This window comes from Lithobates pipiens, unplaced genomic scaffold, assembly GCF_037356315.1.
Source record: "Lithobates pipiens isolate NorthernLeopardFrog02 unplaced genomic scaffold, aLitPip1_a1.2 Scaffold_28, whole genome shotgun sequence".
Taxonomy (NCBI): Eukaryota; Metazoa; Chordata; class Amphibia; order Anura; family Ranidae; genus Lithobates; species Lithobates pipiens.
The window spans coordinates 49,984,139-50,088,406 of record NW_027507789.1 but is presented as its reverse complement, the minus strand read 5'-3'; the positions used below and the strand labels follow the sequence as shown (position 1 = coordinate 50,088,406).

At 42.6% G+C, this 104,268-nt stretch overlaps 1 protein-coding gene across 1 annotated transcript; it reads right to left on the bottom strand.

The window, feature by feature from the left end:
* Positions 1–23,947: 23,947 nt before the first annotated feature.
* On the bottom strand, positions 23,948–84,282 carry LOC143935372 (protein-glutamine gamma-glutamyltransferase E-like). The gene is made up of 13 exons (XM_077459193.1): positions 84,146–84,282; positions 81,316–81,489; positions 65,585–65,827; positions 61,589–61,707; positions 57,381–57,509; positions 57,122–57,293; positions 55,782–55,920; positions 48,285–48,388; positions 46,386–46,628; positions 42,601–42,930; positions 35,925–36,082; positions 34,136–34,269; positions 23,948–25,426 (listed from the first exon to the last, which is right to left on the bottom strand). Exons 1-13 carry the CDS (start codon positions 84,150–84,152, stop codon positions 25,276–25,278), a joined length of 2,103 nt encoding a protein of 700 aa, XP_077315319.1. The 5' UTR covers positions 84,153–84,282; the 3' UTR covers positions 23,948–25,275.
* Positions 84,283–104,268: the final 19,986 nt, after the last annotated feature.

Sequence of the window (104,268 nt, the reverse complement as noted above, 5' to 3'; positions counted from 1 at the left end):
GACTACTATGCATCGCATAGTAGTCCATTGTGTGTCACTTACCTGACACAGGAGCAAGCGAAGTCACCGACTGGTCCCCTGTAGTCCGGCGCATCCATCTTCTCGGTGGGGTCTCACAGCTCCGCCGCTGTCATTCGGCGAAGCCGCGATGTCTCCCGCGCATGCGAGCCGACACGCACGGCATCTGTCATTGAAGATGCCGCGCTCAGTGCGCCACTGTCTACGGCGCATGCGCCGTAGACAGTGGTGCCCGTCTTCGGGCAAATATCTCCTAAACCGTATAGGTTTAGGAGATATTTCTTGGACCTACAGGTAAGCCTTAATATAGGCTTACCTGTAGGTCAAAGTGTGTTGTAAGGGTTTACAACCACTTTAATGACAAAAGGTCAGGGTGCACACCCCACTTAAGCTGGCCATACACCATACAAATTTTCTTATTAAATTTCCTTTAGATTTACCTTCAACTGTGTGGTACAAGGGCCTGTCTGATTGCACACACACATTGAAAGCGTTTAGATTTGACCTCATATTATATGGTTTGTTAAATCTATAGAAGAAAATGTTATAATGTATGGCCAGCATAAGATTATGCATGAAATTCTTGTTTTTCTGAATACTATTAAGAAGTCTCTTCCCCACCCACATTCTGGCTAGAGTAAGGAAGGGTTATAGTCCCGTCTTTTCACCAACTGTCCCTTATTGCAGAAATTTCCCTTTTATTCCTCTCCTACAACCAAACAGGAAGTGAGGGGGGAACTCCTGCAAATTAAGGGGGATCCCTAGAAATAGTGTCCCCATTGGAATTTTGACTTAATTATAACGGTCAGAGGACAAAGTAGGTGCAGCTCCATAATGAAGGCACAGACAGGAAGGAGGGAAAAAAAAAAAAAAAAAAAAAAAAAAAAAAGGAGGGGGTTCAATTTACACACAAGGGGAGGTTTCCAGTTCGATACTTTGAGGTTGTACAATGCTCAGAAACAGCTTTTGCAATTTGTCTTGATTAGGGATTACAGTGGATAACCAAGACTTGGTAAAGTAGGGAAAAGTAAAAAAAGCCATCTGGTTCTTTTTGCTGTATGGATCTAGCTGGGGAGAGTTCCCTTTCTAGTCTTGAAGATACAGGATGCAAGAATCTCCACAAAAATTAGATTAAATTCCCCATCGAAGGCACTTGTAACCAGAACATTTGTCCCAATTAAAAAGATTTGCTTTTATCTCTGACAGCTCCAAAATGTAGAATTACCCCACAATTTACAGTCTAAGCAGGCAAGCCTACTGTACCTCCCTGCCCTCCTGACATGATTTTAATCTTCTTGCATAGTGTTTTATAATGTGGACTACCACCAAATGTATTACCTGTCTGAGTCCACCATTTCAGGTTGTCTTCCGGTTGCACGGCCCTGTTGAACATGACTTTCATGCTGAATGGCTCACCTCTTCTTACAACAAGCTTTTCAGTCATGAACTCATTTGTCCTATGTGCAATAGTATTTGATTGCTGCTGAAGGTCCAGATGTATAACCTGTAAGGCTAAAAAGCAAGACATCTAGATGCGCTTTAGAATGTTAAATGATTCTCACTGCACTCGGATAGAGATATATAAATAATCTATCTCCACCCCCCACATTTCTGTTGGCTTCCATATACTATGTAAGGGGAAGCCTCACTGGGCAACAGGAAGGAGGCAGGCCAGAAGAGCAACCAGAGAGCTGTAAAAGTTGGATTCTGGATGAGCTTCGAAGAAACATACCTCAAAGAATGTACTTCTTAGCCTCCGTTGGATAATTGAAAAACGAAATATGAGCCACACGCCAAAATGTCATGACGCTATTAACCAGGTGGTATCTAAAAGTTTAGAACAAGTCTACACTTTAAGATTTAGCCCTCAAGAACTTCACCCTTTGAAGGAAGGAGTGAGTGTAGAAAGTGACACAGGAAACATTTCACAGCATGCGCTGCTCAATACAGAGTAACATAATTACAAGCTGAAATCATTTCCAATAGGCCCAGCTGACAGCAGTGTACTACATTGGGTAAAAAAAAAAAAAAACCACACAAACCCCACACCAAACACAATGGCACCTTAATGGGGTGTGATAAACGCAGTTTTTTTAATCCAGCATTTTTACACAAGACCCTGCAGAATTGTATTATTGCACACCAAATTTGGTCTGCCACATCAGACTCAGCCACTGTACATCAATCCATTCTGATTTGGGAGTATAATGCTTTTTAGGTACAGGTACCAGCTAATAGTGTCTTGGCAAATAGTGGCAAGTTTACTTGTGCAATTTACAGGCACACATCCATGTCAGACCTCATCCAGCCTCACTAACGCCAACTACCCAACCAAATAGCTGGACAAACGCACACCGCACTATCACTCAGCGCTTCAGAGGAAAATATATTTTCAGCAAAACTTAGCAATGTCTAAGCTCTTTCCTACACCTTGGCAATCCCAGCTAACCTACTGCTTGTCAACCTCCCCACAGTGTTATCCTTTTTACTAACCTTTCGCTGCACCAGCCATGATTGCTTCACTCCCCAGGTTGCAGAGCACTGATCATGGGTGTTCCAGCTGAGCTTAAATTGCCTAAAACGGAGAGGTGCAAAACCTGAAGTGGAGCGTTCTAATCTTGAGCAGGAGACCAGGCTAACACATTTGACTATTTTTTCACAGAGTCCATTTAGTTTGATAAGAGTTTTACTGTACCACATGTGGCGGAGCACATGAGGCGGCGGTGCTCTTAACTATTATCAGCATTACGACATCCATCATTCTGACCCAGTGATATTTGCACCATTTGGGACTGTTTGTGTCACTTGAACATGTATTTGTGCTTTCCTTTTTTCACTTCATTTATTTATATGACTTATTTATTTATTTATTTATTTATTGTTCATTATATACATCTTCATTTTTAGCGCAGCACTTTTTAACAATTTTATTGTTGTGTGACTGGCTGCTCAGGTGGTGAGAAACTGAATATTTGAAGAAAGTTGAGAAGACCACAGGATTCCCCTACCTGGAAATACTGGGTATTTTTCAGGACTCTGGCTCATGAACATGGTGCCAGGGTAGGGTTGCCACCTCATCCCTGTAAACCCCAACATATATTAACCACTTAAGGACCGCCGTATTGCCATTGTACGTCATCACAATGGCACAGGCAGGCACAATCACGTAGATGTACGTGCCTGCCTTCCAGCGGGTGGGGGGGACCGATCGGACCCCCTCCCGCTGGATACAACGGTCCGGTTCGCTCCAGAAGCGTTCCGTGATGAGGGGATGGCCGTTGGTTTTTCGGCCACCCCCTCTGGATCGCTCCTGGCTAATGAGAAGCTTCCTCCCACTGTGTATTGTTTACACAGGAAGGAGGAAGTGATGTCATTCTCCTCGGGGCGGTCTTTTTGACCGGAATACGAGGAGAAGACACAAAGTAAGTGTGCACCAACACTACACTGACATGTAGGTACACACAGGCACACAACCCCCCCCCGATCCCCCCCGATCGCCCCCCGATCCCCCCCCAGTCACAGTGTCACTGATTGCATTGATCATTTCTTTACTGATCAATGCATTCAGTGTCAGTTGTGACAGTAAAAACTGTCAGGACAGTTAGTGTTAGGTCCAGGGTAGCCCCCTATCACCCCCCAATAAAGAGATTTAACCCCCTGATTGCCCCTAGAGTTAACCCTTTTCACCCCCTTTTGCGAGTGTCACTAAGCGATCATTTTTCTGATCGCTGCATGTGTCGCTAGTGTCGCTAGGTAGCTAGTTATTTTTTTAGGTTCACCGCCAGGTTTTTATATCGCTAGGTACCCCAATATACTACCCAATAATGGTTTTAACCCCCTGATTGCCGCTAGTTAATCCTTTCACCCCTTTTGCCAGTGTCACTAAGTGATAGTTTTTCTGATCGCTGCATTAGTGTCGCTACAGTCGCTAGGTAGCTAGTTATTTTTTTAGGTTCACCGCCAGGTTTTTATAGCGCTAGGTACCCCGATATACTACCCAATAATGGTTTTAACCCCCTGATTGCCGCTAGTTAACCCTTTCACCCCCCTTTTGCCAGTGTCACTAAGCGATCATTTTTCTGATCGCTGCATCAGTGTCGCTAGTGTCGCTAGGTAGCTAGTTATTTTTTTTAGGTTCACCGCCAGGTTTTTATATCGCTAGGTACCCCGATATACTACCCAATAATGGTTTTAACCCCCTGATTGCCGCTAGTTAACCCTTTAACCCCCTTTTGCCAGTGTCACTAAGCAACAATCGTTTTTCTGATCGCTGCATTAGTGTCGCTACAGTCGCTAGGTAGCTAGTTATTTTTTTAGGTTCACCGCCAGGTTTTTATAGCGCTAGGTACCCGGATATACTACCCAATAATGGTTTTAACCCCCTGATTGCCGCTAGTTAACCCTTTCACCCCCTTTTGCCAGTGTCACTAAGCGATCATTTTTCTGATCGCTGCATCAGTGTCGCTAGTGTCGCTAGGTAGCTAGTTATTTTTTTAGGTTCACCGCCAGGTTTTTATAGCGCTAGGTACCCCGATATACTACCCAATAATGGTTTTAACCCCCTGATTGCTGCTAGTTAACCCTTTCACCCCCTTTTGCCAGTGTCACTAAGCGATCATTTTTCTGATCGCTGCATTAGTGTCGCTAGTGTCGCTAGGTAGCTAGTTATTTTTTTAGGTTCACCGCCAGGTTTTTATAGCGCTAGGTACCCCGATATACTACCCAATTATGGTTTTAACCCCCTGATTGCCACTAGTTAACCCTTTCACCCCTTTTTGCCAGTGTCACTAAGCGATCATTTTTCTGATCGCTGCATTAGTGTCGCTACAGTCGCTAGGTAGCTAGTTATTTTTTTAGGTTCACCGCCAGGTTTTTATAGCGCTAGGTACCCCCATATACTACCCAATTGCCCCTAGTTAACCCTTTCACCAGCGATCACAGTATAAGTGTCACTGGTGACGCTGGTTAGCCAGTTAGTTATTTAGGTTCCCTGTCAGGTTTTTATATAGCGCCAGGGACCCCCATATACTACCTAATAAAAATGTGAACCCCCTGATTGCCCCTAGTTAACCCTTTCACCACTGATCACCGTATAAGTGTTACGGGTGACTCTGGTAAGTTTGTTTTTTATAGCATCAGGGCACCCACCATTTATTACCCAATAAAGGTTTAACCCCCTGATCACCCGGCGGGTGATATCAATTAGGTTTTAGGGTCAGGGTCTGCGTCGCCCCAGGCAGCGCTAGGTTAGTGCCAGTACCGCTAACACCCACACGCAAAGCATAAACCTCCCGTAGTGGTATAGAATCTGAACAGATCAATATCTGATCTGATCAGATCTATACTAGCGTCCCCAGCAGTTTAGGGTTCCAAAAAAACGCATTGTTAGCGGGATCAGCCCAGATACCTGCTAGCACCTGCGTTTTGCCTCTCTGCCCAGCCCACCCAAGTGCAGTATCGATCGATCACTGTCACTTACAAAACACTAAACACATAACTGCAGCGATCGCAGAGTCAGGCCTGATCCCTGCCATCGCTAACAGGTTTTTTGGTAGCATTTTATATTTAAATCTGGAAGGCAGTGCTTGGTTTTCGGGGGCCCGTACGTGGCTAGGCTCCCAAAAAGTCCCCCACATGTGGTATCCCCATACTCGGGAGAAGCAGCAGAATTTATTTTGGGGTGTAATTTGACTTATGCCCATAGCATGTGTGAGCAATATATCATTTAGTGGCAACTTTGTGCAAAAAAAAAAAAGTTTGTAATATTCCCGCAACTTGTGGCAAAATATAAAATATTCCATGGACTCAACATGCCTCTCAGTAAATAGCTTGGGGTGTCTACTTTCCAAAATGGGGTCATTTTGGGGGTTTTGTGCTATTTTGCCATTTTATGGCCTTCGAAACTGTGATAGGTAGTGAGGAGTAAAATCAAAAATGTACACCCTTAGAAATCCTGAAGGTGGTGATTGGTTTTCGGGGTGCCGTGCGCGACTAGACTCCCAAAAAGTCCCACACATGTGGTATCCCCATACTCAGGAGAAGTAGCGGAATATATTTTGGGGTGCAATTCCACATATAACCATGGCATGTGTGAGCAATATATCATTTAGTGACAACTTTTTGTAAAAATTTTTATTTTTTTTTTGTCATTATTCAATCCCTTGGGACAAAAAAAAAAATATTCAATGGTCTCAACATGGCCCTCAGCAAATAGGTTGGGGTGTCTACTTTCCAAAATGGGGTCATTTGGGGGGGTTTTGTGCTATCTTGGCATTTTATGGCCTTCAAAACTGTGATAGGTAGTGAGGAGTAAAATAAAAAAATGTATGCCCTTAGAAATCCTGAAGGCGGTGCTTGGATTTCGGGGTCCCGTACGCGGCTAGGCTCCCAAAAAGTCCCACACATGTGGTATCCCTGTACTCAGGAGAAGCAGCAGAATGTATTTTGGGGTGTCATTTCACATATGCCCATGGCATGTGTGAGCAATATATCATTTAGTGACAACTTTTTGTAAAATTTTTATTTATTTTTTGTCATTATTCAATCCCTTAGGACAAAAAAAATAAATATTCAATGGGCTCAACATACCCATCAGCAATTTCCTTGGGGTGTCTACTTTCCAAAATGGAGTCATTTGGGGGGGGGGGGGTTGTACTGCCCTGCCATTTTAGCACCTCAAGAAATTAGATCATAAAGTCATAAATTAAAAGCTGTGTAAATTCCAGAAAATGTACTCTAGTTTGTAGACGCTATAACTTTTGCGCAAACCAAAAAATATACGCTTATTGACATTTTTTTTACTAAAGACATGTGGCTGAATAAATTTTGCCCTCAATGTATGACTAAAATTTAGTTTATTCGATTTTTCTTATAACAAAAAGAAGAAAATATCTTTTTTTTCAAAATTTTCGCTCTTTTTCCATTTATATCGCAAAAAATAAAAATCGCAGAGGCAATCAAATACCATCAAAAGAAAGCTCTATTTGTGGGAAGAAAAGGACGCAAATTTCGTTTGGGTGCAATATTGCATGACCGCGCAATTACCAGTTAAAGCAGCGCAGTGCGAAATTGGAAAAAGACCTCTGGTCCTTAAGGTGTTTATTGGTCCGAGGCTGAAGTGGTTAATTACACAGATTCTGTAGCTGATTAAGGTGTTAATTAAAGCAGAGTTCCACCCAAAAATGGAACTTCCGCTTTAAGACCCCTTTCACACTGGGGCGTTTTTCAGGCATTTTTAGGCGTTTTAGCGTTAAAAAAAGCGCCTGTAAAGCGCTTGAAAGAAGCCTCATCTGCAGTCCCAATGTGAAAGCCCAAGTGCTTTAAGAGACCTTTCCCAATGTCAGCGCCCGAAAAACGCTCGTAAAGCGCCGCTTAAACTAGCAGCGCTTTACCAGCGTTTTTCAAGCGTGATTGGGGTGCTTTTAACCCCTGCTAGTTGCCAAATAAAGGGTTAAAAGCGCCCACAAAACGCTGCTGCCAATAGCGCTTTTCAGGCGTTTTACAGGCACTTCCCATTGATTTCAATGGGAAGGGGCGCTTTAGGAGCGTTGTATTCACCGCTCCAAAAGCGCTGCAAAGAAGCTGCTTGCAGGACTTTTTTTGACACCCTGCCAGCGCACCGCCTCAGTGTGAAAGCACTCAGGCTTTTACATTGGGATTGCAGTTGCGGCTTCTTTCAGGCGCTTTACAGGCGCTTTTTTTTAAGGCTAAAGCGCCTGAAAAACGCTCCAGTGTGAAAGGGATCTCAGTGTGAAAGCATTTGGGCTTTTACATTGGGATTGCAGTTGTAGCTTCTTTCAAGTGCTTTACAGACGCGTTTTTAACGCTAAAGCGCCTGAAAAACGCCCGAAAAATGCACCAGTGTGAAAGGGGTTTTAGAGAGGTGACCCCCCTAACATGCCACATGGCTGTAATTTTTTTTGGGAGGAGCGGATACCCTCTTTTTAGAAGGTCTCAGCTCCCACTTCCTCCCGTCACTGGAAGAGAGATCACCTCTCCCCCCTCCCTCTCGGCAATCATCTGGGACATGTCACAGGTCCCAGATGATTGCCCGGCCAGTCACGGTGCGGAGGGGGGACAAGCAGGCCTTCATCCCCCCGCATCGCTGGACCCTGGGACAGGTGAGTGTCTGATTATTAAAAGCCAGCAGCTTCAGTATTTGTAACTGCTGACTTTTAATTGTTTCTTTTATTTTAAGCAGAACTCTGCTTTAAACTCACTTAATGTCTTATCTGCAATAAATCAGCCCCAGAACCTGTGTAATGAATATATGTTTAGGTTTAAAGGGATGAGGTGGCAACCCTATTCCAGGGTGAAGTCAGAAGGAGCTATCTACAGTGCATCTGGAAAGTATTCACAGCGCTTCACTTTTTCCACATTTTGTTATGTTGCAGCCTTATTCCAAAATTGAGTAAATTCGTTATTTTCCTCAAAGTTCTACAAACAATATCCCATAATGACAACGGGAAAGACGTTTGTTTGAATTCTTTGAAAATGTATTAAAAATTAGACATGTGCATTTGTTTTCGTCCAAATGCATTTTTCGTCCAAATTTCAGGTATTTTCGTTATCGTTTTGACCAACGATAACGAAAGCACATAATCCGAAAAACAAAAGATCCAACATAAATGCTTTATTTTCGTTTTCGTTTTGACACAGTTCGATACATGTATAGGAGATTCAACGTGACTCTGACAATAGCAATCTGTGTCTATTGAACTTGTATCATAACAGTCCATTCATTCACACAGGGCAACACGACTTCCAGCACGACTTTGGGAGGCAACTTGGACACGACTTGAGTGTGAATCACAGCGCGACTTACAACATGACTTTAATGTAAAAAAAAAAACGCCATGGGTTCCCCTTCGTGAGCATACCAGGTCCTTCAGGTCTGGTATGGATATTAATCGGAACCCAGCGGCAGGAAAAAAAATGGCGTGGGGGTCCCCCTGAAAATCCATACCAGGCCCTTCAGGTTTGGCATGGATATTAAGGGGAACCCCACGCCCCCAAAAAATGGTGTGGGGGTCTCCCTCAAAACCCATACCAGGCCCTTCAGGTCTGGCATGGATTTTAAGGGGAACCCCGCGCCAAAAAAATGGCGTTGGGGTCCCCCTCAAAATCCATATCAGACCCTCATCCGAGCAGGCAACCTGGCAGGCCGCATGAAAAGGGGGGGGATGAGAGAGCGCCCCCCCCTCCTGAACCGTTCCAGGCCACATGCCCTCAACATTGGGAGGATGCTTTGGGGGTAGCCCCTCAAAGCACCTTGTCCCCATGTTGATGAGGACAAGGGCCTCATCCCCACAACCCTGGCCGGTGGTTGTGGGGGTCTGCGGGTGGGGGGGCTTATCGCAATCTGGAAGCCCCCTTTAACAAGGGGACCCCCAGATTCCGGCCTCCCTCCTGTGTGAAATGGTAAGGGGGTACAAAAGTACCCCTACCATTTCACCAAAAAAGTGACAAAAGTGTTAAAAATGACAGGAGACGGTATTTGACAATTCCTTTATTAAAGTCTTCTTGTTTCATCTTCTTTCTTCTGGTCTTCTTCCTTCTTCCTTCTTCCTTTCTTCATCCTTCGGTTTCTTCATCTTCTTCCTCCATCTTCTTCTTCCTCCGATCCGCTTCTTCTTGCTCCAGTGTTCTCGTCCGGCATCTTCCTCCACAGCGTCTCTTCTTCTTTCTTGGGCCGCTCCGCGCAATGGGAGGCTCCCGCTGTGTGACGCTTCTCTTCTTCTGACAGTTCTTATATAACGGAGGGCGGGGTCACCCGGTGACTCCGCCCCTCTGACGCACGGTTCCATGCATCAGAGGGGGTGCAGTCACCAGGTGTTTGGGGGCCGGGGGCCTGGGTCCTGCCCCAGGGGACATGTATCAATGCAAAAAAAAGTTTTAAAAACTGAAGTTTTTCCAGGAGCAGTAATTTTAATAATGCTGATTAAATAAGTGAAACAATAAAAGTGTAATATTCCTTTAAATTTCGTACCTGGGGGGTGTCTGTAGTATGCCTGTAAAGTGGCGCATGTTTCCCGTGTTTACAACAGTCCGAGAGCAAAATTACATTTCTAAAGTAAAAAAATCATTTAAAATTACTTGAGGCTATAATGAATTGTTGAAAACTAGGATAGTGAGTAAAGCCTTTGCGCTACTAATTCAAGGTAAAAAAAGTATATGAAAAAAAGGGGGATAATATTCCTCTTATAAACCAGTGCATAAATACCTATATATAAAATATATATATATATATATAAAAAAAGAGAAAAGGGTAATAATCCTCTTATAACATGGTGCATAAATATGTGAATAAGCAAAAATTGCACTTGACTAATAATTCCAAACAAACGTAAAACGTGTAAATTTACAATAAAGTGCTAGTGCGTTACAACTGGACCTAAAATAAGTGAATGAGCAAAAATTGCACTAAACTAACAAAAGTTATACGTGTAAATATGCAATAAAGTGCTAGTGCATTGCAGCTGGACCTAAATGATATTACACATAATACCACAATAGCAATTACAAATATAGAATGGTCCTGCGCAACCCAAAAAGTGCTACGTGCTTCAAATCTAAATTAATATAAGTGCATAAAAAATGTAAATACATAAAAAAGGCACAAAGAACAGTCCCAAAAAACAGTCCCAAAATCTTGGTTCAATAGCATCAAATGCGTTCAAGGAATGTGCAAAGAAGGTGTTCATATAAACATGGGAAACTCTATGCTCCCAGAACTCTCACCTCAGAACCTTTAAAAACAGGCACATCAAATATATCAGACAGCTTCCGTTCCGTTCTTAGCCACCAGAGGATCTTCAATAATAAATGATTGAAATGCCATGTATATCCATGCTAGGCCACCAGAGGGCCAAACATCACTGTATTATTAGATGGTGTCTGCGATGGCGATCTCGGCTGATATGTGCAGCTCAAAGAGGAAACATAGGGAGAGAAGAGGGGCTTTAATAGTGTAGCAGTTTATTAAAAATAGGGTACAATCAATTAAAAATAATATCAGACTCTCACATTTAAAAATATAAGACAGGGTGTCATGGTCGTCTCCGGAATCCAGTGACTCATGGAAGACCTACCCACGGAATCCCCTCGTTGAGTGTTAACAGGTATCCATGGGCGCGCGTTGGCGGGAACGGACGCACGGGGTGCGAGTAGGTACGAACGGGCGCACGCGGGTGCGCAGTGTTGCGAACGAGCGCACGCGGGTGCGCGATGATACGAACGGGCGCACGCGGGTGTGCAGGGTCACGAACTGCTGCACGGTTTCACGCGGGCGCGCGCAGGCACGCCGTGCGACCGTTCTTGGCGCCCAAAGGGCTTCTTAAGGAATCCGTTTCAGTGCCTCGGTGCTGTCCAGTCTACAGCGTTCCAGTTACTCTGCCTCCTGCTTACCTGATTGTTCCTGTTCCTTGTTACCCGGCCTGTTCCCGACGACGCCTGTTTGCTGCCAGCCTTTGACCCTCGGACCGTTTGACCTCGCTTCTGCCTTCTCCTGTGTACCGTTGCTGCCCGCCTGTTACCGACCCGGCTTGTACCTTGACCTCGCTTCTTCTGCCAGCTGTTCCAGTCTGACCACCTGTGCCTGCTGTTGTCTGCTGCTTGCCTGCCAGCTGTTCCAGTCCGACCACCTGTGCCCGCTGTTGTCTGTTGCCTGCCTGCCAGCTGTTCCAGTCCGACCACCTGTGCCTGCTGTTGTCTGCTGCCTTCTGCCAGCTGTTCCGGTCTGACCACCTGTGCCTGCCGTTGTCTGCTGTCTGCTCCAGGGCTGGTTCTACTCTTCACCAGCTCGGCACTTGTGCCCTCTGAACTCTAGAATTCCTGTCCCCACTTCCAGGGATTCTCGAGCCAGAGGCTTACGAGAGGCCGCTCCCTGCATTCCGGGCTCCCCCCACCAGGTACGTGACACAGGGCATAAAGAAAGATGGTGTACTGGCGTCTTCCGCCAGTCTTACTTCACTTCCGGTATCGCGTCACGGCCACTCCCTACGTGTTGCGTCAATCACGTGACTTCTTCAGCCCCTAAAAAAAACAAAAACAAAAAAAAAACACCACTCCCACCTTTTTCTCCCACTTCCCCCTGCCGCTATGCTCCATTATTATCACCGCTTTCTTTTTAAGTTACCAACAACAATGCTGATTTATTTTTATATTCTTCCCACTTTTGCCATCTTATCTTAATTCGTTCTCCCGTTCCTTTTTCGTTTCAGTATTCCTTCCTCCAGGAAACACATCTCGTTCATCTCTACTATCCAGTCATCTATCAAAGGCTCTTTTTTCCACTTTCTTGCTATAACCGTTCTTGCTGCTGTTAGGAAGTATTTTTAGTATTCCTTTCTTTATTTTTTTCACCGATCCCGGGATCATTGATAATATAGCGAGTAGCGACTAATATACAGTGGTGTGAAAAAGTGTTTGCCCCCTTCCTCATTTCCTGTTCCTTTGCATGTTTGTCACACTTAAGTGTTTCGGAACATCAAACCAATTTAAACAATAGTCAAGGACAACACAAGTAAACACAAAATGCAATTTGTAAATGAAGGTGTTTATTATTAAAGGTGAAAAAAAATCCAAACCATCATGGCCCTGTGTGAAAAAGTGATTGCCCCCCTTGTTAAAACATACTATAACTGTGGTTGTCCACACCTGAGTTCAATTTCTCTAGTCACACCCAGGCCTGATTATTGCCACACCTGTTCACAATCAAGGCATCACTTAAATAGGAGCTGCTTGACACAGTAAGGTCCACCAGAAGATCCTTAAAAGCTACACATCATGCCGAGACCCAAAGAAATTCAGGAACAATTGAGAAAGAAAGTAATTGAGATCTATCAGTCTGGAAAGGGTTATAAAGCCATTTCCAAAGCTTTGGGAATCCAGCGAACCACAGTGAGAGCCATTATCCACAAATGGCGAAGACATGGAACAGTGGTGAACCTTCCCAGGAGTGGCCGGCCGCCCAAAATTACCCCAAGAGCGAAGCGACGACTCATCCAAGAGGTCACAAAAGACCCCACAACAACGTCCAAGGAACTGCAGGCCTCACTTGCCTCAGTTAAGGTCAGCGTTCATGCCTCCACCATCAGGAAAAGACTGGGCAAAAATGGCCTGCATGGCAGAGTTCCAAGGAGAAAACCACTGCTGAGCAAAAAGAACATCAAAGCTCGTCTCAATTTCTCCACAACACATCTTGATGATCCCCAAGACTTTTGGGACAACATTCTGTGGACCGATGAGACAAAAGTGGAACTCTTTGTGTGTCCAAGTATATCTGGCGTAGAAGGAACACTGCATTTCATAAAAAGAACATTATACCAACAGTAAAATATGGTGGTGGTAGTGTGATGGTCTGGGGCTGTTTTGCTGCTTCAGGACCTGGAAGACTTGCCGTGATAAAAGGAACTATGAATTCTGCTGTCTACCAAGAGATCCTGAAGGAGAATGTCCGACCATCTGTTCGTGTACTCAAGCTGAAATGAACTTGGGTTCTGCAGCAGGACAATGATCCTAAACACACCAGCAAGTGCACCACCGAATGGCTGAAGAAAAACAAAATGAAGACTTTGGAGTGGCCTAGCCAAAGTCCTGACCTGAATCCTATTGAGATGTTGTGGTATGACCTTAAAAAGGCCGTTCATGCTCGAAAACCCTCTAATGTAACTGAATTAGGACCATTCTGCAAAGATGAGTGGGCCAAAATTCCTCCAGGACGCTGTAAAAGCCGCATTGCACGTTATCGCAAACGCTTGGTTGCAGTTGTTGCTGCTAAGGGTGGCCCAACCAGTTATTAGGTTTAGGGGGCAATCACTTTTTCACACAGGGCCATGATGGTTTGGATTTTTTTTCACCTTTAATAATAAACACCTTCATTTACAAATTGCATTTTGTATTTACTTGTGTTGTCCTTGACTATTGTTTAAATTGGTTTGATGTTCCGAAACACTTAAGTGTGACAAACATGCAAAGGAACAGGAAATGAGGAAGGGGGCAAACACTTTTTCACACCACTGTATCTGGCTGTATTTTGATTCCAGTCACATCGCTATAGAATTTATAAATTTTTTCAGAGAATTTCTCGATCTCCGGACAGAAGTACCAAATATGTGACATTGTGCCTACCTCTCTATGACCCCTCCAACGGGTATCATCATTCACTGGATTCATTTTATGCATATCTATTGGACATCTATACCACCTCATTAAAAGTTTATAGTTTCTCTCCTGATGTCTGCCGGAAACTGACATCCTATGTGTTAGTATAAATGCCTTTTCCCATTTTTCTTTAGTAATTTCTTTCCCTAATTCTCTTTCCCATTTTTTTTACAAAACTTGGTACTAGCTCCCTATTATGTGATATTAACCACTTAATAACCGCCTTATAGCCGAATGACGGCTACAGGGCGGTTTCTTAACTTTGGGATGCCGTCATATGACGTCCTCCCAGAATTCCGCTCTCGCACGCCCCCTGGGGCGTGCACTCGAGAGCATCCGTGACGGATCACGGTAAACGGCCGCTCATAGCGGCCGTTTACCACGTGATCGCTCCATCAAATGACGGAGTGATCACTTGTAAACAAACCGGTGTCATGTTATGACGCAGGTTCCTCCCTCCCCCTCTCTGTACCGATCGGAACAGCGGAGGGGGAAGAGATCGGTGTCAGCAGTGATGTGGGCTGCATCTGCAGTGCCCACATCGCTGCTCACCGAAAATTAACCCCTCAATTCCCTGCAAATACTCTGCAATACCCTGCCATTACTCTGCATTACTCTGCAATACCCTGCCATTACTCTGCATTACTCTGCAATACCCTGCAATACTCTGCAATACCCTGCAATACCCTGCAATACTCTGCAATACTCTGCAATACCCTGCAATACTCTTCAATACCCTGCAATACTCTGCATTACTCTGCATTACTCTGCAATACTCTGCAATACTCTGCATTACACTGCATTACTCTGCAATACTCTGCATTACTCTGCAATACTCTGCAATACCCTGCAATACCCTGCATTACTCTGCATTACTCTGCATTACTCTGCAACACTCTGCAATACTCTGCAACGCTCTGCAACACCCGCCAATACCCTGCAACACTCTGCAATGCTCTGCAACACTCTGCAATGCTCTGCAACACCCACCAATACCCTGCAACACTCTGCAACACCCGCCAATACCGTGCAGCACTCTGCAATGCTCTGCAACACCCTCCAATATCCTGCAATGCTCTGCAACGCCATACTCTGAGATACCCAGCCATACTCTGATATACCCAGCCATACCCAGCCATAGTCGGTGATACCCTGCAATACCCAGCCATAGACGCCCCCCCCTCCCGCCGCCCTCCGGTGCTACTACCGACACGCCAATACGATCGAATCCTGAATCTTTTTATTTTTTTCAGGCTTCCCAGCTTAGAGATGAGATGCGGGGTCTTATTGACCCCATATCTCACTGTAAAGAGGACCTGTCATGCCATATTCCTATTACAAGGGATGTTTACATTCCTTGTAATAGGAATAAAAGTGATCAAAAAATGTATTTTTGGGGAAAAAAATGTCAAACTAAAATAAATAAAGTAAAATGAACAATACATTTTTTTTTTTTTTTTTTTTAAAGCGCCCCTGTCCCCATGTGCTTGCATGCAGAAGCGAACGCATACGTAAGTCCCGCCCACATATGAAAACGGTGTTCAAACCACACATGTGAGGTATCACTGCGAACGTTAGAGCGAGAGCAATAATTCTAGCCCTAGCCCTCCTCTGTAACTCAAAACATATAACCAGTAAAAAAAAAATGAAAGCGTCGCCTATGGGGATTTTTAAGTAGCGACGTTTGGCGCCATTCCACGAGCCTGTGCAATTTTGAAGAGTGACATGTTAGGTATCGATTTACTCGGTGTAACTTCATCTGTCACATTATGCAAAAATTGGGCTAACTTTACTGTGTTTTTTTTTTTTAAGCACAAAACAGTTTTTTTTTTTTTAAAAAGCATTCGAAAATTTGCTGCGCAAATACCGTGCGAGATAAAAAGTTGCAACGACCACCATTGTATTCTCCAGGGTGTTTGCTAAAAAAACATATATAATGTTTTGGGATTCGATGTAATTTTCTAGCAAATAAATGATGATTTTTACATGTAGGAGAGAAATGTCAGAATTGTCCTGGGTGCTCCAGAACGCCTGATGGCGCTCCCTGCATGTTGGGCCTCTGTATGTGGCCACACTGTGTAAAAGTCTCACACATGTGGTATCACCGTACTCGGGAGTAATAGCAGAATGTGTTTTGGGGTGTAATTTGTGGTATGCATATGCTGTGTGAGAAATAAACTGATAATATAAAAATTTTGTGAAAAAAAAAAAAAGTAAAAGAAATCTTGATTTTGCAAAGAATTGTGGGAAAAAATGACAACTTCAAAAAACTCATCATGCCTCTTACTAAATACCTTGGAATGTCTTCTTTCCAAAAAGGGGTCATTTGGGGGGTATTTGTACTTTTCTGGCATGTTAGGGTCTCAAGAATTGAAATAGGCCGTCAGTACTTCAGGTGTGATCAATTTTCAGATATTGGCACCATAGCTTGTGGACTCTATAACTTTCACAAAGACCAAATAATATCCACCAATTTGTAATTATTTTTACCAAAGATATGTAGTGGTATAAATTTTGGCCAAAATTTATGAAGAAAAAATTACTTATCTGCTAAATTTTATAACAGAAATGAAGAAAAATTAATTTTTTTACAGAATTTTCTGTATTTTTTCTTTTATAGCACAAAAAATAAAAAACCCAGCGGTGATTAAATACCACCAAAAGAAAGCTCCATTTGTGTGAAAAAAAGGACAAAAATTTCATATAGGTCCAGTGTTGCATGACTGAGTAATTGTCATTCAAAATGTGAGAGCACCGAAAGCTGAAAATTGGTCTGGTTATTAAGGGTGTTTAAGTGCCCAGTGGTCAAGTGGTTAAATATTTATATACATTAGATAAATTATGTATTGGCTTTTGTTCTTGGAGAAATAGACTTTCCACTATGGTTGGTACTCTATCTAATGTCCCCCTTTCTTAAGGGCAATAATATATTCTTGAAGTTGCCTATACTGCATCCATTTCTTTTTATATTCACTTCCCATGGCTTTCATCTGGGGGAGTATCTCCCCCCTCCATTGTGTCTTTCCCTCTTTGCCACTTCAAAAAATTCATAGCTTCTCTGGCTGGTGGAAATTCAGGATTACTAAACAGGGGTGTCATGGGGCCCACATAAGTGGATCCCACTCCGCCTCTCATCAAACCATCCCATACCTGTAATGTTGACCAGACCAATGATGGCATTGCTTCTTTTGGGGGTCTGTTTTCTTTCTTTATCCATGGCAATGCTTTCAATTTAAAACCCACTATTTCCTCCTCCAGCTTTACCCATTGTTTACCTTCCATATTGTGAAACCAGTCCATGATCCTAGCTACCAATACTGCTTTTAAATATATTGACAAATCTGGGAGGGCCATGCCCCCAACCCCTTTTGGCCTATTTAAAGTCTCCTTACTTATCCTAGCTGGCTTAGCTGCCCATATAAAGCTTCCGATTGCTTTCCTTAGGGAGTTCAAAACATTTTTTAGAGGGAAAACTGGAATTGTCTGAAAAATATATTATATTTTCGGAAGTATATCAATTTTTATAATATTTATACGTCCTGTCCATGAAAAACACCCCCTATCATACTGTCGTAGCATCTTAGTGATTTTATGCATAATTGTAAAATAATTGTATTCCTGGAGTTTCTCCGGTTCTCTAGATATATATACCCCCATATACTTAATTACATCCTGTTGCCATTTAAAGAAAAAAATCTTCTTCAGGTTCTCCACAGTATTGACAGGAAGCGTTATATTCAGGGCTTCAGTTTTATTATAATTAACCTTAAAATTACTTAGTTCCCGCAAAACATTTAAACTACCTAATTAAGTTTGGTATTGTCATTATTGGGTTTGTAATAAATCATCTGCGTATGCTGATATTTTATATTCTTTGGTTTTTATCCTTATTCCCTGTATATTTTTATTATTTCTAATTGCTATCATCAAATGCTCCATTGCCAAAACATATAACAATGGGGACATGGGGCATCCCTGCCGCGTACCATTTGTTATAGTAACTGTTTCCGATACTTCCCCGTTAGCTCTTATCTTAGCGGTGGGATTCTGATATAAGACCATTATTTTTTCCAAAAGTAGTGGTCCCACTCCCCATTGTCTCAGTGCTTCCTCAAAGAATCGCCATCCCACCCTGTCAAACGCCTTCTCGGCATCGATTGCCAAGAGACAGGATAGGATGGCTTGTCTCTGGGCATACTCAATCAGGGTCAGGGTCTTCAAGGTGTTATCTCACGCTTCTCGACCCTCTATAAAGCCCACTTGATCTAGGTGAATGGCTTTCGGTAGTTTTGGTGAAAGTCTATTAGCCATCATTTTTGAGTATATTCTGAGATCAACATTTGTTAATGAGATTGGTCGATAATTTACACAGAGTGTATGGTCTTTCTCTGCCTTAGGAATGAGTGATATATATGCCTGCATACTTTGCAGGACGAATGGTTGAGTAAGAGATACCGAGTTAAAAGTCCGTTTCATAATTGGAACAAATTGATCTTTGAATATTTTATAGAAATGTGGGGTAAAACCGTCTGGGCCTGGACTTTTACCTATTTTAGTTGTATCAATTACTTTCAAAATCTCGGAAAACTCGTTTTCTAATTGTTCTATTTTTGTTAAAGTCAAAGATGGTATAGCAGTATCGCTTATATATTTCTTAATTCTCTGTCGATATGCTTCAGAATCCTGTTCTGCTATTTGATTTGGAATATTATATAGTTCTGAGTAGAACCCATGAAATTCCTTCAAAATATCTTTTGGGTCATATGTCATCTCCCCTGTTGCTGTTTTAACCTTAACTATAGCTGTAGTATTTATTTGTTGGCATAGAGCACTATCTAATAGTTTACCAGGTTTATTTCCTTGCTGATGATATAATATACGGTTTCTATCCCTTATCTTTAATGTTTGCTCATTCAATAATGTACCTAATTCTAGACGTCTCTCCATTAGTGTGATTAATACCTCGTGTTCTGTCTTTTGTTTATGTTGCTATTCTTATTGTGTAATTTCTTGTTGAAGTAATTTTATTTCCCTTCGCTTTTTTTAACCTGGCTCCGTGTTTTATAAGTAGGCCCCTCACTATACATTTTATGGTTTCCCATTGATTGGGAAGTGACGTATTATCATTTAAATGATCCTGTGTAAAATTCAATATAGCCGACCGTATCTCCGCTACACATAACTCATCCTGTAACAAATTATTGTTTATTTTCCAAACACCTCTAGGTGCGTTATATATTTCAGTGTATCGATCTCCAAAAAAATGGGGGCATGATCTGACCAGAGAAAACTACCTATCTTTGAGGAGGAAATTGTAGCTATTCTCCCTAAGTTTATCAAAAAATAATCTAATCTATGATATGTGCCATGGACTTTTGAGTGAAATGTATAATCTTTCTCTCCCGGGTGCAATATTCTCCATATATGCACTAGTCGGTGTTTGTCTAGTACTTCCTTAAATCTTTTTTTTTCAGTATTCCTCTGGGTTCCTGATAGTGCTGTAGTATCCATTTCTCTATTGAAAACAAAATTTAAGTCATCCCTGATTACTGTCATGCCCTCTGCTTTCTCCATTAATTCCTTCACCAGCTGGGTACCCACCTTAATCTGATCTATATTAGGCAAATATATATTAATAAACGTATATTTCTTACCATATATTATTACCTTCAATAATATTGCCCTACCATCCTGATTTGTCCATCTTTCTATTACCTGAAGAGGTATCGATTTATAAATGACTATAGAGACCCCTCTAGATTTTGAATAGGAGTAAGTATCATGAAACCATATTGGGTGGCTCCTGTTTTGAATTCTTGGTATATGATCAGATCGAAAATGCGTCTCCTGGAGAAAGATTATTCCCACCCCCTGTCTATGAAGTGAATATAAAATGTGTAATCTTTTTGCAGCATTGTTTAAGCCTCTAACATTGAAGAGCATATCTTAATACTACCCATATTCAAGGAGCAAGGGAGAGAAAAAGAAAAAAACTAAATTATTGTTATCCTTGTCATGGCTGGCTTAGCCCTTCCTCCTCTGAGCTAGCCGCTCAGCTGACGGCTAATTGCCAGCTCTCTTCTCTTTCCACAGTTACCAGCTGTTCCCGATGATGCTCGTCTGACCTGCCTATTTGGGTACCGCGCTATTGCCGAATGACGGCATTAGCGCGGACCTAGATTTCCGGGACTACGTCTATTGGCGCGGCGCGCTCTGTGATCGGCGAGTCTATGAGACTCGCCTGATCACCGATCCGTGCAAGGGGTCGATCCCGACCCCTTATCACGTGATCAGCTGTCAGCCAATGACAGCTGATCATGTGATAGAACGGAGCCGGTAATCGGCTATTATTCCTCCTCGCGCTGACAGCGCGAGGAGAAAAAAAAAAAGCCGATCACCGGCGGCCGTGATCGGGACATCAGTCCCGATCACGGCCAGCAATGCAAGGCACCACATGCCACCTGCCAGTGCCCACCTGCCTCCCGCAGTGCCATCCTGAAGGATAAATAAAAGTAAAAGTAAGTGCCCCCCGTCTGTGCCCATAGTGCCCACAGTGCCACCCACAGTGCCACCCACAGTGCCACCCCACAGTGCCACCCACAGTGCCACCCAATCTGCCTCAAAGGTGCTGCACCCCAGTGCCGCCCATCAGTGCCCAGCAGTGCCGCCCATCAGTGCCCAGCAGTGCTGCCCATCAGTGCCCAGCAGTGCCACCTATCAGAGCCACCTATCAGTGCCACCTATCAGTGCCCATCAGTCCCATCTATCTGTGGTACCTATCAGTGCCCATCCGTGCCACCCATCCGTGCCACTTATCCGTGCCACCCATCCGTGCCATCTTATCTGTGCCCATCTTTGCCCATCAGTGCCGCCTTATCTGTGCCCATCGGTGCCGCCTTATCTGTGCCTATTAGTGCCGCCTTAACTATGCCTATCAGTGCCCACCAGTGCAGCCTATCAGTGCCCACCAATGCAGCCTATCAGTGCCCACCAATGCAGCCCATCAGTGCCCACCAATGCAGCCTATCAGTGCCGCCTTATCAGCGCACTTCAATGAAGGAGAAAAATGACCCGTTTGCAAAATTTTATAACAAACTATTAAAACATGATTTTTTTTTTTTTTTTTTTGCATCTTTTTTTGTTTGTTTAGCAAAAAATAAAACTCCGAGCTGTAACTAAATACCACCAAAAGAAAGCTCTATTTGTGGGAAAAAAATGATAAAAATTTCATTTGGGTACAGTGTTGTATGCCCGCGCAATTGTCATTCAAAGTGCATCAGCGCTGAAAGCTGAAAATTGGTCTGGGACTGAGGGGGGTTTAAGTGCCCAGTAAGCAAGTGGTTAAAGCCTTCCTGCTCACTTTTTAATTTGCCTTCGCGTTGGTCACATCACAGGGAACCATCTCCTGCTGTTTGTTTCAAGACGGGCTTGCTGACATCCCACCTGGCTTCTTATCCTGCTTGCGGTTGATCTCTTTGGATCCCTGACTTCTGGCCTGGTTGATTACCCAATCTGATTAATGAACTTTGGACTGGCTGACTACCTGATCTGGCTACAGGACTCTGGCTATGCTTGACTACGTTTTTTTCTATTTACCTTTTTATTTTTATTAATAAACAGGTGTGATTTGATTGTACTTCTGTCTCAGTCTGTTTCATGGTTTCTGACAGGCATAAAGAATCTGTATTGAGATTCAACCTGCTGTTTCAGAGAGTTCTCAGGGAATTGTAGCTCTGTGAGCTTATCAAAAACAAATCCCTGAAGTGGGGAAAGAGGTGAAAAGTAGTCCTGTATTACTGTGTGTGGCAGTCCGGTTGATTTTCAGATAATAATTGCATGCAAGGAATTTTTTGAATGGCAAAGCAGATCCTTGATGCTAAGTCTGACAGAAACTGCAGGATGCAATGGTGTCTACATACAGTGTCTATAAGGTTGGGCTATTGCCCGCTCACCACACTGGAACAAAGGATGACTATTATGATGGTGATGATAATGGTGGCTATCTCTTGAGAATGTGGCTCAGGGGATGATTTCTGGCTTCCGCCATACCACGTCACGACTCACCCGAATCTCATATCACCGTTGGATAGATGGAATAGGAGCGGCCTCCAGGCTGCCGCCAAACAGCTAAGGGATGCTGCCCGCAGGTGTCCCCCCGAGTATTCGCTGGATGGTTCCGCTGGTGCAGGCTGCGACTCAGCTGCAGCTGACACCATCACAGAATCCCTGCACTCAGATCCAGGCTGTGTCCCAAGAGAATGCACCAGACCTCAATCCTTTCCTCTTATAGTCCCTCCCAGTGGTCTGTTCTTCCCCATCAGTCATCTGGTAGTTGTAGTTCCTGATGATTCAGCAAGAGGGCAAATCTCATCCTTTTGGACTACATGTTTCAAGATAATTTGCTCTGCCTTGTCTCTATATCAATGAGACAGGTCAGCGTCAACTCAGCACTAGAGGGAAATGGCTCCCCCCCTGCAACAAAACAACACAGTGCCTCCTTGCATGAGAATATATATATATATATATATAGCTCCTGGCTACACTTAAAAATCTCCATAGCGAAGCTTTAAAAATGTCTACAGGTTACCAGTTTAGAGTTACAGAGAATGAGAGGACAGCAAATTTACACTGTTATACAAGCTGTACACTCACTACTTGAAATTGTAGCAAAGTGTAATTTCTTCAGTGTTGTCACATGAAAAGATATAATAAAAAATTTACAAAAATTTGAGGGGTGTACTCACTTTTGTGAGATACTGTATATTTAAACCAGACTTCAGACATTGGCAGATTTGGCTCTGATGAAGAGGGGCTGCCTCTCGAAAAGCACACGTAATACTGGACGCATAAGACGTCTTCCTGCCCTATAGGATATGCATTGCTGATCTGGAGATAGTTGGCTCTTGGTCCTTCGATGTTCTTGTTTTTATTTAGCAATAAATGGTTTATTATGGTAATGCACTAGACTGGTGCACCCTCTTTTTGTTTTGTAGTGCTGAATATGAAGGAATACAATTAGTCCCAAGAGGGAATACCCTTAGTCCCAAAAGCTTGTGAGTGCTGCAACTAAAATTTCAGCACAGAAGATAGAGTGTACAAATTATTTGTTGTTTAGTGGTTGTGCTAATTCCAGAGGAGTTACATGGTACTGGGGGAAGGACCTAGGCATTAGCTGTTCTATCATTTATTAATATCTCTCTGACAAATATACAACATGATTTGTACATTACAGTAGGCATGTAGTAGCCAAGTAGAGTGTCAGGGCTGGTTTAGCCCTTCCTCCTCTGGGCTGGCCACTCAGCTGTCGGTTAATTGCCAGCTCTCTTCTCTCTCCGCAGTGATGCTCGTCTGACCTGCCTATTTAAAGCCTTCCAGCTCACTTCTTCTCTGCCTTCACGTTGGTCACATCACAAGGAACCATCTCCTGCAGTTTGTTTCAAGACTGACTTGCTGACATCCCTCCTGGCTCCTTATCCTGCTTGCAGTTGCTCTCCTTGGATCCCTGACTTCAGGCCTGGCTGATTACCCAATCTGGTTAATGGAGTTTGGACTGGCTGACTACCCGATTTGGTTAATGAACTTTGGACTGGCTGACTACCCGATCTGATTACTGGACTCTGGCTCTTTACCTTTTTATTTTTATTAATAAACAAGTGTGATTTGATTGTACTTCTGTCAGGGTGATTCATGGTTTCTGACATAGAGTAGCTCTTAAGCTATGTACTGTATATATCGTATTTTATGTAATTTATGTAATGTACAGCCATTTTTTTTTATTTTAATAAATGTATTTTTATTACATTTTACAAAATTTAACAAAGGAACAGGTTTACAATGTCATTTCAGCCTAGACAATAATGGTCATAATAAATCAAGATAAAGGTACAATAATGGTCCAAATGTCAGCTGCAGGATCTTCCCACTATGGTTTCTTCTTTGAGCTGAGATAACAACATGTAACCAGGGTAAGAAGGTATTGAAAGGAGGAGCAAGGAGAAGGGAAGGGTATAAGGAAAAAAAACTAGGGACAGAACATAGCAAGCCCAGAAAATAATACAAAGTATGTCAACCTGTAAGTCATCAGACAATATAACAAATCAAGTTCTACCTTTAGTTAATTTTTCACATTTTGGATGGAGCGGGAAAAGATTAGAACCCTATCAATATTTCTGCCTGTGTCCCCCCTGGGAAGATTCACCCTCTTTATTTGTGATCATTGGCACTGGCATAGAATGCAATAGGAAATCCAAAATTTTACAGTAGATGACTAGAAATTTTTCAGGGATAGCTCTTCTGGTAACAATTGTCTAAACAGGAATTTCCTTCACTTTGTAGAGTTTTTATCTTACTTCGCATACATGAAACGAAACACAGACAGTAAGAAATAAACTGAAAAAAAGATTTGCTTTACATACGCTAAATACCTTTTTGATGTCTTACTCATACTTTGTGACATTCCTTTAAAGCAGAGCTTCACCCAAAAGGGGAAACTCTGCTTTTCGGCCCCTCCACCCTCCTCCGCTGCCACATTTGGCACCTTTTGGGGAGGGGGGTAGGGGGGAACGGGTACCTGGGGCAAACTCAGCTGAATGTTCGGTACCCCTCCTCCTTCTCCCGCAGCTGTCTCATTCACGAAGCGCACTGCTGGTTTCACTTAGCGGAGATGGCGGCGGCAGTCCCCGATAGCCAACTGAAAAATTGGCTAGGGTGAAGACACCACTGGATTCCTGGACAGGTAAGTGTCCTAATATTAAAAGTCAGCAGCTACAGTATTTGTAGCTGCTGACTTTCAATTTTTTTTCTGCAGGAGCCTGGAGTTCCTTTTTAAGAATATCTATGTGTTCTATTCTTGGGACATTCCAATAGTTCCCTGTTATCATTCACTTTTTAACTTGTAGAGTCAACATAGCTTACTTTTAAATGAAAGATACCACTTTTTCTTAATGAATTAAATAGGCTTTAATTTATTTGGAAATAAATGCAAATGACAAAATGCCTAAAAATCTTTTTGTATGGTGATGTTTCCATGCACCAACAACAAATGAGGCTTCTAAATTAGGTTTATTTTCTCTTCCGTCTGGCAGGTATGGCTTTTTATGATGAAGCCACTGGAACAGTTTGAAAGCCCTTCACATTTGGAAACTTCTTAGAGGAGAAATCCGCTAGGATACATCTGTCACCTTTTCTGTGTGGGGTCACCTCAAACTGAATTGTAACCCTTTGATTTGGTTTCAGACATGGTACACTAGAAGAAAAAAAGAAGTTTATTAGTAAGTTGTGGGAAGTATGTAATGTAACTGTTTATGTAGATATACAGAAAATCAGGCAGATATATGGAAATATTGTATTGCAGTCATTTTTTAGCATACATGTTTCTCTATTCCTATTAACTTCCATACATGGAATGAAGCCTATGTTGTTAGAAGGGATCTTGGATCCTTTTATAATGGATGTCAGATACAACTTTTCATTAAATATGCTGGATAGATAGATAGATAGATAGATAGATAGATAGATAGATAGATAGACAGACACTGCATCGCGTTTCTGAGATGTGTTTCCCGATTGCCGAAAGGAGAAGTGTTCTGATTGGCTGCCGAGGAGAGGGAGGAGATGGAAGCCGCCAAGCAGGGAAAGGAGATGCCCACTCGTGATGCCCGTGGAGGTGAGCCGGGGAAGCTACCCAATGTTGAGGCAAGTGCACCTACCGACCGACTCGGGAGGGGGGTGTTTGATGCACTGTTTGCTGCCCCCCTCCCCCCAAAAAATTACCACCATCCGCCACTGGTCCAAAGTACATTGAAGCCTAGATACCCTGGGTAAATTCAGTTCGGTTTCTATTTGCTGATTAACTTTAAAGGATGGGTTCACCTTTAGGAATAGCTTACCTGTTACACCCATATTTGGAGTGTAACATGTAACTAAATTACCTCCCCTATTGTGAAAGCAGGTGGGGATCCTCTTTGCCCACCCGCTGTCACAGTTCAAAAATAGCATGGCTGTGTTCTGCCAATACAGCTGCGCCATCCATTCACAGAGTTCTGAGTGAACTACAACTATCATTGCGGCTGACAGTTGTAGCTCTCAATAAACTATGAGGGTGCTGCTAAGTTCCAGTAGCGGCTGGTGCTCAATAATTTTTTTGGGGGTGGGCGTCAAGCCGCCGCCAACCCCCCCCCCCCTCGGGAGATGGATGGGAATGTGGAAGTCCCCCCCCTGCGAGGGAGACAGACGGGAATGTGGCGATCAGAGGCCTCCTTACCTTGGAAGGAGGCAGATCAGGCAGTGATGGATCTCTTTGGTCTGGTACCATTGGTTCTCCTCCAGGCCGAACAGGAAGTGGGTCCTGACTGAGACCCGATTGGCTGGGAGTCCTAAGACTCCCTGGCTAATTGGGTCCCAGGAACTGCATCCTGATTGGCTGGGAGAAGAATCAGAAAGACAATAGCACATATTATCACACAAGTGGGTGGGCTCACCCTTTTTTGAAGTCAAATTAGAGCCTCAGGCTCTAATCATATGCTTAAAAATAAAAGGCCATTCAATTCATGCATCTGGCGTCCCACATGTAGATTAGGGGGCCAAATGCATGGATGGGGGGGGGCGCCTGTGTGGTCCTTATGGACGGGCCGCCATTGATGAGTACTCTAGTAGTTCATTGATCTTCCTGCAATTCAGTAACTGACTGCTTCAAATCTGCTGGAGCCTGGCATGGCTTTATATGGCACCTAAGAAAAAAACTAATAAATGCACATTTTTTTACCTGTTTTTAAGATAAGCTCATCCTTTAATTACTATAATTCTGGCTTATCTGCCTACCTAGCAATTATTTTAAGGACATATAGAGATCTAATTTGGTACACTGTTCTGATAAAAACATGGTATAAGTCTGCCCACAACACTGAAGAAATAAAACTTTGCTACAATGGAAAGTAGTGTCACAAGGTCTCAAGTTTGGTGTTATCGCTTTCACTCTCTAAGGCCGCGTACACACGCGCGGACTGTTCGCCCAACTTTGTCCGCTGAACAGTGTTTGGGCGGACAGTCCGCTCGTGTGTGGGCTTTCAGCGGACAGTTTCAGCGGACAGTTTGACGGACAAGGTTTTTCGGAAATTCCGTAAAACTGTCCGCTGAAACCTTGTTTCAGCGAACAGTCCGCTCGTGTGTAGGCTTGTTCGTCAAACAAAGTTGCGCGCATGCTCAGAAAGGATTTTCACGCCGAAAGCTATAATGCAGTGTATAGGACGTCGTATTTTTCGTCCCGTCGTACGTGCCGTTCACGTCATTGCGCACGGTTTCAGCAAACTGTTCGTTCGTCGTGTGTGGCCATGTCCGTCCATGCTAAGTTTGAGCGGACTGTTTGCCGAAACTGTTGGACGGACAAAGTTGGGCGAACAGTCCGCGCGTGTGTACGCGGCCTAATACTGGTCACTGGAAGTTCAACATGGCACCTCATGGCAAAGAACTCTCTATGGATTCGAAAAAAAGAATTATTGCTCTACATAAAGATGGCTTAGGCTATAAGAAGATTGCCAAGACCCTGAAACTGAGCTGCAGAATGGTGGCCAAGATCATACAGGACAGGTTCCACTCAGAACAGGCGTCGCCATGGTGAACCAAAGAAGTTCAGTGCACATGCTCAGCATCATATCCAGAGTTTGTCACTGGGAATTAGACATATGTGTGCTGCCAGCATTGCTGCAGAGGTTTAAGGGGTGGGGGATCAGCCTGTCAGTGCTCAGACCAAACGCTGCACTCTGCATCAGTTTGGTCTGCATGGCTGTCGTCCCAGAAGGAAGACTCTTCTAAAGATGATGCACAAGAAAGCCCGCAAACAGTTTGCTGAAGACAAGCAGACTAAAGACATGGATTACTGGAACTGATGAGACCAAGATAAACTTATTTAGTTCAGATGGTGTCAAGTGTGTGTGGCGGCAACCAGGTGAGGAGTACAAAGACAAGTGTGTCTTGCCTACAGTCAAGCATGGTGGTGGGAGTGTCATAGTCTGGGCCTGCATGAGTGCTTCCGACACTGGATAGCTAAAGTTAATTGAGGGAACCATGAATGCCAACATGTACTGTGATATACTGAAGCAGAGAATGATCCCCTCCCTTTCGGAGACTGGGCTGCAGGGCAGTATTCCAATATGATAACGACCCCAAACACACCTCCAAGATGACCACTGCCTTGCTACAGAAGCTGAGGGTAAAGGTGATGAACTGGCCAAGGTGGAGGAGCTCAAGGTCTCTAACATCCACCAGCTTTGTGATGTCGTCATGGAGGGGTGGAACTCCATGCACAAGAGGGTTAAGGCAGTGCTGGAAAATAATGGTGATCACACAAAATATTGACACTTTGGGTTCAATTTGGACATTTTCACTTAGGTGTGTACTCACGTTTGTTGCCAACTGTTTAGACATGAATGACATTAATGACACACACAAAACATTTTTTCAGTCTATTTTTTTTTGGCTGCCATGGCCAATATAAATGTTTGTAGCTGACATAATAATCCTGTTATGGAGATCCATTTTCAGCTAGGTATTGAGGACCAGTGCTATTAATGACAGATGATTCTGAAAGCTAGAAGCTGTGCAAAGTGTCAGCTGCTAGCTGTCAATGGGATATGGTAAATTAGAATACCCTCAGCAGGGTTATCATGAATTGGAATGTTGATCTACAGATTGTGGGCAGAAAGTGGTTCAGGTACCCAGGTTTTGGATATGCAGAGAACAAGCAAATCTTCTCTATGCCACAATGTACCTGTGCTGCAGCAACCTATCACCTTATTTGCAAAAACAGTACACCTCGTCAAGACAGCCAAAGACTGACAACCAGAAGAAGCCGGGAAGAAGATGCTTGTGTTGACAAGGGAGGACAGAAGGCTGTACCTTTGAAAAACAGGTTAGCGTTGCTACTTTAACGCTAACTTTTCTGCTGCTTTATTTACTTTTATAACCTTTTCTTTCTTTCTATTTACAGGTTTACTTTGTAGCTTAGAAGTAGGATCAGAATTATACATTCACAAAATACATTTTCATTTTACTGTATAGTCCTTTCAATATATAATATTTTCTTATGTAGTTAGACACTTTTTCATCATTAAACTAAAATCGAGTGATTTCCTTCTAGAACATTATCTATTATTTAGAACTTTCAAAGGAAATTTTTTCTTTATTTGTCACAATTAGTTTGCTAGTTCCCTAATAGAGAGAAGGTCAAGTATTATGAGCAGATATCCCGTGGGAAAGCCAGCATATTCTTCTTAATATGCTTATGAAATCTACTCCTCCTGGGTATGACAATATATCATTTTGCCATTTAGAACTTGTTTGTTCTTGTTGGTTAAATTTTTCTTTTTTATTAGTCAACTCTCACAGCAAACATTTATACTATATTATCTTGGCATGGATATCTCTGTAGCTCAGGTGTATCATTTAGTTTATTGAACTGGTTATTTTCTCATCATTGTGAAAGATTTACTTTAACCACTTGCCGACTGTTCACGGCGACATAAACGACAAAGTGGCATGTGTGCGCAAAACCACGTGCCCTCCCTCAGTATAGATCCCTATTCCTTAGTACAAACCCCCCCAATATGTATAGACCCCCCCCCCCAGTACAGATCCTCCCCTCAGTATAGATCCCCCTCAATCAGTACAGACTCCCCCCAATATGTATAGACCCCGCCCAATATGTATAGAACCCCCCAATAAGTACAGACCCCCCTCGGTATGGATCTCCCTCAGTACAGACCCCCTCGTTAAGTACAGGCCCCCCTTACTTTCAGTATAGATCCCCCTCTCTCAGTACGAACCCACCTCTCCACTTGTGCTAGACAGAGCTAACAGATTGAGAAGTAGCACAGATGGTAATTGTCAGCAGTAAAAATAGTCTTGGCTCGGCTGGGGGAGATCTCAGCTCCCCTTTGCTCGGGCGGGGGGTAGTCTCAGCTCCCCTCAGCTCGGGCGGGCTTGGCTGTGCTCAGGCGGGGGCTGGAAGGGTGGTCCCAGCTACCCTCGGCTCAGGCGAGTTTGGCTGTGCTGGGGGGGTGCGGTCTCAGCTCCCCTCGGCTTGGGCGTGCTCGGCTGTGCTTGGGTGGGGGCCCGGGGGGGGCATTCTCAGCTCCCCTCGGCTTGGGCAGGCTCTGTTGTGCTTAGGTGGGGGGGTGGTTGCAGCTCCCCTTGGCTTGGGCGGGTTCAGCTGTGCGCAGGCGGGGGCGGTCTCAGCTCCCCTCGTTTCGGGCAGGCAGGAATGGCTGTGCTTGGGCGGAGGGGCGATCTCAGCTCCTCTCAGCTGGAGGCAGATGGAGCTGGAGGCAGAGCGAGTGCCAGCGCTATAGCAGGGTTTGCTACTCTGTCAATTTCATTCCGAGACAGTGTCCCGGGCAATCCAGGACACGTGGGCACCCTACGCGCTGCGGGAGCGTGCCAGAGGGTCCCGTGATCTCGATGTCTGCCGGTGGCCCGCGATCGTGTCACCGAAAGGCAGAGTGGGGAGATGAAAACAAGGCATTTCCCTGTTCTGCCTAGCAACATGACAGGGATCTACTGCTCCCAGTGATTGAGAGCAGCGATGCCTGTCATGTTCTAGTCATGGTCTATGTTCACAAACAGGAGAGTAGAGAGGGCTTGATCTGCTCCTCTTCCTCCTGCCACCACCCCTCTGTATCTGTCCACACTTCAATCCTCAGCGCTGTGCCTCAGAAAAGGAAAGTGGGGGGTGTAAATTAAAATTCCAGCAGCCTTTAGATACATCTGAATGAGAGGTGCTGACTGCCAAGGGGTGAGTGAGCTCACCATCCATCCCCCAATGCTTCCCTGTCTGTGAGCTTACTCACTCAGAGGCAGGAGAGAGACAAGGGGGGGGGGCTTTCTCTCTCTCCTGCCTCTGAGTGAGTAAGCTAAGGTAAATCAGGGTTTCTCAGAGCACCCCTTACATCAGAGCTCCCCTTTACACCAGAGGCCACAGGGTTCCCCCTTACATCAGAGTTCTCTCCGTTCATCAGAGTTCTCCGTGTTTTCCCTTAGTCAGGGTTCCCAGAGCATCCCTCTTGTCAAGGTCCCCGGAGTTCTCCCCTACATCAGAGTCTGCAGAGTCCCCCCTTACAGTGTAAGGGAACTCTGTGAGTTCAGATGTAAAAGGGGAACTCTGTCGACTCTAATGTAAAGGGGACTCTTGTTATTAACTTCATATGATTAGAAATGTTATTTAATAGCAATATATGTACAGTTTATACTATAAAAAAATATGGCTGTGCAGAGCTAAAGTGTTTGCGTTTGGCTTGAAGAAAAGGCAACCCTACCCTGTGTCCTCCCTGGCTCTCTGTGTCCTCCTCAGGGTCTCAATCTGTTTTATCCTCAGGGTCCATCGCTTTGTCCCCCTGTGTCCTTCCCGGCTCCCTGGTTCCTCCACCAGTCCCCCATGTCCTTCTCTGGGTCCCCTTTGTCCTCCTCTGGGTCCCCCTGCATCCTTCCCGGCTCTCTTGCTCCTCCTCCAGCCCCCCATGTCCTCCTTTAGTCCTCCCCTGGGTCCCCCTGAGTCCTTCCCAGTTTTTCTCCGGTCCCTACATGTCCTCCTTCCAGGTCCCCCTGTGTCCTCCCCGACTCCTCCCTGTGTCCTCCCCGGCTCCTCCCTGTCCTGGATCTGTCATGATGGAGAGCAGGATAAGGAGCCGGTAAATCTGTAATTTTCTGACTCCTTCCTTTTCTGAATGCACAGAATCAGTAATCACTGACTCTGTTCATTCATAACTGTCACTGAGCATCGTAAACTGTTTACGATGCTTCAATTTATGAATGGAAAGGAGCCTCTGTCTTCTGTTCAATCAATTTCAATGCAGCTGCAGAGAAAGGAACTGGGGAATCTCTGTCCTCAGTCCCTTTCCCTGCCTCAAAGGGGAGATATCAGGGGTCTGTTTAGAATAATAAAAAAAAATATTGTAATAAATATTTCAAAGTGAAATTATTAAAAAAACAAAACACTGAAACCGTCCACTCCCCCCCCCAAAAAAAGAAAGCATTGTAAAAAAATAACAAAAAAATATATAAAATTGTACAAAATAATAAAAAATTGAATTGAATTGTTAAAAATAAAATTGTGAAAAAAAAAAAACTACTGACACATGTGCCACTGTCACATGATATAAAAAAAAAGTATCGGTATCGGCGAGTACTTGAAAAAAGTATCGGTACTTGGTCTTACAAAAGTGGTATCAGTGCAACCCTACTGAAAATAATATCAGGATTGGCCCAGATTCCTGACCGGCAGCTGGTTCAGACTCTCAGCGCACCACCATAAACCTGAGCCGGAGGGTTCTGCCCCTTCCACAGCCAGACAGTGTAGAGCTTGCAGGGGACAGTATGTTTGGATTTTGGTTTCCCACATTTCTCTTTTGAAGTTAAACTCCTGAATCAATCAGCTGATATTCTTAATTTGGAATTCTATCTACTGTGGAGTAATTGTATTCTATGATTAATCTATAGAAGGGAGCAAAATATATCATATGAAAGAATGGATGCAGTATCCCTGCTGCTGGTATTGCATGTGGAATTAATAGAAATGTGACAAGACCTAGAATTTTGCCTGCACCCTCGACTTAAAAGATAAGTTAACCTTTGGGAACATGTTACATGTTCCACACGTTTTTAGGGTGGAACATGTAACATGTTCCTGATCCTGAAGCTGCTCCCCAATCCCTGTACTCCCTGTGACAGTAGTTCGGGGATCTTCTCCCCATACTTGCTGTCTCTATATGAAAGGAGCTCACCCGTGCGGGGCTCTGCCCATAACAGCCACGTCATTGATTCACAGATTCCTGTGAAGCAATGAACTACAAGTACAGACATCCTTTGCAGCTGTCAGCTTGTAGTTCTCAATGAACTACCAGGGAGCTGTTGAGCGCTGTGGTAGTTCATTGAATCTTCCTATCTTTGTGAACCTGCCTGCCTGTACCATGAGTCCTGCATTGCTTCTGCTATCTACTGATCGCAGGTGCAATGGTTTCCTAGCTCCTTCGAGAAAAAAAATTGTAAATGCATTTTTTTTACCTGCAAAAAAAAAATGTGCATTGGTTATTCTTTTTAAAAAAGTGAACTTATCCTTTAAATGTGTATGGGGTCCTTTCAGCAATGAATTTGGCTCAGTAAAGTGGCACTACGGCTATTTGTTTTTGGTGTAAGTAGAGAAAGGTAAGAAGCAAGCAATGTCAGGTTTGTATTCCTTTATCTCAGAGTACTTCATACTTGTCCTGATGATCACTGTCACCGGGACAAAACATGAGGAGAAACCCAAAATGTTGGAATTGACAAAGAGGAAAACGTCCAAGAAAATATCTGTTCTGCTGAAAACGTTTACTTTTGGCAACTCTTCCTGTTTTGGGGGAGATTTCCTCTTACTTCCTGGGAGAAGTCCTCTGGGACAAGAATTGATAAGCAATCTCACTAGTTAGGATGCAGAGAGCTTCTTTACTCTGTCTAAATCTTAGGTTTAGCCACTTATATTTGAACCAGTTTTCCAGTGAAAGGATTTGCAATTCTGCTCAACCAGTCTTGTGACATCCGCTGCGCATCCAATAGGTGACAATTTAATTTTATGGACTGCTTTTATAGCTTGCGGAGTCACCAGCACCACCTAATGCTAATTCATTTGTCCAGTCAGCGGAAGCGCTGAACCAAAAGATGGATCCCATCTTATGTATAGCAAAGGCGTTTTAAGCACAAAAGTAGCTGAACAAAATTTAAACTTCTTTAAACTGAAAAAACTATTCGGCATATGGTAGACCACTTTTATAATAGGCCATGTCTGAAAACTGTCCTGTCCATTCAGTACTGGCTAAACAGCCTGCCATGCCTGGCATTGGTCAAGATAGTAAAAAAAAAAAAACTGCTTTAAGCTATGATAGTTCATATTACTTACATTTTATATAATTTTTCAAATAATATTTATACTCACTTGACAAATATTTGGTCACGCAAAAGGCCACTCCCCTCTACAATCAAAATACTGTCCGGGACATCCTCTTTGATTGGGTTAGTAAATATGCAATCCACACGTGCAGTTTTGTCAAATTTGACCTCTTCGATAGGCTATAAATAAAATCCAAATACAATCTGTATTATTATTAGTATTATTATTAGTAGTAGTAATAATAGTGGTGATGGTAGTTTTAAGATGTAAAATAGTATGTATACATTAAAGTGTTTGTCAACCCTAATAATGAACTTTTCTTTGCTTTCTTTCAGTCTAAGATTATTATTCAGAGCTTTTTGTTATATCTGTGGCAGGTGATCCTGCCAGAATCTTGTGAAATGGTAACTTCCTGTGCTGCACGCTTACATTAAGTTTACACTATCGTCAAAAGCCGACATTTCATCTGTGTTTTTGAAGTCTATCAAACGCCTATCAATGCAAACAGTGTTGTTCACATGGTTCCATTTGCTTCACTTTGTGGTGTGTTGCACCAAAATTTATCTCACAAGAAGCATGGCCTGGCTTTACTGCTCTCCAAATGCCTCCATTAATGTCAATGTAAATGCTCTGCAACTCACCACAAATTACCCTATGGTGCTTACAGTGCATTTGAGATGCTATTAGAAAGCTTTACTAGTAAAGATGATTGTAAAATAATTAATACAAAAGAAAACCAACACAAAAGAAGAACCTGGAACGTGTATAAAATGCATGCAGAATGCATCACTAATGAATAGTAACATGATAGACTCATTAATGGGCATCCATGGTATGTAAAATGTTAAAGAATGTCTGAATTACAAGCATGTTTCCGGAAAGAATGCCCCCCTTAACCATTTAAGGACTGCCCACTGCATATATACCACGGCAGAGCGGCCCTATTGCACGAAATGACATACCCATGCATTGTTTCATGCAGGAGTCACTGTGGGTACAACGTTGCATGGCCGTGCAATTGTCAGTTAAAGCAACGCAGTGCTGTATTGCAAAAAATGGCCTGGCCATTAATGGGGTAAATCCTTCTGTGCCATTATTACAGATGGTCAAAATTCTACCTGTACAAGTACCTAAAAAGGTAAATGGTGTTGCACAGAGGGGTTGGCCTTAGAACTATGCAGGTAGCATGAAATAGGAGGTCTACTGCTGCAGCTTGAGGGACCCCTAGCAACCTCTGGAGGAACCCTAGTTGAGAATGGATGCTCTATATGATCCATTCCCACGCTTGCCACTATGTGAGTCTGTATGGGAGGTTGCACAGACTTAATGACTTCATCCCTTAACAGAGATTGGTTTCACCATTTGGGAAAATACAGTATGTGGGTATAGTGCCTCTTTTCCTTCCTCTTCCGCTTTTTCTCTCTCTTCCTTCATTCCTCTCAATATATAAAACTAAGAGGCTCCTTTATAGGAGTGAACTGATATGGCTATGTGCTCTTCGTTATACTTCGTAGACTGCGTACTATGGTGTCCTATTCATAAAATGTGGGTCACGGTATGGATCCTATGGAATCCTATGCAGCAGAAAGAACCCTGTAATTAGAGAAGAGCTGACCAGATGAGTAAGAGGTCATGTGACTGCAGAATTCAGGAGCCACAGGAGCGCAATGCAATGTTGTATTGCACAGCAATGTTTTATAAATGAGCAAATGTTTTTATATTTTTTTGTTAAATCAGTGTTATGACAATGGTATGGCCATACTTCTGTTTTGTAACTAGAACCCTTATTGTACCTCTGGACATTGGAGTGCAGTAAGAAGATTGTGAGTCCTACCCTTATTAGCAGTGCTGGATTCTTCAGCGTAGTCACTGTTTGTACTAAGAAGTTGCCTCCCCTTTCATCGGTACACACAGCTACAACTTGAATCATGTTGTCTGCGGTTATGGCATCTCTATAAACAACATATGGTAATTTCATCTCAATAGGTTTCTCTGGAAAACAAGTACAGAAAGAAAGGTTATGAAAAGGCATCAAAGCACAACAAAATATGGTTTCACATTTAGGCTGAAAAAGTACAGGTTCATCAAGTTCAACAAATAGAAGAAACCCACAGTTCATCCACAGTAAGGCTAAAGACCCATATAAAGCATGCTCTAGTTTGCTTCAACAAGGGAAAAACTTAAAGCAGTAGTAAACCCGCTAATTTTTTTTTTTTTTTTTCACCACCTGCAAAGCAAAAGGCATAATGAGCTAGTATGCACCGCATACTAGCTCATTATGAAATACTTACCTTAGAACGAGGCCCCGACATCTGGCCCGATCCATGCCGAGAGAGCTGACATGCTCCCTCTGCGTTTCTTCCGGGTATCACGGCTCTGGCGCTGTGAGTGGCCTGAGCCACGATATCATCACTCCCGTGCCTGCGCGTGGGAGATTTCCCTCCCGGCCGGGTCCGGCCACTGCCGGACTTTCAGCCGAGAATCCCCTTGTGCGCATGCGCCGCTGCAGTCAGTCATACCGAGGTGAATATCTCCTAAACCGTACAGGTTTAGGAGATATTTTTTTGTACCTACAGGTAAGCCTTACTACAGGCTTTCCTGTAGGTAAAAGTAAAAAAAATTAGTATACAACCGCTTTAATTCATGTTCCCCTAGTAAACGTGCTCAACCTGTGGCTGCAGGGATGATCACTAAATCGACATACTACAGCACATGTATCAAACACAAGGCCCATAGGCTGAATCCAGCCCGCCAGACCATTTCATGTGGCCCTCACACTCAGGGCTTTCTTTAGAGTGGAACAGCATTCCATCACTTCCGCTCTCGCCCTCCGCTCCCCAATCACCACTGTCACTGTAAATATGGAAGCCTTCTATGTTTTCAAGGACAGCTTTCCTTTTGGCAGCTCTCACAGATCCCTGCCTGCCCTGCACTCACAGTGGGAACAAGGGAGATGCAGATGCAGGTGGAACGTGGGATGGGGTATCACGTGGTAAGCTGCACTGTGATCCTCATTTGTGCTGACCAATGATCTCACTGCAACTGAGAGAGAGGGAGAGGTGGAGCCACCTATACTGCCAGGAGGTGCTGCAGCAGTGGTTATGCGTCCATAGAGGGTGCAGGAACGCCACCTTCTCTGTCCTGCACCGCTTTATCACCAATAGATAGATGCATTGCATAAATCTGTCTATTGTTGCCATTGGCGCCCCCTATTCACGTGTCCCACCCCTTGTCGGGTGGCAGGCATCTGAATTACAGTGGCAGGGGTGTTTTTAGAAGAGCCTGATTAAAGCTGTCAGCTCTAATAGGTGTCCTGATTAGAGCCGTGGGTTCTAATAGGCTTCTAAATTGGTAAACAGCAGAAGCAATGTTGTTCGCTCGCTGTTTACACAGTGTTGTGTTAGAGAAGCGAATACATATTGCTTCCCTAACACTAACCTGCCTCTCAGCCAATCAGCATGCCGGGTCTGTGTTACCTGTCACCTGATTGGCTGAAATCACAGGCGCTGTAAATGGACGCCTATCAGTCATCCAATCATTTCAGAAGACAAGAGGAGGAGCAGGCAGATCAGTGTCGGGGTGAAATGGAGGACACTGGACACCGCTCGCTGCCTGCCGCCGTCACCCGCTGCCCACCCGAGACAAGGTAAGTGCCGGGCAGGGGGCACAGTGGCAGCACTTGGGGAACAGTGGCAACATTTGAGGCACAGTGGCAGCACTTGGGGCACAGTGGCAAAATTCGGGGCACAGTGGCAGCACTTGGGGCACAGTGACAACATTTGGGTACTCAGTGACAGCATTTAATGGGAACAGTGGCAGCATTTGGGGCACAATGGGAGCATTTGATTGGCAAAGTGGCTACGTTTTATGGGCAAAGTGGCTGCATTTGATAGGACACAGTGGCTGCGTTTGATGGGCAAAGTGGCAGCGTTTGATGGGCACAGTGGCAGCCTTTGATGGCACAGTGGCTGCATTTGATGGCACAGTGGCAGCATTTGATGGCACAGTGGCAGCGTTTGATGGCACAGTGAGGCTGCAATTGATGTTTTTTTTTTCCTGAAATTCTCTGTTTGTTTGCGCCCCCCAAAATATGTTGAGCACCAGCTGCCACTGTGCTGCAGCCAGGCCGGATAGGTGAGATGCACTCTGTACATAGCACACCTCTGAATTCTGCACTCTTGAACTCCGCACATAATGGACTCCTGGTATTTAGTGCCCCTTTAAGATCCTCCCACTATTAGTGCATGTTGGTCACACCCACCGTTCAATGCAGTTCGGTGGGGGGGGGGGGGGGGGGGGCGTTGTTGAATTCCTGCACCTATTCTCTGTGGAAAAAAAGCCCTGTAGACATTTAAATATAGTGTTACAGATACAACCAACCCTTTGAGGGCAATCATAATTCTGATGAGGTCAGCAATTTAATTGAGTTTGATACCCCTGTCCTTATTACTTATAAACATTAATAATGAGTTACAGTCTATGCATTTAAAAGCACATCCTGCTTTTTTTTCTTTTTAAAAACACACTCCAAAATGCTGGTGAACAACAAGTCCCAGAAAGATAAAAAGATTACTCCACCGGTGAAAATCAGTAATTTCAATAATGGCGACAGACCCTCCATCTTCGATATAAGCTCTACGCTCACCTCCAAGCATGGACTCCTGAGCTAACAGGTAGTCACACAAGCAGGTCCCACACAAAAGGTAGGTAGCAAAACATATCAAGTAGAACTTCTCATTTAGAACACACCTAGGGAACACAGTTAAACCCTTGATCGTCCCCTAGTGTTAACCCCTTCCCTGCCAGTGACATTTATTCAGTAATCACGGCAATTGTATAGCACTGATCGCTGTTTAATTGTCAATGGTCCCAAAAATGTGTCAAAAGTGTCCAATTTGTCCATCGCAATATCGCAGTCCTGATAAAAATCACAGATCACCGCCATTACTAGTAAAAAAAATAAAAAATAAAATAAAAATGCCATAAATCTATCTACCTATATAGTAGACGCTATAACTTTTGCGCAAACCAATCAATATACGCTTATTGTGATTTTTTTTACTAAAAATATGTAGAAGAATACATATCAGCCTAAACTGAGGAAAAATTCTGTTTTAAAAAAAAAAAAAAGTGGGATATTTATTATAGTAAAAAGTAAAAGATATTGGGGGTTATTTATGAAAGGCAAATCCACTTTGCACTGCAAGTGCGTTTGGAAGTAAAGTCTCTGTAGATCCGAGGGGGACATGCAAGGAAAATAAAAACCAGCATTTTAGCTTGAACATGATTGGATGATAAAATCAGCAGAGCTTCCACTCATTTCAGCTCTACCCCTTAGATTTAGAGCGACTGCACTTTCAAGTGCACTTGCAGTGCAAAGTGGATTTGCCTTTCGTAAATAACACCCATTGTGTTTTTTCCAAATTTGTCACTCTTCTTTTGTTTATAGCACAAAATATAAAAACCGCCGAGGTGATCAAATACCACCAAAAGAAAGCTCTATTGGTGGGAAAAAAGGACGTCAATTTTGTTTGGGTACAGCGTCGCACGAGCGCGCAATTGTCAGTTAAAGCGACGCAGTGTCATATCCCAAAAAATGGCCTGGTCATGGAGTAGCCAAATCTTCCGGGGCTGAAGTGGTTAAATACATGCACGTGTTCTGGTTAGATATGCTGTTCATCCCCTAGGGGGCAGTGGACTGACTGGGAACACATTTTTTAATACTTTATTCCTTTATAGGTCTATTTTTGAACTAATTGCAATTTTAGTAATATATTTGCACATATGACAGTATTAGGGCCTGTCCTGATGCCTGGAGCACAGACCAGGTGCTATTTTATATTTTATGTCTATTTATGAGCCTCGCATATCGCCGCTCATTTGTGTACTCCATTGGTATGACAATGGAACACTATAAGTAAGCTGCTGGGTGACACCGTGGCCCTGCCCTGCTGAGGAAGTTCTGACGAACGTAGCGCGTACGGGGAGGAGTCACGCACAGATGGCGTCACCCGCTGCCATCCTTTGAAACAAACACCACGCGGTTGTGCTATATGCCTGTATTGTTTTCAACTCATGTGAGTAGTCCATATTTGGACTGAAATACATTTGAAATGTTTGCACAGTGAGCACTTAGATCTCTCTTTTCTTTATATACATAGGGTTTGATGCCCCTAATGAGAGTATTGATCTGGAGGAGAAGTTCTACTTGATCTGTTTTGCTACCTACCTTTTGTGTGTGACCTGCTTGCATGACTACCTGTTAGCTCAGGAGTCCATGCTTGGAGGTGAGCGTAGAACTTATATCGAAGGTGGAGGGTCTGTCATCATTACTGAAATTGCTGATCTTCACCGGTGGCGTCATCTTTTTATCTTTCTGGGACTTGTTGTTTACCAACATTTTGGACTGTGCTTTATTGTTTGATTGTGCTGCACTTCTTATATTTTCATTATTTGTTATTGATTTTTGTGAAAATCTTTTAGTGTCCAGCTTGCATTTTGGGGGGGTTTTAGTATTTTTCTGCGCTGATTGCACCTTCTATTTACATATATTGTATATAGAATATCTTATTCTATTCTTCATTCCCCCAGCATCCATTTCTCTCTAAAAGGTGAGAGGGGAGGGAGCTCCAGCACACAGCCTGCGATTGACAGCCCCATCTCCCTTCCTGTGTGCTGCGTGAAGAGGGATGTGTCTCTTCCCTCCAATTAGCTCAGAGCTCTCCTCAATGTAATTTCAGCCCTCCGGCTTCTGGGGTACCGTCGATTACCTGCAAGTGCAGTCTGCATCCAAAGCCAATCACTCACAGGTAACTGCTGCATGGTGATTACATGCAAGAGGCACCTACCGGGCGTAGGGTCAGCGACAAAAAGGAGAAAACTGGGCATAAGGTCAGCGACAAAACACGGAATAAGCAACATTGGTGTCAGCCAATCACAGTGGTCACATAATCAGTCCGGTCTTTCTGCCCCCAGGCATTAAAGGGATGCCATATTTGTAACATGCTAACCAAGCATGTAAGTAAAACCTTGGACAGAGGGGCGGCGGTGGACGTGGTATACTTGGATTTTGCAAAAGCGTTCGATACAGTTCTGCACACACGGCTCCTGTGTAAGGTAAAGTCTACAGGTTTGGAAATATCAGTATGTAAATGGAGGAAACTGGCTAAAAGACAGAATTCAGAGAGTAGTGGTTAATGGCTCTTACTCTGAATGGTCTAAGGTTATCAGTGGTGTACCCCAAGGTTCAGTGCTGGGACCCTTACTTTTTAATATCTTTATAAATGATATTGTGTCTGGTATCAAAGGTAACACCAAACTATGCAATGGAATAACGTCCTTACAGGATGTTTCCAATTTACAAGCCGACCTCAATGCACTGTCCAATTGGGCGACTATATGGCAGATGAGGTTTAATGTTGAGAAATGTAAAGTTATGCACTTGGGGGCTAAGAATATGCATGCATCATACATACTAGGGGGGGGTACAACTGGAGGAATCAGTAGTGGAGAAGGATCTGGGGGTTTTGATAGATCATAAGCTCAATAATAGCATGCAATGCCAAGCTGCGGTTTCCAAAGCGAGCAAAATCCTTTCTTGTATTAAGAGAGGTATGGACTCCAGAGAGGGAGATATCATTTTGTCCCATACAAATCATTAGTAAGACCTCATCTGGAATATGCAGTTCAGTTTTGGGCACCAGTTCTCAAAAAGGATATCGGGGAACTGGAGAAAGTGCAGAGAAGGGCAACCAAACTGATAAGAGGCATGAAGGGGCTCAGCTATGAGGAAAGATTAGAGGAACTGAATTTATTTACTCTTGAGAAGAGGAGAATAGGGGGGATATGATCAACATGTTGAAATATATAAGGGGTCCATATAGTGAACTTGGTGTTGAGTTATTCTCTTTACAGTCAACACAGAGGACACGGGGGCACTCTTTACGTCTAGAGGAAAAGAGATTTCATCTCCAAATACGGAAAGGTTTCTTCACAGTAAGAGCTGTGAAAATGTGGAATAGACTCCCTGCAGAGGTGGTTCTGGCCAGCTCAGTAGATTGAATTAAGAAAGGCCTGGATACTTTCCTAAATGTACATAATATAACTGGGTACTAACATTTATAGGTAAAGTTGATCCAGAGAAAATCCGATTGCCTCTTGGGGGATCCGGAAGGAATTTTTTCCCCTGCTGTAGCAAATTGGAGAATGCTCGGCTGGGGTTTTTTGCCTTCCTCTGGATCAACTGTGGGTATAGAATTGGGTATATTGGATTGTACGATATTTTTTATTTTATTTATTTATTATGGTTGAACTTGTGTCTGGACTTGTTGGACTTGTGTCTTTTTTCAACCTGACTAACTATGTAACCAATGTTCACCTTCAATGGGAAGCTTGTTTTTTTTTTTTTATTTACCATTTGTAGAACAGTGGCTTTATATATTCCCTGTGTGCAATATTTATGGTTTATGCATTTATATATACATACAGTGGCATACATACATTGTACCTACCTTCATTAGGTCCTAGTGAAACAGAGTGGGATTCAGTAAGAAAATCTTTAACTGGTTTACTGTTGTATATTATGGCGGTGGCTGTCATTTTGATCTTTATCTTCTGGGGATCAGTTACAGTGTTTTTGAGTATCAAGGTGAGTTTCAAGTCTTCACCAACTTGTGTTTCAGCGGCCTTTTTAAAACTGCCAGAAAATAAAGGTTTTGCTGGAGCAGAGTCATCAGCGGCAGTAGAAGCGAAAGCAGATCTGCGTGAAGACATTGCAGATAATCTGGGTGGCTCTACTATATTTCTTGCTTTTTCAAACACCTCTCTTTCCTTATCAGAACCTGCAAACAAATTTGATATAATAGTGAGTAAATGTGGACCTTAACATTTTTTTAACCTTTTTTTGAGCTGAACATCAGAAAAACCTGGAATGTGCCCGAACGCATCTAAACACACATAAACATTAGACATGTCTAGCATTTGAGTTTGAATGCATTACAATGGTTAGAAAAAATAATATTCTGGACAACAGAATGCAATAATGCTCAAAGGCTAGATGTGCCGAAACACGTGTATTTTGCGGCTTTTAGCTAGTTTTGTAAACCTCTTGCCTACTGGCTTATACCCCCTTCCTAACCAGATCAATTATCAGCTTTTAGCGCTTTCTCACTTTGAATGACAATTACTCAGTCATGCAACACTGTACCCATATGACATTTTTGTGCCTTTTTCACAAAAATAGAGCTTTATTTTGGTGGTATTTAATCACAACTTGTTTTTTTTTTTTTTTTTTTTGCACTATAGAAAAAGACCAAAAATGTTGTTTGTTATAAAATTTTGTAAATTTGTAATTTTTCTTCATAAAATTTTACCAACATTTATAATGCTACATTTCTTTGGTAAAAATAACCAAAATAATTGTATGTTAGTTGGTCTTTGTGAAGGTTATAGAGTCTACAAGCTATGGTGCCGATCATTGAAAATCGGTCACACGTAATCACAACTAAGTTTTTTGAAGTTGTCATTTTTTCCCACAATTTTTAGCAAAAAAATATATTTTTTTCACAAAATTATCATATTAACAGGTTATTTCTCTCACATGACATATGCCTACTTGCAATAAAATTACACCCCAAAACACATTCTGCTCCTGAGTATGGCAATACCACAGTGTAAGACTTTTTCACAGCCTAGCCACATAGAGAGGCCCAACATACAGGGAGCACCATCAGGTGTTCTAGGGACATAAATTACACATCTAATTTCTTGACTACCTATTACAATTTTGAAGTCCCTGGAGCACCAGGTCAATGGAAACACCCACAAAATTATCCCATTTTGGAAACACTCCAACATGCATTCTATGAGGCATAAGCCATTTTTTTACACATTTTTAGGGCACTGGTGGGCATAATGTGCACTACTGGGCACTGATGAGCACTAATAGGGCACTGTATTGGCACTTTTGAGCACTGTAGTGGCACAGATGATTACTTTAGTGGCCCTGATTAGCAGTCACTAATGTGCACTTTAGGGCACTGATGGGCACTGTAGGTCACTGATAAGCACTGATAAGCATTCACTGATAGGCGCTGTAGGGCACTGATGGCACTGATGGCACTGATGGGCACTGTAGGGAAGTAATGAGCACTGCAGTGGCACTGATGTGCACTGTAGTTGCACAGTAGGGCACTAATGAGCACTGTAGTCTCACTGATGAGCAGTGTAGTGGCACCGTAATGCACTGATGAGCACTGTAGTGGCACCATAGGGCACTGATGAGCACTGTAGTGGCACTAATGGCACTGTAGTGGCACTGATGAGCACTGTAGTGGCACTGTAGGGCACTAATGAGCACTGTAGTCTCACTGATAAGCAGTCTAGTGGCACCGTAGTGCACTGATGAGCACTGTAATGGCACCGTAGGGCACTGATGAGCACTGTAGTGGCACTAATGGCACTAATGGCACTGTAGTGGCACTGATGGCACCGTATGGGCACTAATGGTATCATAGTGGCACTGAAGTGGCACAGGGGGTACTGTAGGGGGCACGGATAGTCAATAGATGCCCTCCCAGAACTAGCCGGCCATGCTGTAGCCGCCATACAGCTATAGCACGGTTAGCAAGTGGTTAAAGTGGAGGTCTGCCCATCGCTGCAAAGATTAAAAGCCAGCAGCTGCACATACTGCACATATAAAAAAAAAAAACCTTAAAGCGGTGTCCCGGCAAAAAAAGAAAAGCCAGCAGCTACACATACTGCAGCTGCTAGCTTTTAACAATAGGACACTTACCTGTCCTGGAGTCTCGTGATGGCACCGCAGCTGATGTTTCCATCAGCTGTCGGGTGCTGCCGCCACCATTGCAGGTAAGGGAGCTCGGCAGTGTAGACTTACAGCTTCACGCCAGGAACCCTACTGCACATGTGCGAGGCCCTGCTCCTCTCTCCTACTGGCCCGGCCACAGGGAGAGGAGGAGGGAGGAGGAGGGAGCCTCGTGGTGATGTCCCGGGCTTTGGTAAGTATTGGGGGAGAATGGGGGGTGCTGCTGCACACAGAAGCTTTTTTTTTACCTTCATGGATAAAAAACCTTGAGCCTTTAGAATCACTTTAAACAAAGGCTACAGAGGACTATGACACATGAGAAGCTCACTTCCAAACCTAATGACACATTACATTTCTCAAGGTTTGGGATATGAGGATGACATATAATGATCACTTGAGCATGGACCGCTCCTTACTTTCAGTGTGATTGAACACATCAATTATGGTGGATGCTGCCACCTAGTTGGGCCTCAAGAGAAAATCTCTGTGCCTTTGTCTCCCCTTTCTCTCTTCTTTCTTTCCCATGTCCAATTTTATCTTCTGTGCGTGTTCTTTTCCTTTTCCTTTCTCATTTTCTACCTCACTGTTTCTATTTTGTCTTCCTCTTTTCTAGTTTTAGTGTCTGACCCAGTGAATTCATTCGCTCCTTCCACTCTCTAGAGGGGCACATTACAAGTGGAATAAAAAATGTAAAAAATCAAATTTCTTCATACATTTAAACCAAAATGTATGCTACTACATGTCTTCACTAGAAAAATCCCTATAAGTGTAAATTGATTGATTTGCGTGAAAGGGGCTGTGGAAGTGTGGCGGACAATCCAACGCTAACTACCACTGAGTGTGAGCTGACTAACTGCCACTAACATAACCAGTCACACGGATACAGTGATCAGTGCTAATACTATACACTGTAAATAATCCAATGACATCTTTTGTGATGATCCTTGCACCACTAACACATACTTGCAAGTGCTAAAATAAACCTATTAAGACAGAAATGCAAGGGAAACTTTTGCTTACTATTGAAAATGCTATTTGCTGGACTGTCAGGCCTACCTAGGGACTCACTATTTGCTGTGTCTCTGATCTGTAACAAGAGTACAGGTCAGCTATATCAGAAAAAAATGAGAATTCCTGATTTTCACACTTGTTCTGAGTCAGTGCTTTCAAAAAGAACTGAAGTCAGAGGGTCACCATGAGAGCCAGATAGCTAGCACTTTGAGAAGTGGATCCAAGGCAGCCTCTACATCTCTATCAGTTCTTTCTTACCTCTTTACATGCATATATACAGTATAAATAACAGTCAGCTCAAAGCTTGGCTTGTTATTGGAGTTTTATCCCCCCGACCCATCATATTCATCCCTTGAGCTGCTTATTTCTTCATCATATAACAAGTATATAACTCATAAGCTTCAAGCAAGATTTGAACACATTATGCTGTCATTAAATGAGGCATATCAACTTAAAAGATACCTTCAGGGTATTTGTAGTCATAGGTTACATCCCTGCGTTCAAAGATACCAACGGCTTTGGTGCTGGTGAGCTTCCCCACGGATACAGTATCAGTGTAAACCTTTCTCCTGGATCCATCTCTACTTTTTACCCAGGTTACTGTGTCTGCATTCACTTCAGCAAACACAAATCGTCCATCGTAAGGTTTGTCTACCTCTCCGTTCTTCACAGCATACAATGAGGTTGGTCCTAATCGGTATATACCTGTATGAAAACACAGTCATGTATTGTTTGTTAGTATAACATGATTAGATCTGTGATTAGATACATGTTAAAAATTATGGAATGCGATACTTCATAAGAAAGTTATTCTCCTTAATCTTACAGTACATACACAGGACACAGAATTAAGGTAAAATAGCTTCAGGAGATCAGACAAAACAAAGTTGTAAGGACAGTCCAAGATAAAGTTTCCCAGTCCTAGCATTGGTTTTATGCTATTCTCCTAGGAGAGTGGACATCTCTCCTCTGCTAAAAGGAAAATCTTTACTTTACTCAAGATTTATTTTTTTCCACCAGTAAGTTTCTAAAGTTGCTGTAGAATCAGAAGGGGTTTATTTTGCAGCTTTCCAGATCAGCTGATTCTTGGCATTGCCATGCTGGCACCACCCCCTCAGTAGACTTGGACCTCTGATGGGGTATATGGGCTAAACGACTACCTCTAGTGATGAATCACAGATGGTAGTAGGCCTTTCTTGCTTCTGCAGTTTTGCTGTGAGTACCCCTCCTGGCAATACCTAGGGCATGACTGTTCACAAGCAAAATGGCAGCAGTCCCGAAGCCTTGCCAGTATGTAATCCTCTAACCATTTAGTTGGGGAGGAGGGGGGGGGGGGGGAGTGGGGCTTGCCCTGTAACTTTTAAAGGACCTGAAGCTGATAGCCCAGATCATTGTCTTCTGCCTGAGTTTCAGTATCCCCCTGAATCTTCCTTCTCTTAAAAGAGCACACAACTTATTAAAAATCAGTGCCATCAGGAAGTGCCACATAGGCAGTACTGATCAGTGTATTCTGATGGCGGGGAAGGTTCCCTGCTATCAGAATACAATAGTTCAGCAGGAAGGATTCCCTCATCCACATGGAATGTGTGAATGGGGGAAATGGGTCATTTTTCTTTTTGTTAAACCCTCTGGTTGAACGAAAAAATAATAGTAATGTATGGACTGCTTTACTTTTGGCTTCTGTATGATATAACATTAATTCAAGTGAGTTCCTGGGACAGATGAGGTTCCCAAATCTCCAACACAGCATAGCAGTATATTTTCGAAAGATTTTGGATAATCCATTTTCCCAGATCTCGCTCGAAGGGCTATGACATCACTTTGTTCAGTTTGGAATTTAGGATGTAAGATAAGTATATTTTCTAACTTTTTTATGCAGGGTTTTTGGCAATACAACTAGAGTGATAAATAGACAAGGTAGCCCTGATGTAATAAGGGGGTTTTGCAAAACAATACAAAGTATTCTTTAGGCTTTGAAGTTGTAAATCTAACATGCCAGGATTCAGATCTGCTAATCTGTTGTTGCCTAGTTCCAAAAGGATCAAATGAATACATAAGTAGAGGCTATTGTCTACCAAATGTATCTACAGCAGTGATTCTCAGCCAGGGTTCCTTTTAGACCAAAATGACAAAAATTGCACCCCCGGACCTTTATATAGCGCCAACAGTTTACGCATCGCTTTACAATATAAAAGGGAGATAATACAGTTATAATACAATAAAATACAAGAAGATTAAGAGGGACCTGCTCACAAGAGCTTACAATCTATCTCTATCTGTCCATCCAGTATATGTAATTAATAGAAATATACTTTATGTGTATTTATGCAGAGCACATATTTTTTAATCTCAGTCACACACCCTGGCTGGGTTCCTGTGGAGTTGCATCAAATATTTGCCATCCACCATAATTGGGTCCAAGATCCTTTCTTGCTAAATAGGCTTCATTCCATGCATGGAAGTTCCTAGAAATAGAAAAACATATACATCATAACTAAAAGAAAGATGAACACTTCTGACTTAATGCAACACAATATTTTGTATGGGCCCTCAAATAATCAACTTATTAAAGGGTTAGTCTATCCAAAAAATGTATATTACAATTTTGGTGCATGCTGGAGAGTAAAACTAATTGACAATTTCTCATTTCTCTTATATATATATTTTTTGGGGACTCTATTGGTGTTACATCTGCAACCGAGTTCCTGAACACCTACTGTAATAATTAGGAGTGGGTCACATTCTCCTTGTTGACATAATAGAAAAAGATTTCCATACCAGGATGGGACTATTATGGTACCAAGAATAAAAACAAGGATTTAGCTAAAAAACAAAAAAAAAACAAAAAAAAAAACATAGAGAGAGTAAATAATGATCATCTTGGATCTAATTTAAGGGATGCCATACCACAACGTACAACTATTGTATAGACACATCATTCTAATTCATCCCAAAGGTTTTCTATAGGGTTGAGGTCAGTCAAGTTCCGCTACCCCTAACACCATCCTCCATGTCTTTATGGACCTTGCTTTGTGCACTGGTGCGCAGTCATCTTGGAACAGGAAGGGGCCATCCCCAAACTGTTCCCACAAAGTTGGGAGAATGATATTGTCAAAAATGTCTTGGTATGCTGATGCCTTAAGAGTTCCCTTCACTGGAACTAAGGGGCTAAGCCCAACACCTGAAAAACAACCCCACACCATAATCCTTGCTCTACCAAATGATTTGGACCAGTGAATAAAGCAAGGTCCATAAAGACATGGAAGAGCGAGTTTGGGGTGAAGGAACTTGACTGGCCTGCACAGAGTCCTTACCTCAACCCAACAGAACACCTTTGGGATGAATTAGAGTGGAGACTGCAAGCCAGGCCTTCTCATCCACATCAGTGCCTGAAATCACAAATGCACTTCTGGAAGAATGGTCAAACATTCCCATAGACACACTCCTAAACCTTGTGAACAGTCTTCCCAGAAGAGTTGAAGCTGTTATAGCTGCAAAGGGTAGGCTTATTTCTCCTCAAAAGTATTTATGTTGAGCTCTTGTGTTCCACCCACTTAAAGGGTCATATGAAGTGTCAATCGCAATCTAAAGACAACCTCCACTAGAACAGGGGGTCTTTGGTGGACTGTAGGGGTAGAAGGAAAAGGGAAATATACCAGCTCAACAATTATGAAAAATTTATATATGTGAATATATTCAAACATAACCATCTTTTTTAATGTGTTGTGTCTATACAAGAGTTGTACGTTGCAGTATGGCTTTCCATACCTTAATTAAGATGTGTTGGTGATCAGGGCCATCTTTAATATTGGTTGGACCCTGAGCAAACATTTTCTTGGGGCCCCCCTCCATGCAAATTTTCTCTCGACCGCAACATTCCAAAAAACAAAAACACACGCCTCATGTTGTAAAGCATGTGTGCATAAACTGTCCGCGCTATATAGATCCTGTATAATAATAATGATGATGAGGGGGGAGATAGAGGAGTCCGGGGTGATGGGTAGGGGGGTAATAGCGGAGTGCAGGATGATGCGGGGGGAGATAGGGAAGTCCAGGATGATGGGGGATAGGGGAGTCCAGGATAATTGGGGGGGGGGGGAAGATAGGGAAGTCCAGGATGATGGGGGGATAGGGGAGTCCAGGATGATTGGGGGGGGATGGGGCAATTGAAGATGATGCGGGGGGAATAGTGGAGTCCAGGATGATGGGGGTAGGGGGAGATAGAGGAGTCTAAGATGACACACAGGGATTGGGAGTGTGTACTGTGAGGTGTTTGTATCATACAAGGCACAGAAAAAAATCAGCACAAGGGGCAGTACTTACATATTCTCCCCCAAAGTTACCATCTATTGGTTCCATCCACAGCTCACCTCTGTACCCCCCTCCATCCACAGCTCACCTCTGTACCCCCTCCATCCACAGTTCACCTTTGTACCCCCCTCCATTTACAGCTCACCTCTGTACCCCCCTCCATTCACAGCTCACCTCTGTACCCCCCTCCATCCACAGCTCACCTCTGTACCCCCTCCATCCACAGTTCACCTTTGTACCCCCCTCCATTTACAGCTCACCTCTGTACCCCCCTCCATTCACAGCTCACCTCTGTACCCCCCCCCCCCCCCCATTCACAGCTCACCAATAAAAATGACAAAAAGTACAACTTCAAAAAACTTGCCATGCTTGTTACTAAATACCTTGGACTGCCTACTTTCCAAAAAGGGGTCATTTGGGGCATATTTGTACTGTATTGGCATTTTCGGGTCTCAAGAAATTAGATAGGCCGTCAGTACATCAGGATTGATCAATTTTCAGGTATTTGTATCATAGTTTTGGACTCTATAACTTTCTTACAGACTAAATAATGTACACTGATTTGGGATAATTTCACCAGAGAAATGTAGCAGAATACATTTTGGCCTACATTTATGAAGAAAGCTTATTTATTTTTAAAATGGCATAACAGAAATGAAGAAAAATATTATTTTTTTTCAAAATGTTCTGCCTTTTTTTTCATTTGTTTTGCAAAATAAAAGAAAAAAAGTAAACAGCTACAAATACTGTAGCTGATGACTTTTAATATTAGGACACTTACCTGTCCAGGGATCCCACGATGTTGGCACCCCAGACGATTTTTCTATCGGCTCTTGGGTGCTGCTGCCATTCCTTGTAAGAGGAAGCGGCAGTGAAGCCTTGCATTTGCGGCTTCACAGCTGGTTTTCTACTGCACATGCACAAAGCGTGCTGCACTTTCTGAATGGCCTGGCGGCGGTGGAAGGAGGAGGGGGAGGGTGCAAACTTCTGGCGATGTTTCCTGGAAGTGGGGACGGGTATCTGTCAAAAACAGGTACCCCCCTCCCCCCGAAAGGTGCCAAATATGGCAGCGGAGGGGGGGGGGGGAGTAAACAAGCGGAGCTTCCCCTTTGGGTGTAGCTCTGCTTTAAATACCACTCTAAGAAAGCTCTATTTTAGCAAAACTTTTCATATGGGTACAGTGTTGCATGATCATGCAATAGTCATTCAAAGTGTGACAGCGCTAAAAGCTGAAAACTGGCCTGGGCAGGAAGGGGGTAAAAGTGTCCGGTATTGAAGTGGTTAATGCCCGTGACAGGCCGCTATATTTATATATCATTTTTTGTTTAGGCCAGGACTTGTCAAATCTTCTATACAAAGGATCAGTTTATTGTCCTTCAGACTTCAGAGGGGCCGGACTGTGGCCAGTGGGAGAGGACATTTTCCTGGCATCAGTGGGAGTAAACATTACCACATTTGGTATTGGGGGGGAGCAATTGTACCCCATCGCTGGCATCATTGGGAGGAATAGTGACTCAATATTGGTGATAGTGGCAGAAATGGGGCCCCATTGTTTGTGTCAGTTGGCATAATAGTGTTTTGTATCAGTTGGAGTAATAATGCCCAAGGGCTGGATAAAGGCAAGCAACAGGCCACATCTGGCCGTAAGGCTGCAGTTTGGAGACCACTGGTTTAGACCATAGTTACATTTAAAGGAAGCTTGTGCTGAAAGAAGTACAGTATGGTTGCTGTCATTGCTAATCTCTTCTTCAGAAATCTCTAGCTACCCAGCTCATGCTTATCCAAGGGCTTCAATATTTGTTGCTAACCAGAACCCGTTATGCATAATAAATGCTCTGACTGCATACTTGTTTAGGTTTAGCGGCCGTAAATGTTTTGAACCCGAGACAGTCAGGCGACTATCAGACGACTAGCATTTTTCAGAAGGTTAGCACTGGCAGACTACATACAATATTTATTTTAAACTAAAATTGCCTTGGATCTCAACAGCTTACATTTTAAAGATCAGAAATGTAAACGATCAGCCATGCTCGTCTCTATTTTCTATTTTTAAATATATTAGCATCCAACAAACAATCTGTATATATGATATTTGCCAGTTAGCAATATCAGTCATTCTAAAATTATTCTGCAAGAGGATTTAATTTTAGGTGTGTCCTTCTTGGAAACAGAGATGTTGTGATAAGCATTTTATGGTAAATAGCTCTGTTAAAAATGCATAGTATTTATGATAATTATCCATGCCAACAAAGACATCCCGAAAAATGAAAGCCCAAGCCCAGCAAAAAAAAAATAAAATAGAATGGGGAAAGGTTGTAACCTCTGTCAACCAACTAATAAGATCTGTGTCCTTGTTTGTAAGATTTTCCCTTCTTATCTGGTATCACAAAAAGGAAAAATCTTTCAATAAATATAATCAGCAGCAATACATTTTTTAGCAGAGTGGAGAACGGTTAAAATCTTTGGTCAGTTTTATTGCTGTTTGTGTCCCCACTGGGGAGATTTTCTGTGAAGCCAATGAGTGTCAGACTAAACAGGAAGTGAGGGGAAATCTCTTTAACAAGGACATACGCACCGTAGAAAGTTTGTAATGCTTTCTGGCATTATTAATTAGGTTCACCTTTCTTCACCTTTTTTTTTCTAAATTCCAAGTCCCTTATGTACCAATTTAGCATTAATACAATTATTTTGCAAAAATAAAACAGCTTTCAATTTATTCTACACAGGCTTAGCTCTCAGATCAGTTTGAAAACACTGCTCAATTACTTATGCCTTACTTCCTGAACAGACTTTAGAGAAGTGATGCTCAACTAGGGTTTCTTTAAAGGTTGCTAGGGGTTCCTTCAGAATTGGGCAATTTCTGCCTCTTAGATAAGTTCCCACCGACACCATTGATCTTTTTAGCTATCTGTAAGGAGGTAATTCTTCCCAATGACCACAAGTGTAAGGACCATTCTTCCCACTGACCAAGACACTATTGTATCATGAGTTGTAGATTTCTAATTTTTAGCAGGGGTTCCCCCGAGATTGGAGAACTTTTTCAAGGGTTCCTCTGTGTTGAAAAGGTTGAAAAAGGCTGCTTTAGAGCATGAAACAGGAAGGAGTAGACCAGCTGAGGGCAGATGATGCGTAGTGTGTGCTAATGAGGTCAGCTGGTCAATTCTTTCCTGTGTCATAACCTAAAGTCTGACCAGGAAGTAAGGCAGAAGTAATGGAGAAGTGTTTTTAAACAGTCATATTCAAACAGTGAGGTAAGCGCATGTAGAATAAATGGAAAGCTGTTTTATGTTCGCAAAAGAGGTACATTAATGCTATATTGGTACATAGGGGAGGTGGAATTTAGAAAAAAAAGGTGAACTTTAAACTCTGAAAATAAAAGTTTTCGATTAGAGTTGACCATTAAAGGTGAACTCCCGGAGAGTGGCTAAATAGATAAAGGTTATTGCTAACCTTTTTTACAAAAATTTAAAAGGTGAACTTACCCCAAATATCTTGGCTACCCCTCCAGATCCAACTACATATAGCTGCCATGATACCCCATGCCATATAGTGAGTATCCATCATAATGCTTGCAATGGTATATGATGCTAGCTCTTCAAGTAAGGTGTCCCAGAAGAAAGAAGCACTTTACTTATTTAATGAAAAGGTGAACTGAAAGTGATTCTAAAAGTAGAAATGAAAAACAAAACAAAAACACAAACATGCTATACTTACCTGTTCTGTGCAGTGGCTTTGCATAGAACAGCCCCGTTCCTCCACTTCTCTGCTTCCCTGCTGGTGCTTCTGGCTTCTCCACCCTCCCGAGTGCTCCCATAGTGAACGGCTTGCTATGGGGCACTCGTGTGTGCTTGCTCCCAAGCTGGCTCTGTGTTTCCATTGACACACAGTGCTGGATCGACCCCCCCCCCCCCGCTCCCTACTTACTAGTTGTAATTGACTGTAGCAGGAGACACTGAGCAGAGAGACAGCCTGGAGAGCCACTGCTCTCATGAACATCACTGGATCAAGATTGGGCTCAGGCAAGTATAAGGGTCCTCTACCATATTGCATAGAATGACGGAAGGATTGCATCAACATAATTTCTGCAGTTTTATCAACTGCACATTCATGCTGCAACTTTCCCCATTTTACCACACCATAAAGGCGTTCTGTTGGATTCAGATTCAGCGACTGGCCTACCATTAGTGTGCTTCAGTGAAAATCAAGATTCATGAATCCAGGCTACGATTTACCAGACTTCAACTGTCCAGTTTTAGTGACCCTATACTTTCTGTTGTTGTCTGAAAGGAGTGGAACTCAATGTGGTCTTCTGCTGTGGAGGCCCATCTGCCTCAGGGTTTAATGTGCTTTGAATTCTGAGATGCTTTTCTGCTCACCGTGGTTGTAAAGAGTCATTTTTATCAAGGTTTAAGAGTGTGTCTATTGGAATGTTTGATCATTCTTCCAGAATTTGTGAGGTCAGGCACTGATGTTGGACAAGAAGATCTGGCTCTCAGTCCTTACTCTATAATTTATCCCAAAGGAATTCTATCAGGTTGAGGTCAAGTTTCTGTGCAAGCTGGTCAAGTTCCTCCACCCCAAACTCACTCATCCATTTCTTTATCGACCTTGCTTTGTGCACTGGTCCAAATCCATTTGGTAGAGGGGGGATTCTGGTGTGGGGTTGTTTTTTTTTATTAGGGGTTGGGCTTGGCCCCTTGGTTCCAGTGGACAAAACATGATAGGAAATTATAATTTTTGTAGCAGTCACTGGATGAGCAAAGGGAGATCTTCCAATGGTGACAGCTGTTAAGGATGAAATTCCCCTCATCTGAGTAAATTTTTACTTACCCTCTCTTCTTGTCCCAGAAATATAATAGAAAGTAAGGCTGGCCATACATTATACAATTTTCTTGTAAACTGTTCTTTAAGATTTACCAAAACCATAAAATTTGAGGTCAGAGCTAAACAGTTTCAATTTGTATGCAATCGGACAGGCTCTTGTACTAGATAGTTGAAGGTCAATCTAAAAGAAATTGAATTAGAAAATTGTATATTGTATGGCCAGCCTAAATATCCCTCATGAGATTGCAGACAGCGATAAAAATCTGACATAGGATATGAAGTTTTATTTTAAGTGTAATGCCCCATACACACGGTCGGAAATTCAGACGGAAAAAGTCTGATCGGATTATGTTTGTCAGAAAATACGATCGTGTGATTTTCCGATGCACAAAGTTTGAGAGCAGGATCTAAAATTTTCCGACAAACAAAATCCAATCGTTTAAATTCCGTTCGTGTGTAGACAATTCCGACGGACAAAGTGCCATGCATGCTCAGAATAAACTAAGAGACGAAAGCTATTGGCTACTGGTCCTTTTAGACTCCCGACGTAGGTATTTGACGTCACCTCGTTCCGAACGATCTGACTTTCCGACAACTTTGTGCGACTGCGTGTATGCAAGACAAGTCCAACTGACTTTGTGGTCGGAATGTCCGACCGTGTCTATGGGGCATAATAGTCCAACAACATTTTTTTTTTGCATTAGGTGCACCCGACACACTTACCAAACGCTGTCCTGACTCTCATATTCATCCCTTACACCATTTTCATCATAGACCTCATCAACAAGGAGATTTTCATCAGTGTCATGAGCAGACTGGAAATTTATGATTACACGAGCTGGTATTCCCAAACATCTAAGCACTGGGCAACAAAAGAAAAAAAAATATTATTGTAAAACTATTTTCCCTATATTCATGTCATGAAGTTGTCCATTATAGAACTTCTTTTCATAGATTGAAAACTTTCTGTATGGAAGTATATTTATACAATATTCATCATATGTGTTATAAATATATTTTTTATGCTTATGTTGATTATGGCTGTTTAACCAAAATAATTGTATTTTAAACTTATTTTTGGCAGTTTGGGGTTGGGGCCACCCTGTCATGTCTTTTTATACCCTTTCCTCTTGTCTTTGGAAAGTGCTCACAGCCAGGACAAGCTGCAGCTATGAATCAGCCCTCTCCTTCAAAGCTGTTGTCAGACCATCCATAGCAGGAGAGGGGCAGGTTGGAAATTGGAATATGTAAGTACTTTGCAAAACAAAAAATTATAATGACAGATCGTTTTCATGTGTATTTGATGGGTTTGATAAAGAAGAGCAAACCAGGGTTGCCAACCTCCAGTAAGATTACTGACAGTTTATAAAAATCGATGATTTTTTTTTACCACTGCCAGTAAATACCAGGAGCTGATAATTTCATGCTGTGTTGACTTTTTAAATGCAATTCTTGCAAATGACTTTGTTTTAGGTATTGTCAGTGTTTTCATATCATGTTATACTGTTAAAATATTCACTGTGTAAGTTTTCTATAGGAGTTCTGTAATTTTCCAAGTTGCCAGTAAAAAAGGTGCTCTGCCAGTAAAATTTCCATGTTTTGTTAGTAAAAAATGCAGCAGCAGGTTGGCAATCCTGGAGAAAACACATATTTTAGAAGTCTGAGACAGGTTTTGAAATGTTGTCAGTGCTTTATTGCTTTCCATGTCTCATAGTTGGTGAGGGAGATTTCCACTTTTAGTCTGATTTAGACTTCTATAAAATTTTGATTTAACTATCAAAATTGTTACTGTATGCTGTACTAAACTTCTTATCTGACCTTCAAATAATTGCATTTGTTATTTTGAAAAGCCACTATAGAAAAAAGTGGTTATTAAAGCACTGGTGGGTTTTACTAATCAATTGCACATTAAATTTATGTACAAAGGGGCATGGCGGAGTGTGCCCTTGGTGCTAAATACTTTCTCATCTCAGAAATTTGGTACCTCATATCTCAACCTTCCCCACCAAAGTTCTACTGAAAATTATTATAATGTTAGTCTAAATCATTTTGAAAAGCTGCACCTGTACAAAGTACTCCTGCGTACACCCAGCACTGCCCAAATCTGACCGGTCCACTCTGCATCCATTGGCGGAGAATGGCAGCACTTCCATTCCATGTTGTTGGGCTCACTCCACCACTATAGTTTCCGCTCCAGTTCCCAAGAACGATTCCATTGTCATTATTGCTGTTCACCTATAGAATATATTCAGATTACTTTGTCTAGTTTATTTAGAGTTAAATTCTTTTCTAATTATGACAATTTAAATTTATTTCACCCACCATAGCACTTAGTACTCTTCCCACGTAAATGGGATCATTTCTGCGAGACACATCTGTAGCTGGGTTCCTCTTGTAGTCTAGACTCTTGTCAAGTATGGTGAGGGTGATGTTCAGTATGTCTCTTTCAAACTGTGTGATGGTGATTAAAACAAAATAATATATATCTCAACCAAAGTCACAAATCAAACAGTGATGTCATAAATAAATAAAGGCATATAGTCTATACTCACAAATATGGTATATCTAGGCAAGAAAGCTATTTGGGACAACATTTAGTGAGAAGGAGGACTCCACCATGTCTCACTACATTTTTAATATGTACATTTTAAATTAGATCTCAACTATTAACTGGACAGAAATTTGTTTTCTAGATTATGTGTATCATAAAAAATTTCCATTTTTTATTTTACAAAATATTGTCTTTACATTTTTTAAATCCTCTTTTGCATCACTTTCAGCCTCTTCTTGCCTATATACTATACACTGTTTTCCTTTACTTGCTCCAGCATTGGCTGCACATCATTGCTCGGAAGCAGCTTCCTGACAGTGGCAACGATGGATCAGGCCTGCACTACGTGTGTCAGCACAGCTGCTTGTAGTCACCACCAGGGAAGCATGGCAGGATCACCAGGTAATACTTACATAGTTACATAGTAGGTGAAGTTGAAAAAAGACACAAGTCCACCAAGTCCAACCTATGTGTGTGATTATATGTCAGTATTGCATTGTATATCCATGTATGTTGTAGTCGTTCAGGTGCTTATCTAATAGTTTATTGAAACAATCGATGCCCCCTGCTGATATCACGGCCTACAGAAGAGAATTCCGCATCCTTGCTGCTCTTACAGTAAAGAACCCTCTACGTAGTTTAAGGTTAAACCTCCTTTCTTCTCATTTTAATGAGTTGCCACGTGTCTTGTTAAACTCCCTTAAACTTAAACTAACATCCTCCAGACACTTTATTAGCTTTGTTGTCCTTCTTTGTACTCACTCCATTTCCAGTACATCCTTCCTAAGGACTGGTGCCCAGAACTGGACAGCATACTGTAGGTGTGGCCGGACCAGAGTCTTATAGAGCGGGAGAATTATCGTTTTATCTCTGTAGTTGATCCCATTTTAATGCATGCCAATATTCTGTTTGCTTTGTTAGCAGCAGCTTGGTATTGCATGCCATTGCTGAGCCTATCATCTACTCGGACCCCCAGGTCCTTTTTCATCCTTGATTCCCCCAGAGGTTCTCCCCCCCAGTGTATAGATTGCATTCATATTTTTGCCACAGAAATGTATTATTTTACATTTTTCTACATTAAACCTCATTTGCCATGTAGCTGCCCACCCCATAAATTTGCTCAGATCTTTTTTGCAAGGTTTCCGCATCCTGTGGAGAAGTTAGCTTAGTATCGTCAATACAGAAATTGAACGGTTTACTCCATCCTCCAGGTCATTTATGAACAAATTAAATAGGATTGGTCCCAGAACAGAACCCTGGAGGACCTCACTACCCACCCCTGACCATTCCGAGTACTCCCTATATATCATCACCCTCTGAACTCGCCCTTGTAGCCAGTTTTCAATCCATGTATTCACCCTATAGTCCATGCCAACGGACCTTATTTTGTACAGTAAACATTTATGGGGAACTGTGTCAAATGCTTTTGCAAAATCCAGATACACCACGTCTACAAGCCTTCCTTTATCTAGATGGCAAATCTCCTCATAGAAGGTTAAAAGATTGGTATGGCAAGAATGATTCTGATTACTGCTAATGATACCATTCCCATTACTAAAATCATATATATAGTCCCTTATCATTCCCTCCAAGAGCTTGCATACTATTGATCTTAGGCTAACTAGTCTGTAATTCCCAGGGATGTATTTTGGGCCCTTTTTAAATATTGGTGCTACTTTGGCTTTTCTCCAATCAGCTAGTACCATTCCAGTCAGTAGACTGTCAGTAAAAATTAGGAACAATGGTCTGGCAATTACTTGACTGAGTTCACTAAGTACCCTCAGGTGGAAGCCATCTGGTCTCAGTGATTTATTAATGTTAAGTTTCCCAAGTTTAATTTTAATTCTGTCCTCTGTTAACCATGCAGGTGCTTCCTGTGATTTGTCATGAGGATAAGCACTGCAGTTTTGGTTACTGAAGACCCCTGATTCCCTCGTGAAGACCGAGGAGAAGAATAAATTCAATACCTTCGCCATCTACCCATGCTTTGTAACCAGATGACCTTCCTCATTCTTTATGGGGCAAATATGGCCTGTCCTCCCTTTTTCACTGTTTACATACTTAAAGAATTTCTTGGGATTTTTTATGCTTTCCTCCGCTATGTGTCTTACGTGTTCTATTTTAGCCGCCCTAATTGCACCCTTACATTACTTGTTGCATTCCTTATAAAGTCTGAATGCTGATATTGATCCCTCAACCTTGTATTTTTTGAAGGCCTTCTCCATTGCTTTTATATGCATTTTTACATTGGAGTTAATCCATCCAGGACTTTTGTTCACTCGTTTAAATGTATTACTCAATGGGATGCATTGGCTAGATCCCTTATTTAATATGCTCTTAAAGTAAACCCAGCTCTCCTCCGTGTTCTTTGTTCCTAAGATTTTAGCCCAATGTATGCCTTCTAGAAAGGTTCATAGCTTAGGGAAGTTGTCTCTTTTGAAATTCAGTGTCTTTGTATTCCCCTTATGTTTCCTATTTTTGTGATTTATAATTGACCTGTGATCGCTGTTTCCTAAATTGCCCTGCATTTCCAAATCCGTGATCAGGTCTGGAGTGTTGGTAATCAGTAGATCCAGTAACACTTTATTTCTAGTTGGTGCATCTACCATGTGAACCATGAAATTGTCCTGCAAGACATTTAGGAACTGGAGAGCCTTAGATGAATGCATGGTTCCCTCCGCACACTCTATGTGTGGATAATTAAAATCCCCCATTATGATAACACTTCCCATCCTTGCTGCTAATCCCTGCGATATAGGATATACCCTTGAATGGTTGCCAGCCAATCATGAGAGCTGTTGAACCAGGTCTCTGAACCTTCCTCATACAACAGTATCTCTAGTTCACCCATCTTTTCCACCAGGCTCCTGACATTGGCGAGTATGCCACGCAGATTAGACCGGTTGCATACTATCCTCCTATTGAGTGTTCCAAGATTGCATCTAGGACTTTATAGTTACCTTGCGTTTATGTGCTTTAGTCAACATACCACTAATGTCCCCAATACTACCCTCTGGAATATGTTTCATGCTGACTATCTCTACCTCTGAGCACAACCCCCCATCGCCTAGTTTGAAAACCCTTCTAACTTTTTGGCCATCTTTACTCCCAGCTGATCTTTAATGAAAGCTTTAGATTTAAGGGGGTTGTAAAGGCTCATGTTTTTTACCTTAGTGCATCCTATGCATTAAGGTGAAAAAACACCTTGCAGTCACCGGCCCCCTAGCCCCCGTTTTACTTACCTGAGCCTTGAATTTCTGTCGGTGCATCCCCACCATCCCTCTCTCTGTGGGTTCCTGGCTCTTGATTGGATAGATTGATAGCAGCGCTGCCATTGGCATCCCACTGCTGTCAAACAAATCCAATGATGTGGGCGCTGGGGGACGGGGCAGAGTCCTCATTTAGCCTCTATGGATGGGGGAGCATGCACAAAGCACCACATTGCTACTCTCCACCATGGGATGGGGGAGGGGGGCATCCTTGCACCTAATCTCTGAGAAAAAAAAGCCCTGGGAAAAGCAAATATACAATGGTCACCCTTATGAACACAATGGAATGTAAAATCTTTAAAAAGTTATGTTTTAGGGCTTTCTATATAATTGTGAATAGATGACATTATCAGACACAGAACACCAAATTGTTTCCACACTGCACCTACTTGATATCCTAGTCACATTACCTATTATATGCTTTATTTGAATATTAAAGTGTAGGTAACCAAAATATTCTTCTTATTATTTGGATAGAGTGAAGTAGGGCTAGAAGTCAAAATGTCTCTTCAACCTGGGGCTCTGTTGGAGAGATTTGACTTTTCTTCTTCTGCAGATAATATTTTACTAGGTAATAAGTGAGTGAAACTCTCCAACAGCAACCCAAACATAAAAAAAATGGTTCAGCCTTGTTGGCCATCATTAGTGTAGAGCATGGAAACAGCGTACTCATACTAATTATAAACCCAATATTTAGGAATGGCAATCACCTGTGCATAATCCCATCTTCTAGATCCATAACTGTTCACATTTCCAAACCAGTAGAGTCCAGTCTCATTCAGAACGTACTCTGTTTTCTCTGCTTCATTACTCATGTAGACCTCATCAGCTGAGGAGAGAAAGGCACCTTCAATTATGTATTCATTAAGCAGGAATAGGTGCAGTAGGTCATTGTGAGTATGACATGTAAAAAAATAAATGTCCCATCCACCCATTTAAAACATGAAACCTCAACTTCTGAAAATGTTAGACTGTCCTTCAACTGAACTCTGGCCAGGGATAAAACTCTATTTGTTACTCTCTGCTCACTCCCAGGCATACTTTTATAAAAAAAAAAATAATAATAATAATAATAAAATGGTTTCTAAAATACTACCTTTTTCACACTGGTATGACATGACAGTCATACCACTTTGGATCCAACTTTGCCCTGCGACTTGAAGTCCGACATGCCTCTGACTTGGATGAACAGGAATCCGACTTTAATCCCCAACAATACCATGTACTGTGTCTGGTATGAATCTTTAGTGTCAAAAATAAAACACTTTGCACATGTTTTTAAAGTAATTTATTAACGCAGCTCTGTCGTCTCTTCTGATCTCTTCTCCCTTCTCCAGATCTTCTGCCTCCTCTGCTGACATCTACTGCCTCTGATGGTTCTTCTCCCCTTTCCAGGTCTTCTCTGCTCTCCGCTGATGTCTTCTAGCCCTCTCCGCTGTCTTCTGCCTCTGTCGGGTCTTCTTCTCACTCTTTTGCCAGGTCTTCTTCTCTGTCTTCTCCCTCTGTTCTTCTTCCGATGTTAATTTGAGGCTCTCTCCCACTCTAATGCTGGGTAGGTGGTGTGCCACTACTTATACTGGCATGGGACGGGGTCACCGGGTTATGTCATCTGGAGGCCCGCCCCTTATGACGTCACCACCCCAACATGCCCCAGATTGTGATGTCATAAGGGGGCAAGGCCTCTGGATGACATCACACGGTGACAAAGCCCCATGCCAAAATAAGTAGTGGCACACCGCGCACCCAGCATTAAAGTGGGAGAGAGCATCAAATCAACATTGAAAGAAGAACAGAGGGAGAAGACAGTGGAGAAGACCCGGCAAAAGAGTGCGAAGATAGCGGATAAGACCTGGCAGAGGCAGATGACAGTGGATAGAGGGAGAAGAACCGGAGAGGGCTAAAAGACATCAGTGGAGAAGACCCGGAGAGGGGAGAAGAACCGGCAGAGGCAGAAGACATCAGTGGAGGAGGCAGAAGAGCTGGAGAGGGAAGAAGAAGTTGGAAGAGACGCCAGAGCTGCCTTAATAAATTACTTTAAAAACCTGTGCACTGCATTTTATTTTTGACACTTTTTTTAGGTGAATAAATAGGGATACAATGTACCCCATACTCATTCACATAGGGTGGGGGGCTGGGATCTGGGGGCCCTTTTGTTAAGGGGGGCTTCCACATTCCAATAAGCCCCCCACCCGCAGACCCTGGCAACCAACAGCCAGGGTTGTCGAGAAGAGGTCCTCTTCAACATGGGGACAAGGTGCTTTGAGGTGGGGGCTGAGCCCCCCTGCCCCAAAGCACCTACCCCCCCATGTTGAGGGCATACGGCCTGGTATGGTTAGGGGGGGGTGGGCACTTGCTCATCCCCACCCCTTTCCTGGCCTGCCGGGTTGTGTGCTCAGATAAGGGCCTGGTATGCTCTTGGATGGGGGACTTCTGCTGTTTTTTTTATTTGGCGTGGAGTTCCCCTTCAAGATCAGCAGAGTACAAGTCGCATGCAAAAGTCCCATCAGTTAAGACGGCGATCCGACTTTGATCCGGCTTGAAGTAGGATCAAAGTCAGACCAAAGTAGTGCAGGGAGCATTTTTAAAGTTGGACAGACTTGTGTAGGACCAGTTAAGATGGCTCCCATAGGGAAATAATAATTTTTTTCTTTGAACATCATGCGACATGAGCGGAGTGGAGTGTTTGTTGTAAAAGTGTGAACCCGGCCTTAATCAGTGTGCTAATTATGAAGAACACGTTTATGATTTGTTTATGATGTGTTTTTGTTGTGTTTTGCATTGAAAAAGCATTGATAAATAGATGTTTGATAAATGCTCATGAAAGTTGTTTTTTCTAGTGTGGGGTCTCTAGACTTTTCAAACAAAGGGCCAGTTCACTGTCCTTCAGACTTGGGGGGAGGGGGGGTCAAATTGTGGCCAGTGAGGATATAAAATTTCTTGGGCCTAGCATCAGTGAGAATAAATATGGCCTCAAAGTTGGTGGTCAGTAGGAGGAGGAACAGTGCCCCGTCACTGGTATCAGTGAAATAAATAGTTACCCACAGTGTCGGTGGAAGGAATAGTGGCCCATTATCGATACTACCATCATTAGTGTCAGTGGCAGGTATTATGCCCCATTGTTGGTGTCTGTGGGAGGAATAGTCCCCCAAGGGCTGGATGAAGTCAAGCAAAGGGCCACATTTGGTCCTCAGGCCACAGTTTAAAGACCACTTTTCTAGTAGGAAATGTTAAAGAGGAAGCGATGTAGAGGAAAACAATCTACTTTGAGGTGTGGTTAGGTTTGGTGTGATGGCAGTGGCAGACATTTTTGTCATATACTTTGATCTCTTTGACACTTGGCTTGGTCCAGCTCAACTTTGGGGACACAAAAAGCTTTGCCAACACGACAATACTGCTCAATTCCTCTGCTGCTGCCTGGCACTGTCAGTATTGCTGGCTGGCTTGATGCTTCCGCCTACACACAGAGGAAAATTTATGAAAAATACCAGTTTTTCTATCTTTACTTAACAGAATCCAGTGCCGCTACATGACTTCAATTCTACTTCCTTCTGAGACTAAAATCAGCCAGTGGGTGTGGTTACTGAAAGCTAATGACATCACGTCCTGGGAGGGACACTGTTCCTGTGTAGCCAGTGGGTGTATACAGGATGGGAGGAGCTGATCATAGGTTCCTTCCCAGTGTTCTCTCATTGTACATCCTAATTCATGAGAAAATTAAGAAATAGAAAGACCCATCCACACAAGGGGGGTGGGAGGTGCAGTGCACATATACAGTATAGCTGTGCACAGGAGAAGGGAGCTGGACACAGAGGGGAGAAGGAACTGTCAATTTAGCTGGAAGTGCTCCGGGGTCTCAGCTCACGGTCTACAATGATCATAGTAAAGGCAACCACACTAAGGTGCCATGCAGAAATAACCAGATTCTGCTTACCAAAACGAGGCAATGAATGAAGACAGGAGGAGATCTGTGAAAGAGAGGATGGATAGGTATGGGGCTGGGCAGGGCTGGGCAAGACAGGGGCGGTTAGAATGAACAGTAGGCATGCCTGTGTAGACAAGAAGGAAACATTTTCAGGAAGTGAGAGGCCGCCATGCAGAATTCAGAAATAAGGAAGTAAGGTTATCCCTGAAGAACAGGAAGAAGCTGATTAGACTTTCAAAGTTAGACAATCAGCTACCCAAAAAATGAATAATGTCAAAGATAAAGATATTTTACATATAATTGATAGCAAAATGTTAATTTTTGACTGGACGTCCACTTTAATATATTTAAAACAAAAACTTCTCCTTCAGTTTTAGTGCTCATAAACTGCTCAAAAAATAGAAAAAAACAACACCCTATAATGAACCTCAGTGGTTTATTGGGGGCTCATCAAAACAGGTAACAAAGACAGTGTCAAAAACATGTTCCTCCATTGCCATTTTGGGGCCACACAGGACCCCTTTCTCAAGATGACACACCATATCACAGGTAGTCACACACTCCTTATCCGAGACTTTCAAGGTTAGGTGCTGGTTGGTTTTGTATATAGGGTTTAACTGCCATCTGTGATGATGCTGCTGAGATTTATCCTCTAACTCAAGATTTGTGTGTGTGGGTATGTGTTGTTGATGACTGGAGAGTGTCCCTTCAATTGCTGAACATGCTAATCATACTATCAAGTAAACAAGTAAAACATGCTTTCAAAGCAGTTTAGATAACCTACCTGTTGCCCATGGGTTAAACAGCACAATGAAGGTTCCGACTCTGGAGACATTTGGTCTTCCTCCACTGGTAGTCTGTACACTCATGTTATAGCGGCCAATACTGGCATTGACTGGAATATTTACTGTAATGTTTATGATGTTGTTACTGCTTGATCCACGTACCGCACTCCAGGATGTCCCACTGCTAGAGCTGGACACTAGCATTTCTGCCCTTGTATTTGTCTGCGTTGATGGAGAGGGGCCTGAAAAGAAAAGTCATTATTTGTTAAAATGGAAATTCTATACTTTTTTATATACTATTTTCTTAAATACATGTGATGAAACCAGTTACACCTTAGCCATTGCAATCTATTAGATCAAACTGTTTTGGTATGACTAGGGTGGCTTTGTAATGCTTTTGGCCGCCAATCAAGACCTAACTGATGTAAACATCTTATTAGTTATCGTGGCATTGCCTTGACTGAGGGACCGGCAAAATGCAGAAGCTCTGATTATCTATAAAACATTAAACACTTGACCAACCCCCCCCCCCACCCCCCCTCCAAAATGACCAGACGACACATTTTTATTTGGAGTCGAATAGCCATAGCAACCTTTTATAACAAACCATTAAATACAACATTCACAAGAAAACAAGTTTAATGCATATTATACTGTTAATGCATAACAAATAATCTAATTTCAGCTTATGCCTGGTCTAAGTTCTTTGAAGGCCTATATACTCATGTAGCACCCTCTACCTAAGGGTAGGTGCTAAAATAGGATTTTTCTCAGTTCAGGATATGTGCAGGTAAATTTAGGCAGGCTTATGCTGCATGTTGGGCCTGTCTGTTTTGATTCTGGGACTGAGAGGGTCTAGTGTAGTGGTGGGTGTGGTCACCCATGCTCTGATTCAGAGATGTCTCCCCTGATTCCAGAAAGATGGTTCTGGAATAGGGGTTGGACCTGAAGTCTGAGTGGCAGGCAGCTGTGTGAGGAGCCCTGACCAATTATCTTTTGTATTGGCCCGGGGCAGACCTCCCATATAAGCTGGAGTCACATGCTGCCAGGGCGAGTCTGAAGTGCAGGAAAAGACAGCATGAAGTATTGAGGTGGTATTCCGGGTGTCCCCACACAGGGATGCACCAAGCGCGGAAGAGGGATGGAGTAACCGTGGAGAGGGAGTCTAAGATCTTCATCTTTAAAAAGGTATCAAGCTGCTGTGACCAGGCAACACAGGACTTATATGCTATTCTTTTCTTTAAAATTTATCAAGTTTATTGAAGAAAATGTTCTTACTTTTGCCCTTTAATGTACAAATATGTCTATAAATGTTTCGGTTGTAGGTCCACATCTAGTGATATGCACATAACTACATGACCATTACTAGCTGCTCATTCCTCACAAACAAACTCATCAGGAATGCCTGATATGTCAATGTCTTCTAAAAAACTGGAGGTACTCCCACCCCTCAAGTCACATTCAAATTCCAGTTTGATTGATGGTTGTTAGGAAAGATCTCCAAAAAGATGCATCTGACCTGATTGTCTACTTTAATGCCAAGGGGATTATGAAATTTAGTAAATCTTAGGCTAGGCAAGACAGGGAGTGAGACAATTCTGGAAAGACTAGTTTTAAATCCGTGAGAGAATGTAATTTTCAGACACCAGTCCTTCAGGTCACATAAGGATAGTGTTAGTGGTAAGTTCTTCTAATTTTTAACCATGGATATACGTTTACAAAGAACTGGTAAAAACTGGGCTTAAAAAAAAGTAATAGTCGTGCTTTTACTCTGCAGTCTTACTTTTAAAGCATTTATATTCTCTTTATTAAGTTTACTGACTTTGCTTAAACCTGACTCCTCAGTTTCTGAGTCAGAAGTGGCAAATGCACCAGAATTCTATGTGACTACTGGTAAACTCCTGAAAATGAATAACAGGGTCAATTAACACAGTATAGTAGTTAAAGTGCATCTAAAGCCATTTATGTTACTTGTAGTTTTGTATAGAGTGAAAAAGGGTGAGAACACCATAGCACCCCCTACCAACTGCGCCCCCCCTCCACTTTGCTGCCAACCCCCACCTCTGCTGCTTACTGAGTTCAGATATTATTTTTCCTTGCACAGATAACCTAGTGTATAGGTTCTGCTTACCAGCAGTGTATTTAGGTTTTGTGCTGCCCTAGGCCTGACTAAATTTGTGTACCCCCTAATTTAAATATGACCCATCCCTTCCTGTCAAGGTCACACCCCTTGCTGTTTAAGACTGGCCTTTAAATTTATGAATGGGGGCACTAGTTCTGAGGGCCGGGGGGGGGGGGGCAATGGATTCCCTTCATTTTCATAGATTTCCTCTCACTTCCTGTTTGGCTATGGGGCAGGAAGTGAAGGGAAATCTCTGCAATGGGACAGGGATGGTAAAAAATAAACTGACAGGGGCTATAACCCTCCCTTACTCTATCCAAAATGAAAAAAAAAAAGTGTTGCCTAAAGTTCTACTTTAAGCACACATTTCTGATAATTTTATGGAGGGGACTAAGAAGATATAACCATGCCAATGGTGCAGCAGAAAACATATAGCCCAATGAGGAAGGTTTGTGGTCCAGGATGACAGAACAGTAAAAATTAGAAGCGCCCCCCCCCCCCCCTCACACACACATACACACTCACAGTTGCGGAATGCTGGCCGCCCTCATACCGGAAGCAATGCGGCCACTTTATGGGGGCACTAGACTAATTTGCCTCTCAGCCCAGAATACCCCATAAGACTGGATTTGGAACCAATTATCTTTTGGTATTGGCGGGGGTCAGACCTCCCATATAAGCTGGGGTCACATGCTGCCAGGGGGAGTCTGGAGTGCAGGAAAAGACCGCATGAAGTATTGAGGTGCTGTTCCGGGCGTCCCCATGTGGGGATGTGCCAAGAGCAGAAGAGGGATGGAGGAACCATGGAGAGGGAGTCTAAAATCTTCATCTTTAAAAAGATATCAAGCTGCTATGACCGGGCAACACAGGACTTGTATGCTGGACAAGATCGGTATAGAAGAAGTAGCAGCAAAGCGGAAGAGAGGAGAGCAGTGTTCTGTGACTAGGGACACAGAATGGTTAAGTAACCAGAAGTCAGTGTACAGAACAAGAGAAGTTACCAAGAACAGTGTAGAATGCTGTGGCCGGGGAACACAGCATTGATAGCAAAGGACTGACTGGGAGCAGTAGTCTGTCTATTACCATGTGTCAGTCCATCGGGGGGAGGTACCATGCTATCTCGGGTCTGGTTAGCACATTGTTAATATCTTCCAAAGACTATGTGGCTGTCTACTTCATTGATCCATATCAGGGAGAGGTTGTGTTAGGCCTCTGGATCTTTGATGCTCAGAAACTGTCATGGTCTGCAAGTTGGAATTATTCAGAGTGATTCTTTCTTGTCAACTTGTGAAGAAGTAGTGTTTCAATAGTTTGCTGACAATACGAGATGTACAACAATTTCAAGCTAAGGCTATTCAGTATTACCATGCAATACACCAACTGCTATGGGCATCTCATATCACCCCTTGGTTCACCCAAGTTGCATCCTGCAATAAACCTAACAAAACTGTGCAAATGACTGTTCCTTGTCTTCACTGATTGTGGGTAGTATGGCAGCAGGGTGATTGGCGGATTGCTAAGTAACCAAATCAGCAGCCCCTACAGGGGTACCACTATACTCGCAATTAACCGGTTGTATCTGCCGCCCAATCAAAGGCACCCAGCCACAACTACACTGGCTCAGGGACAATTAACCAGTTACATAATACCAGATACAACCTAATCAGCCACAACTACACCGGCACAGGGATAATTAACCACTTACGTACCACCAGATACAACCTAATTAATATGCCAATGTTGCCACCGTATTTTTAGGAACCTCAGATGGGCCCAACCTAAAACTTTCCACAATTATTTAACCAGTACCTCCTTCAAAGACCCAATAGACCTCTTACCTGCTGCTATGACAAGAAAATAAGGTCTAAGGTCTTAGCCCTTGTACACAGTCGGACATTCCGACAACAAAATCCGTCGGATTTTGTCTGACGGATTTGTCCGAAACTTGTGTTGTATACACACGGTCGGACAAAGTTGTCGGAAAATCGTACGTAACGTGATGACGTTATTTTGTTAGGACGGGACTACGTTCAGGCTAGTAGCCAATAGCTTTGGTCTAGGAATTTGATCTGAGCATGCGTGGCACTTTGTCCGATCGGAATTCTCTACACACAGTCGGACAAAGTCCGATCGGATCATGTTGTCAGAAAGGTTTATAGCCCAGCTCTAAAACTTAGTCGGTCAGATATTCCGATGGAAACAGTCTGATGGAGCCTACACACAGTCGGATTATCTGACAACGCGGTCCAACCCGACATTTTCCGTCAGAATGTCCTACCGTGTGTACAAGGGCTTAGAGAGTCTATATACTCACGATTAATACTCAGATAGGCCCAACCCACAATTTTCTACAGTTAGGAAGGGACACCCATACCTCAGATGGGCCCAACCCACAACCCACAGCTAACAACATAAAACCCCAAAACCCACTACAAATACCCAAGCACCTTGAGAAAGTAGAAGGCTCCCCAAAACCAAAAACGAACAAGGGAGGGAGGGTGGGAGAAAACTGATTCTGTGATGAGCTCTGACTGAGCTGTGACACAATCCCCCTGTTAGCAGAGTACTGAAATCATGCTGGAAGCTTGTTGTATGCAGTAATACGGCTTTACTTTCTTAGAGAAATATCAATGCATGTCTTTACAGAATGGAGAAACATGAACAGAGGAACAAGGAGCATCCAAGTACATAGAAAGAGGATAGACAAACATCCTGTTATATCATAGATAACATACCTATACACTATAATACTACAGTGCCACCTGCTGCTTAGACAGGCATAATGCATATGCAATATATAGTCAGTTCCTAAGCACCTTTGCTGTTGTACTTTTCCAACCCCTCCTCCTCTCTACCCACTACAAGACACACCCTCTGCCTTGAACTCTTCAATCTGCTAAGCAATCTACATCATATTAAAATTACCCACTAGTACTTTGCCTCTTCTACAGGATCCAGTCATGCTGGCCCTCCTCCTAGTTTCACTCAGTTCCAGGCCATATACTTTCTTTATTTCTTTAGGTTTAAAGCAAAATTAAACTTGATTTAACAGTTTTAAAAAGTTACATTATCAGCACTTGCCAGGAATGGACAGTAACTGTCACATTGGTTGTGCTCTTAACCACATTGTCAAACAATCAAATGGCTGGTATCATAAGCACTCACATGTGAGGCATCATAGCAGTTGAAAATCAAACAGAGGCCAAGATGGCAGCTTCTTTGGCTTAAAACGATTGTAGGGTTTAGTTCTGCCTTAAACAAAAATAACTTCACATTTCTGCTCCAAGTGAAACATGCAATTTTTGAGCATAAAGTGAATACTGGCATAGCATGGATGATCTAATACATACATTTTTCAGATAGTTATCTACTATCTAAAGCTGAACTCTAAACTGTTAATGTACATGGCTCAAGAGCAATCAAGAGCCACAAACGTGAAAGGTCACCAGCTTCTTCCTGGTTGACATAACGATGCCTATTCATGCTATCTTCTCCTGGTACTTACATTCCTCTTATTGTGGCTCTCATAACCTCTATTGTGTATACCACTGGTACCCAACAGATTCCTGCTTACCATATTATCACCTACACACACAGTAGGAGATACTGCTCTTTCTTGATCATACATCACGGGACACAGGAGCTCATTACATAGTGGGTTATATAGGCACCTCTGGTGATTGGACACTGGTTAACCCCAATTAAGGAGAGTTCCTCCCCTATATAACCCCTCCCATATGGGAGGCACCTCCGTTTTTTCGCCAGTGTCTATGGTGGTTGGTCACGTAAAACATGTGCTATGAAGAAAGCTCTGTGCGGGTCCCTGCGGGGGCCTAAGGGCTACAACAAACCGGATCCATATCTCGGGCCGATATTTGACTTCCAAGATGGTATGGTACCCGGGCCTCGTCATCAGAGGAAACAAGGTTTGGCCTGTAAGTCCTCTCCTATTGGAAGACTGGGCTCTGGGAAAACCAGACTATGTGTACTGTTTACACATGTGGCACGAAAGTTTCTGGCAGAGTCTTTTACAAGGTCCAGGTAGGAGGTTCTTCTGAGAAAGAACCCCAGAAAAACCTGAAGGTTGGCAAACTCTGCCCGCCGTGATGGGTGAAGGCTGGAATCTGTCTGTTTTCAGCAATTCCTGCGGCGAGGACAGGTAAGGGAACTTCATCCTACATATATAATTATATGATGGATTTCTTCATTTGAGCAGTTGTATTTCTTACCTGGTTTCCACCACTAGAGGGAGTAAGAGCAGCCTGATGCATACTTACATGCCTTTCAGTACACACGCTCAGTGAAGCCTGGTTCTCCAGAGGTCTCACGTCTCCACTGCAGTCCCTGCCACAATAAGGTAATACAGGGGTCCCACGTAGTTTGGGGGTCCCACGCAGCTCTGATGAGATTCCTTTTCCCCCCTGGATTCCGGCAGTCCTCGTGCACGTGCATGAGCGCGCTCCTGGGCTAATGGAGGAGGGGGGAGTGTGGTTGTGAGCCGTGCATGTTGGTGTGCACGGCGCTGTACTGCACAGGCACCAGGCGGCAGTTTTAAAAACCCAGAGCGTCAGGGGGCTGTAAGTGAGAGACACAGGAGCTGTGGGCAGTATGCATCCCAGTTGATTGGATCCAGGCAAACCTTAGACACCTACTCAGCATCAGGTTGTGCAGTATTAAGCATATATATTTTATTGTGAGACTTTTAGCACAACAGTGATTGCACTTTGTATTAGTACCTCTGCTTTGTAGCTTAGGACTATGTCTCCTCATAAGAGGCTCTCAGGGGGAGGTAACAAGGGCACTGGTAAATCACCGCCTAGGTCCAGGGGTTCTAAAAATGCCTGTAAGTTACCATCCCCCCCCCTCGAAAGACTGGAGCCAGCCTCACAGGATGAGTCAGTGCCCCTGTCAGGTTTTGCAGCCTCTCCTAATGTCTCAGCCCCGGTATATGTCACTGAGGACTCCCTTAGGGCTACATTGGAGGGTTTTGAAGGGAAAATCATGAATTTTATTTCTGCTTACCTGAAAGATAGCAGGAAAAGGGGTAGATCCCCTCCCTCTGCTGAGATTCCTTTTTCAGATGATTCTTCTGACAATGAGGAGAGATCCCTGTCTTGGGACAGGAATCTTGAGCAGTCGGAGGAATCAGAGGAAGAGGAGAGAGTCCCCTCCTCCCAGGTGCTCAGAAAACAGGTGCACTATTATACTGAATTGGTGCGTACCACATTCAGAATGCCTGCTGCTGAAGTTGCTACGTCCTCTGTTTCTTCCCTGGGAGTCAGGAAAATCCCACAGACTACTTTTTCCTTTCCAATTCATCCCTTAATGGATAAATTGATGTATGAGGATTGAGGACATCCCGCTAAACTGTTTTCTCCTCCTAAAAGGTTTTCTATGCATTATCCTCTGGAGGAAAGTTTCACCAAGAAATGGGGGGTCCCATCTGTCGATGCGGCTGTTTCTTGCGTGAATAAAAACCTGACCTGTCCATGGGATAATGCTCAGGTATTTAAAGATCCAACTGATAAGAGGTTGGAAAAATTATTAAAAGCCTCCTTTTCCATGACTGGCGCTGTGGTGCAACCTACAGTCGCAGCCGTGGGGTTGTGTCAGTTCCTCAAGGAACAGGTTAAGCAGATGCTTGGCCTCCTTCCCAGTGAGGAAGTGGAGAATTATGCAGAAATACCTCAAATTCTGTGTTTTATGATTGATGCGATTTTGGACTCTGTCCAACAGGCATCTCGTTTGTCTCTCCTGTTGGTACACATGTGAAGGGCCCTGTGGCTAAAGAATTGGGCAGCCGAGCTATCATGCAAGAAGCATTTGATTGGGTTCCCATTTAAAGGGGAACGTTTGTTTGCAGAAGAATTAGACAAATTCGTCCAAAAAATTTCAGGGGGTAAATCTACTCTCCTTCCAGTCAAAAGGAACAAACGTCCATCTTTTAGGCATTCTCTCTCTCCCGGAGCATCAAGCTCTAAGCAGTGGCGACGGCCTTCTCAACCCTCCTCTACAGGAAAGGTTCAGGGCCGAGCCCAGGGGCAGAAAAAGACGTGGGGGCGAAAGCCTGCCAAGCAGAGCCCAAAAGCTTCCTTGTGAAGAGATCCGGGACAAGTGGGTGATCTCTTCGGTATCTCTGGGCTACAAGCTAGAGTTTCAGGAGATTCCACCTTCTCGCTTTCTAAGGTCAAGGATCCCCAGGGACCCAGTAAAGCAAAAACCGCTATTTCTGGTCTTAGATCATTTACTATCCCAGGGGGTGATAGTAGAAGTGGACCCAAAAGAACAGGGTTCAGGGTTTTACTCGAATCTCTTCACCGTTCCAAAGCCAAATGGAAGTGTCAGACCTATCCTGGATCTGAAGGATCTGAACCGGTTTTTACGCATCCGGTCCTTCCAAATGCAGTCCATTCGCACTGTGGTCTCCTCCCTGCAAGGGGGAGAATTTATGGCATCAATAGACATCAAGGATGCATATCTCCATGTGACAATTTTTCCCGCACACCAAAAGTATCTAAGGTTCGCGGTAGAGCGGCGCCTTTTTCAATTTGCGGCCTTGCCGTTCGGGCTCGATACGGCCCATCGAGTCTTCACAAAGATTCTGGACCCTCTCTTGGCAAACCTAAGAGCTCAGGGTATAGCCGTCATGGCTAATCTAGACGACTTGCTTCTCATGGAGAAAACAGTAGCGTTCCTGAACCTCAGTGTTTCCAGAATGCTAGAACACATGCAGCGCCTAGGTTGGATTATAAACCTAGAAAAGTCGTCCCTACAGCCTGCTACCAGGTTGGAATACCTGGGTTTGTTTATCGACACCGCTCAGGACAAGGTGTTTCTTCCAAGGCCAAAAGCCTTGGCCATTGGGGATCTGGTGCGCCTAATTCTGGGCAGGAGATCTTCCCCCATTCGCTTGTGCATGAGACTGTTAGGGAAAATGGTCGCCTCCTTCGAGGCCATTCCATTTGTCCAGTTCCACTCAAGGCCTCTGCAAAGATGCATCCTTGCGGCTTGGAACAGGAAGCCCCAATCCTTGGATCTTCCCATGCGTTTATCCCCAGGGACACGCAAGAGTCTCGTCTGGTGGTTACAAACCGAGAATTTGCTGAAAGGCAAAACTTTTCTTCCCCTTCCATGGAAGGTTATTACGACAGATGCCAGCCTGACAGGCTGGGGAGCAGTGTTAGAGGAGACGTGCTCGCAGGGGAGATGGTCTGTGATCGAGAAGCTATTGCCCATAAATGTCTTGGAGATCCAGGCAGTTTACATGGGTCTCATAAAGTGGTCTTCCAGACTACGGGGTCTCCCTGTTCGGGTTCAGTCCGACAATGCCACAGCAGTGGCCTATATCAATCACCAGGGCGGTACCAGGAGTCTGGTTGCGCAAGAAGAGGTGAATCGCATACTTGTCTGGGCAGAAAAGCATGTTCCATGCCTTTCTGCAGTCTTCATTCCAGGAGTGGAAAATTGGCAGGCGGATTTTTTGAGCCGCCAGCGGTTGTGCTCAGGAGAATGGGCTCTGCACCCCGACGTGTTTTTGGACATATGTCGCAGGTGGGGTACTCCAGATGTAGATCTGTTTGCGTCCAGGTTCAACAGAAAACTGGACAAATTCGTGTCAAGAACAAGAGATACACTTGCTCAGGGGTCAGATGCTCTGACAGTTCCCTGGGATCAGTACAATATGATTTATGCCTTCCCCCCGTGCCCGCTTCTATCGCGGTTCCTGGGAAGAGTCAAGAGGGAGACAAAATCGGTCCTTTTGGTAGCCCCGGCTTTGCCCAGGCAACCGTGGTATGCAGAGATCATGAAGTTGGCAGTAGGCAGGCCATGGATCCTCCCTCTCCGGCCAGATCTGCTCTCACAGGGTCCGATTTACCATCCTGCTTTACACAGTCTGAATTTGACAGTTTGGCTGCTGAGACTCACATTCTGAGAGATCGTGGGCTTTCTACTCTGGTTAATGCCAGAAAGCCGGCCTCCAGGTTTATTTACTACAAAATCTGGAGGGCATATGTTTCCTGGTGTGAACTCAGGAAATGGCATCCTAGAAAGTATGTCATTAGCAGGATCTTGGCCTTCCTCCAGTCAGGCCTAGAAATGAATTTGGCCGTAAGCACTATCAAGGTGCAGATTTCGGCCTTGTCAGTGTTTTTTCAGAAGCAACTTGCATCGCATTCCCTGGTGTGGGCTTTCATCCAGGGGGCTATGCGGATAAGGCCGCCAGTCAAACCTCCAGTATGCCCATGGGATCTGAATTTGGTTCTCTCGGCTTTGCAGGGGCAACCTTTTGAGCCTTTGCATCTGGCTTCATTGGTTCTTTTGACCAAAAAATTGGTTTTCTTGGTAGCCATATCCACGGCTAGAAGAGTGTCAGAACTAGCAGCTCTCTCCAGCAAAGAGCCGTATCTAATTGTTCATAAGGACCGGGTGGTAATGCGCCCAAACAGGTCCTTTCTACCTAAGGTGGATTCAGGATTCCATTTGAATCAAGATGTAATCCTACCATCCTTTTTTCCGGACCCACAGTCTGCAGAAGAATCTTTGCACACTTTGGATGTGTTTAGGGCAATCAGTATCTATCTTCAAGCAACTGCTCAGATAAGGAAAACTGATTGCTTATTTATTTTGCCGGAAGGCCCTAGGAAGAGCCAGGCGGCATCAAAATCCACTCTCTCAAGGTGGATTAGACAGACTATTTCTCAGGCCTATAGTGTAAAGGGGAAAATCCCTCCTTGTGAAAGTGAAAGCGCACTCTACTAGGGCTGTAAGTGCTTCTTGGGCAGTGCATCACCAGGCCTCCCTGGCTCAGATCTGTAAGGCTGCAACTTGGTCATCAGTCCACACATTCACCAGATTCTACCAGGTGGATGTCAGAGGGCAAGAGGATATCGCCTTTGGGCGCAGTGTACTGCAGGCTGCAGTTTAGGTCCTCCAGCCCATGGCGGTCTATAATTATGATCTGTGTCTCCCTCCCCTCAATCTGAGCATTGCTTTGGGACATCCCACTATGTAATGAGCTCCTGTGTCCCGTGATGTATGATCAAGAAAATAGGATTTTTATATACAGCTTAGCTGTAAAATCCTTTTCTTGAGAGTACATCACGGGACACAGGGCTCCCGCCCCTCTTGGGTTTTAAGTGGTTTCCTATTGCTTTGCTACAAAACTGAGGTGCCTCCCATATGGGGTTAACCAGTGTCCAATCACCAGAGGTGCCTATATAACCCACTATGTAATGAGCTCCTGTGTCCCGTGATGTACTCTCAAGAAAAGGATTTTACAGGTAAGCTGTATATAAAAATCCTATTTTTGTGCTATGAGCGTCACTATGTCAACAAGAAAGCAGCTTGGCAGCCATAGGCTGGAAGTGAGAGGAAGGTAGGTAGGTGCTAATGGAGCACAGTGTATGTGGGCATCAATATGGGAACCATGAAGCAGCTGGGACATCAACACACTCTTTCACATTCATTGCCACTGCACCATATTGAGCTGTCCTACCTACTGCCACTGAATTGATACAGACTTCTGTACTTGCCGCCATTTCACCAACATACTATACATGACCTCATTCAGGCCAATGCACTGATGTGCACCTTTGGATTTACTGCAACTGCACCACCGTGCAGGACCCTGTTAACTACTACTGCAGTGATCTGACATTACATTTGTTGCCATTGCGCCAATGCATCTTCATTTACTGCCACAGCATCCATGTGCACTATTCCACCTGCTGCCTCTTTATCTATGTGCACTACTCCACTTGCTGGCACTGCACAAAAAAGCACTATACCACTCTCCTCCACTGTAAACACATGTCAATGCACCAATGCTCTGTATCCCATTTGCCTTCATTTCACCAATGTGCACTTCTGCTCTTGCCACTACTATGCCAATGTTCACTACTTGATTGCTCACCACTAACACTGAACCATTCTGCACTTGGCACCACTGCACCATTACACATAACCTCACTCTTCACCACTACACCGAAGTGCGCTACCCTACTCTTTGCCACTGCACAAGCATGCACTTCTGTATTAATTCTGTTAAGTGATTAACACACTGTTGCTGGTATTGAAAACTTTAACACATAGTTTCCACTGAACGCTACTTCTTCTTTGCCATTTCCCATATTTAGCTGCTTAGTTTGCTCTATCCTTATCTCTGCTATCAAATGTTAAATAATTTTATTTTCTGTAAAATGTATCAAGTTTATTGAAGAAAATGTTCTTACTTTTGTAACTATGTCCTTTAATGTCCAAATATGTCCATAAATGTTTTGGTTGTAGGTCCACATCTAGTGATATGCACATAACTACATGACCATTACTAGCTGCTCATTCCTCACAAACAAACTCATCAGGAATGCCTGATGTGTCAATTTATTCTGAAAAACTGGAGGTACTCCCACCCCTTAAGTCAAATTCAAATTTCAGTTTGATTGATGGCTTTTAGGAAATAGCTCCAAAAAGAGGCATCTGACCTGATTGTCTACTTTAATGCCAAGGGGATTATGAAATTTGGTAAATCTTAGGCTAGGCGAGACAGGGAGTGAGACAATTCTGGAAAGACTAGTTTTAAATCCGTGAGAGAATGTAATTTTCAGACACCAGCCCTTCAAGTCACATAAGGACAGTGTTAGTGGTAAGTTCTTCTCATTTTTAGCCATGGATATACGTTTACAGAGAATTGGTAAAAACTGGGCTTAAAAAAACATTATAGTCATGCTTTAATTAGAATAAATGCTAAGGTGGTAGTAACGGCGTTCGCCTGCTATTAATTATACCTGCAGGAGACTCATCTGCTGTTAGTTATACCTAGTCTTTGCAGGGATATGTGTGAAATTAAAAGTGTAACTGAAGTGAAACCTAGTGCATTAAAGTGCTTAATTTGCAATGCATTGTAGTTTTCATAATGTGAGTTAGAGTTTCTACAGTATCCTTATGCATGTTTTATATTGCTAGCGATTTACACATGTGAAATATACATAATTTATTTGTTTTTTCATAATTTTTATAATCTTTGTGAGAGATATTGCTACTTAAGCACCTTAATGCACTAGGTTTCACTTCAGTTACACTGAACCTTAGCATTTATTCATGTTTTTCACCTTTTAGGTGAATATGTAAGGTAGTGGCAGCCCCTTTTTTTTATCACTAAGGTTTCTGTTTTTTGCTTTTGTCTTTTATATTGTTTTTCACCTTTTGGTGTAGTTTTTAGATTTTTTGATGGTTTTCATTGGAATAACTTAGCGCACCTTTACCCCTTTTTTCTAATGCTTTAATTAGAACTCTGCAGTCTTACTTTTGAAGCATTTATATGTTCTTTATTAAGTTTACTGACTTTGCCTCAACCTGACTCCTCAGTTTCTGAGTCAGAAGTGGCAAATGCACCAGAATTCTATGTGACTACTGGTAAACTCCTGAAAATGAATAACAGGGTCAATTAACACAGTATAGTAGTTAAAGTGCATCTAAAGCCGTTTATGTTACTTGTAGTTTTGCATAGAGTGAAAAAGGTTGAGAACTTAGCCGGTTACTGAGTTCCGATATTATTTTTCCTTGCACAGATAACCTAGTGTATAGGTTCTGCTTACCAGTATTGTATTTAGGTTTTGTGCTGCCCTAGGCCTGACAAAATTTGTGTACCCCCTAATTTAAATATGATCCATCCCTTCCTGTCAAGGTCACACCCCTTGCTGTTTAAGACTGGCCCTGGAATTTATGAGTGGGGACACTAGTTCTGAGGGCCTGGGGGGGGGGGGGGGGCAATGGATTCCCTTCATTTTCATAGATTTCCTCTCACTTCCTGTTTGGCTATGGGGCAGGAAGTGAAGGGAAATCTCTGCAATGGGTCAGGGATCTTAAAAATTAAACTGACAGGGGCTATAACCCTCCCTTACATATCCAAAATAAAAAAAAGTGTTGCCTATAGTTCTATTTTAAGCACATATTTCTGATAATTTTATGGAGGGGACAAAGAAGATACAACCATGCCAATGGTGCAGCGGAAAACATATAGCCCAGTATGGAAGGTTTGTGGTCCAGGATGATAGAACAGTAAAAATTAGAAGCTCCCCCCCCCCCACAGTTGTGGAATGCCCGCCGCCCGCATACCAGAAGCAATTCGCCCACTTTATAAAGGCGCTAGGCTAATTTGCCTCTCAGCTCAGAATACCCCATAAGACTGGCGCTACACTAATGCCTCATACAGACGGTCGGAAATTCAGACGGAAAAAGTCTGATCGGATTATGTTGTCGGAAAATCCGATCATGTGTGGGCTTTACTGGACTTTTTCCGTCGGTAATTCCGACGGAAAAAGTTTGAGAGCTAGATCTAAAATTTTCTGACAACAAAATCCGATCAGACTTTTTCCGATCATTTGTAGAGAATTCCGACGCACCAAGTGCCACGCATGCTCAGAAAACATTTGGAGACGAAAGCTATTGGCTACTGGTTTCTACGTAGTCCCGTTGTACGTGTATGATGTCACCTCATTCCAAATGATCTGATTTTCCGACAACTTTGTGCGGCCATGTGTATGCAAGACAAGTTTGGGGCAAAATCTGTCCGAAAAAATACGATGGATTTTCTCGTCGGAATGTCCAACCGTGGGTATGGGGCGGCATTACAGTGTAGCACAAAGTCGACGGGGACTCTTTCTGTGCTGCCTCTCTACAAAGTGCTGCCCTAGGCCTGGGCCTTGTCGGCCTCGGCCAGGATACAGCATTGCTGCTTACCTCCCCTACAAAATAGAGATTTTCTGATGGCTTTCCCATTGACATGTTATAATGCCCCCCCTGCATTCAGTCATGTGACATTACAAATCTCTTGACCAAACAAAGGGGTAGATAGGTGACGCATCACTGTGCCAGCTATTGGCAGCCTATTTGCTTTGACCTGCACCTGTCGGCAAGTAAGTGTTTGACATTTGATGTGGTAGCAGTAGTAACATAAAACTCTAAAGCCAGCCATAGAAGGTTTGAATCATCAAACAGTGTTTGTTACAACTGAAGTAGTCTCTGCAGGCGCCATACACTCTACCAAGAAGGGTCAGCCGTAGTCTCCTGAAATGTATAGGCTGTATTTTATATCATACATTAATAAAATGATTATTTTTCTCCTAGCAATTCCAAGATTTTGAAGATTAAGACACAGCAACACTTGCCTACCTACGCAACCTCTTTCATAATGATATTATACCCCCAGTTTATTCTGCTTAAATCATTGCCTATGTGTATTCTGCATCTGCTACTTGGGAGTTAACCCATGTTAACCCATGATATGTTTTTCTCCTAGCAACTCCGTGATTTTCTGTTAATACCACTCACCTACATCCACAACCTCTTTTGTAATTATTAGATTGTAAGCTCTTCTGAGCAGGACCCTCTTGATCCTCTTGTATTTTATTGTATTATAACTGTATTGTCTCCCTTTTATATTGTAAAGTGCTGCGTAAACTGTTGGCACTATATAAATCCTGTATAATACTACTACTAGTAATAATGATATTATACCCCTAGTTTATTCTGCTCATATCATTGCCTATGTGTATTCTGCATCTGCTTCTTGTGAGTTAACAGAATGGTCACTTTAGAAAATCCTATTACCTGTTTCCACAATTATTTTAAGCTCATCTCTTGACGTTATTTGTCTGTTGAATGTAAAAGCCATTGTAAATGGCTGTCCCCTTCTGAGCACCATATCACTGGTGTCGTAGTCCAGGGTCCTGTGAGCTGTGGCATTTCTCACTTTGCTGAAGTCAGTATTGGTCAAAAAAAGATCTGAAACAAAGATTATTTTATGTTACAACCAAATAAAAACACATTTGCAATGTTAATGCTTTCCTGTATCCAATGGAAATGCATGCACTGCTTTGAAATGCATAGTGTTTGCTGTCATTGCATTATTAAGAATAATTATAGAAAATTGAACAACTTCATATGCATTGTCAGATTATGGAAAGTTGGTTGGAAAGATTTTGCTTATAGATTCTATGGCCTAGTTTTCACAGCGCAATCAGAGCAGTGCTTTATACTTAAAACATACTCATTCAAATTTTTTTATATATAAATTAACTTGGTATGAATTGCGCAAGTCTGGCCAGAGTTTAAACTTGTATAGACTACATAAGTGGTAAAACCTTCATTATTTTACTGCTAACTTTTTCCCCACATAGGAGATTTATCCTCATGTCCTATATCTGTGATCACAAAGGAAGTAGTTGAGAATTTTGTGAATGCGATAGTGCTGTGTGCCAGTGCTATTTGCAAATATGTGCATTAACACTGTAGTCTGGAGTCCTCAAATCTTTTATTTTTCTGTGGGTTTTGATCAGGGCTCCAGCAGTGGGTTTGGTATTACGAACCAATCTAGAGCAGAAGATGTCTACAAATGTACAGTATAGAAAAGGGGTCTCCAAAATTTCTAAACAAAGGGTCGGTTTACTGTACTTCAGACTTTAGAGGGGGCCTGAGTGGCCAGTGGAAGAAGAAAATGCCCCAGCATCAGCAGCAGTAAAAAAGATTACACGGTGCCTGTAGTATGTAGAAGGAGGACTAGTGTCCTATTATTGGAATTATGCTCCATTGTGGGTGTGAGTGGGAGGAATAGTGCCCCATCATTGGTGTCAGTAGGAGGAACAGTGCCCTATCATTGCTGTCAGTGAAAGGAAAAATGCTCCATTGTTGGTGTCAGTGAAAGGAGTGGTATCCTCTTGGTTTCAGTGGGAGGAAAAGTGCCTCGAGGGTCGGATCAAGGCAAGCAAATTGACACATTTGGGTCACAGACCACAGTTTGGAGACCCCTGGTATAGAATAAGCTGGAAAAAACTAGTTCTAGTCGAAAAGTATGAGTATATTATATCTGGACTGTCTAAATGGGGAGCAAGGAGAAAAGGGAATGGGGGAAAAAGCAGTATGTGAGAAAGGAGGGGAAGAAAGAGGAAAAGAAAAAAGAGGAAGGGAGGGAGTTAAGAGGGGCAAGAGAAGTGTGGTTGACTGACCACTTACCCAAAGTTAAATATGCAAGGTTCCAGGGTTAGCTTGGGAGTAGTCTATTCATGGGGACCAAATTTTAAGGAACCTCTCGTGTTTCTAGCAAGATAGCTGTTCATTTGCTGTTATTCATTGTTTTTATTTAGTTGTGCTTTAACTTCAGTAGGGCTTCTATGGTGTTCTTGCATAAATTACAACTCAGAACTATATACTGTATATTAAAGAGTAAACCCAAATGCAAAGTCTTGTCAGCTGGTTTAGCAAGAACCGGACAAAATTTGAATCATGTGTGGGCAGGCTGAATCTACCCCCGGATTTTACATGTGATTTTTGCTAGTGGTGAACATGGATGGGGGTACAGAGGTGTGGTGGAGGAGGGGGTACAGAGGTGGACGGAAGGATACAGAGGTGGAGGGGGGTACAGAGGTAAACGTAGATGGGGGATACAGAGGTGGACATGGGGGGTACAAAGGTCGATATGGGGGGGTACAGAGGTGGATGGAAGGATACAGGGGGAACGTGGATTGCGGGGTACAAAGGTGGACAGAGATACAGAGGTGAACGTGGCTGGGGGGGATACAGAGGTGGATGGGGGGGGTACAGAGGTGAATGGACGGATACAGAGGATGTGGAGGTACAGAGATGGATTTTATTAAAAAGAAAATAAAGGAGCCCTATTTGCACAGGGATAGAGAGGAGGCAACATCAAATTGAGGGTGAAGATACTCTTTAACACTGCACAAGTATAGGTTTATAGGACACGTGACATCATCAGCTCAGCATTACTCTTTTCACACTGCAACAGGCTATTGTCTGAAAAAAATCCAAAACATTCACTAGTCTTTTTTTTTTATAAGTGATGTCTGTCAGGGTTTGCGGTACCCAAGGATCCACATACCATGTCTTAGCTTAGACCATATAACAAATCTGATATATATATATATATATATATATATATATATATATATATATATATATATATATATATATATATATATATGCATTATGGGGTCATGGATAATGGACTCATTGGACCCCCTGCGGACATGAATGTTGATAGCCTCTGTACCTTATAGACAGGGTGTCGTTAACTTATTCTCATACTGCAAACTTTTATGGTAACAATTACATCTTGCCATCAAGACATACCCCTGTGCTAAAACTCGGTGTAAATGTCTTTTTGATAGATCAATCAATGATGTTTTGCAAAATTTAACAGAGGCTTGTAATATTGTTAGCATTGTCGGTATTTACAGATTATTGAGCTATATAATTTGTTTTTTTTTATATATTTTAGATGTTTTTATGTTTTAAAACTTCTATTATAAAAGTATTTAAAATGCCTAAATAGTAATTAATTTGTATTGCTCTACCAGTCACTTATTCATTCTTGCAATATTCAGTAGGCTACCACGTACACACATCCATATATATATACACTTACTTGACATCTTGATCTTTGTATCTCCGTGTATCAGTCAATCTTTGGTATATTTGTACCCAACATTGCTGTTGTGTGTTCTTATATTGTCTTCAGTATGCAAAACATCTGGGTGAGGTTTTTTCCTCCTTTTATTTTACTGCTGTACACTCATATTGGGGTTGCTCAATGCTGGATATGTAATTACTGAAGTCTCATAGTCACAACAGTCAGAACTTGTCTGGGAACATGCCAGTCAGAGCTACTCATACATATACAAATTATTTTTATTATACATGATAAATATAGTGCCAATAGTTTGCACAGCACTTTACAACATGAGGGCAGACAGTACAGTTACACAACAATTAAATACAGGAGGAATAAGATGGCTCTGCTCGTTAGATCTTACAATCTAGAAGATGTACCTATAGCTTTAATAGGGAAATTACATACATACATACAGCTTGATCACATTTTATATTTAATTACAAAATTGGAGGATTTTGTATTACTTGGCTGGACACGATTTCCTAAAGGAAACTTGTGCTAAGAGAAATAATAACTTGGCCATCATTACATTACTGCCTGTCTCCTCCAATCACAGAGGGTTTTGCATTCATTGAGAAAAATGAGATGCATACTCTGAATGAGGCCCATACTGAGCGAGCATCCACCCGTGGGTACTATGGCAGGGCAGCCACTTGACACAGGACTTGGAAAACTGTGGTGATCACTATGGTAGCAGCAAAGTCTACAGGGATTTCCAGCTTCCACAGGGATCCCACAGTGAAAATATGAAATGAAATGAAATATGCATACCTACATTGGTCAAAGCAGGACAATACCATACCTGTGGAATTAGGAATTGTGGAATAGACCTGTGAAATTAGTTTTGTTACTAATTCGTTTTCGGACTAAATTCTGCATTTTCGGTAATTCGGAAGCATCCCAATGAACAAAAGACTCTTTTGGCGAATGCATATGAAAACTAATTGTCAGAAAGAACGAAAACCCGAAAGAATGAAAATCCAAAAGAATGAAAATCTGAAAATACAAACATACAAAAGAACGAAAAACTATTCAACCTATGAATTTAACAGATTGATTACATTCAGATAATTTTGTTTTTCAAATTTTCTATTATAATTGAATCATTAACTATTATTATAGTTTTTATTATTATTATTTACTATAAATGTATCACCCTGGATATCGGTTAGAAATAATCTTTGATAGGAAATACAACAATTGTATATAAGGGATTGTATCAATAGGCTTTGGGCTTGAGTTGACAGCATACATTTTTCATCAGTTCCAGACCAACAGTTGTCCTCCTCCTAACCAGCGTTGTACTCCTCTTGACTTGCACTTGACCTGCTTCAAGCAGGTTTTGAATCCAATAAAGAGAACAAAAGACCATTGACACAGGCCCTATGGGAAGAGTTAAGCAGCCCATAGATGCTTTTTTTCCTTCCAAGAAAACTGCTCAATTTCCTTATCAATACGGTCAATGTTGATGGGCGAATCCCTCCTGCGGCGCTATTTTCTTCTACCGGCTGACAAAATACAATGACTACTGCTATAGCCTCATATGTACAAAATCCAAAAGGCAGTCATTGGATCCACTTGGTTACAATCAGCCTGCTCATACATGGTTCGATATTCGACCATTCCCTACCAAACTGGCTGAGTTTGGATCCATGTATGGCCGGCGTTAGAAAAAATGAATCTGTTTTCCCTTGCCGCATAGCAACAGCCTGTCTTTTCTCTTAACTAAACCATTCTCTCTAGTCAATGGAAGCCCATATGTGATCAGAAGGAGGGGTAGTGACTTTATAAAAGTAGTCACTGGTTCTTGAGTAAGATCTTTTAGTGAACAGTAATTAAAGTAAAATACACCCACCATGTGAGGGTGAGTCAGTCTTTTATCAGCATTATATGGTACTTCTCGATGGAGGCTATACAGAAAAATTACAATTAACTTCAAAAGTCATGTTAAGAAAAATAACTGCAGTATCAGGGGTTCTGCATATCAGCTTCAATGCAAGGTAAGTTGAAAAAGAAAGTCCAGTAAATAGTGGACCTTAACCTAAAAATTTGAGTTTTATCATTCCCTTCCTCCCCCCAGCCTGCTCAGAAATCATAGATATTTTTATTTTTTTCATGACATGAATATATATATTTTTGGGAGGATTACGTCACCTTGGCCAGCCCCACTTTCCCCATCCCGCCCACAACCACCTGGGATCTTGACACACATTCCTGGAGGCTTCAAGCCTAGTCTCACAGCCGGCTGCCATCTTGTTTAGAAATGTAATAATAAAATAGCCTTTACCAACCTACCTCTTTATACTCTGAATTTGGTTTAGCCGATCCCAGTGCGCAAGAGAATTTGTAGAGAGGTAAGAGTTTATTACAATATTCTCCCTATACAAACTTCAGGGTAATGTTCTAGAAAGCTTGTTCCTTTGTTCTAAAAGGTTCTAAAGCTTGTAATGTTTTAGTTAAAAGCATATATAGTGGTTTTAGGAACTAAACTGCCTGTGAGTGAACTATAGATTGAAGAATAACTGAGCAGCATATGATAGTGGGTTACACCTGCAAGGAGTTTGTTAAATTTCCTTTCAGTATGGCATTCCTCCAGCTACATAGATGCCAGCAGCTCAAATAACCCATTGACAACGTCTGGTATGACGAAACGCGTCTGGGAGGGCACGAAGTGACGCCACCACGTTGTAGGAGAGGAGGACGGGCTCCTGTTTGCCGGCCGGCTTTTTATGTTTGCTCCTTTATGCTGTATTTTATCTACAAACTTGTAAGTGCATTACTTTTATTCATTAAACTGTTCCTACGTTATTACGCTATGTTAGTCCCTTTCTTTTCTGTGGGCCTCTGAGCGTATTATATCGAGACCACTGAATAGATTATCACCTTGGAATCACCGCTAAAGGGATGGAGTGCTGACCCAGCTGAGGAACGTTTACTTGGACGTCATCCATTTATCATTTATATATGCTTCATTCCATATATTTTCTGGTAAGCGCATTTAATATATGGTGACGGGTATTTCACGCGCCTTGGAAAGTGCTGAACCACTGTGGTGCTGTCATTTAAGAACGTTTATGTCCGCCATTTGGATTCACTTGTGAACTTTTCCTTAATTGGACTTTATATTTTTAATTTTATTTTCATTTTCATGCCATTTTTGGCTTTTTTGAGTCACTTTCACATTTTTTGAAACTTATTACTTAATTGTACTAGTTTTTATTCATATTATTATTTTCTTTGTATTCACATTATATATGTAAGGGAGGGTTGGCGCGGCTTTGCATATTCGTTATTACTGTTGGGTGTCATATCACATTTATTGCTGCTGCCTATTTTTGTTAATTTTGTTAATTTTACACTACTCATCCTAGCGCAGTTTACATTTTTTCTATCATATATTTATGTAATGCAGTAAGAGATGAACTAAGATAGAAGATATGATAGATATTATGTTAGTAATTTTTATTGTTATATTATTTCATATTAATTTGTGACAGACTGCTTTTGTATGAAAAAAGAAAAAACAAATAAAGAATACATAAATTTAAAAAAAAAAACACATACATTTATTTTATTGGAATTTTATCGATAGACCAACACCAATTGGCACATAATTGTGAAGTGAAAAAAAAATGAAAATGTTTTTTAAAATGTTTTACAAATGAATATCTGCAAAGTGTGGCATGCATTTGTATTCAGCCCCCTTTACTCTGATACCACTAACTAAACTCTGGTGTAAGCAGTTGCCTTCAGAAGTCACTTAATTAGTAAATAGAGTCCATCTGTGTGTAATTTAATCACAGTATAATTACAGCTGTTCTGTGAAGCCCTCTGAGGTTTGTTAGAGAACCTTAGTGAACAAACAGCATCATGAAGGCCAAGGAACACACTAGACAGGTCAGGGATAAAGTTGTGGAGAATTTTAAAGCAAGGTTAGGTTATAAAAAAAATCCCAAGCTTTTAACATTTCAGGGAGCACTGTTTAATTCATCATCCGAAAATGGAAAGAGTATGGCACAACTGCTAAACTACCAAGACATGGCCGTCCACCTAAACTGACAGGCCAGGCAAAGAGAGTATTATTCAGAGAAGCAGACGCTTTTTCACTTGGAGGAGCTGCCGAGATCCACAGCTCAGGCGAAAGAATCTGTCCACAGGGCAAGAAGAAAGCCATTGTTGAAAGAAATCCTTAAGAAGTCCCATTTGTAGTTTGCGAGAAGCCATGTGGGAGACACAGCAAACATGTGGAAGAATGTGCTCTGGTCAGATGAAACCAAAATTGAACTTTCTGGCCTAAAAGCAAAACGTGATCCCAAATCTATAGCAAATTCAATCAGTTACATCAGCATCATGTGCTTGATAGCTGCTGAACCAGGACTGATTCATTTTTATAAATGTGAGCCTATGAACGAAGTCTGTGGACAGGCGCACTCCTTGATCCATTACAAACCCTCCAACAGCACTGAATGTGTGTTCAGAAAGCACACTGGTTACAGGACAGGCCTGTAGCTAAATTGTATATTGAGCAAGTTTTGACCGGTAGCCCAAGACCCAGTAACCCAGTGGATGCTCTGTTGGAAAGGTCTCCAAGTCTGCTCTTGCCCCTAGATATACCTGCATCATATAATGCAGACACTGGCGATGGTTGCTTGAACCTATCAGACCTTGGCGCTGAGGACTGAAAAATTGTTTAAAGGCATCAGTCAGCCGGCAACCTTCTCCACCCCTCTTCCTCTCACCAAAGCCTCAGAAACATGTTGTCCAGCATCAGGAAATGGTAACATCCCAGGGTCTGGAAATGCATTATACAAACTTTTCTTCAAGACCTCTTGAAGATGTTTCATCCTCTGCTCCCTCTCCGAAGGCAGGATTAGTTCTGCAACTTTACCCTTGTAACATGGATCAAGAAGGGTAGCCAGCAAGTAATGATCCCTCTCCTTGATACCACAAATCCTAGGGTCCTTTTGCAGGCTTTGCAGAATCAGGGAGGCCATTCAGCGTAAGTTTGCAGAGGCATTTGATTCTGAGTCCTCTGGTGACTAAGGATCACATGATCCGTAACTACCTCCACCCAGCCATGTATAGCCCTTGGTTTTCTGGGGACTGAAAACCATCCTTTGAAGACTGCTGCTTGTTATCCTCGACATCTATGCTGACACAATCCTCCTTCTCCTCCACTTCTGCAGTATGCTGTAGCTTGGGGAACATGACTGCCAGTTTCTTGTCCTTCTGTGGCACCCCCTCTCTCTAGGCTTACGTTACACCCTTCCCCAACCTGGGAACTAACATCAGAGCCTTCAAATTGTTGCTCATCCTCCAGCAGCATGTAACGTGTAAGTGTGGTCGAATAATTCTGGAGACTCCTTCGTGCATGATGGTGGGGCCATGGAAGGAGTAACTGTGGACAAGGAGCCAGTGGAATAGGCCGCTTTGTCAGCTGCATTGGAAGGCAAACTACTATGAGCCTAGGTGACAGAGGATGAGGACGGCTTCGTTATCCACTCCACCAACTCTTCTGCATGTTGTGGCTCAATAACATGGCCAGCAGCAGAAAAAAAGAACAATCGTGCCGCACGGCCACCTGCAGAGGATGCACCATGTCCACGAGCACCACTGTTGCTTGTAGACACAGAGGCTGCTTGCCCTCTTTTAGTGGCCTGTGAGCATCTACCTAATCCTTGGTGGCCTTCCAGACATGATGGGGATTTTTTCTTTTCACAGTGCACTACATGTATTATATACTGTGTACACCACCTGAAGCATATTAGAAACTGTACACACTGTATTATATACTGTGTACACCACCTGAACTGTCTTAGAAACTATACACTGGCTGCACTGTATTATATACCTTGTACACCAACTGAAATGTAAGCGATCTTGCAGTGCATTATGAAGCGTTCCGTGGCACTCAAATTTTCCGCATATGCCCCATAATGCTCACAGTTTGGCAAACGGGCGAACACCCGATCTGCGAGTCTCACTTAATGTTGACTGGAACACCGAGCTCATCCCTAATTAAGAGAACCACCTCCCCATAACTTCCTTTTACTTACCAAATACAGTATATTGAGTCAAGATGAGGTTTAATGTTGATAAATGTAAAGTTACTTGGGGGCTAATAATATGCATGCATCATACATACGGGGGGGATACAACTGGGGGACTCCATAGTGGAGAAGGGTCTGGGGGTTCCGGTAGATCATAAGTTCAATAATAGCATGCAACACCAAGCTGCAGTTTCCAAAGCAAGCAAAGTCCTTTCTTGTTTTAAGAGAGGTAAGGACTCCAAAGAGAGAGATATAATTTTGCCCCTGTAGAATTCATTGGTAAGACCTCATCTGGAATATGCAGTTCAGTTTTGAACATTAGTTCTCAAAACGGATACTGGGGAACTGGAGAAAGTGCAGAAAAGGGAAACCAAACTGATAAGATGCATGGAGGAGCTCAGCTATGAGGAAAGATTAGAGGAACTGAATCTCTTCCCTCTTGAGAAGAGGAGATTAAGGGGGATATGATCAACACGTACAAATACATAAGTGGTCCATATAGTGAACTTGGTGAAAGGCTTCTTCACATTAAGAGCTATGAAAATGTGGACTCCCTCCAGAGATGGTTCTGGCAAGCTCAGAAGATTAGGCCTGGACTAAATCTACATAATATAACTGGGTACTTACATTTATAGGTAACGTTGATCCAGGTAAAATCTGATTGCCTCTTGGGGGATCGGGAAAGAATTGTTATTCCTGCTGTAGCAAATTGGAGCATGTTTTGCAGGGGTTTTTCGCCTTCCTCTGGATCAACTGTGTGTGAAGGATTGTGTATATGGGATTGTATTTTTTTTTGGTTGAATTAGATGGACTTGTGTCTTTTTTAAACCTGACTAACTATGTTACTATGTAACCTTACACAACCCCTGACTGGTACACGTGTAAAAATTAAACTCTCTGTAGTGCCGCCACTGAACATAACCCATTCAAAAGAATGTGGTCACATCACAACCATGAGCAATGCATGCGGTTGCTCCAGCAGTGTGGGGTTTTCAGGATTAAAACAGGCAGTGAAGAGGCAACATATCACCTTCCACCCTGCACAACAATTCACTTCTCAGAGGGGTGTCATTGACTGCCACAAGTAATCTAGTCTTAAGAATGTTCTCCATTTTATTTATGTTAATAATTTGCTTCTGTAAGCTTTCATTAAAGAAGTTATGTTCATATTAATGTTTAAGTGCCTTCTCAGGCCAGGTTTATTATAATACAACATTTCTGCAAAGCCTTCAGTGAAGCATTTCAAACTGTCTCAAAAGAGAGTCAGAATTATAATTACAGAACATTGTTTGAGAAGTGATGACATCCAGCTGGACTAGCCTCTATGGAGGCTCCTAGGCAGTCAAAACCTTGGGGCCCTCTTGTAGGTTTCTGGAGGTTTCTCGTGCGTACTTACTGGTGGAATAACATTGAACTAAGTAGTGTACATACACACCAGCCGCTAGATGGGGATGACCATCACTACGCATACAAAGGTTGCACCAAAAATGTTTCCAAACTGCCAGCTGAAAGAAGATGAGCATTTAACAGACAAACTGTAATCAGAATCTAATGCCTATGGCTTATGTATTTTAAGTTGTTATTGGGTACATTATGTTAATACAGGATGTAAAGTTTTTCCCTTTTTTAGTTGATTTGTTTTTTCTATCTTTTGCAAAATATCAGGAACCATATACCAGACAAAGACAGAAAATGCAGTTAAAAATCCCCCCTTAATAAAAAATAACACAGTATAAAAACATAATCAAAAACTGAAGCCCAGGTTTGCATGCCTGAGTGGGTAATTAGATGAGCCAGGGTCAGAAAGACAGAAGTCGGTGTAGTAAGGAGCAAAAACAGGAATAGGTATTGGAAGAGAAGTCAGCCAGACCAAGTCATGCACAGGACCACACTGGAGATCATAGACCACGCAAGGGCATGGAGGAAATGAGCAAAGCTGTTTAAATAGCAAACGGGCTGGCTGCAGGCTGGACTAATGAGGCAGATAGTGGTAACCAGGTGAGTCACCGTGGAAACGAGTGGCTGGTAATTAACCGACAGCTGAGCAGCCTCTGTGCACTGAAAGAAAATAGCTGCTCGTAAATAGCAAGAGCCGAGCCCTGACATTTGAGAAAGTTTAATTGTAGTTTTCTTTCAAGAAAACTACAATTAATATTGTAGTTATTTTGATCTATTGTAATGGCGCCCTTAAGTCAATATTATTTTGATCTATTGTCATGGGGCCCTTAAATGGCATGTGGCCTATGGGTTGGCGCCTAGTCTGCCTATTTGGTATTCCAGCGCTGATGTAAGCAAACAACATCAAAACCGTGAGTCGCTCAAGAAGACTATACTTTTACTATAATAGATATTTTTACAATGAGAATGTGCCTAATATTCAAAAGCATGTTATACCCCCAAATCATTTAATAATATCTAAAAAAAATCCCAGAAAGTTGGAAAAAAAAGTAATAAACTTGGTACGTGAAAATGTATAACTAAAGATAAAACCTTTTAAAAAAAAATTTGAATAGATTGGAAAGGAATTAGAACAGTCAGTTAGTTTTTATTGCTGTCTCTGTCCCTGTTAGGGAGATTCAGACTCTCAATTTGTCCTGTTTACTATTATCGTTGAAAGTGAAAGTAAAAGAGAATCCCACATTTTGGCTTGTTCTGGGAAATTTTCAAAAAGTTATGGGGATTTGGGGGTCCCCAAGAGATTCCCTTCATTTGCAGGGATTTCCTCTCACTTCCTGTTTGGCTATGGGACAGGAAGTGAAGTTAAATCTACCCAATGGGACAAAGATGGCAAAAATAAACCTTACAGGAGTTATAATCCTTCCTTACACTTTCCAAAATGGAAACATGTCTATAATTCTACTTTAAGACACACCCTATGTCAGACACAGAAGATACTGCCTGATTTCTTGTTGAGCTGAATCCAAAGAGAGTCCGTTTAAACATGCTGAAAATGTCACAATTAGTGATAAAACAATATTAATTATTACCAGCCTAGTTTGGAATAAAAAAAGCTACTGGTTGATCCTGTTCTAAAATCAAACACATTTACTGACATCTGGTTCTTTCAAAGAGAGCACCAAAGTATTCATTAAAGCTATAAGTGCTGTTATATTCATGAAGCCTTCTAAATTTCATTTTGAATTATAGTTTAGTATTAAAACATCCTAATTTGTTTAAGAGACTTTGTAGGTATCATGCACTATATCATAGAGAAAAGTTTTATTTGTAATGAACCTTAAAAATCAGAAATACAGCTAGGTTCATACAATTAGATGTGTTAGATGTTCAATAGATAATATTTATTCCACCATATATCATCAAATACCAAATGTTCAGAAAACTCAGATATATTACAATTATACAATACAATTATACATGAAGGATATTTTCCATTCAGTTGAATGTGATTCCTGCAGTGGGATGAGGATAATTCTCTATGTGTTTCTCAGATCATAAATCTGCTTCATCAAGAGATATAGGTGGTGTATCTACAATATTTTCCTGGCCATACCTCATGTCAGCACACAATGCCTTAACTCCTCATCTGGCACCCACATGACCACCTTTTCCTAGCTAAATAAAAGACAGCCCCTCCCCCACTTTTATTTTGGTCTTGCTCCAGGCCATTTGTGGATTGCAGTGGTAAGTACTTTGTTTGCCGTAAGGATATCCCCCCTACCGCACCGCCCCTCCATGTTCAGCCTCTCATGGAGTTGGAAGACCCAGAATGTTGGACGATGGAGCCTCCTGAAACTGGGTATCCCTTGTGTTGGGTCGCGGGCAATATTGCTTAGATAGCACACATATTCTACAGGTGTGGTATTAGTAAGCTCTGCAGTGTTACCATTGAGGTTTCTCCTGTCTTGTATAGGTAGCGTGCCACACTGCTCCCTTGGCTTTGTCTTCAGTCTGAGAGCAGCAGTGGATGATGTCACAGAGGGCAGGGAGATGGGCGGCACGGGGTAGCAACCACTAGTCACCAAGCAGCAGCCTAAACAGTCTTAGAACCTCTGGACAGTAGAGGTGTAAAGTTCTGACTTAATACTTGTATGTATCTATAACTGGCCCATGAGTGCAGTCAGTTCTAATCTGTTATTTAACACCATGTTGTATGTCAAATTTGATGCAATGTATGCATCACATAGTAGTCCATTATGTGTCACTTACCTGACACAGGAGCCAGCGAAGTCACCGCTGTCCCCTGTAGTCCGGAGTATCCATCTTCTCGGTGGGTCTCGCTACTCCGCCAATGTCAATCGACGAAGCCGCAATGACATCACTCCCGCGCATGTGCACGGGAGCCGCCACTTGTGGCATATCGCCGTTGACAGTGGCGCGCTCAGTGCGCCTGCATGCCACTGTCTACCTGGCTGCTGACTTTTGTCAATAGACCTAGTTTTAGGGATGGCACATTCAGTTACAGTCATGAGAGCTTTGTGGTTGCGCCACTGGAGGGTGCATGAAGCTTCCACTCAAGCCCTTTGTAACATTCTTCAGAATGGGAGGTTGTCGTTTGGCAAAGCACTGGACAAAGCGAGTGACAGAAGAAATGACCAGAATGTGGTCACAGTCTAATAAAAGGAAGCAGCCGTCTTTTTGCTCAAATCGGTTGATCTCCAGAAGGGTTCAGGGGGCCAAATCTAATAAGCCAGGCTAAAATTTACCAGATCACAATGAAGGGGGCTCATACTTTTTGTTTACATGGAATTCATTCCAGATCAGGCTGCTAGACATTTGGAAAATCTTTTGAAGGTGAGCCCATCCAGTGTCTTCCAGTGGGATCCAGGATAGCCTCCTTTTGGAGGGTTTAGGCAACAAAACATCAAAGGCAGTTAGCTGGGAATACTACAATCACCTTTCATTCATGACCAACAGATCTCAAGAAGAAAGAATTACTGCAAGATTAGGTATAAGAATTATATTGCAACAAGTCCATAGTGCTGATGCCACTAAAAGAGCAAATCCTATTCTCCCTATTCTTTCTAGTACCCAAGGCATCAGGAGTTTTCCCTACTGTCAGATTGAGAAGTTGGTTTCTGGCATAATAGCAGGGGAGGGTGTTTTTTTTGTCACAGCTCACACGGGTATGTCTGGCTGGAAATCTTTGCCAATATCCATGCCAGTCATAGTAGCCGTTACTATAAGGAGGAAAAAAGGGCTCATAGCATATGGTAAGACTCTTTATTTTACATACCGGAATGATGGTGGATAAACTACGGGTAGTGTCTTGGAACGCAGAGGCCTAAACAACAAATTTAAAAGGGCCTCAGTGTTTCAATACTTGAAACAGTATAAACTGCAGCTCATCTTTTTGCAGGAGACACATCTGGACGGGGGAGGGGTGAGATCCATACGCAAACCTTGGTTGCAAAGAACACTACACGCTACATACTCCACGTTCACCAGAGGTGTCTCCATACTTATTAGCAGATCATTGCCCTGTACAATCCATCAGGTTATATCTGACCCGGAGGGAAGGTATGTGGCGGTGCTCATAGAAGTATATCATACCCAAATGTTAATGGTGAATGTCTATGTACCCCCTCCGTTCAGAGTTCAGCTCTTATGTGACATTCTAGTCAGATTGACACAGTTCTTACACTTGCCGTTATTTCTATTGGGAGATTTCAATGCGGTACTAGATGCGGCCTTGGACTCTTCCAATCCGAACAGAGCGAGCTCGGTAGACTTTGGTGACTGGGCCTCCATGGCAGGATTGGTTGAGATATGGAGATGGAAGCACCCGAACGTCAAGTGCTACTCGCATATTTCACTGACACATGGGTAGAATGGCTAGAATTGACCTAGGTCTTGGCAAAACCTGTGGTCTGAAATATGTGGTGGATTCTGAGTATTTGGCGGGGGGTCTTTCAGACCATAACCCCTTGTCTATAACTTTGTCCTTTTCGAACAGGTCAGCTGCGGGGGGGGGGGGGGGGGGTGGCGCCTATCATCCGCTTGGTTACAGCATGAGCAGGTGGCGGGGCAGCTGGAGGATTCCATCAGGTCCTACTGGGATGTTAACGTTCATACCTCAGAACCTACGGTGGTATAGGACGCTTTTAAGGCTGTCACAAGGGGAGAGTGTATATCGCCCATTAAGACGGCAAGGGTTAACGACAATGAGGAATTTAATGCCATAAAACAGAGGGAGAGGGAATGTGTGGAGGAACAGGCAGCACATCCTACGAGGGAGTCATATGAGGCCCTCTTGGCGGCTAGAAGGGATCTCTCATTACACATAAATAAGATTTACTAAGGCTGACTTGACTAGGAATGCACACTCTCTATTTGCGGAGGGGGACAAAAATGGCAGGCTTTTGGCTATGATGGTGGCAGACTACCAACCTATAGCACAGATCCCTGCTGTAAGGGATGCGGGGGGCAAGGTGGTTACGGACCCGTCCCTTATACTGCGGTAATTTACTAAGTTTTTTACTGTACTGTACTCACCTATCCCACAATATGACACAGTAGCATTACACCAATTGCTAGCAAGGCTTCCCATCCCTAGACTGACTGAGGATGACTGTGATATGTTAGACGCCCAATTTACATTAAAGGAGGTGCGGGAGGAGATTTTAGCCTTCTCCCCCAACAAGGCCCCAGGTTCTGATGGCTTCCCGGCAGACTTTTACAAAGCGCACGTAGAACAACTGGAAACAAGACTGCACTGGATATTTGAACAATGCTTGGAGAGCGCCTCTCTGCCAGATTCCATTTTGGAAGCCTACATGATACTTTTACCAAAATCAGGGAAGGATCCGACTGATTGTGCGTCACATCGTCCCATTGCACTGTTGAATGCAGACCTAAAAATTCTAACAAAAATTTTGGCAACTAGACTAGCTAAGGTAGTCCAAACGATAGTTAATATAGATCAGACGGGATTTATGCCGGGGAAATCGACAGACACAAATCTGAGGAGATTATTCACACACTTACAGCTACTACCATCAGACACTGCCTCCAGAGTGGTAGTGTCAATAGACATAGCGAAGGCATTCGACTCTCTCGATTGGGTGTACATGTTTAAGGTACTAGAAAGGATGGGATTTGGACCGCACTTTAGGAAGTGGATTTTTATGTTATATAGGAGTCCCAGGGTGGCTATCAGAATGGGATCAACTATTTCTAATTTCTTCAACGTAGGCAGGGGCACTAGACAGGGGTGTCCATTATCCCCATTTCTATTTGCCCTGGTGATGGAACCCCTGGCTGCTGCACTGAGATCCTCTGGGGAAGTACGGGCAATTGAGGTGGGCACTATTAGAGAGTCACAAGCTCTCTATGCCGATGACATGCTACTGTTCTTGGATGACCCCGGGAGGTCATTGAGGGCTGTGCTGACTATTTTTGATGAGTTCCCCAGATTCTCGGGGTTAACGGTGAACTGGAGTAGTCATCCATTTTACCCATAGATGCCAAAGCCAGGGAGAGAGCATACCCAGACTTGCCCTTACAGTGGGTGATGTCCCTCAAATATCTTGGGGTCAAAATAACGGCGAATGTGAGAGATTACCTACCCCTAAACCTAATTCCTTTGCTGACCCTTCGTTGACTAAAAACGGAGTCGTGGATTAAACTACCGCTCTCCTTAATAGGCAGAATTAGTCTGATTAAAATGAAGATCCTCCCTGTAATATTGTATTTCCTGCGCCACGCACAGATATGGATACCCAAAACTTATTTCAAGAAAGTTGAAGGGATCGTGGGTTCCTTTCTCTGGGCACCCAAGTCCCCAAGGATAGGGAATAAGGTGCTACAAGAACCGGGTGAAAGAGGGGGTTTAGCTTTGCCAGATTGGCATAAATATTATTTGGCTGGCCAGATGGTGTTCGCTAGCAGATGGCTCATGTCGGATGATGGGGATGCAGCTACTGTACTGGAAGCTGCCTCACTGGGTTCATATGGAAGTCTGCGTCTGGCACTTTTTAGGGGAGTCAGGTCTGACCTGCCTCTGACTCAAACAATGAGGGCCACTATCAGAGCTTGGGGGTAGGCGGTGAAACTGGCATCCCCTAGCTATAGGGGGCTCTCCCTGTCCACCCCGCTGTGGATGAACCACTTATTGCCTCACTTCTATAATCTACCAGATCCAATGATCTGGGCGTTTAAGGGGGTGAAAACACTTAAGGATATTACCTCGTTTGGTAAATTGCTGACATTCCCCCAACTCCAGACAAGACATGAACTCCCCAACACCTATCTTTTCCGCTTCTTCCAGGTGAGGCATGCTTTTCAGAAACAGTTTGGGGAGTTGAGGGTAGAGTCTCTCCCCTCGAGTCTTGAATCCATGTTATCCCGGGAGGGCCTTGGGAAGGTTCTCTCAGCGTCATACAAAGAATTCTTCAAATTAACACCGAAGGCAGTTACAAACTGCAGAACTAAGTGGGAAATGGATGTGCCAGATATTCAAGGGGAAGATTGGAATGATCTGTGGACTCAGCCATTTAGACACCTGATATCAGCCAGGGATAGGCTGATCCAATTTAAGTTTCTCCACAGGAGCAACTACACGCTAGCTAGACTGGCAAAGATTTATGGACATGGTCAGTTAAACTGCTGGAGGTGTTCGGCCACCCCAACGGATGCCAGGCACATCTTTTGGCTATGTCCGCGCATACAGGACTTCTGGAAAGAGATAACCACGTGTGTCTCTGACCTACTGATGGTACACATTCCACTAACTGTGAGGGTTTGTTTGCTGGGACTGGTAGAGGAGGTGGTACCTACGAGGGCCTTGAGAACCCTACCCACTATACTTTTGTACTATGGGAAAAAAGCAATACTGCTTAAATGGAAAAATGCTAGTGTTCCTGATGTCAACTTTTGGAAGAGTTTGGTTAATGTTATGTTACTGTATTACAAAGCTACGTATATGGCCAGGGGATGCCTTAAAAAATTCGACAAAGTGTGGAAGGTATGGTACGAGGCCGAGGCCACAGTGGGGTAGACGGTATTCTTGGAGGCTAGGATACAAGTATAATGACTATATGATGTACCTCTTGGTATAGCTGGGCACGTAATGAAATAAGGAGAGGGAAAAATTTGCTATAAGTGTGTACTAAAGGGGCCCTAGGGCGAATGGGGACATGTTGGTGACTGGCAATAAAGGGAGTAATCCCATGGGGACATGCTTACTTCGTTCAGTTGTGAGCTGTGACAAAGGGGGGGGGGGTGGTGGGTAGGGAGATTTTGGTAATAGATAGTGAGTTTTGACAATGTTAGTCTGCTAAGACTGGGCCCTGCGATGCCGCTGGTTTTGGGGCCATGTCATGTTGATATGGTCTAGATATATGTGTGTTTAAACTGTAATCTTCAATAAAAAGAATTTTATAAAAAAAAAGAATGAAGCGATGAAATAATTCAAACACATGTAGAGATAAAGCGATTAAATAATTCCTATGGAGAATTGTGAGTCTTGTTGCGATGAGCCTAAATGTTGTCACATGTGCACCACACACTTCAAATACCACCACGTGTAAGAAAGCCTCTCCCCTTTGGGGGTAAACTCATCAGATGGCCAGACTTTGTGCCCATAGCAACACCTCTATGCTGTGAAAAGAAACTGCTTCCATACCAAAAATAATTAAGGGATAAGCAAAAATCCAGGGTATTTTGCAAAAACATTTTTTAGTCATCTCTTTGACTTAATGCCCAATTTAATGCCAAACTTGCACCGTCATGCTATCAATTGCTCTGGGCTTAGTGTCAACAATGTATACAGGATTCGGATTACATCCTAAAAAATGTTTTTTAATGTTCGACTTTCTCATATATTTGTGTATGTCTATGTATACATCAAATTTGCTGATCAGCCTTTTCAAGCCACATTTTAAACCTACATTTAAGATATTAGTCACTTTATTAGTAAGGGTTACATTACTTAAATTATATATGCCTCCTAATCTACTTCCCTCCTTCTTTTTTGGGTCAAGGAAGAGAAGGAGGAAGTAGATTAGGAGCTCTACACCCTCATTATCTTCTCTCCTTGGGCCTTGTAGTGCAGTTTCTTTCCCACTAAGGTTGTTCTTTCCACTGTGACTCTCTGGGATGGGATAAAGACTGAGAGTGTGTGGGAAGTCTTCCTCTGCAGGGTGGGTACCCTCACCCCCCCCCCTCTGACTGCCCCTCCCTCTCCCTAAAAAAAGGCACAGAGGTAAAAAATAATTTCTCTCTTGATATTCCCAAAATATTTGAAATGTATTGTATAATGGGACTTGATAGGGTAAATGGTGGTAATTTCTCATTTGACCACCCCTTCCTTTCATCCCTCTTGCTTGACTCCTACCTCTTTTAACGGGAGTGGAATGGTTCCTTGGAGAGTTCATTTGCGATAACTCCTCCCCACATGCATTCTCGTATTCTCGCATTCCTATAGAGGGAGGGTTAGGTTGTTATTGCATCACTGGTTGGATTGGCAAAAGATTTTCTACTAAATCATTCCCAGTTGGCACTGTCTGCTGCCATGAATAAATTATTTTAAAGCTAATTTAATTTATTCATGGCAGCAAAACAAGAAACAAATCTTTGTTTAATCCGCTGAATTCTGCCAACCATCAATTAGAGGTTTTTAAAGGATTCGTTTTACGTGATCTCGATCACCCAGCACCAAAGAAAGATGTTGATATTAGACAAATACAGGAAGGAATTGATATGTTGGAAAAAAGAAAAGAGATTATTATAAGGCCTGTGGATAAAGGAGGAGGAGTGGTGATTTTGTCAAAGGACTTGTACCATGGACAAATTGTTGACATGCTGTCTGATGTTGAGACTTTTAAAAAACTTGATAGAGATCCAGCCCAGAGATATAGAGATGAGTTGGAGATCCTGGTTGATATAGGAAATCGAATTGGAGTTTTATTCAACAAAGAAAGAAAGTTTATGGAACCTAGCAGCAATCACATCCCGATGATTTACACTTTGCCTAAAAACCACAAGGACCCGACTAACCCTCCAGATAGGCCCATTGTTAATAGCATTGGTTCAGTTGCATTCAGAATGGGACAATATGTGGACCAATTTTTGCAAAAAAGCATGGTCCAGACTAAGTCTTATCTAGAGAGACACAACAAAAATTTCTGAACTGCTTACAAAATGTGGATTTGGGAGGTATGGAAGAGGTACTGCTGGTAACTGCGGATGTTTCATTCCTTTATACAATAATACAGCATGACAATGCACTTTTGGCATTAAATTGGCCATTAAGTCAAAGAAATTACTTGCCATATAGCCAAAAAATGTTTTTGCAAAATACCTTGGATTTTTGCTTATCCCATAATTATTTTTGGTATGGAAGCAGTTTCTTTTCACAGCAGAGAGGTGTTGCTATGGGCGCAAATTTGTGCCCAGTATTGCAAACTTATTTATGAGTGAATGGGAGGATAAAGCCATTCATAGTGTAAAAAGAAAAGAATTAATCTTTACAAATCTACAAACATTATATTGACGATTTGTTTTTCATCTGGGCAGGATCAACAGAATCTCTAAAATCATTCATTCATGAATTAAATATGAATTATAACAACATTAAACTTATTTCTCAATGGAGCAATGAGGAAATCAACTTTTTAGATGTCAATGTATATTGTCAGAATGATAACTTTGAGACAAAGGTCTTCTTCAAGCCAACAGATAATAGTTACCTGCTGACACAGAGTGGGCACCACCCACTCTGGCTCAAAAACCTCTCTAAAGGGCAGATCATGAGAGTGAAGAGAAATTGCTCTCAGACTGATAACTTCATCATATAGTCAAAAATTGTGACTGATAAGTTTGAGGCTAAGGGCTAAAATCCACAATTTTTAGACAAAATAGTAGAGGAGGTTCTAACCATCCCTAGAGAAGAATGCCTAAAAGATAAAGTCATTCTGAAACAAAACAACAACGAGTGGGGCTTCATTTCAGGGTTCCACTCACAATACAGAGAAGTTGAGTCAATCTTAAACCACTACAATACAGGGCACTTTCGCCCCCTTCCTTCCCAGCCCAATTTTCAGTTTTCAGCACTCTTGCAATTTCAATGACAATTGCACGGTCGTGCTACACTGTACCCAAATGAAATTTTTATCATTTTCTTCGCACAAATAGAGCTTTATTTTCGTGGTATTTATTCATGACTCAGTTTTCTATTTTTTGCGATATAAGCGCAAAAAGATCAGAAATTTGGAAAAAAAAACAATATTTTCTTCTTTCTATTTTCAAAGAAATCCAATAAAATCTAATGTTGTCGGAAATTTAAGCCAAAATGTATTCTGCTACATGTTTTTGGTAAAAAAAATTCCGTTAAGTGTATAATAATTGGTTTGTGTGATCATGGACATATGTACGCAAATGATCATTTACAGATGTGTGCAGGTGATCACATACATATGTGTGCAGATAATCATTGAGACATGTGATTTTAGTGGGACATATGTGGGGGACATATGTTTTTATTATTTGGGGACATGTGTTTTTATTATTTGGGGACATGTGTATTTTGGGGACATGTGTGGGGACATGTGTGTTTTGGGGACATGTGTGGGTACATGTGTGTTTTATACTAGATTGGTGATCAGTGAGTAAAAAGCTGTAAAAACAGCTTATACTCACTGATCACCAGCCGGCTGCAGCGATCTGCTCTCCTCTCCTCAGCAATGACTTCTGTGTGAGGAGAGGAGAGCCAATTGCCTAGCAATTGTTTGTTTACATCACATGACAGCTGTGATTGGACACGGCCATCATGTGATCAGGAGGGACAATCACAGAGCCCTCCTGCCGATCCAAGATGTGCCATGTCCGGGTGACACGAGCGCATCGGGATCACGCCGCTGCGTGGGCACGCGCGCGGGTGATCCCCCTCCTTCTAAAGGACATTTCTGAATGTCCAGTCAGAAGGAGGAGGCTCCCACCCGGCCGTTTATATACATTGGCCGGGTGGGAAGTAAAGAACATTGGCATGTACTACTTCTGGATAAAAAGCTGAATACAGTTCTCCCACCTGTTCCCAACTTCATATATAGGAAAGCCCCTAGCTTTGGAGATAAAGTCATCAAAAAAGTACTTAACCCCTTACCATACCTCAATCTTTTTGGGATAGAGATGGTTTCTTTGCATGTAGAAGGTGCAAAGCTTGTAGTGAGGTCACTAGACCAGTTAGAGGCCTGGAAAACTTTATGTCAACTTCAAACAATACATTTTTTGACATCTAGCAGTTTATTACCTGTAACACCACGCAAGTGCTGTATGCATTAGAATGTCCTTGCGGTCTTATGTACACAGGATGCACAAAAATGGCTCTAAAAGTCAAAATAGCTGAGGATGTACACAATATAAAGATTGGATTCAAAGAACATTCTTACATTTTAAATTAAAACATAATCAAGATGGGACCTATCAAAACGTGAAACCCACTGGATTGTTCTTACAGATACTCTCTCACCCAGAGGGTTAAAAATTGAGTTAGACATTAATTGTTTTATCAGTGATGCTGGATATAGGTATCAATATAACACTTTTCACCATTATTGTATCCAACGCTTATAGTGTATGATATTCTTATCTGTTTCTTGTTTAAAAAAGTTGCGTTTTTGAAAAATGTTGCAATTTTTTTTCAAAATCTCATCTAAAAAAATTGCATAAAAAATATTAAAAGAGCAAATATGCTTTATATGATCCACCTCAATGATTCATCTATTCTCCCTTCCCCTTTTTTAGCTAAGGTCCAAAAATAAAGTTTTTCTTTTTTATGAATAGCTTTTATAATAAGGTGTTTTTAAGGTTAATGGTATTTTCATATTTTTTCAACTGTAATTTTAATGTAGGCATACTAAAAGTGTCCCAATTTTCTTTGCGTATCTCACAGATTATTTATATATATATATATATATATATATATATATATTCAATGTCAATTTGTCAATTGCTTAATGGATTTTGTCCCATTCAGTGATTTGTTTTTTAAAAGTATTTTTTTACTAAACATGCAATGGTTTCCGATGCAGTTACAGACAATTTGTGATTGCGTTAGTGACACATTACTTGTACTTAAAATGTTTGTTC

Bases quoted from the DNA above. Each gene is read 5' to 3' on its own strand.
- LOC143935372 (XM_077459193.1), bottom strand. The intron at 57,294-57,380 runs GTGGGTGAAATA...TATATTCTATAG, and splicing joins GAAGAGTACTAAGTGCTATG to GTGAACAGCAATAATGACAA. The intron at 42,931-46,385 runs GTATCTTTTAAG...ATTTGTTTGCAG, and splicing joins TGACTACAAATACCCTGAAG to GTTCTGATAAGGAAAGAGAG.